The sequence below is a fragment of the Cyclopterus lumpus genome, chromosome 17 (assembly GCF_009769545.1).
Source record: "Cyclopterus lumpus isolate fCycLum1 chromosome 17, fCycLum1.pri, whole genome shotgun sequence".
Classification (NCBI taxonomy): domain Eukaryota; kingdom Metazoa; phylum Chordata; class Actinopteri; order Perciformes; family Cyclopteridae; genus Cyclopterus; species Cyclopterus lumpus.
Genome location: NC_046982.1, coordinates 14,603,588 through 14,747,766, shown reverse-complemented (window position 1 = coordinate 14,747,766; position 144,179 = coordinate 14,603,588). Strand labels below are relative to the sequence as shown.

General features: G+C 40.1%; 4 protein-coding genes across 5 annotated transcripts in view; 3 read left to right on the top strand and 1 right to left on the bottom strand.

Moving 5' to 3' along the window:
• st6galnac3 (ST6 (alpha-N-acetyl-neuraminyl-2,3-beta-galactosyl-1,3)-N-acetylgalactosaminide alpha-2,6-sialyltransferase 3) overlaps positions 1–2,009 on the top strand; it is a 58,352-nt gene extending 56,343 nt beyond the window's left edge. For both annotated transcript variants that reach the window (XM_034555762.1, XM_034555763.1), the window contains one exon: positions 1,820–2,009. In XM_034555762.1, coding sequence (XP_034411653.1) covers positions 1,820–2,009 — 190 coding nt within the window. The remainder of the gene's footprint in view (positions 1–1,819) is intronic.
• Positions 2,010–27,004: 24,995 nt separating this feature from the next.
• On the top strand, positions 27,005–62,684 carry st6galnac5a (ST6 (alpha-N-acetyl-neuraminyl-2,3-beta-galactosyl-1,3)-N-acetylgalactosaminide alpha-2,6-sialyltransferase 5a). Its single transcript, XM_034555611.1, has 5 exons — positions 27,005–27,159; positions 27,989–28,198; positions 51,463–51,875; positions 59,416–59,523; positions 60,620–62,684. Exons 1-5 carry the CDS (start codon positions 27,070–27,072, stop codon positions 60,876–60,878), a joined length of 1,080 nt encoding a protein of 359 aa, XP_034411502.1. The 5' UTR covers positions 27,005–27,069; the 3' UTR covers positions 60,879–62,684.
• Positions 62,685–65,058: 2,374 nt separating this feature from the next.
• On the bottom strand, positions 65,059–88,748 carry pigk (phosphatidylinositol glycan anchor biosynthesis, class K). The gene is made up of 11 exons (XM_034556094.1): positions 88,627–88,748; positions 88,381–88,434; positions 88,175–88,266; positions 87,704–87,839; positions 86,660–86,771; positions 84,220–84,316; positions 83,003–83,120; positions 81,453–81,563; positions 79,401–79,573; positions 73,624–73,699; positions 65,059–66,413 (listed from the first exon to the last, which is right to left on the bottom strand). Exons 1-11 carry the CDS (start codon positions 88,690–88,692, stop codon positions 66,297–66,299), a joined length of 1,152 nt encoding a protein of 383 aa, XP_034411985.1. The 5' UTR covers positions 88,693–88,748; the 3' UTR covers positions 65,059–66,296.
• Positions 88,749–91,523: 2,775 nt separating this feature from the next.
• On the top strand, positions 91,524–143,534 carry ak5 (adenylate kinase 5). Its single transcript, XM_034555850.1, has 14 exons — positions 91,524–91,748; positions 93,020–93,206; positions 95,220–95,387; positions 98,248–98,420; positions 103,675–103,788; positions 112,649–112,840; positions 116,774–116,864; positions 120,247–120,320; positions 128,257–128,302; positions 129,633–129,677; positions 136,393–136,556; positions 141,108–141,224; positions 141,685–141,885; positions 142,882–143,534. Exons 1-14 carry the CDS (start codon positions 91,689–91,691, stop codon positions 142,945–142,947), a joined length of 1,698 nt encoding a protein of 565 aa, XP_034411741.1. The 5' UTR covers positions 91,524–91,688; the 3' UTR covers positions 142,948–143,534.
• Positions 143,535–144,179: the final 645 nt, after the last annotated feature.

Sequence of the window (144,179 nt, the reverse complement as noted above, 5' to 3'; positions counted from 1 at the left end):
ATTTTCTCATAAAGCCGTCACTTGCTATTAGATACCAGCTACAGAGTGCTCAATGAATCTATTCTGCTGCTCCTGTTATTATTGATTCATCATTCTTTGTAATGGTTTGAAGATGCAAACTGTAAACAGAGCAAATCATCAGGAAATTCAGGTAGGAACGGTTTAACTTCCCGACTGTACAATACTATATTTTGGATGTTTTCAGATTTACTTAGTCATGATATCTAAAATATAATTGGTATTTGTTTGTTGTGGTAATACAAGTATTTATTGAGCAAAAGTAACCGCCAACAATAACTCTTGACTGAGACATTCTACCGAGAGGAGATCTGTGCCGGGCAGCATTAGTTCAAACTGCTGAACGCTGTCCTGAAGGATCTTCAATTTAACAGTTCAATCATTTTAGTTTGCTTAATAGTTCCTATTGTAGTTTTTAAAGCTGTAATTTGCTGTCCTGGAAATGCTTTGGCCCCAAGCAAACTCATGTTAAAACACTATACTTTTATATCTAATATGTATTATTCATGTCTACAGTATAACCTACACAGAAAATATAAATTCTGATAATTGATGCACTTGAAACTGCTCTTACACAACCAGAGGACATACAGAATGTATTGAATGCTGGTTCCAAAAGGCAGACATTTGTGTTACATTACAACACACCATAAAACAATACTATTATGTAACTTTTAACTAGGGGGAAGTGATATGATTCAATTCATTATTAATTATCACACATTGATAAATATGGCAAATGAATGCAAAAAATCATATTAGTAACACAAATAGATATTAGACTTTTTTCCATGTGACAACATTCTTCATATGTGGAAAATGAAATCTTCAGTAACCAATTTAGTTTGCAGCCTGCTTGGAATAATTGATTTGGATCGTATACATTTGTAACAATAGACTGTTTGAATGGTCAATGACATGTTGATATAACTCCAGCCCAACTGTACTTGTAACCTTCAATGGGACGCTCTGATTAAATGGCATTGATCGACCAATCACTTGCTAAGCTGAATCAGATGGATCCTGTCGCAGCTCATCTCACTGTTAATTCACATACTGGATGACAGTTTAAACACTCTCTCATCAAATGCATGCCTTTCATCTGCAATGTGGCGCTGAAGCTTAATAATCCTAACATATGTGTTTTCAATGTATTAATTAGAGAATCATAGATTCCAGATTTCTCAAAGTGTGACCAGCTTTCCTTCAAAGACCTTCTCTCACTCAAACAAATCTTTAAATAAAAGTGCTTCGTGTTACTGAACAAATATAATCAGACTGAAAATGAAATACAGCATATCCCACTTTATCGAACATGTTTCCAAAGAAAACAGACACATATCTATACATCACAGACCTCATGTCATTTACATAAAAACCTTGACGACATTAAGGGTGACGTGTGCGTGCGTGCGTGCGTGCGTGTTAGGCTTTGTGACGTGAAGTTACACAGCTGACTGGAAGAATATCTGCAGGGAGCTGGAAATTGCTACTAACAATCTTCTTGATGTTGGTTGTATTGTATGACATTCCCAGTAATTATCACAATATAAAAATGCAACAAAAAAGTGTTTTCTGTTGAAAAAGTACAAATGTAGAAGGCAAGCTACTCCCCCGTAACAGAAGCTTAGGGGGCTCAACTTTAAAACACTGCAAAAATGTACCAGGCCAAATGGCAGGATTTCACATTCACAGTTTAAATAATTTAAATGGTTTTAATATCTCTCTCTCTTTCTCTCTATCCCTCTCTCCGTCTCTCTCTCCTCCTTCTCTTTTCTTTCTGTTGTCCTCTCCTGTGAAGGACGGAGGGTTACAGAAAGGTTCCTTATCACTACTACGAGGCGGGCAGCCGGGACGAATGTGCAGAGTATCTGCTCCATGAGAGCGCCCCCTACGGCGGGCACCGCTTCATCACAGAGAAGTCTGTGTTCGCCAAGTGGGCCAAAACTCACGCCATCAAGTTCTTCAACCCACCGTGGCAGCTGTCATGACCCTGGCTGAACCGACATGGAAACGCTACACCGTCAACGTCATCATCATCATCATCATCATCGTCATCATCATCGCCATCATCTGGGCACCAGCTGGATCTCTACATTGACAGAAAGTGTGTTCCCTGATGTGCACAAACATTCACTTCGGTTGGTTGAAATCCATTTTAAAAGGTTGCTTGATGGCTGCTCGTCGGGTAGAAGCCTATGTTTTTTTAAGGCCATAAAATTAGAAAGACTCCGAGTTAGGATTTGACCAACCCAGACAGCCAAAACATATCTCCTGTTTGTTTTTTTAAGCCTTTTTCCTCATGAATCAGAGCAGCGAGTGCACAGCCTGCTGCCCTTTACTGACTAATCGATCCGTTCGCTGCTCTGTGAGTTTAGCAAAGGATGGTTTGAAGACTAACATTAAGAAAAAGTAGAACACAACAGGAACAAGTAACAACCATCTGTCAACTTTCAGTGACCTCAGTGGCTGACATGTCTGCAGGCTGCTGCACACTGCAAAGACTGAATTTAAGTGTTTTTCAGGACTGTAGCTGAAGAAGAGCTCAGCTGCTGCAGAGACGAGTCACGTTGCCATGGACGCCTGACAAGCTTGCCTACTCTGTTTCCTCTGTGTGTCCATCTTCTTCTGTCAGGCTGTAATTAATCTATAACGAGTATCTTATTCAGGCCTTCAACTCTGACTGATGGATTATTGGGGACAGGTTTCAATTTACTCTGCTCCATCTAAAAAAGCTTCGACAAACATTTCCAAAAGCAAAAGCAGCTTTCAGTCAAACTCGAAGGTCAACTAGAGTTGTGGATGTAAATCAGCTTGGTTGTTATGCTGTGTGTGTAAACTCACAGAACTCAAAGATGTCAGCTTTTTTCTTATATAATGCTGTGAAATTGAATTTAAGAGACATGTTTTGACTTGATTTCCAGATAGGTTGCTAATTTATTCTGCAGAGAAAAGTTGAACAGTGTGGGCATCACAGCACATGGGCATCACAGCACATGGAGCTATGTGCAATTAGAAACTCCACACTTACGGAAGGAGTTATGTAATTTGTGACCCCGCAGAGGGAGAGATTTATGTGTGCAGTGAAACCATTTGAAGTTAATTGTATTCTATTATAATGTTGTGCCTGCAATATACTCTGCAGTTCATTGTAGAGAGACAGAGGAAGCTGCTCTCTCTCTCTCGCTCGCTCATATTCTCATACAGCTTCGTGCCTCTTTGTGTACAGTATCACTGTGTGAACACATCTTGCCATTTGTCTTTGAACGGAGCGTGCGTGTCTCCTGGTTCAGGTCATTACATTTAAATGCAACTGTTCCAGGACAGTAAAGAATAATCAGTGCAGTGCTGAGGTGTGTAGGCTGGCGAGCATCGGTGGAGGGCTGAGACACTCTGTGACCGTGACTCGCCCCCCCCCTCCCACCCTCGAGGCTGTGATTAGTGTCCCGGTCAGAGCTGCTGCCCAGAGGGGAGGACTGGAAGGATTCAAAGACTTCTAATTTAGGCGACTTGATGCACAGGGTCCCTGACGACTGTAATATACTGCAGCTGAGCTTCGCAATCTCACTCCTGCTGCAGAGCACTGTTTACTAGCACTCTATTTTGGGCTTTGGGATTTGGTGATTTACAGGTCAAAAGACATGGAGGTTGAAACTGGCAGGTTGTTGGATGTCTTGGCAGGTGTATAGCTGCCACAGATGCAGTGTGGTGAGGCCAATAATGTTCTGGGAAGGAAAATGTACAGAAAGTATACCTGAACAGTTAATTGAAAAGTTAATGTATGAAAAATGTAAAATGAAAAGGACCCTCTTTGGGTTTTTTGGACAGAATTAGGAGCAGCCACTGAGCTTGGATGCCAACTGAATCCATCTCCATGGCAAGTGAGCAAACTACTTCCCTTAATGTAGAATGTGTGATTCGGTTGAAAGCTCATATTGCATTTTTTTCCACCCAGATGTCTACACGAATGTGGACCTACAAAGAACCAAACCCCTGCTTTATTGGTTCTCGTGTGTTAACTACTATGTTTGGCTTGAGGGAACGGGAAAACAAGATCTGATCTCTCCCTGTTTTCCAGACAGAGTAAGGTACTCGAGAACTTACAAAGAATGACCTACAGCTCAACATGCATTGTAAAGTCCTCCTCGCTGACCGGAGCATCAGCAAAATGTAAAACCGCCCTATTTTAAATTCCACCCGGTGGAGCTCAGTGTGTGACCGTAACACAGTTGGGGTCATGGATCAGATTTCCTTAGGGACGACTTTGTGTTCGAGAAGTATGCAGTATCCCAGCACTGCGAGCAACCAGGGATTAAAGTATCCACCTCACGATGTATGTAAAGCAAAAAAAATGTCTTACTGTATATATTTCTCCTGTTCAGGAAGCCTGAATATAAGATCTGGGCCTTGGGAAAAGTTAGAAATTACACTTCTTTCTGCCCCTGTGGGAGCACAGCTCGTGATATTGAATTCATACAGTATGCCATGCATGTTACATGATTAACATACATCTTTTGTACATTACCACTCGGCCTGTGATTGTGCAGTGACGTGGCAGCTCTCCACCTGCTGTACAGTATATCCACCATAACTTGTAATACGGTTCACACCAAGGTAAGGTCCTGTTTAGTTGTCTCAGGATTTTTACGTGTGTTACGGTGCATTGTTTGATTTCAATCGTTTAATTACATCCTCTTCTTGTTGCGTTTTTTAATGGTTGCTTTAATTTTTTTGTTGATGCAGTGGTTTTAGTGCAGCATTTTTTACAGGTTGTGTGTTGCCAACATGTTATGCTCCTTCAGGCTTTGGTTATTTTCTGTTCAACAAACACTCCAATGTTCTCAGCCAGAACAAAATGGAAGAATGCCCACATATATTATACAGGATATGGAGAATACGCCCTTATATAGGCTCCCATGAATCATCTGTGGCTCACTGGAAGGGGACTGGAGACAATTTTGCTATGAATAAGTAACACTATGAATGAGAAGGTTTGAACAGAATTCGGGAGGCCAAATATACTTTAATTTGTATTTAATAATTTATTCAAAAAGATTTGTTTTAACTTTAAAGAAATAGTTTGATATTTCTGAGAACAAAATGATTATTGATGATGATACCACTCAAGTGTTTACAGTAAATATGAAGATGCAGCTAGCTTAGCTTAGTGCAAAGACTGGAAACGGGGGGAAAGCTAGTCTCTCGAACATTAACAAAATTCCCTGACACCGCTAAAGTTCTCTATTTAACTTGATGTATCTCGTTTGTTTAATGTGTGGAAAAACATTTTCCAGGTGGTTATGTGCTGGATCTTTTCTTGGCTCTAAGCCAGGAAGCTGTTCTGCTCCGCTAGCTGTAACTCCATGATCACTCATTTAGCATTTCTTATTTCTTATTTCATATCTGATTTTCTGAAAAAAATTAAGTGTGTTCCTTGAGTTTACTTTACGGAAGTTTCGCTATTGTAGGGCTGTTGTCCATTCTTTTTAGTTAAAGTACATTTACTACCACTAGACATACAGTATGAAGAAAGCCTCACCCCCTATTGTTGAGGCTCCGTTCCCAGGTTGGATCCTAGTTCTTACAGTTGTTACTGGAATGAGTAATGATGAGTCGATGGCATTTTAAATGAGGTTTCTTACTTCTTTTTACCTGGAAATGGTGAATTGCACTTTTTACTTTTAGGGTTTTGTCCTGGTTAAACAAACAAGATATAACGGCACATGTAAATTAGTGAGCTAGACTAGATGTTACACCGGTTCCAGTATTTGTCGAGCTAACTCCGCAAAAATGCTAATTCATTTCCCAAAATGTTATTCCTGAAACACATGCCCTGAATTGTTCATTTCTTATTCTGTTCCCTTTGTTGTGTATCCCTAGCTTGAACTTATTTTAAATCACTTTAATTTGTCAGGTTATGAGCAGTGAAGCTTGTTTAGAAAACGGTTCCATTCATCCTCTCATACCTGAAGCAGACTCCTTTCTTTGTATATCGTTTTATATATGCAGAAGGTGTTAAACATTACTGAAAAACACTGCTTGTCTTTAGTTGTTCTGCAGCACAAGTGGCAGTGAAATGAGCTCCAATTGTTTCCTTGTAATATGCGAAGGTGAAAATCCAATTGAAGGTCCTTTCACTTAAAAGAGAGCTGGCTTTAAAACAAACCTGATTAAAATGTCTCGGTCTGAAGGTCTGCGGAGCGAAGATGTGAATATCATTATTCCTCGCCGTTTAAAATGCTCTCATTATTTTAGGCTTTTTCCTGCTGTAATCAGTCGAGATAATTGCTGTCTGTTTTCATTGTCTCATCTCTTAAGTTTGTACCATTTCCCTTCCTGACTGTCGTACTTGTTGCCATTTCCCCAAATGCCTCAAGTGCTTTCTTACAATGAAAATTCAATTTATTTTCTACTTCCCCGTGTGCGCGTCTCACAATTAGTTTTTGTGTCCCTTTTTTATTTTCTGGTCAAGTGTCCTTGTGAAATGTGTAACTTTGGGTGTGTGCTGAGTTACATAGAATGTACAATAACACTGAGGTTGTTATTATTAAGGTTGTTTTTGCTAACGCACTCCTTTTTATTGGTGGTAAAATAACATGCAAATGCTGCATGGAGCATTGCAGGTTATTGAAATGTACATTTTGCTAAAGAAAAGAAAAGTAGTCATTATATGTATTATTCTGTCATTTGCTGTCTACATATTAGCTCAAATAAGATATATTGTGAATGTTCTTATTTTTATCAACGTGTCCTCAGTGTCTTTTATTCTCTGTGGGGATTAAAGAAAACCTAAAAACCCTGTTACGTGATTAAAGTCTTTACTGAACAAAACAGGCTCCATCAGAATGTAAGAAACCTGCTGAAATGTGTTCATGTTATATGAATGGAGCTCGGGCTAAACTGTCATCTCAAATCTGGCGTCTCATGAGATTTTTAAAACATCAGTGAAGGATCACAGATGTGTTGAGTTCAGACAGGGACTTTTGGTGAGCATGAGGGTTTTTTATGTAACCTCTGCATTAATAAAGAACACGTTTTAAATAATAATGCTCACATTCATGGTTTTTATGCTACAGTAATGAATAAAGTATAAAGATAGAACATTAAAGAGACAGATTATTACAAGAACAGTTCCAACAAAGCAGTAGGCTGAGATGTCCTGACTTATTTTAGTCCATAATAAACTTAATTAAGTGTCTATCTACGAATTATACTAATTTGCAATAGTAACTACGTTTTGCACCAAACTCAATGCAACCGGGATGATGTTTTTATTAATATGATGTTTTTATTGAATTTATCTGCAAAATTGCAAACAAATCATACTAAATGTCTCTGCAAAATATTCATTGACAACTTATTTAATTATATTTCTATAATAGCTGCAACAAAAATATGATTAATGCTGTTATGGGTATATTTATGTTTAACACATAGCTCTAGGGAGTTATTGTTAAAAAAAGTGACAAAAGATGTTTTCTTTAACCTTTTTTTAAGTTTAACATAAAGAACAATCTTTACGTAACAAGGCAATACTCGTTCTCCTGTGTTAAAATCTTGCACTTTGTCTCTGTGGCACAACATGTTCTCTTCTAAACATATCAGGAAAAGCCATGTATCAGAATGAAATGCAAGGTCAGGGTCGTCTCTGAGCTGACATACTCAACAAGAAGCAGGATGAGATATTTTACTGTTTTCCAAAGGCTGAAAAATACTCCTCATGATGAGTAAACTGACTTTTATGTGCAAATATGTCCACTCTCATCTTGAAAAACACTAATCTCCAACTGTCATGCTGTTCCCAAGATGATGCCAAGTCTTGCCTTTTGTGGTATTTTTCAAAATGTTCCACAGCACAAAGTAAGCTTGGATAATGTTGTTACATCCAAACCTCCTTTTGGCTTTCGTTGAGTTAATTGACAGTTTGAGGCACTTTCTGCCTGAGCTGACCAACAACAACACGTCTCCAGCCCTGCAGGAGTGATTACGTTAGAGCAGCAGAGCCTCATCAGTCCAAACATGAACATATACTTCTGCTTCATTCAGCTCTCAGCCTCGGAAAAGATTGTGCCAATTGTATCTTATAAGACAATAAACCAAAGTGTCGGTAATCACTGAACTGATCACATCAAATTTGCAGGCTCTTCAGAACCAGAATCAGGTTTATTATTCAGAAGATTTTCGCATACAGGGAATTTGTCTTGGGTGTTTTGGTGCATAACAATACACCAACAGGAGATTAAATATTAAACAATTACTGCAAATAATTAATAACATAAATGTAATTTGAAGATATCAGAAACATTTTTGAAATAAAGAGCTTGAGCAATAACTAAATAGCTGCGAGTCTGGCTGGGTGAAGCAAGCTCACAGTGTGAGCAATGGGAGTAAAGGGCATGATGTCTTTTGCACAATCCTACAGCAACAGAAACTAATTTGCCGTTGGGAAAATGGAAAAAATATAACTATTTTTATGAAGGTACCTTGAAGAAAGAGAAACAATTATTCCTTTCTACCTCTGTTACCTTGAATGCGTTAGACCTCAATTAAATTCCAGCCCAGCCCCGTATTTACTAGAATATTTTCTTCTTTCTGCCTTTGTTGTTGTTGTTTTTCGTGTTTTTCTGGCATCTGCATGCGTGACTGTTTTCCGTTATGTGCACAGCTTAACTTAGCAAGGTCAACAACACAACTGGAATATTTTCTATTCATTGTTTGCAAATGTGTTCTTGCAGAGTGTTTGACCTCTGGAACATGTTTGCAGGAGGATGTGCTCTCCAGGGCCAGATGGTGCATTCATGTAGCTTAGGGACACATGCACTGGTAATTATAAAACACAAGGAGGGAAAGATATGAGTGATTGTTGCTCTCAATAGCCCTATACTTTCATGTTTGAAGCACACTTCTGTTACTTTTCAGATCAATAAAAACAATAGAGAAATATTAATAAAACATTGGCATACTGGAAAATACTTTAAGTTAAAAATAAAAATGCTGTGTCTCAATTTTATCCTAGGTTCAGTGTTTACTCAAATAGCCAAAGTCAATCCGTCTGTCCACAAACAAAAGTTGAAGACGATAAAAGACGGCCAATATCTTTCTTTTTGTTGTCAGTTGGTGATTGTATAACACCTGTTAGCGCACAATGTACAATACTTTCTTGTTTACTAAATGTAAAAAAAGTTTATTATGACAATAAATATGTACATAGTGTTGATTAGAATCTGGCAACATGTTTCCGGTTGTTGTTGTTGTTGTTGACATAAGAGGCTCTGAACCCTCACATGAAATGCCTTAATTTCCAGCAAAAAAGGCGAATAAACATATTTCCCAAAATGTCAAATAATTCATGGCTGGATGAAAAGTGTTAGCTAGATGCCTAATTAACAGCGTTCATAATATGGCAGTAATTGTTGTGGTTTCACAGGACGTAATAGTGATTCTCTCCCGTTTCAGGCTTGGCTGTTGTAGCCTACTGTGCTGTTCTCTGTAAAGCGTTATCATTCAGGTCCTTTTCTAGCCCACGAGTATCCCAATTATATCATGAATGTATAATAAGTTCTTGTAATACATCCATTAATTATATCTGTACCAATTACCATTTGCCTCACATGGCTGTTTGTACCCTGAAGGATCTTTTTTTTAAATAAGTATTGAACCAAATTATTCTTGTTTCTGACATTTGGTCCAAGTAATCTGCTCTGAAGGGACATCACATCTTTCAACTCCTTCATGTTTTACTGTCTGCTTGCTCACTAATGATCACTTTATTGTTTGTTGACAGATGCAGACAATTATCAGGTGTGTGTGAGATACATCACGTCCAAACACATTGTGTCACCTTCCCCGGGGCAACGACCTGCAGAGCTGTGAGGCTCAAACTCTGTGTTTTCCTTGTTTGCTTGCACCTTTACAGCCCTGTTTCCAGTTCATGTGCATGTTTCACTAGGACTGTGGATGAAAAATGAGCGCAAACATCAAGCACTTTGGACTTTGTCCTGTTCAATATGCGCTGCCCTTGTGTTGCCAGATCCTGTTAATTGGTGTCTTTCACTGGTTTCAGAGTGGCCGACCAGGTCAGACATTGTGTCCGCTCTCAGTTTGGAGCAGGAGTTCATGGGAGGATTCATTTGAGATTGAGCAGCCACTCCTCCTTTTCTTCCCCGTCTGCTAACTCTTTAAATTATCTACAACATTGAAAAAGTGCATGAAAGATGGAGATGTGCACTGTGTTTGAATTAATTCCATGCAGGCTTCTTAAAAGCTCTTTAACATTATATCCCCGTAGTCAGTCTGGCGCCTCATTAATGACTTGCATGGAACAGACATCACTTTGATCGCCACGGTTTTACACCCACCTCCCTAAAGAAATATGAGTGCTACACTAATTGCCTCGTGTTTATATTGATTACATCCACCTCCTCCAGTAGTCACTCATCCTCCCATCTACAGTTTCTCGGAGCATATCGAGCCTGTCAGGAATCAGTACGGTGGAGGGATGAAGTGTATGGGCTGGCACTAAATGTCAACACTTTTCAGATTATCTGAGGCAACAGAAAACATTCAACTATGACTAATGAGCAGTCATAGCTCTGACAAAACAAAATCTCTGTACTGCTGTGGAGAGCTACAGTTTGTATGTGTACTCTTTGGAAATGTTCTACAACTATGTATGCACTTCAATAGCAAGAAATAAGTGTTTTGCATCGATTGGATTGTGTAGATTACATGACCACAAGTTAAATAATGTCTCAGTTAATGTTCCTGTTTACAACCATTTCTTCCCAGCCTTTCATCAACCTCGATGTAATTAAAGTTTATACCATCCTACATTTCCTGTGAGCCTGAAGGTAATTGAGTTGCTCTAAAAGGTCTTATCTCTGGAAAGCCTCCCTTTGCTCATCACAATCAATCACCCTCCGTCTGATGCCTATTTATATTCCTCGAAATACATCTGCCAAAGGTTTTCTTCCTTTATTTTCAATGCATTTCCAGATTTATGCTGATGATGTCCTGGTTCGTGTGACAGCCGACAGAAGTGATTGAGGGCTCCGCCAAATACACTGCTGGAGGGTGTCAGTTGCTTTCAAGGTGCATGATGATCAAGGTGAGTGCACTCAGTGACTGGGAAGGTTTCACATTCATACACTTATACACACAGTCTCCCCTGGGAGCTTCCCAGTACACCCACAAACTGTTTTCAGTGGTACATGGTGTCATGTCTATTTAATTGAACATCTGTCTTTTGCAAGGTCCACCTTTGATTATAGACAGCCGATGTCATCAAAAATATGCGTGCATATGTTGGCAACAGATGTATTTTGCGCCATGTCATCCGGACCAGTTATGTTTACAAGCTGTAAACATTGAGGTCACGAAGCCGCTCTCCCTCTGTGTGTGTTGCTATCAAAGCTTTTTCTTGCTTTGTTGGCACTCCAACATCTTTCAAGACCTGGTGCGCAGCCCACACGGAGCCCCCGATGTGCTCTCAGTCTTTACAAAACTGTTTTGTATGTGAAAGAATCAGTGAGCGAATATTAAAAGTTCTGTTGATTGGTATGTTTTTATGAAAAGTCGTATACACGCTGGCACTAATCACAGTTAGAATTGTGTGTATTTGTATGTGAGAGGGGAATCAATACTTCCTGCTAATGTTTGGTGCTGAAACATCCTCAAAGATGCTTGAAATGAAGAATTCTCTCTTCAAGCATGAGATCACTGAGGAGGCAACACACTTGACTTCATCAGCATATGTTGGGTCCCTTGTGAATGCACCTCCCACACGATGACCCTTAAACCAGTAAGCATACATGAGATTCACACTATTTTAAAGTTCATACGTGCTTATTTAAACAGATTGTGTGTGTGTCTCTTTTGTGGCCTCCCTGATGCTGCTACTCCATCTCCAGCCTCACTGATGCTGAAGACAAACGTGCGGTAACAAACAAACAAACAAAGGGTACATTTTTCATGTCCGACCCAACATCCTGGGAATTATAAATGTGTAGTGTAATGCTCCATAATATAATTTGGTGTGGAGAAATGTGAAGGTACGCATCATTGAACAGAAAACTACGATGGGTATGCTTTCATGCTCCACTCCTGTGAAATAGTCTCATTACTGTCTCATTTATATATTTCATGCGTTGCAGTCATGCAGAAGCATTGATGACAACCTTAGGGAGAGAGAGGGTCAGCAGCCATCCCCCCTCGCTGTAGGGCAAAGAGCCAGACTGACATTTACAACATCGTAGTGGACAAACAGCTCATCCTCTGCCAGTGAACCAGCTCCCTAGCTGCATTCAATGAACAGTTTAAATCCCACTTCATGTTCAATCTGTCTTATGAAGAGGCCCTGGCCCAGATATACATATTTGTGCAGACATCCGTTTATAACTTCAACACTGGAACAACAACTTAGACCCCTGTGAACTGCAGGCAAAACGGAAAGTAAGGGATATGAAATCCACCAAACTTTATTTTCATTTCTCAGGCCTTGAATATTTGCAGCCCGTTACTGGTATCTCAATTTTTAAAAATGTGTAGTTTCTCTCACAGCTCAAAGTTAAAGCTTATCTGGGCACACGTGTTACATTTTCTCTGTTTTCAAAACCAAGGAATGTGGCATTCACTGACTGCTCTCCAACTTGATGAAATTGTTGAACCCATTGACAGTTTGATGAATACTTACTCCGTTGGAAATGTGCCATACGGCAGCTTATTTTAGTCCTGAATCAAAGGGAAATTGCGGCCCCACAGAGCCATTGTTCTCATCCTAACTAAACATTTTAGGAACAGTTAGAACTTCTGCTTTAGAAACCCGGCATGTGTATGTTGAGCAGTTTGCTTGTCTCTGAGGCAACACGGTTCTCTCTGGGGATTCTCGCACTGCAGAGACAGAGAAGCTTTCAAAAGCCTCCCGGAAATTAGATCTGTCCAAACCAATCACCTACCGCGAAAGACTACTTCCATAAAAAGACTTGTGCAGAGCGATGAAGGCATTCAAGGTTCTTCATCGGTGGGGCTCGTCTATTTGTCCCGTTGCTCCGTACAGACGTCTGGAAATTCATGAACTGTGATCCTGCACAACACAACGCAGGGAACAAGACTGGTGATTGACAGTGGCTTGTTTTGGTGCTATTTTAAGGGTCGATTCACTCAAAATACCCAAAATGTACCTCATGTGGTATGAAGCCATTCAAATAGTTTAGATTTGTTACAATTACAGATGCAGTTTTGAGAAGTTTTCATTTAAACTACTTTCTACTGAAGAAATAATCACGATGAAAGGCATCGTGACTATTGCAAAGATGGTTAACATTTCTTCTCTCAATCCCTGATTGCAAGGAACCAAATCATCCAAGAAGTCTTCCAGATTAAAATCCATTGTTTGTAGCTTCACTCTCGTTTACGTCACACAGGAGCGTCTTCTCTTCAAGAATGACGTAATTTCTCTGATCTTACCAAAACTGTTACGAATAAATATTTTTTTTAAGGAAATCCCTTCGTTCTCAATGAAGTTTGTGGTTTGTTTAGGGTTTAGGGAAATATCACGGTTGGCTGTCTTTTGCATTAACTCGTGGTATGTGCCCAGCTTTATTCTGTTATCTATTCTTCAAGGATTTACAGTTAGCTGTTGTATTTTGGTCTTTGTGTGTTGGAAAATTCGATGAAAAACATTTATTCACCTCTTTTGTATCCAAGTGGAGGCAGATATCTCAAAACCTGGACAAATAAAACTAAACATATTTGCGTGACTTTAAACTACTACAGCAATGTTAAAAACATGTTTTTTTAATGTAATTTGGGATCCGGATCTTGATGAGAAACAAATACATACCATTGGCCCAAATCACAAATTGCATTTCCCACTAAGTTACTACCAAAAAATAGGAAACAGTCTCCTTCGCGACAGAGATGGAGGACTTTATGCCGGCTAAGCTTGTGACTTCACTTTCTAAGAAGAAATTAGTGAAGAGCTTTACTGTTTACTACGGTCAAACTACAGACTTTCAGTTTGATAAAGACTATAACAATATTCTTTTAAAACACTGATCTCTTTTTGAAGATCCAAGTGAATTTAACGTCTACAAAGAAGATTGGAAACATTGCTTGACCGAACGATACATTCCTGAAAGAATAACTGTCATTATAAAAAGCATCCCTTGGCTTCTTCACTCTCAAACAGCATCACAAATGTTTTCAGACTCCCTGGTATGCAGTCCTTCACTCCTGACCTCCAATAGCTCCCTCTCCACTGAGGAAACTTTCCCCGGCATCTGGCCGGCTTGCTCCCCCCCCCCCCCCCCCCTGCGAGAGCGAGCGAGTCGGGGCAGACGAGTATGCCTCCCTCCGGGCCCGGATGATGAGACAGTGCATTTACATTAGCCTAGTGGAGCAGGAGCAGTGGCGTGCTGCCAGTTTGGAAGCACAGAGCATGCAGCCAGAGCATCTGGTGGGTTAACGTCGGCCCGTTCTGCCTTCAGACAGACTCACCGACGACGCACAGGCAGGCAGACAAACTGGCACACGGTCAGGTCATAAAGTCAGATAAACAGTCATATTCAGGCAGTTAATTAGCCATTACTCATGCAGCCAATCAGTTTGTCAGCCAAAGAGGGAGGCAGGCTTCTGTCCTGCACCGTATACAATTATAACCAGTGAATGCACTTAGAGGAGGGGATGGCTTCATTTATGGGAGCCTGGCCTTGGATGGTGAGGAGACCAGGTTGTTTTGTTCACAAGAACATTAGGGTAGACAAACTAAAATCTGCCTCCCAACCACCGACCACCAAGAGAAGAATTTTGCTTGGATTTCAGCATGACTTTCAATAAAGATTCAAATGGAAGGGGCTGGTATATGGGACATTAGAGCAGCACTTTGCGAGAGGCACTTAGGTACACTTAATGTGAATTTCCATTAGTTGGAATGGCGGATGGACATGTTAATGGCAGCGAGCACTGCCACATTTTTCGAAGGCTCGCATTATACCTAGTTTTGCAATAATAGAGAGGGGGAATAATGCAGTTATTTACTTGAATTGGGTTAAATATTGTTATGCACTCCAGCTGATATAAGCAGTAAAAGTAAAACACATATTAGCATGTATTATACTGGAAAACGCAGAACAGAAAAGGCTTGTGGATCATGTACGTGGCTTGTAAACCCTCATCACAGGGTTGGGCTTTTCTTTAGATGTGTTTGTTGTTAAAGGGATACATAACATGTAACAGTGCAGATACTACAGCATTCATGGCCTTATTAACGTTTGCAATCTCAAATACAGTCAAGTCAAAAGCTTCCTGTCCTTAATCTTAACTGTATAATCATTGTAAAGACCACTACAGGGATTCTGCCAAGTTAGTTTACTCATCATTAATTAGCTTGTGAAAACAGTCAAACTCTGAGAAGCTCCTCCAGAGCCACATTTTACAACTGTGTTACAAACTGGAAGTGTGGTAATTGAAAGAAGTGGCCCTTTCGGATGAAAAATGGGGTCTAACAAATGGAGCTTCTTTAAGTTGCATCATGGGAGTGTCTGAGGCAGTGTTTTTTTTTTTTTTTTTTCGAGCTTGACCAATACTAAGAGCTAAATGTCAGGATAAATTTGTAGTTTCAATTTAGATTTTTTTAAATCTTTTTCGTGTGGGTCTCCCAACTTTATGAAAGAGCAACATTAAATTAGGGAAAGAGCTATTGCTTCAAGAGGTTCGATTACTTTATAAACTGCTTGTGACCAAGGAGTTGCAAAATAACGTTAATGTTAAAAGTTAACAAAAAAGTCTAAATGTATGTACATTGGCTTTGGCAGCCTTGCTCAATATTTGAACAAGTTTCTAAAACAGTATCATCTGCATTCTCAAATTCAATTTTTTTTATCTCATACATAACAGGCAATACAAACATCAAATGTGACCGCTGCACGAGACCTTTTCTCAGCATTAGGAGCAGCGGGCTGCTGTTGAGCGCCCCAGAAGCAACTTGGATATTAGGGAGACGAGGATCGAACCTTGTGACAACCCGCTCCGACCCCTGACCCACATGCTCTCTTCATCCACTCATTTACTGTCTTCTTCCGAAAGTCTTTCCCCCTACCTTCTCAATAGCTCTCTTAGGAGAGGTACATTTTAAAGGTTGATATAATAATGACAGTTTGGAGCAGGAAAAAGCTGATAGACGATTTATCGGCCGATACGAGCCGGTAGTTTTTATGGGGAGAAATAAACTGAAAACAGTTCAGATATGAATGCCACTTGTTAGCTTGATGTAAAAATCAGCTCTTCCCAGGGAAGCCAACATTTTCTAATCCTATCGACAGATTAAAGCGTTGAATGTTTTTTCATTGCTTTCTGCACAAAATATCCGTCACTTTTTATCAGCCAAACGGATTAATCAGTCGACCTCTAACCCTTAGTGACCTAATGATACTATGTGAAAATGGTAGACGACAATTTCTTTCTAAAATAGAAGCAGTTGTTAAAATACTTTTCACTTTTGGCTTCAACCAACAAGAGCCATCATCTATGAACCTGGCTTATACACAAAAACTGTACTTTGACTTCACTGGGGAGAGACTAAATGATTCTTTAAAGAAACATGTTAAAATGAATACAACATTTTAACTTTAGCTGCAGACTTACTTACTTTGCATTTATAATATTTGTTTGATTTTACTCTTTTATTGCTGATCTATCAGTTTTTCTATACAATACTGATAATGATTGTGAAGAATCATTAACAGTAATCAGTAAACATAGACAGTCTCCTAAAATATGTAGCCTATTAAATGCATACTATTTATTATGTAAATTATGCAAAACATTTTATTCAATAAGATTATATTAACAAAGTAGCCCTCCATATTAAGCTACCGCTTGGCTAGCTGTCAATGATGTTTATAAAGTCATTTGATATAAACTTAAAGAGATGGGATTTGTGTGCAGGGTAGATAAGTGCAGAGTCAAAGGGAAACAACTTTAAAAGCAATTTTTCAAAGTATACGATTCCCTTGGCAGCGCTCAAGACAAAGAAGATAAATTCCCTCTTTTCTACAAACCCCTCAGCAAATTTATTATTTGTTATTTGGTCCGCCTTAATGTGTGCACTGTGAAACCTATCCCATTATGGACATCCTCCATTAGATCACTGGGAAGCACAACGCAGACTGGGCGGAGCTACAAACACAACAACTGCTGTCCCCACTTCTTGTTCTATGCTTTGGGTCAAACCTCCAGGAAAACCTCGGCCATGAACCATTCTCTTGATCTGTTTTAATTCAGATACTTCCCATTTAATCAGCCATCTGTTTCCGCTTCTCTGTACTCTCCACCAGGTCTTCCAATTCTCAATATGCTCATTACACAAACACTTTCATGAGGTCACAGATTGATTACACATTACATTCGTTCTAGGTTAACTTTCATATTAATTGAATCCATAATCATGTCTTTATAAATCAATTGTAGTTCAGATTTATCAAACGTTACTTGATTCTACACAATAAATGGATTTTTCATTAATTCAATGGTTATTATCTCAATGATTGCTGACCTACTTTTAGCATTTTCCTGGTGAGGTTGCTTCTTATGATCTAGCTTTGGTGATGACAGGTCAGGTATTGGAGACATACAGGGGAAATAATCAATGATTTCTTTTAGTGGTAGAGTGGGCCTATTTTAGTTGTTCTTCTTCATTTGGGTATTTTTCCTCTCATTTTTCCTGTCCTGTTTCTATGACAAACCAGGACATTTCACTTCCTGAGAAAGACAATTTCTCATTGGTAATGATTTATTTATTTTTTAAGTAAATAATCCAGTATTTCACAAGAAAAGGCAAAAAGGTATAACAAGTTTCCAGTTGAAAGAAATTGTGAGCATACAATTAGCTAATTATTAACTGTTGGTTTTAGCTGTTGTATGACTATATTTGCTACCTAGCTGCAAACTAACACTACAAACACTAACATTGCCGCAAGTCATTTGTCTGGGAAATGAATGGCGATTGTAACATTTCCCACTAAGGATGTTAATGAGTGTTAGTGGGTATTTGTCCAGTGGGAAAGGGGCTATAAAGAGTAACATATAAACCACAGATATGTAGCTCACGGTTGGTTTGTTGATTGGAGGGGGGACACTGATGCATCGCCACAAGCTGCTTTTCCATTTTGACGAAGTGCTTGTCTCACCTCCACCACAACAAACCACTGGGTCTCCCTCTGTGCTCGTGGCCCAGTCACCCCTGAAACTAGATTCCCTCCTCCATCATGCCTGAGGGAACAATTTAATTAAAAGCCGGCTTGGAGCAAAGGACACCCATCACCCTATTCTTGACGTGTCCACAGTCAACAACACATGGAGAGCAAATAAATCCTGTTGTGGACAATGTCCTGGTCCTGCTACACTAACTGTAAATACACACAAAGTGAACAGATTGTGGAATGATGGCTGTAATTCACTTGGTAAAGGGGCAGGATAAAATATTGTTTGGGCTTCAGTTCATTTTCGAGAGAACGGTCGTGATGATTGACGTTGTGTAATTGAATCCCATCCTGGGAATCCTATCTGTTTTCAAATGTAGTCCAACCTGAATAGGCTTCATTTTTTTGTCCCATCTGGTAATACAATGCATTAATTTCCTCTATAATGACCTGTCAGCTGTTATTATCATGTTAACATTGTGTTTATCACACAAAGAGACAACCCCACATTCCTGTAGAGATTAAAGTGGTCAACCTTTAACTGTGCATTTCAGTTTCAAATAGAATCAGAATCAGAACTGTTTATTTTTTACACATACAAGGAATTTGACTCGGTGAAAAGTGCATAACAATAAACACAATGCAATATACACAGGGTCCAACTAAATGTGCAAGAATCCTGCAAGTACAGCAACTTCATCATATTTGTTGAGTACATGCTTCATTTAGAGACAATAAGAGAGAGAAAGAGTGTTGAAAAAATATATATATTTGTGGGCCGAGGTGGAGTTTCAACAGAGGAGCTTTCAGTCTGCGCCAAAAGATTTGGAGCTTTCTTGCTGTCCTGATGTCAATTCTGCTCTAGCATTGCAAACACTTTGTCAAGTGGGAGCCGGGCCTGCTTCGTAGTGAGGGAATAGCAAGCTGACTGGCAGAGGTGTATGGTTTGATACTTGGTCCTGGATGTAAGATGGGCCTCAGCCAATCACAGCACAATAGGCAATTACCAGCATCTTCAATTAGATTCTTGCAGCAAATGGCAGCCAGTGAGGCTGCAGAGGAGTAGGGAAACGTGGGAGGTTAAAGATAAAGGTCCATACCAGTTTTTGCAAATGGAAGCTTTGCCAATGTTTACATATTAACCTCTGTTTACAAGTCTTGGGTAGCACTACTGCATTATGTGAAAAAGTAGTAGATGTGACATAACTTGAGGCAATGTTTGTTAGAACTGCACGTTGGAAATTGAGAAAGTTGGGTTGTGAGAACTGAGTCCCAGACTCTGTAGTTCCTCATCACCGCTACTAGCATACCAGTAGCTACAACCAAAATGTTGGCGCCTGACTCAAGTTGCATTGTGGGTAATGTAGGTTCCAGGTTTTGACAAGGCAGACAAACAATATCTCATGTTTCTTTCGCATTTATTTGTACCCTTTTTTTAAATTGTCCATCTGGATTTTAACAAGTGATAGAAGTGCAATGCTAAATCAGCAAAGTAACCTCAAAATATTTAGTACTTAAGTAATTGATTTGTAAATCCCCAAACTATTCTATGACATTTTCTGTCATAAAGACACAGTCAGATGATAATTGTCTCTCGGTATTCATCCCTTTCAGATATAATCCCTTAATCATATGAAAAATAAAATGATTTAAGCTTTAAGTTTATAAATAAATACAGATTTAGGTTTTAAGCATTTGCCACAAATAGAAACGAAACAGATGGAAATAAATTGAATTTTACTTTATATTTATATTTCACTTAAGTCTTCTGGTGAAACAAGCAAATATTTTCTGAGAAGCATGTGTGAATACGAAAATAAATTCCTGCTTATATTTAGTAGCAATATGATAATTGAACTACCTAGCGATTACGTCTCCTATCTCCCATCTTCTTTTATGCACCGTTGCTCATTCACCCCGAACAGGACAGCCAGTGAGCCTGCATTAAAACGGGTCATTTGTCAGTGGGCCCAGGGGGTAATGAACGGGGTGAATTGGATGTACTCTCTAATTATGGAGAGGACAAAAAGCCAGTCAGATTCCCTTGTCAAGGTTCCCCTCCCACAGCACCATTGTGAGCAGCTTTAACTCATAAATCCTATCTGCATAGGATTAGAGAGAACATAAAAGGGAGAAATATAGCACCATGCGGACCCGAGACAATCAACCATGTAACGGGGCTACGACAGGCAATAAGTAGGTGGCTGGGCCCTCCTGCGTGTTATAGGCATCGTAAACACCTGCTGATCAACATCCACCAGTGTCCACGAGCTCAGCAGCAGCAGCCATCTTTCACAGTAACCTCGCCATCATCGTCATCGAGTAGGCCCGGACGATCAGACATTACCTCAGTGTTACGGGGCTCGTTAACATCGATCAACACGCCTGGTGCTGCTGGTGCTGCTGGTGCTGCTGGTGCTGCTGGTATGTTCGGTTGCATTTTAAATTTGTATGACTGCTCACAGACTAACTGTCATGGTAAGCGTGTAGAACGCTGAGTCGCCCACACAGCAGTGATCTGCATTGGCCCCTCATGAGTACTCACAGTGAAACTTGCTTTTAAAATGACGTTGAGTTGAAGTTCACTAAAACCGTAGTTATTTTGAGATTTTTTGCACATTCTTTCTGAATTCTATATACCCCTCAGGTCTTTGTGTTCTTTGAAAAGTAGCCGTAAAGAGAGATTACTCTGGCAGAATTACAAGCACCGACTTTTAACAGCCAATAAAAAGAAGAAAAAAACAGGATTATATAACTCTGACTTCCCTGCCTCTGACTTTATATCATTTGCCACAAACTCACACTGGAGGTTTGATCCTTTTGTCTTACAACAGAGTCATGTATAATGTATAAACGTCAGCATTCGAGCTGTAGTAATCAAATAATTTAATTTAAATCCCTTTTGAAGTATCAAATACCAGAGTAAACCACACTAATCATTAGAATGAAGAAGTCTTCAGTAAAGCTGTTCATAGCTACCTCATATTTATATTATTTGGACAATTTGGATAAATTTCCAGTTTCCAACAGCAGTTTAGTAACGCGGGGAGAATTAAAGTGCAGGTGTTGCCATGAAGTCGTTCTGTTTTCTACTAAGTACTTGTTGAACTTTTGGTACACTTGCATCCTGTTTCTCAAGAGTAATAAACAGTTCTCTTTTCAGCGGGTTGTCTGGTTACAGTTAATGACGTAAGTTAACCATAGCGGCAGATAACTGTAATGTATCAGCATCATACAGTATTTTCTGTAAAGTGGTGGAAATACACTTTGCTAAGTTCAGTGAGTCACTATCCTTGTACTGTTGTTAATAGGCTAATGATTCTGCTATGATGATAGCACATTTCTACTAATGAAACTGCTCATATCCCACTAATCGTTTAGACCATGATAAGCTGTTCCTGAACGTGACTTTGGACAGCACAGCTTCCGTAGTCATCCTTCTGAGCACAGTCCATGTGGAGGTCAACCAGAGGAGCCGGGGTGAAGTTACGCTTATCGACTGATAGTGTCTCGTACTTTTATGTCTTCATGATTATGAAACTGTTAACATCTCAGATAATGTTTACATATACTGTTAATATAAACTACAGTAGCTGCACCGTGAAACAACAGCAAAATGCTGCCGTCTCTACTGCCAGCATTTTACCGTTATTTTACGAGGAAATTGTTGAAATGCTGTTATTGCCTATTTGCAAGATTTCCTTAGATATACCCATTAAAGCTCAGAGAGATCCACATGCCCTTTCACTGCCCTTCAGTAAGTGCACACTTCAAAGGCGTTCTTCCTTTGAAAAAAAATGCTGATGTGCTGTTGTTGTTGTTGAACCTTTCGTACACAGTGTTATCACACATTATTCTCCTGGGACTCTGATGGCGACACCGATGTCGATTATTGCTTCTGGGATGTCTCTCTTGTATCTCCCTTGAGAACCGGCAGATTAAACACAGCCACTTGCAAATGAGGGTGAAGCATGCAGCAGCTCCACTCCAGTGTCAATGCATTGTTGCAATGCATTGATGTGCGGATGCTGCGGTCATGGCAACGAGAGGAGACATCTCGTGATGATATCGGTATATGATTAAAGGACAAATCTATAGATATTATATGTTTTTTATTGATATGGCTTATTCCTGTGAGCAATAGAGCTCCATTTGAGACTCATTATTGCACTATAGGCTAAGTTCTTCTTCCTTCATCACCACAATCACAACCACTATTTTTGTAGTCAATCCCACAGCCAGTATGCCTAAAAATGGCATCCATACTGAATAATTTGGCACTTTGATTTATGCTCCATGCCAACAAAGGAACTATAGTGTACCTATATGTGTGTAGAAGGGTAATTACAGCTAGGGTTGGTAATGTATTTAAAAAAACGTTTTTCTTATATTTGATGAAATTATTCATATCCCGACAGGCATCAATGAATCGAATGCTCTGAAAAGATTTGGGCCAAATGAAATGAATGGACCTGCCTGCCTGTCTCAGGGCGCTCTCTGCCCGTGCACTCTTTGTGCCTGAATCTTCCACAAGCTGCTCTTGACAGCTGTGGGAAACAACAATTATATTCGTTGTTTAAGTTAATTATATGTCGACATGTATAATTATATTTGTGTGGGAGTGGCTTTGGAGGGAGGACTGAAGGGATGGGCTTTCAGTGTTAATGTGTTTCCACTCAATTTACAAACCTTTTTAGATTTTACGCAAACTTTGGATATTATTTTTAGGCGTGTTTCTATTTACTGGTTTGAAGTGAATAACCTTGCCTACAGAGGAGTGTAGGACATTTCGTTACGAGAGAAAATTGAAGAAAGGTCTTCAGGAATTTGTATCAATTTCATTCAAGTTTTAATTGTTCTCTGTTGTCAGCTATCCGAAGCTGAAAAAAGCATTCTTAAGTTATGGGAATACCTGAGAAGACACGATCATCAGACACGTGAGTTACAAGTTTACAATTTTTCGGCAAAAGCGTTTCCATAATCCATTTAGTTCCCTACCTCAGACAAACGTAAAAACTTTTAGTCGCAGTTGAGGAAGTTTTAGCAAATGTTGCCGCTTCCATACAACTTTTCTAATACGATACTTCAAAATGCGAATACAAACATATGAATGGAAACACATCTATTGTTGCCAACTTGGTGACTTTGTAGCTATGTGCTGCTGGCTACTTTCATTGGAAATGAGTTGGCAACATCTGGCTGGATTTTTTGGGTTGGATACTTTCAAAATCTAGCTTACTGTTGCTGGTTTCCCCAACGCATCCGACCCAATGCATCCGACCCAATGCATCCGACCCCAGCTTTAAAATCAATAGCCAAACAACAACAAAGTCTTCTTGTTAAGTCGCGTCTGCTAAACAACACAGCTCTTAGCTGTTTTAGGAAATCATAAAATAAAAATGTATGTATACATAAAATAAATGTAACTATCAATTGACCCATTTATAAACCTGCATTAAAAGCTTTATTTTTTATGGAGCAATCTTATCATTTCTGCCACCTGATGAATGTATTCTAACATTGACCTTTGAGCTCTGTTTTGCTCTCAACTAAAGAGAGAGAGGGAGAAATATCTGGCGCTTTAGCTGCTAGATGTTCAACCTACTTCACCAGCTAGTCTCTCGTCTGCTGTTTTGTGCTGAGCAGGTTCTTTCCAGTGGGCTTTAAGAGCTTTTTCTCCGAAAACAGCAGTTGAGCTGATGAGAGCTGTGAGAGTTAATTAAAATAGGAATGTTTCGGGTCATAAAACCTAAACAATGGTCTAACAGCCTCTGAAAGAGAGCGGAGGAGTGCTGCAGAGTGATAGTCATGTGCTCCATGTTGATATAAAGGTATTGATTATAGCATTAGAAATGTGCATTCTAGGGCGTGGGATGTTTCATTGTTTTGACATGAGCCTTTAATTGGTGGTTTTCAGCTATAGTTTGAATATATATATTTAATACTGCTTATGTTCACCAACTCAAACTTTCCAACTCATTTCTTCGTCTATGAACCAGAAAACTTTTTCCAAAAATCTTTTTTTTCATCCACTGCTGACCTGGTTAAAGGGAAACACGCTTTCATATCATCTCTTTCAAAAAGAGAGTCTGTCTGAGTCAGAATTCCCTCTCCTCTCTACATTTAGTACAGACTGCAGCAGCAAGACTTCTCACTAAATCTACAAGACGTGACTTTATTTCTTCTGTTTTCAGCTTCGCTGCGCAGGTCGATTTCAGACACATCATTTTTAACATTTCATTGATCGCCTTTAAAGTCTTGTGCTGGACGTGGCAAACATCTCAGGTTAAATCCCATCCCATTTACAAACATGTTGTTACCCCAATCTTGTTCTTCTCTCACTTTTCTCACCGGTTATTTCATATATATGTACTGTATATGAGACACAAAGTGACTTGAGATTTGATGTGTTAATTTACAGAAGATTATAATTAGTTGTTAGTTGGACGGTTGAACTCTGTTATTGAAAAACAGGTTGTTATTTTATGCCGAATAGTGTTTGCTATGTTCCTGTTACACTGAGTAGCATTAGTCTGTATACATGTTTAGGTGTAAATCAGTTATTTACTTTTACATTAAAGACGTAAAGTCATTACTTGAGACTCGACTTTGTGTTTATGTTTATACAGTTCATGTACATGCTTATGTATGTGTGTATATCTGAGTTAATATACTGTTCACATGTATTACTGTTGATTAATAACAGTATTAAGGTAAACTTGCTTACCGGGTATTTTCAGTTTTTGTCATAAGGGAATGCATAACGACAATCTCTACTGTTGTGAAATGTGATAAATTGGTAACTGGTAAATAATAATGTTCTAATATATTCCTATGAAGTTTCCTGAAAAGACCTGTCATTTGGCACTAACTATGTTCAAATGTTGCACCTCTAAATTAAATGACCTGGAAAAATGTGCATTTGTCTACAATCATAAAGATCAACATAAACCATGCCCTGAAGAAGGAAATCAAAAACTGCTTTTAAACTAATCTTAGTAAATGAACTAAAATACCAATATTATTACACCTTTCCTCAACAATTTGTAGCAAATTGCATAGTTGTTTCAAATAGTTTTCTAGAAGTAGGAAGTAACAGACATGTAAAGTGATATGAAACTAGTAACTGTATAATAAATATATTGAACTATAGTATATGTTCTAACTCTCTGCATGACTATGGTGCCGTCTTAACACAAACAGTTATTCCAGCAGTGTTTGGGAGTTGTATCTCTCTGCAGCTCTCTGACGCCCTTTGAACTTTGTTTTGAAAAGTATTATGTATACTAATAGTATGCAAAACTGCTGTTGCAACTGATTGAAACATGAAATGCATCACTTTCAGGACTCCACACAGAGAAAAACAGATCAAATAATTTAAGAGGTGACTTAAGGATATGTCAGTGTGGTTAGAGAACAAAACAAATCACCATTTATTGTGCTACACATGCACTTATAGAGGATTTTAATACACAGACATAGTCGGCAGCATCACACACACAGCACGGATACACCACCAACACACCGACATTGAAAAAGGAGCAGCACAGATTCAACACCAGAGCTGCATGCTGCATTAATCAAACACTGAAAACTATTTAATTTGTGTTTGTTGTGAAGGTAAAATCCATAATGTTTATTTAGGTAATGCACTGCATAGTCTCATTTGAATGTAATGTAGCTGCGGCTACAGAAGCTCTACTTCAAAAGGAAATACAAGTGTTTTCATGTTTGCTTTTAAGAATGCATATTATATTGAAAGAAAGAAAAATAAAACATTAAATACCCCAGTAGTGTTAAAACAAACCTTATTCAGCTTGCCCTTTTTAATTTATGAAACAATACAAAGGAAAAACGAGAAAATGAAATGTACATTGAATAACAGAGAAACAGAATCAAGAAACACTGGGAAAAAAAGCTGTTGCCTGATGTTTTGATGCATTACCGGCAGTGAGGGATAGACGTTATTTAAAAAGTAATGTTACTTTAATGTAAAGTAATGTATTAAAAATGTTACTTACTGAAAGTGAGAAAAAGCTTGTGTAAAATGTACATAACATATCAAACACAAAAGTACTCAGTGTTATATATATATAGAACACTATCACTGGTGAAATGTAGCATTTAATCTTATAGTTGAGGTGAAGCTACAATACACATATTAGTATACATCACTATATGTGCGCCACTATAATTTAATGATCGGGTTTAATCTGTAAAATAAATGTGTATATGCTTATTTCATGTTTTATTTGCAGAAACCCTTACCTGTCAAATAAATGCAGTGGTGTAAAAAGCATAATCTTTCTGAAATGTGAAATGTAGTGGTATGAAGTGGCACGAAATGTAAATACTCAAGCAGTCAAGTTGAAGTACCTAAATGTGTACAGTACTGCAGTACTAAAAACACCCGGTTACATTCCACCTCTGATTACCGGAGGCGGCTCGGTGTTGGCTCTCCAGGATATCATCGCTGCTGTTTAACTTCTCTCGCATTCATGAACCGCCTCGCATTTTACGCAGCAGACGTCAGGCGACGGCACGGTGCGGGTTCACTGTACTCTCGAGTAATCCGAGCACAGATTCCCATCAAATACTGCTCAGCACGAAATAACCGTAAAACAAGACGGCCTTATCGCCTTCTTGCAGGTAATCTCTTTAATTAACTGCGCTGCGTCTCTCCACTCATCAGACCCTCGAACTCGGGGGGCTTTAAGACCCAGCGGAGGCGCAAGAGTGAACATCTGTCCCCGCGGTCCTCCACAGTATGAATTGCGCCTGGGCTCCGGTCTGAAGACACACAGGCAGCAGCAGGCGGACCGGCTCAGCGCGGACGGAGTGGAGTGGATCCGGGATGCGGACGGATGCCGCTGGACGAAGAGAGAAAGTGGAGTCCGACGCACGGAGCGATAAGACAGCGCGCTACAAAATGAAGACACCTATGGTAAAGGTTTCTGCCGTGCAGCACTATGTGCAATTGTTGGGATTCGCTTTTACATCCGGCATTGTTGGGTTAAGTGCACTTCAATTGCCGTAACGCTGCTGTGTGCACTGTGTCGGCTCAAAAGATTAGGATCTGAACAATGGGCATCCAGCTGGGCGCTCTGTTTGGCTCTAAGCTCCGGCTTTTTCTTATAATAAACACTACAGCATGGAGCCCAGCGCGCGCTGTGTTATCCTTTCCTGCGCTTAATGCAGTTGCATTCATCTTCTTTTCTTAAAAAAAAAAAAAAAAGTGCAATATGTTTTTTTGTTGTTGCTTTGAAATGTATTGTATTAATGCATGTTGCGAAATAGGAAACAAATTGATGGACACAATTAAAACAAAACAAATCGAAAGTCTCACTGGCTGCTTATCTTATGCATCTGTGATGTAATAGTTATTCATAACCTGGAAGCTCAAACTGAGGCACCTTTTCACTTACAAGGTCAAGATATTGACATGAACTTTGATTACTTTATCGTGTATTGTAACCGTGCAGATGTGCTCCTATATAGACCTGATCAATAAGTCATATGCACGCAAACTAAGTAAAGATGATCACTAACAGCCTGCTGGCATCTTGTCGATTGAGCATGTGCTCTTAATTTAAGTCGCTTCTGGTTTAATTCTTTTTGAAGTTTTGGTCGCACGTGACATGACATCCAGGAAGTTGAGGTGGTGTTGACACGACGATGATGATGGTGGTGCAGGCTGCCTCGTAGGTGCAGCCCACGCTCAGTCCGCTGCTACTAGAATAATTCGACAGCATCTGTTTGTGTCTTTGTGTCAGCGCCATGGGATAGCCGTGCTCCTCGTGCTCCTCCTGTGCGCGAGCTTGTTCCTCGTGTACAACGGCAGCTTCAACGGCGCTTCCAGGGACGCCAACGACACGCACGTCCGACATCATGAACAGCTGCGGCGGCCCACTGACGCCTCCGTCAGGGTGGCCAAGCCTCACCCCCCGGTCCTCCAGGGATACAGTGGCATCATCGACCATAAGGTAAACAGATTGTGCGTCTCCCGTAATGCACGGGGGAGGAGGGCGGAGGGCTCCACGTGCGTGTCTAAGTCGCCGCAGAGCTGGCACCAAAGTGAAGCCAGTTTGACTTTCCTCTTGTAGATACTCATTTGTGCAGCGCATCTTCGCTCTTTCTTCCTGACACGCACAAACTTTTTCTCTCTCACTCTCTCTCACCCTCTCTCTCACCCCCTCCTGTCTAATGGTCATCTATCTGCACAGCTCTTTAGTGAGAGTCTCACCCCTCTTTCATTTATCACAATTTTCTCCAGCCCGGTGTTGCGCCACACTCAATACCCACCTGTCGTTACTAATAACAGCTTAGGCTACAAATGAAATCCCAGGCTGCATTCTTGCGCTCTAATTGCTAAGCCCAGGAGACGTGCAGCGAGGTGAACCCTGGCATCACAGCAGGGGTTTATTGACTTCCAGCTATTTGTCAAGCCAGGAGAAAACAATCAATGTGAGTACTGGGGTGGGTGAGGTGCAACCTACAAGATGGCGTGCTTCTCAGCAGGCAATTTGGTTGATGGGATGTTGGGCGGTTTGTGTAGCGGTCTGCACCACTGAGCCAAATGAGGAATGCAACCCTTCTCCAATGGGAAGCAGATGTTTGTCTCTTTGTCTCTTCTCTTGTAGTTATTGTGTGACTCTTTGTAGTCACCTCATGTCAGTTTGTACCTGTTTTGCATCTCTCTAGAGTTGCTTTGAATCTCTGTAGTATTTCTGTGTGTCTTTTGTTGCGGTTTTGTTTTACTTCATTGTCCTTTTGGATCTCCCTGGGTTTGTTTGTCATCTTTCTGGAGTAATGTGGTGTCTCTTTGGTGTTTTTCATTTAGTTGTTATGTCTTTCTTTGTGTTTCTTTTTTTCCCCTCTGTAGACTTTTGTTTCTTGTTGTAGTTTTTGTGCATCACTGGAGTAATTTTGTGACTCTGGTAGCAATTTAGTTTTTCCTGTATACAGTATGTATTTGTTTTACATCGTTCTGGAGCTGTTTTTATTTCTTTAAGTTGTTTTGCATTGCTTTATTCATTTTGTCTCAATTTGCCAATAGTTTTATTCGTTTAGCTTCTCTTTGTAGTTTTGTGTCTTTTTGTTACTTTTAGGTCAGGGGCCTCTGGGCCTGTGTCCTGGAGGTTCATTCAGTAATCCATCGATGGCATGGACTAATAACATTTTGAATGGTAGGTCTTAAGAAAACGATATGTTTGCTGCTGAACGCATGCTTTAAATCATCAGATTATGTCACAGGTTGATTTGAATATGAGTAATTTGACAGCCTCCTCCCTGCTCAAGAGGATGTTGCCGTGTGGAAGAGACCAATAAACAGCATGGACATGTATCTGCTGGACAGATTTGGAAGTAAGCACATTGTGTGTGTGTGTGTGTGTGTGTGTGTGTGTGTGTGTGAATGTCAGAAAAAGTGACCTGAAGTGAACTAAATTAAACACCAGGGGCTTTGAACAGTCACTTAATCTTGTGATAAAGTAATGCAGTTTGGCAACAAAAGGTGGAACTATTATTCAATAAAAGAAATCTCATTGGTGCAGAAACCAGCAAGCGTGGAAACCACTAATGTTGATGTTTGGGAAAAGTTCAGCTGGCAGAGTTTCCTCTGGAGAAATGCTGTTCATTTTGAGCATCAGTTTGGCATTTCAACACAAGCCGTCAGAAAGTTAGAAACATTGTAGCCAAATCCACCAATTTGCATTTATTACATAGATGTAAAAGAAAACTGATTTTGATTTAATGTTGACCTTTACTTTATTGTACTCGTTGATCCATTACTGTAATCTGTGTATATCTTTCTAGAACTTGAGTTTTAGACCTTGTAAGAGAAGATGCTTTTGGAAAGCGCCCTGAAACATTAAGTCTAGAGGCTGAAAACCAACCGGTTTGGGTTCGGTATGTATAGCTTTGAAGGTTAGAATAGCTCAAATGATAATTGTGTTCACCCGGCCGCGAGGGTCTTGACCTAAATCAACCATGATGTGTGAACACGCCTCTTCGTGCACACATCCAATGCAGTATTACCTACATTAATGAACTGGTGGGTACGTTTGCTGTCTCGATATCTCAGTAATTGTGTTGGTATTTGGTTACCTCGAATCAGAATTCTCGTTGAAGGAACAATTTTAATGTTGTGACTCTGTTTATGAGTGGCATGTGGAGGATGGACTTGGTGTGAGACAGAACATTGAAATCTCGTTAATATTGGTTGCGGTCAATATGCCAGAGGCTGTTTCACCTTTTGGTCTTAGAATCAGAATTATTGCACAGCTAAGTCTCGCTTTCCTTTCAGAATTTGATCAGCGCACAAATAGATTTGAAAGGGGTCATTCATATTTTAGCTGACGGCATCTGTTTTCTCACTGCCTGAAATGCCAATATTCAGTGACGGAGTACATTTAGATTTGATGAGGAATTGTCTGTAATGCGTCAGTAAAACCAGCTTTGGATGAGAATTGATTTTCCCCCTCTGACGGGAGCAGCCGAGCACCATGAGTAAACCACCAATTTACTTTTTCTCTTGGCAATAAATGTATTGACATTTGAGCGACAAGGGACATCAATTAGGGCCACGGCTCCATTGAACATCATTTATGCTTCTTCAAACCTACTATTATATCCCCCTTGACATTCAGCCTCTGCAAGCTGTAATCAATACTTTATTCGAATGCACTTTTGCGACTCTGGCATGTGGAAGTGCATAATGCAGTCCAATCTTCAAATACTTAGCATTCAGTTTTCTGAAGCATTGTGTTTGACAAGATGGATGACGTTTCTCAGTAATATCCAGAAGTGAGAAAGTTAGCGGCTTTTTATTCACATTTGTTCTCCTGCATTGTTGAATGATTGCTGCTTGGAAAGAAATCCTCTGACAGGAACATTTGTCTTCTTCATCTTTGCCTGCTGCCCTCTCTGCCATATTGATCTTTCCATGATATCAGCTGGCTGGCATGCAGAGTTCAGTCAGCCTTTGACCGTTTCACTTTATCTTCCTCCACAGTATTAAACTCATCACAACCCAGAAAACATTTTTGAAGCCTTTACTTTTTTTGCCGACTTTTGGCCAAGATGCCGAAGCATTTGCAACATTTCTTTTTCTCTCCGTCAGGCTATGAACTGAAATGTAACGATTTTGTAAGTTACAGACATTATTTATGCCTTTTGAAATCTTCTGTACCAAGTATTTTCAGTGCAATATGTTTTGATTTGGGTCAGAATGAAGTGTAATTTATTTATTTATATTTATTTCTTATTTTCTGCAGCAGCATTTGTTGGGTTGGACATGTGCTGTGAAGACTGTAGGAGGAGGGGCGAGATAAGTACGCAAAGAAAGAAACTTGGGAAAGAGATGAAAAGGGAACGAAACTCTTGAAGAGTAAAGCAAAGAGAATGAGAGAAGAGGACAAAACCTAGAAAGGGTAAGGATGGAGAGATTGATAAAAGAGAATACAGGTTCAGCCAGCGAGATTGATACAAGAGACTGAAGGTGGGAGAATATGAGAGTGGGAGATAGAGTTAAATCCCATGGGCTTTCCTTTCTAGCAGGGTCCTCAGTTTTATTTTCTCAGTGAGGAGGAGGACAGGAAATCACTCATCTGTCTCTCTGTGGAGATAGAAGGAAGATTGCCTCTCTGACATCGCTATCATGCAGATTCCTAACAGTTATCATGTGAGACAGGTGGAGGCAAACTAATGGAGGAGGGTAATGTGGTGTCTCTTTGGAGCGGTTGTGCTTCACTGTCGTCATTTTGGTGTTTTTATTTAGTTATGTCTTTCTTTGTAGTCAATTTGTTTCTTTTTTTCCCCCTCTGTAGACTTTTGTTTTTCTTTGTAGTTTTTGTGCATCACTGGAGTCATCTTGTGTGACTCTGGTAGCAATTTAGTTTTTCCTGTATATGGATTTGTTTTACATCTGTCTGGAGCTGTTTTTATTTCTTTAAGTTGTTTTGCATTGCTGTATTCATTTTATGTCTCAATTTGCCAATAGTTTTACTCGTTTTGCTTCTCTTTGTAGTTTTTGTGTCTCTTTTGTTGTCATTTCATTGACTTTTGGCCAAGAAAGGTAAACAGTTACTTTAACCTGGGGCCCAGGAGCCAGAGGTCAGGGGCCTCTGGGCCTGTGTCCTGGAGGTTCATTCAGTAATCAATCGATGGCATGGACTAATAACATTTTGAATTGTGTTTGCTGCTGAACGCATGCTTTAAATCATCAGATTATGTCACAGCCTCCTCCCTGCTCAATAGGCTGTTGTCGTGTGGAAGAGACCAATAACCAGCATGGACATGTATCTGCTGGACAGATTTGGAAGTAAGCACATTGTTGTTGAATGTCAGGAAAAAGTCGCCTGCTTGGGAAGTGAACTAAATTAAACACCAGTGGCTTTGAAGAGTCACATAATCTTGTGACAAAGTAATGGCAACATATGGTGGAACTATTATTAAATAAAAAATGTTATCATGTGAGACAGGTGGAGGCAAACAAATGGAGGAGGTTTAATGCAGAAGAGGGGAGTTTTATAAAACCCTGTTGACACGCTGGAAAGCCTTGAACCAGACACAAGATATTTCCATATGATTTTAGGTCGAACATTTGGTTGTTAAAAGGAGCAATATACGGCATTTAGAGCTTTAATAGAGCAGCAAACAACTATTTGCTATGTATAGACATAGTGGAGTAATGTCGACCTGAGCATGTCGAATTGCTTGCAGCTCTTGTTTTTAAAGTCGGACGTTAACCAAAGTTTGTATGATTCGTCTTTCAGAAACCATAAATGTTTGTCCCAAATTCCATCGCAATAGTTGAAAAGAGATAATTTCAGTCTGGATTAAGTGGTGAACTGAGGGACTCGCCAACCACAGCCAGAAGCTGCTGTGCAGCTGCAGAGAAAGTAACATGTTGCAAGACATTTACCAAACAGATTCTTCAGCACACACACTGGACACGGTTGGTTGTAGACATATCTGGGCTCTATACACACTGCTTGAAGGCATAAGCCAAGGAGAACAAAGCCATCTTGGCCAAGGAGGCATGACAAGTCATCTCTTTCCAAACCACAGCTTTACTGACAGCTGGAGAAGTGAGAAGATTCACATTTCATCTCAGGCAGCTACTCTCTCTCGGCAACATTTTTTTCCACGCCATTAAAATGTTGCTTTGCTATCAGCCAGCTGGATAGCGAGACAAAATTCCCCAATTAGACTATTTTGGCCAAAGACTTCGCAGACAAACTGTGTTTGTGACAGTGCTGGAAGAAATGTATTCATTCTACCTATTCAATTCATTCTATATATTTAACCAGAGGAGTCGTTTGAGAACCAGTTCTCATTTACAATGACAACAGGAAGCAAGTCGTTACAAACTAATAAAACATCTCAATCAATCTCATAGAAAAAAGTACCTCATCATAATATGTGCTTTATATGTATGTATGTATGTATGTATGTGTGTGTGTGTGTGCGTGTGTGTATAAAACTGTTTTTCTGGAGAAGCAAACTCCGAAACAGTTGCAGGGAGTTATTGAAGGAGGGTGACGGTATTGGTTGTGGAGTTTTAGCTTTCCAGTCGCTTGGAGCAGCAAACTGGAACCAGAAATGGACGAAGGCCGTGCAGACTTTTGTAATGAGCATCTTGATGAAATTGCTTGAGCATAAATTGTGGTTTACTGTTGGAGATGCTGAGTAGAGAGAGGAGATATGTGTGGATTTCCCCAATGATAGTTTTATAGATGAACTAATACCAGTGGATTAGTTTGCGGTTGTGGAGTGATGGCCTTATCTCTAAAGTCAAACTTTCATGACCTCAGAAAAACAGATGTTTTTAGCTTTGTTACAATTGATGTTTCCTACTGATCTTCATTTATTTAGGTTGAGATGTAGAATTTTCTAAATCAACATATCTGGAGATACGTGGTTTTTAATGGACGGGGAAAGGATAGCAAAAGCTGTCAAATAAGTGCAGAGCAGTAGCGTGCGTGCGTGCGTGCGTGACTGTATGTAACATTAGCTCAAGATAACTACTATTTTTATTCAGAGGCCTTGTAAGAATACTGTAAATTCTCCGTTTCGACTAAGAGATGAGAATGGTGGTTTCGTTATGCCCCAGTGGTCCCAATTGGGTATAGTCTTGGATTTCAACTTATCTCCAATGCATTCTGCTTCCGCCAAACATAACACAGCTTCAGGCACTTTCCAATGCAGGCCTGGAAAGCAATTATGGATGAATAGTGGGATGGGGAGGAGAGCACTGCCTCTCGATAAGCATTCCCTCACACTCTTGTGTCTTTTGGCATTATTTGGTGAGGGAATCACTGGTGAAGTCATACATTTTCAACATAAAGGAAGTGGAGGGAAATGTCTTGAGATGTGTGTCATGAGCTGAATGGTGATTTCATGCCTCTGCATGTTTTAACCTTTGGTGCTCGGTAAGCTGTAGCCTGTGGGGCACTCTTGCTATATGGCCCCTGAGAGACCTTTTGAAGGATCAGAAAAGGTTAAACTATGATAAATGGATGGTACCTTTTGGCACAACATCAGGAGATAGATGATGAGGCGCCGCCGGCATCCGCGTCGTTGAGGGCAAATGCAAAGAGACGGCTTGCAGGAAGCATCGCAATAACACCCAATTTCTTTGCTGTTCCTTCTCACTCCACAGACCTACGAGGCCGTCTTCATCACTCCGTTCTTTAGATGTGATTAATGAGCATGTCTTACAAGGTGGGAGTGAGGCATGAACAAAATGTAACTTACATTTTGGCATAATCTCTTTCTGTATGCCCCTCAACCCCCACAGATTAGAAACATATTGGATACCAAGGTTACAGAGGCCTGAGGTTTGCCAAAACGATGAGCTGCTTGGGCAGATACAAGAGCAAAGGATGAGCTCAGTTACAGTTGACAATGTTTTCTTGTAAACAAGAAATTACTGAAAAAAAAAGACTGGAGTGTTTTGCTGATTTGACATTAAATCGTTGCCTTCAGTCAAATCGGTCCCAATAACCGAGCGCACTTTGATGTGCATTCCTTCACGAGGAGACCGTGTCATGGTTGTTCATCGGAGATTCTTTGGTCTCCCGCTCTCACTGTGTAGACGACTGATTACACCGTCACTGGTGTTGGACTAATCAACAGCAGGGTGTTTCATGGGACCCCACGTCTCTGTAGTTTAAAACGGGTACTGTAGATACTTAGATACACATTCAGCACCAGTTGACAGTCAATCATTAACCTGAAAGACCTGTTGGCCTGAAGCGGTTGTGATCCTGTCAGAATACTGTATAACTTGAGTCTGCTGTTGACAACTGAACATGCAACAACCAGACATTTTGATGCTGGTAACAGTTTGAATTCAATGTTTAAAGTTGTCTAACTCATCTCGATGGCTGGGGCAAAACATCCATTCAGTTGCCACGTCGGCTGCAACGTGGTATAACATGTTATCGGGTGAGATCTCCAGATAAATGTCTAGATACAATCTGGATGCATGACAAATAAGTGTAAAGGCGGTCTTTGTAGCCAGATGTTGATGCGTTCGTCTCTCCAGGATGCACACATTGTCATCCTCAAGTGCAACAATGTCAGTAAGAAACTTTAGAAGTAGCATGAGAGCACACATGAATGTGTAAATTATTATTATTATAATTAAACTGCACCTGGATGTAATGAGGATGATGGAAGCTTTAAATGTGCTGTGAATTTGAGATGGTGGAGAGCAGAAATATTCACATGTTAATGTCATCAAGACAATAAATAACTTCAAAAAGATGAAATTGACTTATTATTATTAGCATTTCTTTTCAAATTTTCTTTAGATCTATTTTGTCCACAATAATCATGTTATGAAAATTTAGTATGGTGACAGCCCTATTTCAGGCATATTCCTTATTATTAAGTGCCAGGTCAGATATTATGGAGCTTTTATAAAAAATAATTTCCAGTTGTAATTGCGAGTTGGATGTTGACATTATTTACATTTTTTTTAAATTTTATTTATCATCTGTGTGTTTTTTGGATTTTTCCATCATTATTCTGCTTACTACTCTCATTATATGAATACATAACATTATTATGTTGTTCATTCTGTACACATGACATCTATCACACTTGCGTCCCCTGTTGCTCTCCCGAAGGGTTAAATGTTTTTTGGGGGGAGTTTTTCTTGTGTTGATGTGAGGCCTCCTGGGACAGAGGATGTCGTATGTGGTAAAGCCCTCTGGCACATTTCTGATTTTGGGCTACACAAAATGAATTGAATTGAATTCCAATTAATGAAAAAAAAGTATCAAGATCAATAAACTAGCTTAAAAATATGATACTTAATTAGCATGTAGCACACATGTAGACATAGCCATCTCCTGGTGTGTGTGATGAAGACCAGCTGATTCATAAACATGCAGTAATCGGTCCTGGTTGCTCTGTCTCCTCTCTGATCGCTTGCTGTCTCCACAGTGGGTTTCTGTGCTTCTGCAATGAACGGAGAGGAAAAGTAGTAATTTGAGGAGTGTGGAGGATAGAATTTGTCCGTACAGCTTCCCACACTTGTTCACACCTTTTCAGTCACTGTGGAAAGCGGGTGTGACAGTTTGTTTGTTTCAGAAAGTATATTTCTTGCCAGCAGCACCTCTCTCGCCCCCATTTTCCTGGAGAATTGCAGTGTTCGCCTCAGATTTTAACTTCACTGGAATCTTGGACGAGGCTCTGTAGCAAGTGGGTCACAGTGACATGTAGGCCAATACTGGAAATGTCCATGATTGTCAGTACGCCTAAATTGATTTCAGGGCGGGGAGGCACAGGGTGTCGTTGATGTGGAGTGACCTCACCAGCTCAACTCAATCTCATCAAAAGAGCTCCTTATTTCCTGCAGTTAAAAAAGATGTGAAATAGGAGGAAACATGTTTTTCTTCCAACAATACCCACATTGTAGTTCCTGTATAATCTTTCAACCTTATTTTTTTAATGACATTTTAAATCCATCATTTTGGCATGACAGATGGGTCTAAATGCTACAATAAACATAAGCCTTGGCTGCTGTTGCCATGGAGCAAGTTGGAGGCCGTGAATCAGAGCGCTAGCAATTTAAAAACGCTCCGCTGTTGAATTTGCGAGCAAAACGCAGCGTTATAGTTCTTGAATTCATTTAACATTGACCTAAAAGTTGATTTAATCTGCAGATGGTTTGTCGGTTTTCTCAACATCATGATCCTTAGCTTCCACTCGCTGTCGGCTGCACACAGTTCAACATTAGACCTTTTTAAATGCTTCCTCACAACTCGAATTATATGCAGACAGACTTGTGCCTTTGAATTTTTATCAAAGTTTATGCAGTTGTTCGTCGAACTGATGATCTGACGAATATATATATATATATATATATATATATATATATATATATATATATGTATGTATGTATGTATGTATGTATGTCTTCTGTTATGCTTCTGCAAGGATTTAATCAACCTGCACTGAAAAGAATAACAAATACAACAACAAACAAATAAACTAGAGCCCGACAGCTTCTTTGTAGAATAAATTCTTTGAGATGATTAACTCAATATTAAGTGTGGTTTGTGTTCATTATGAGCAGGGTTGCAAAATTCCGAGAATATTCAAAGTTGGAAACTTTCCACGGGAATATACGGGAATTAACGGGAATAATCTGAAAATGTTGGGGTAATTTAACTGTATTTACCTTGTCATAAGCAGACATGCATGCAAACATTTATAATACAACTTTTAAAAATGACATTTTGGACTTTTTTGACATTTTGTAAGTAGAACTTTATTCTTTCATCGAACAACAAAAACATGAACGTTGAATAAAAAAGGTGTATTCCCTATGATCACCACCCCCCAACCCACATTTTTTTCCCTGAATCTAAATGCTTTCTTCCTGGACCTCATCAACGTCCTCCTCACTGCTGTAAAGTTAGTCTACTGTATACAAATAAACTTGGTATTAAAATGAACATGCTTCAGTTTACCAAGTAATCAATATGCTAGGTAATGACAAACAGTGTTGGGAAAGTTCACTTTCTACATGAACTAGTTCAGTTCATAGTTCACACATTTTAAAATGAACTTCATAGTTCATAATTCAACATTTTGAACTAAGTTCACAACTCCAAAAAATGAACTAGTTCAGTTATTTTTTTCAATATGTTGCAAGCTATGATTGAAATCTCTATCTGATTTATACCGCTCTTGGCCTCTACTCAACTCGGCGCTCTCACACTTGCCAGGCATAGGGCTGAAACGTTCAGACGCAACACTGATGACAAAGACGTTCAAAAACAACAGAACGTTTTAGGTTTACGTTTATGTTTCTGGCCGACAATGTTCCCAACCAGCTGCATTCAGGATCCAGCTGAGCTAGGCGTGCATAGTCTTGTTCTCAACTACATTTAAGTTCCCTGTTATATGCGTTTGCAAAAAAACGTAGGCACATTTCCCAAAGTTCCCGTGGAAACTTTCCAGAAATTTACCGGAAACTTTCCGCCCCTTTGCAACCCTAATTATGAGCCGGACGGTTCTTTTTAAAACAGGTTGCACGAACTTCTTTCTCATGAAATGAATTAAATTCACTGTTTGACAAAACAATCTGAGGAGGATTCACTTTTTATTCATGGAGGAACTCCTTTAAAACTTCTGCCTCTTCTCAAACTGCAGTTATTCGCAGCCGAGATAAACAAAAGGAGCTGTGAGTAAAGTTGCTTCTGCGCTCGTCGTCACTCAGTTGTTTCAATGGAAGCGTCAGCTTGGGTCAATAGAAGTGGTCCCTAAAGAAGTGGCCCTAGATACCTTCATGTCCTCCACCTCACTGGTGATGCTTTGAAACTCAACAAAGTTAAGCCTCAAAGATGGGAAGAAAAGTTTTGGAATTTAAAAACAGGTATTTTACGCAAAGAATGCTCATTTTTACAGTGAAGCCCATTGATAAAAAGACATCTGGCTCATAATATGACCAGAGATTAACAGATGCAGGGGTTTATTCCAGAAATGCAAAAGAGTATTTATGAGCCGAAGATGACTCCAGTTCCTCGGCTCGTATTCAGTGTTAATTCCGTCCTCCATCATCATTTCGTTAATAATGCAACAAAAGCCTTGATGATGATGATGATGATGATGATGATAGCATCAGATGCTCAGCTAATAACCGAGAGGAAAGTTATCAGCTGCAAAGGCATTAATAGCAGTTTTAATGCTTTTAACAAACTTCCACCGCAGAGCCGACGGGTAAATTTAGTATTTTCTTTTCATGCTTTAAAACTTTTACTCCACTACATTTATCTGACCGGTGTAGCATAGTTTCTTCTTTTTTTAAAATGAGATATGTGTTTAAAATACAATGCAGTGTTAAAGATTAAATCAGTATTCCCAACCTTTTTAGGGTGTGCCTACAAAAAAGCTATGGTGTCTTGTTTAAAAGTGTCTATCTGGGCACTGGAGTTATTTGTTTGAAGCTCAACAAGGAAATAGTGTTCAATATTTCACAGAGGATTAAAGATTTGGCAACGGTTCAAATAATAATTTGAGATTTGTGAACTTGAACTTTCGTATTTTCTTCTACTCAATTAATCCTCCTTCAAATTTATCTTGGGTCAGACCCCATGTTGAGAACCACTCAATTAAACTACATACTGATATATCAAGTAATAGTTTCACCTCAGGAGATACAATGTTGTCAAATGCTTAAACATTGATCAGTATCAGTATATCTTATAATAACCTTTTCTGCTAAATGAGCACTTTTATTTCGATACTTTAGTGCATTTTGCTGATAATACTACATTTGCTTGACTTTTAAATGCAATACTTTTATATTGTTGTGTTGGTACTTTTTAACTGAAGTAAATAATCGTACCGTGCGTCGCTCCCCTTTCCATCAGTGTGCAGCAACATGAAAAAGGCCGATCGGCGCTCATTAGGATATAAAATGTTGTGAGAGCTGCTCCGCGACAGAAGGCTGTTAGCATGCATGCGCACATTGTTTGTGTTTTTATGAATTCCTGCCAGGCAGAATACTCCCAGGATTAGACTAATGAGCCCGGTGTTTGTGGGGGAGGATCCTCACCTTGGTGAGAAAATGAGAAAACAACCTCCAAACAGCCATTTGCTGATGTGAGGAATTATTTCTCTCATTGTGAAGATAAACCTGTGTGAATGTAACGCCCATTTGAATGTTCCCGATCACCAGTTTGTTTATTATCACATCTCAGGTGTGCACCCATTAAGGAAATGAAAAGGCATTAGCTCGGCAATAAACAATAACGATGTGATTCATTTCATTAGTGTTTTCTTATTAAAAGCCAGAGTTTGTTGGAATGTAATTGGATAGTAAAAACATCAGAAATCAAAATTCTACGTACTACAAGTACATGGGAATTATCAACAAAATGTACTCAAAAGTAAAAAAAAAAGAAAAGATTTTGCAGAGAAATGCCCCGTGTAACTGATCATTTTGAGTTGCCTTTTGAGTCAATGTACACACACAACCCCACTTCAAAACACACCCAAACTATACCTTTAAATGAAAATAGAGGAATTATCATTGAAGAAAGACCAGACATACACACGGTTGCTAAGTATGTTTGTTTTTCACTTAAAAGGATGTTCACAAAAAAAATATGTTTTCTATCTGTGAGGCAATACAAATATGTGTTCTTAAATAAATGTAAAGTGTAAAGTGCTTGTAGAGTATGTATTCATGACATTTTGGGAGTTTCAAGCATACTTTGATGATTATTAGGATAATATCAAGAATCACAGTTTAATTAGGCAAGGATAATTCATATCGCCTAATGCCTTTCCCCAACTTCACACTGCTTTTTTTATAAGAGGCCACAAGTCAAAAGATTTAGAAAACACTGATTGAATCGTGTATTGTATTTTATAAGCTTATTGTGGTTTTATCAAATCTTCTTCAATAGTCAGTAAAGTAAAGTTACTGTCAGATAAAGGCAGAGTACAAATACAATAATTCCCTCTGAAGTGTCATAGAGTGTCGTATAAAGTACCATAAAACTCAACTTAACTCCAGTACGTGAGTACATGTAATAAGTTACTTCCCACCGCTGACATACGATAGACACGAACACAAAGAGATTAGAAAGCTCACATGTCCTGTTTGCAAATATGAAATCAGTGGCCTCCCAGGAGATTGTTCTTCATGAAGAGTGTTGTCACTGGCAGCTGGCGTTTTACACACACACACACACACATACACACACACACTCACTCACTCACTCACTCACTCACTCACTCACTCACTCACTCACTCACTCACTCACTCACTCACTCACTCACTCACTCACTCACACTCTCTCTCTCTCTCTCTCTCTCTCTGGTTACTGTCTCTCATCATCCTCTGTTCCAGCACATAATGGACAAACTCCAACTAGAACATTTAGCATTGAAGATGTTTTCAAAGGGAAGCAGAACTTTCCTCCACTTTGGTACTGGAGCATTGGCAATGTTTTAATGATGTCTTCTTTTTGTTTTTCTTTGGCTTGTTGTTATTTTGCATATATTATAGACACAACCATAATTGCTCCTTTGGGATTTATCTCGATGGGATTTATTACACTCGCACTTCAAGATTTAGCAGCCGGTCTCCAGTCTGGAAGAAGAAGTTTCTTCCGTTGGTGTGAAAATTGCCTGTTTGCCCTTGTTCACAAATAACTTGTCATCTTGAGTTTGACAGTTAACAGTTCGCCTGAGTTCCATATTCAAATTTCCTGCCGCTGTCCCTCACCGTGCACATATTCTACTTCACGCTAGGATTATTCGGCACCTTTTTTATCTTTCAGGTTCATGTTCAACTCGCCTTATCTCGTGTCGGAAAGGGACATTTGCAGTTCAGGGTTGGACGTGATGCGAGCGTAAAATAGTGGCGCGCACACCTTGTGCTCACTCCTCTGAGCCATTACCCTCACCAGACCTGTCTGAACCAGATCATCTTCCCGCTATCGATTCGCTCAACTGTTATCGCATCACTGTGCGATCACCACGACTCATCATCCCCGACAACTGATCTGAGAGCCGCCACATTAATAAACGGTGACCACGAGTTTGCTTGTAAAAAATGTGAAATCTTCCTCAAATGCAGACACAATGAGGTGTCCGGACACGCTCGGGAGGAGAAATCCTGCAGGTGTTTTAATGATGTTTTCAAAGCCACAGCTTCGCATAATGACCTCAGATATCATGACTTCAACGCGTCTGTGAAGCGAGTGTGCATTTCTAACTTTTCAGCCATCAAAAGATGCCCCTGAATTCCCCCTCATGGCTCTCTGAAGGCCCTGGCCTAGTTTTGTTGGTCTCCAAAGTGCTTTTTTCTCTGACAGCCACTCCCCTTTCTTGCTCCTCTTTTTCATCTTTCATTTCACCTTTCATTTTCCTCCCTTCCTCCGTCCGCCTCTGTCTGGCACGTCCTCCCCCTCTCTCTTTGTCTTTTTGCCTACCTCTCTCTTCCTAATGTCCTTCTGTCATTTCCTCCTGGCTTTGTTCCTCCTCCATCTTCTCCACTCGCCACCCACTGCTAGATTTCAGAGCCCAGAGAGTGAGAGATGCTTCGGCCTGGTAAATTGCACCTCGTGTTTTGTATTCATGCCAATGCCATCGTTCCGACAGGGATGTGTCTGTGTGCGGTCCTCACAACTGTAGCTCCTCTATCTGGGTTGAGGTTATCGGGACAAACAGTGGCTGCACCATTGTACATTCTGCACCAGTGGCTAGCAGGCTGATATGGAGCCAATTAAGGCAAAGGAGTGTGGTTTGTAAGGAGGCGCAGCCCGATTGTCTCCACACTCCCACTGGCTTGACACTTCGGGCTGCCTGGGTCCGATCTCTCTAGCAGCTCATACTAATAGAAACTCGCTGCAAGTGTTTCTCTTCTTCGGGTCAACCTCACCGGGCGAGGTGACGAGGAGGAGGAGGAGGAGGAGGAGGAGGTGGAGGTTCACGTCTTATCTGGGAGAAAAGGGAGAGAAGGAAACAAGGTGCAGCATTCTGCTTTTCACCTTCTCGGCGAAGGTGGTGAGGACAGTTGAGGTTTAATGACACCGAGTTTTGCCTTGGGGGCCGAGTCGTGCTGTGAGTCTATCTCATGATCTGCAGAGGTATTTGCTTTTTGGGACCTTTTAGATTGGGGCAGCAGAGTAGACTGTGAGATACAACAAAGCCTGTGGATTCAGTGTGGGTGGACACACAACAACACCCGTATACTAAATAACAAAATGCAGCCCAAAGTAGTACACGTTTGAGGTTTTCTTTCACAGAAATGATGCTCCAACTTTGTGGTCAACTCTGAGGAAAGAAAGTGTGTTCTTGAATTTTTTCTAGATTCGGTCAGTGTAGTTGTGTCGACCTCCTGCTTACAGTATCCTAGATCAGCGGTCCCCGACATGTTTCTGCTTGTGACCGCTTTGTATTAAGCAAGGTCTTCTTGTGAGCTTTCATCAGTTGCTTGCGTCACATTCATTGAATGTGTTTATGTAACTCTGTCATGCTGTTCAGTCTGTACACATGAGTCATGACATCTATTGCTTCTGTCCATCCGGGGGAGAGGGATCCTCCTCTGTTGCAGACTGTAAAGCCCTCTGAGGCAAATTCGTAATTTGTGATATTGGGCTATACAAAATAAACTGAACTGAATTGAATTGAATGTGTAGAAACTTGTGAGCAGTTCATTTTCACTTATTATTATTATTATTATTATATTATTGAACCCAAATCCTTTGGGAGGCCATTTTGAGAAGCATAACTTTGATTATTTTGCATGAAAAGATCCAAATATTAGAGAAATTTAGAAAGGCATAGAAAAGCAAGAAATCATATTTTATTTCCCACCTGGGTAATCATCTCATGAAGCCTCGAAGGTGTCTTCAAACCCATGTTGGAAAGTTTGGTTCAGAAACATTAGTTTACATGCACAAAATATGTTCAGTCGCATCTCACCTGTGAGAATATTTTGAGATGGATGAGCGTGTCACGCTACTTTCTCCTTGACTACTGAACATAAAACATGTTTAAGTTGCTTGTCCAGAAAAACGTAAAGAGAGCACACTTCACGAGGGCAAATGGTGTCGTTTGTTTTCAAATTCATCTTGGAGAAACAATCTGTTGCTTCTGTTAAATTGATTTAAGGACTCGTCATCAATTGGTCTGTGGGAAGTCTCTCGCCTCTCTGCCAATTTCCCATTTTAGAATTTATTCAGTTTAATTGACGCCAGGTAACCATTCATTTGCGCTGCCATTAACGATTACATTTAAACACTGTTTTAAACTTAATCCTGATTAATGGTTTTTTTTCTCCCACTCAGGCTACAACAGTTCTGTTATCTGTTTCTTTTTATTTTTTATAAATGAACAAAAAGGTTCTGGCTTACACGTCTTGTAGGACTGCTGAACCTTCCCTTACATTTGGGAGTCATTATTGAATTTTTCTGGTTGTGGTTTTGATCGCAAATGTGTGTGTGTGAGTGAGTGAGATGTAAAGCGTTGCATCCCTCTCCAACTGCCCAGCAGTTACTTTGATCACAAACGTGTGCACACAAGCACATATTAAATCTCTGCTCCTCAGTGCTGTCTGTGTTGAATTTATCTCTTTTTCTGTCACACACACACACACACACACACACACACAAACAGTAAAGAGCCCTCTTTGCAGTCCCGCTCGCTTTGAGGATCAGAGGACGGCCCACAGTCTGTCCTCTTCTTCCTCTGCGCTGGATGTTATCAGCTCTAGTTTTAGCACATCAACCATGTCATTTATCCAAAAAAAGCCAAGCTCATCAATGAACTTTCAGTAGTTTTATTTTTAGGCCAGATGCTGTTTTTTATATTCTGAAGTAGATAAATGCCCTCCATCAGAAATTCCTTCTCTTCAAGGTGCTCACAGAAAAGTCTGCACTAATCAAGACTGGAGCGTCAGAGCAGCCGGAGCCGTCAGCCTGGAGTACCACTGCTGATCGCTGGAATCACTAATTGCCCCTGTTTCAATACCCACCCTCCCTTTCTCTTCCCCCCTCCTCCTCCTACCCCTCCCCGTCTTCATTAGTCCTCAGCAGCGCTCTCTCCCCACCTCGGCGCTCTCTAATAACCGGTCAAATGCGCATGCCGGACAAACAGCTCCTCCATCGACCCCACAGCACTCCGCCTGTGTGTAGTCATCAGCACAGGAGAAGCAGGTCTCCTCTAAATGAAGCGCCTTTAACTGAATTCACTTTTTCCTCCTCTCCGCTGTTGCCTCCAGCTTTTGAGATTTTACTCTAATTGGTAATTGAACTCGCTCTTCCTGTGCTGCTATTGGCTCTCAAGGCCGTTTTGTTTCTCTATACGTTATTTCTATATTCATTCCCTCTTTCACTCCCTCCCTCTCTTCACTCACACACACACTTACACACACTTCTTCCTCTCATTTTTTTTTATCATCTCTCAATCATAAATTGTACATTTTGGCTCACACTACAGGAACCAACTTAAGAAATTAACTTTTAGGGTATTTTCTTAATTTTTTTTTAAAACAGTTTTTTCAGCTTTCTTTATGATCTTTTTCCACAGGCAATTTTACTGAATGATGAAATAATATATTAGCAATGTGAATATCCACTAGATTTATCCCAGTGATATTTAATTTAACTTAACCTCTGTTAGAAACAGATGTCTTTACACAGGAGGGTGTTCTGTAGTCCTAATTTAACGCAGCACAGGAAATAAAACTGCTGCACCCAAAAGAAAAAAGCAGCTATAATATTTAGTCTTTAGTCTATATTTTAGTTTCTCGTTGCATTTTGTAATACATCATCACATTTGGGGTTCAATGACATCGATCTCATCATCATCTCGTCTCAGTCATGGATAAAAAGGTTGTTGACCAACATATTCAGTCATAGTTTTTGTTAGTTTATGTTCATTGGCACTGCTTTAGTCATCTACTTTGGCAGTGTGGTGCTACCATTTAGTTTGGCTATAAGCTGAGTCTTTGGTTATTTTCTGATCAAAACTTGCTTTGTTTGTCTTCACCCATGGAGAATGTGACCCATGGGCCACGGAGGACACAAGCTGCAATTATAAATCCACAGAGCAACACATAAGCAGGGTGACACAATAATAAGAGATACTTATATGTATATTGAGGTCAGAACGTACTCCTCTTTTCTTCTTTTTAAAGAACTTATAAGAGCATCTTTTTGCTTCAAGCCATCATTAACTTCTGACCATGCGTGGAAGCCGTCTCTTTAAAGGTCAGGCCTGAGGCTGAAAATGTTCTGTTCTGTTGTTAAATCTCGATACTAGACAGCCAGACAGCATCCTGCTGGGCTGCATGATTGCCACCTCTCAGCTCTCACATTTACCGGCCATATCCTCAGTTTCGCATCCTTGAAGACCCGGCATCCTCACTAAGCCCTTGCTCGATCCCCCCTTCCTACTGCATTCACCCACACAAAATCAATAACAACACTGGAATGGTATTTCTCCGCTCTGAGGGGGTATGGCACATGTCAAGCGTAATGGTTCACTTCTTTTCCTCAAGGGACCGAGCTGAGTCGGGGATTGGAGGGAGGGAGTCGGGTGAGGAATTAAAGCTGATTTCATGCCCCCTTAAGAACCATGTGAGTTTAAACCACCAATTACTGCCTGTGTTACCCATGGGCTGTGAAGGGCTCTGAGCACTGACTACGAATCCAATCAGGCCCGGCCAAACTGCACGATTCCCTCCAACTCCAATCACAGTAATAATGTGTGATTATATGAGTCATTATATTCCTTCCTGTTGTTGTTTGATTACACACACTTGTTCATGACCTACAAATGCCACTCAACAAGGCTCTTTCAGAACAGCATTAATAACACTGGAAACACAATTCCAGTGGCGAGCTTCATGTTCCTTCAGTCCTTCAACACCAGAACACTCTCTTTGGTCCACACCCACCTGTCCCCCTCTGCTCTCAAGGATACCGCCTCCCCAGGTGGTTTGGGGTCTCGAGCTGCCTCTCACTTACAACCCACCATCTTTCTCAAGGTTAACCCATGCAGCTCTGACAGCCATGTTTTCCTTTGGTCAGGAAGTCTGTCCGTGTGAGTGGCGGGCAGTGATGGTCCATGCATCCCTTGTGAAGGGTTCAGAATGCCGACCAGAATAAGGAAAGACAACAGGGCAACCCTGGCCGTCTGGGTTGTCGCTCCCGCCAGGCGCGACAACCTGGAGATGTGACTGGCTGGCTGTCATCTGTCTGCATGTTGGTGTTGTTGTACCTTTTTACTAGGCCACTGTGGATGGATGGGTGGGCTTAATGAAACCAGGACATTTGCCACAAGTGGGACAAGGTCACCCCGTAGGCTGGAAATCTCATGAAATGAAAAACTATCGTTGCGTTGTGAGCTTGTCAGGCGGTTGACTGGGTCCAGCTTCTCAGATTTCATTATTTCAGATGATGGTAAATTGAACTTTGGACCAAACACAAGTTTTTATGGCAACCTGTGATGGGCATTTTCTCTTTATTTCTTCTTCTAATATTTAGAGACCAAAATGTAAATCAGCTAATACAAAATGTATTAATTAAGAATAATAGTTAGTAACAGCATATTGTATCAGCAGCCAATTAGATAATAAATGAACCTTCTATTTCCTCACTGGAGGGACATTTGTTTCCAAAGCCTGCACATGTTCATGTCTCGTGTGAGAAACTATACATACAGCTAACTTATAGGCATAGGAACTGAATTAGTTATCTCTTTTTATAAAAGTTAGATCAGAGGGAAAAAGCATCGCTGAGCTGGTGAGGTGGAGCTCCTTATCTCTCTGTTTGTGTGTTGATTTAAGGAAGAGGAAAGACAAATCTAAGTTAGCTACACAAATCTGTTTTCAGGTTTTGGACTTTTTTTCTTCTTATATTTCCTTTTGTTGTGAAATATTGGACACACATATGAAACGGGACATGGGGTCACAATCCAAAAGGTTTGGGAACCACTGGTTAAATAATAAACAATATTTTCTATTGTATTACCTCATCATGTGTTTTTCATATGGAAAATGTTCATCTGAAAAGTAACTAGTGACAATAGCAAATACTTGAAGTCTTAAATACAGTATAAAGTAGCATGAATTTTAAATGCACAATTAAAGAACTTTACTTGAATACAGGTCTTTATTACACACACACACACACACACATCTACATAGTGTTATGTTAGCAAAGCTATACCTTTCTCTCCCTAATCAGCTTTTTGAGAATAACTCTAAATCCATTGTTGACTAAACTACACTAAATTTGTAATAGAAACGTGGACTCATGTTTTATTATGAATTGAACAATGAAATACGCAAATTGTATATTCTTTTATTCTATAGATTATCTGAAAAATAAAGATGGCTTTTTGGAGAAGCTGTTTTTCTGTTGTGTCACAGCAGAGAAATTAGTGTTTTGTTTATGGCCTTTTCTTCTTTCTTAAGTCTATTTTTATGCCTCCAGTAAGTCAAACAAAGGTCATAGGTGTCAATCAGGATACATCATTTAGTTTGGATATTCATTGGGTTACATTACCGGTTGCTTTGATCAGAAGGGGTATTGGGATATGGATGAAGTCCACTTTTAAAGAACCTCAGTAGCCAGAATATAAACGCAACAAATCTTTTAATTAGGATCAAAGGTATTGATAATATAGATGCTTATATATTGTCATAATGTTATGCTTTTGTCAGGTTACTCAAGTTTAGTTGTGTTTGAAATCACTGGCATTCATAGATGTGTTTTGAATGATGAACTATTAATCACATGAATCATTGAGTGGAGTTTTGTCACAGAAAAAATTACATTTGAATGAAATGTACAGTTTTTAGGATTTTTAAGTTCCTCTCAGCCAGTTCTTAGGTAAGCTACAGTTTGCATCAACTCAATCGCCTCAACCCAAACCACCATATTGCATGAGTCACGTAATTCCGGCTGAAATGGAGCGCCTTGTTCAGACCATCCAGACGATTTCTTGGTAATAGTCTGACCAAGCTCCCTGAAGTGGCCAATTCGGGCTAGCAAGGCCCACTTAAATTCTTTGTGAGACAGAGGAAGAGAGAATAGCGTATGTGGAGCCACTTTAAAGCCCCTGGGTGAAAATGGGATTTCTGACCTGCTCCACTGGTGCTGCAGCTCTACAGCCAGATTGGCTGTCAAGGCGCTGCCAGGTGGGAGAGGAGGGGAAAGGGTGGGGTGTGCAGCAGATGGAAGGAATGGATGGATGCTGCTGCTAGGACCTCATTAGCTCAACATTTCATCAAACACTGTGGCACCGGGGTGGCTCTCATCCCCTCTATATATCTCTTTCGCCATCTTTTCTTTTTCCTTGTTTTTAACTCTCTTTAACTCTCTTTGTTCTCTCCTTCCCACCTCCCCTCTCTGTACTGATCCCCCCTCTCCCCCCCCCCCTGCTTCCCAAGGTCTCATTAACCAGATGAGGCTGTTCAGCTGGTAATCTGCCACTAAGTCAACGTCGGAAGATGAGGATGATAATGACACATTTACACACGCGTGCACACACATCCAGCTATAATCATTTGTTCTTGTTAATGCCATAAACATGTAAATGTGTTACGCCAATAAGAATGTAAATAACCACCATATTTCTGCTCGGGAGATATTTCACAGGGCATTAGAGGGCTCTGCAGAACCGGGTTTGCATATCATTGCTATTTTAGTGCAGGGAAAAGCACAGTCACCCACATGCAAGAATACAAAGTACATGTGTAGCACCCTCACATACACACACACACACACACACACACACACACACACACACACACACACCGCCAACATGCAGAGCAGCTTAACACACACAAATAGGTTTATGTTAATGATTTATGTGCTTGCACTTGGCAGGCTGAATGAATACAAACTTAATGAACTGTACATGTACAAATGTATGACTGGCGACTTAGTTTCAAACACCGGCTGGGTCTTCAACAACAGAGGATGATTGTTTGTGGGTCTATAGAGAGAGAAAAAAACAGCAGATGTCACAGCTATAAGTACAGCTATAATTTAAATCAACAAAAGGCTTGTTGCATTTGGTGGAATGGCCAGGATGCCCTCTTTATTATTTTTGTTTTACTCAGGCAACTATTATTTTTATTACTGATCAATCTGGTCAACATTTGATACATACAATTTAAGAAAATAGTGAAATCTGTCCCTCTCAATATTCCCAATTGTCCAAGTTGGACATTCAAATTGTTTGTTTTGTTCAACCAACATTTAAAAAACCCAAAATATTCAGTCCAATAACATATTGTATAATTAATACATATACCCCAAAATGAGAAGCTGGAATCAGACATTGATTAATTAAATGATGGAAAAACAAATGATTAATCGCTCAATATTCCACCCTGGATTTGTTTGACAATATGTGACGCCGATATTGTATTCATTATTTTTAGTGGCTCTGGCAGTGTTTGTTTGATTATAAAGATTTAGGATATGAATAACAATAAAAATGAGATTAGAGAAGACAACTCTCACCATTCGACCATAAAGAAAAACAAAGAACATGATGCCAAGTAAGTTCATGCATATATATGTTCATAGGAATCCATATGTACACTCATTTGTACCCACATGAAACAAAACAAAGGCATACCGGGTCAAATTGATAAAGTCGTTAACAGGTTTGTGTTGGTACTTAATCAACATATTCATCATGTTTATTATGTTGATATTATCATCTTTCAGTTTCAAATATATAATATCCTGAATACTTCATAGGTTCATATTTGATAAGAATTCCACATGAATTCTATGTACTAGGACTGTTGTTTGGGAGGTAAACACACATTCCTCTGTTGAGTGGGAGAGAGATGCAAGGTGAATCCTTTGTAAGACCTCAGGGTTTCTACCAATCGCACAGCTATATGACAAGCTGCATATCCCCAGGAGGCTCTGTCGCTACCCATTTGTCAACAAAGCATTTCTTGCCTCAAACACAGAGCGAAGCTTTTTACCAAAGTTCCCCTAGGTGTGCATTTCTGTCTGCTTTTGCATATTTCTCTATAAACTGGGGCTAAACACAAGTTTCAGAGAAAAAAAAAAATTGTTTCTAGAGTTTATAACAAATATGGTGCAAAACAAAAAATTCTGCTGGCAGTGCTGCGGGTGCTTCTATGGGGAATGAGGAGGCCAAACATTCTGATGCACAGTATATATTTTGTTATGTTCTGTCTACATCATTCTTGTTTTTTGCCATCAATCAGCCTCCCAGGATGCACTGCCAGACCTGCGCCCTGGTGACCAGCTCAGGTCACCTCATCGGAGGCGGTCGGGGTGAAGAGATCGACAGGGCCGAGTGCGTCATCCGCATGAACGACGCCCCCACCGCCAGGGGTTACGGTGCCGACGTCGGCCGGCGTACCTCCCTGCGCGTCATCGCTCACTCCAGCATGCAGAGGGTCTTGAGGAATCGCCATGAGCTGCTCAACGCCAGCCAGGACACGGTGTTCATCTTCTGGGGCCCCGGCAGTTACATGAGGCGCGACGGGAAGGGCCTGGTGTACAATAACCTGAGGCTGATGAACCAGGTGCTGCCCAAACTCAAAGTCTACATCATCTCCTGGCAGAAGATGCTGCAGTTTGACGAGCTCTTCAAAAAGGAGACGGGCAAAGACAGGTGAGGAAAAGATGAGAGTGCAAGGATGCAATAAGGAATAAGGATTCTATCTATGAGATGCATTGAGGAAGACGTATTTAGTCTACGTTTGATTAATGGAGTATTAGATCAACAGAAAAAAAAAACAGCCATTTTCGTGTAAGAGATTTAGATTAAAGTTCATTAAGGAAATATTCCAAACTTTAGTTGGCTGAAGATTCTCGATTGTGAACATTTGCTGCTTTTATTATATCACTTAAATTGTAAGTATCTCTTAAATATGAAATTTAAGAGCTTCCCCTTTTGCTCTGGGAAACTGGTTAGTGTTTTTTATTGACAATAAAATTAGTCAATTATTAAAAACACAATAAAATTCTGATTTATTAAAATAATCTTTTTTACATTACAGTGACATACATTATATTGTGGTCACATTTTTGGTGAAAAGATCATACCAGTGTTCCTCATTTACATGTTTAAGTTCATTACTATTACCATTGCTTCAGGGCCAATTCAATTCAGTTTATTTTATATAGCCCAATATCACAAATTAGGAATTGCAATGCAGCACTAACAGTTGGTACTTTTACTGCTGGTGGGAAGCCCCAAAAGAGTTGGCTGTCAAAAACACGGTGCATTGATGGCGTGTGTTGTTCTTGAAAAGCAAGCTAGAAAGCCATCTGTAAGTAAAGTCTGATTTAATGAAAATGTACAATGTCGGAGTTTCCTGACACCATCTGAATGCATCACAAAGGTAAATGTTTCAAAGTAAATGTTCAATGTTAAATCATAATGTCACTAACGGGGGAAGAAAAAAAAAACTGGTGAAGTTTTTGTTTCTGAAACACCTTTTCGTAAGCTGCCCGGTGTTAAATCACTCAAATTGAATGAGTCCAATGGAAATGCTACCGCACACGCACACACACACACTGTGTCTCTCATTGTCCTGGGTGTCATTGGAGACTGAATTGGACTTCAGCGTTAGGAGAGATGTCAGGGAGGAAATTGCCACGTAGAGGATTTGGTGTATAGCTCAGACAGCCATCCTTCAGGATCAGTGCCTACTTTCATGGTAAATGTTTACAGTGAGGAAGCAGATCCTGCTGTACTGTTTTTCTTTTTATAGCTTAAAGTTTCGACATTGATATCTGTGAGGCTTTTTTGAGGTCATCTCTGCTCTGTGGAGCGTGGGAAAAGAGAGAAAGTAAGCCTTTAAGTATTGCTTTTATATATTTCTAATGTTGGAGAACGGTTTAAAGGAAGCTCAAGGTATGAAAGAGCAATCTCTTTTAGCTAATTTGTCGAATGAATCCTACTGTTTTTTAAGGATTGGGAGCCTGAGTGAGCGGCATTAATAGGAGAGTTTTCAGGTAGTCATTTGTCCGATCGGCAAGCCTGCAATTGTAATTATGGGTTATGCTGGTTCATTAAAGGTAATTAAAATGATGTGGGATGTTGTCACATCCACCCATTTTAATAACATTGGCAGAGAAAAACAGGTGTCCCTCTGCAATCTCTGTGTTAAATTGCTAAACCAGAATGAGCCTCAACCGGTGATTACAGGCAAATTAGCTTTTGAAATGTATATATATATATTTTGAATGCAGTATCGAAGCTCCCGTAATGCGCTGTTGAAATCGTCTCATTGTGTTGCACTGTTAGGCGTATACTCGATACATTTAGTGTAATTTCCTGATGTTCAATGTATAGGTGGCAGGTTTGTTCAGTCACCAAAAGATCACAGGCTTGATCCCTGAAAAATGCCAGCTTGCACATTGGCAGTCCTGAAAAACGAATCCTGTGTGACTTAAAGGGTCAAAAAGAGGATAAGAGAAAGCCCATAATGCAACGGAGGACAATGCAGCACTGGTGAGTTCAAAGAGCCACAAGGAACCTTTTCTTTTCTTCACTGAGGAAAAGTCTGCTGCTTAAAGAGAAGCAACATTATAAAAGACATATTATGAGAATAATAATGAGAATAAGCTGCATGTCCTCACAAGAGTACACTTATAATGATGTTCAGCAAGTGTTTCAGCTTTAACTAATTGCACTAATCATTCAATTCAATTCAATTCAGTTTATTTTGTATAGCCCAATATTACAAATTACAAATTTGCCTCAGAGGGCTTTACAATCTGTACACATACGACATCCCTGTCCCAGGACCTCACATCGGATCAGGAAAAACTCCCCAAAAATAACCTTTGACAGGAACAAAAGGGAAGAAACCTTCAGGAGAGCAACAGAGGAGGATCCCTCTCCCCAGATGGACAGAAGCAATAGATGTCATGTGTACAGAATGAACAGCATTTACAAAGTTACATAAACACATTACATGAATATGTGCATCATGTGACCTCCATCTCTCAGCAGTTACATAACAACCATTACAATAAACTCAATGGCAATACACCTCTTCAGAAATGAATACAAAGTAAATCGAGCACTCTGATTTATTTTTTTTATTATTAGTATTATAATTATTTCCCTTTGAGGCAAATCAACTTGTTTTTTGTATCAGTGTCCATCATATTGAAAATATACTTTTTATTAAATACAAGCAAAGAATAATCTCACTTTTTGATTGAAATAAGATTTTAAGACTCCAGGATCAACACACAATTGAACTCCTCACTAACTGGGTACTTTAACCAGATTTTCAACACCAAACTGTGTAAACACGTGGAGCAATAATCTTCTGTGCAGGGATTAATGCATCTTCACACTCACAGCTTGCTTCCTGTCCTTTTAAAGACGGCCATTGAAGCTAAGAGCTTGACATTTCACACCACATTATTCATCAGCATGTTTATCAACAAGAAAATGAGGAAGACTTCTTTAGTGAGATTAGCTGCATGCGTCCTCACTAAGACCTCCGTGCATCCACTGCAGACGGCTTGATGACTAAATGTTAAGCTTTGAACTTTGCTGAAGTTTTCTAATTTGCAAAAGGTGTGCGTGTGTGTGCATGTGCATGTGCGTGTGTGTGTGTGTGTGTGTGTGTGTGTGTGTGTGCTGTTGTCGTCATACTAAAGCCCAGGGGCTGTGTTTGCATATTACAACAAATCAACATGTTCCAGACAGCCTGGGTCCTGTTGTAATTACATGAAAATGAGAAATCTGTGCTTCAGCTGCGATATTATCACTTTGGGTTGATACTGTTGTTTGTGGTCTAAACAGACGTTGGTAAAGATGAACGTTTTTGTGTTGTTACTATTCATCACACTGTCACTCAGATTGATTGATTGAATCCGGAGGTTTTGCAACACAGTAAAACTGCAGGAAGTGACGCATTTGTAAAGGCAAACACAACGCTGGGGAATTAAAGGTGTGTGATAATGGAAGATGAAGGAGGAGAGTTGTTGTAATTACTTAATTTAAGAAACCTTTTGTTATTTATTTGTTGCAGTTCTCTTTACATACCAACAGCAATCAATAAATCAAATGCTCTGATAAAGAAAAAAAATCTGGTATCCGTGGCTGTCACAGGTCTGTAATAAGCCAATTATTGTGTCCGAATCAAACGACTGAATGGCCTGAAAGACCCACCTGCTCCGTCGCCGGAGTCGTCCATGAACTAATGATTTGACAGCTGTGTACTAACAATATTCATGTTTTCAAGATAATTATGTGGGAGTGGCTTTAAGAGGGGACACTTGGCAACATTCTCGCTAGATTTAGCAACTTGTGGAGCCCGTGCTGCGAGCTACATTCATTGGAATGAGTTGGCAAGACTGTGCTGGGGTTTTGTATGAATAATTTGTATGAATAATTTTTAAAATGTAGTTAATCTAGTCTACTCTTGCTGGTTTCTGCGATGTTGCTAACCTCAGTTTTAATTGGTGAAAGAGAACAAAACCAATCACTCCCTATTTACTACACAGGGCACTACATTTAGCCTCCGCCATTTAATTTAATTTAATTAAAGTATGTAATTCATTTGCAATAACCGTGACCTGTAAAACTGAATCCCACAATGGAACTAGTGGCATCCATGACACCGTTTGGTCTTGTTCATAACGTCCCCTAAATATTTCCTCACTTCCCAGAGTTTTCCAGGCACATTTGTTTCTATTCCATCGTCCCCAAGCAGAGGACTTGTTGAAATTAGAAAAGCTTAACAGGCTTTTTATTTAAGGATTTCTGCCTGACGTGTTTCCCCCCCTACACTGTTCGTAAACCCTCTCCTCCATATGTGTCACCCTCATCAACCGGAGGCGAGCAGGGTGTCGACCCCGCCAGGTTGTTTTTGTCCAGACTTTTCTTATCAGGCCTTTGTTTCTGTCTTGCCGAGTTGAGACCTCCGCTGCACTGGATGCTCGAGTATTTGTGTGGGAACAGCAGCCGGGCGACGAGGCGATCCTGTCAAACTGAGTTTGATCCTTTTGTCTCCTCACTCCCATTCACATCAACGACACCAGAGGAGCTCGTCACCTGACCGCGGCCCCGTGTTCCACCCCGCAGCACCACGTACGGCAGCAAAAGGGAACGGCAACCCCAGATTCACGCAGATCTTTTCAGCAGTTTTTTTGGCACCGGGTCTGACATTGAAACCTCCGCTGCTGTAGTTCGTACCTTCGTCTCGGATCTGCGCTCGCTCGTGCGGAACAGTTAGTAGTCCCCCAATGTCCAAACCCTGACGCCCAGAAACACAACGAAATGAAAAGAAAAGAGACAAGAAAAGGCAGAAGACAGGTAATGACACAACGCCTTGCACTTCTGATGGGTAATCAATGAGGATTTAGAAGGATTACTTGTGTACGAGTCAGTAGGTTTTGTTTTAGGAGATATCCTGCATAGTATACCTTTTTGTAAGTGCTTAAAGTGCAGGTAAAATGAAAATGGTTGTCAGCCACGCTAGTAGATTGAAGTATTGGATGGATGGCACACAAGAGGAAGAATCGTTATTACTTTGTTGATCCCCTGACAGCGCCTCACTTATCCAGTCAAATATCTCAACATCCACAAGATTTATTACCACCAGATTTCTTTTACAGGCTTTAAAGTTTCTCGACGGTGTGAAGTTGACATTTGTGTTTTTTCGACAACTGGTAGATTGTCATGAAATTTAGTGAACACCTTCATGCCCCCATCATAGCTATTTGGCTCACAGTTATACAGTTATATTGGACAAATTAAATATTGTCCAATACAACTGTATAAATGGGATTATTGTTATGACCAAATATCTACAAAACGAGTCCACTGCAGCTGTACTTTGTGTTTAGTGCTAATCAGCGAATGTTGGCATGCTAAACTAAGATGATTGTGGTCAACATTATACCACATTATACTAGTTTCCAAAACTACAGAATCTGTTTTCTGGTATGTTTTATGATATAATGCCAATAGTATTACTATTAAGCCATCCTATAATCTCATCCCCCTCTCTAAAGGGATTTATTTCCCCGTCAACCTTCACTTCTTCTGTCATCTGGCAATGCACAGAAGTCTGAAGGGTTTAGTTCTGTACCATAAAGCAATCTCACTTTATTTGGAGTACGAGCATATTTTCTGCAATAATCAACTGTGATTCTTGCAAAATAAAATGCAATATGTTCTTATATCTTATACTTAATAATATCTTATACTGGGGTATCATAATTAATGCGGCAATGATTAACTGATGGTAAAATACTACAGGTGGGACCATTATTTCTTTTATTATTGAATTAGGAAGTTCAGTAGAATACATTTTGTTTCCCTCCTTCATTGTTGATTAATTTTTCCAATAAAGGACTCTGTTGGAACAATTGTGATAACGGTTGAAGGGGTTATTCGTCTTGTGACATCACCACCATATTTGATATTTCTAAAGGGGCCATCTTAAAATGCACCTGATGACTGATGCATGAACACGTCCACCGGTCAGCAGTTACGATCCCAGTGGATGTGCGCCGTGGGACGCATGACGAGGTTCACAGCTGGGCCTGATTCAGCTGAGGGATTCAAATGCATCTCTCCTGAATTGTGTTACATCGGCTCATACTTAAATATTTGTACACAGCGTGTTTTTTTTTTTGTTTTTTTCAAACAAATTTATAAATTGATTTGATGAATACAGATTGTTCCAGAAGTGCTTTGGAGCACGTCGGTTAAACCTCCTGCACGACTGCTCGGCAACCGTGGCTCCAGGCCAGCGAGCCAGAGATCATATTATATTATTATCATAGTGTTCTGTCCCGCCGGCTTCGTGAAAACCACAGCTAGATGTGTGACAATGCTAACACGCTAATGTTTAGCGGGTTCTTTTTTTACCACGTTCACCATCTTTGTTTAGCAGGTTGGCACAAAACAGCCAAGGCGGAAAGGGGTGGCATAAGTTTTGCAGGTATTTTATTTACTCAAAAACCCAAAGTGTTGGGAAATGTTATGATTATGGTACCAGATGAATTTGTGCAGCTCACCAAATAAATTATACTTTATCCTGCAGGGACTTTGAATATGCGTAGTCAGGGCATCTAGTAGGCGTGAAGATATTTCACTGAAAACTACAAATGGAAGCCAGGGTATCACTTAAGTGTCCAGGATTCAGCCTCTGAGGGTAACCAATGGACAACATTTGATGACAATCTGTTTCATAGTTAAGATATTTCAGAACCCAAGTGGTGGACAGACCAACGTTGCTCTCTCCTAAACCTCAATTGTGCTAAAACAGAGTGATTTATCATTTATTCAGACCATCACAAAGTTGATAATTTGGTCTTCAAGAAAACTCCCCAAACACATGTCATAGATATACAGAGTCAGGTTAATGCGTCCTGTATGAAATAAGCTTCTGATAAACATTTCAGTGTATTTTATATTTCCAGTATTTTCTCATTGCAGCATATTTCAGTTTACTTTCATTTGGGCTTATTCATTAAGTTTGCTGTGAAAATCCCAGAATCAAAGTACTTGATGTACTACAAAGTGTTGTTTGTTTAAATGTATTTTCCCTTTAAGCTGAAGGGTTTCACAGCCCTTTTTAGAAGTGGTGTTTGAAGTTGTATGACTTTGGACCCCATTAAATCTACTGTATGGTAGTCAGGCTGTAATGATTTTTTCATCTGACAGCAACCCTATGAGAGAGAGAATCCTTTGATAGACATTTAGATTGAATAATATAATGCAAATATAATTGAGTTTCTTTCATACTAGTATATCTCAGAAAACTAAGAATTACTCATTTCTTTTCAGGCATGGCTAAAGTACTGTGTGAAAGCAGGTGTTTCGCTCTGCAGCTTTGTCATTTCAACTATCTGCATTAAATTTGCAAAACTACTTTCTGATTAAGAGTCTGATTATTTGACAGGGTTCATTTGTATCAGTCGATATGTAGGATGGATCTGTATTTTAATGAAGCTGCGAGGAAATTTGAATGATCTTGCAGTCAGGAAAATCGACCTCGAGATTTAGATAAATCTTTATTCTGCCATAAAATGCCGATGGGGAATGTTCTGATTGTCTATCCAAGTTAATCACATTCTCAGAAAATCAAATCTGGTCAATTTTTTCATCTGTGTGCTCTCCCACAAAAGAAGTTAACTTCTTCTCCCCCGCCTTCTCTTCTTCTCTACAGAAGGATATCAAACTCCTGGCTGAGCACCGGCTGGTTCACGATGACCATCGCCCTGGAGCTGTGCGATAGGATCAATGTCTACGGCATGGTTGCCCCTGACTTCTGCAGGTGAGACATTGGAGCTGCATGCAAAGCATCACCAGCCGGCACCATTACTAAGAGCTTTTAAAGCAGAGCCGTATATGCAGTCGCATCAAGGTTATAGAAATGCATAGCAGCATATCCACCAGATTTAAAATATATTCCGGCAACTGATAGATAAAATGTCACTGTGATTAGAGATGTTTTTGAGAAGTTCTTAAAAAGTTTACAAATTACAACAAGTCAAAATACAGGCAAGATTACAAGTATGGAAACAGATTTTTCTTTTTTACATTTGTATGCATTTGAGATCTTGGAGGGAGAAAAAGCTTTTCCCTTTTTCTGGCCACCACAAATATCATTGCACAGAATGTCAGAGTGAAAAATGGCTTTGTCGCCCATGTTTAAGGTTTTCTAAGGCTGTATCTGTACATCTTTAGCCTTTTTTTGCAGGGAGATTCAGCTTACTTGGTCTAATTCCCTGCTACACTATTTAAGAGTGTGGCATTCAATCAGTCTCCCTTTGTTTCCCCTGGCTTTACTTTGGTTGTATTTGTATTGTTTGTCAAACCATATAGAACCCAACAGCCCCATTTTCTCTGGTTATTCATCCTCTGTAGACAGTCGAAAAACAACATCTAACAATTGACCAAAACACAAAGTGGATTGATTATCGCCCTACCGCGGGGCTGCAGTTTATTTCTTGGATGGATCTGAGATAAGACCTTGTTCAGCCATTAATACATATTTTAAATTATTCAGTTTGGAGATGCAGACTTCTGAAGATCCTGGAATGCAGCTTATATTAAAAGAGGTGCACATTAGACGTACATGATTAGATGATGTACTGTGTTGAACATGTGGCGTCCATGCAGCGTCCATTTTCTGATGTTTCATAATTCACACTTAAAGTTTTTTTCATTCAGTGTTAGGCCATTAAAGTTAGAAAGTTATTAAGATGGGCCGAATGCGGCTGTGCACAGACCAACAAACGGATTCGAACAGTCCCTCTTTCCTTCTCCCTCCGAAATGAAAAACACTTTGTGGCGTCACATGAAACTCAAGTGACTCGATAAAGCATTTTAAAACGTCAACTGTCTCTCTCCTCTCCCTACTGCTGCAGGGAGCCTCAGCACCACTCTGTCCCTTACCACTACTACGAGCCACGCGGTCCGGATGAATGCGCCATGTACATTTCTCATGAGCGGGGCCGGCGGGGCAGCCACCACCGCTTCATCACGGAGAAACGGGTCTTCGCCAACTGGGCACGGACTTTTGACATCCACTTCTACCAGCCGGACTGGAGTCCCCCGCCTCTCCCGGATAACCGGACGCTGGAGGAGACGATCACGGCGACGCCCCTGGTACCCCAAAAGACGTGACCTGTGTTATGGTGAAGAAAATACTTTCGAGATTTATCCAAGAAAGAATGAGGATCGGGAACATTTGTACAGAGGGCTACTGGCCCCTTAACAGAGAGGAGAAAACATGAAATAGGCAAGAAAAATAGTTACCAGAGATGAAGACAGAGTCTCTTCATCCTGCTGTTCTGAACATTTCTCCAGCTCCACCACTGCATCTCCAGCAGTGTGTTCTGTTATTTGAGGGGAACCAGTTCAAAGTTGTACATCCCTTGTTAAGTAAGTTTATACAAGGAGGCAACGTCATAACGCTCCACTCTCCATGCATGCATGCAGCGTCTTACTGTGGATCCTCTTTGTGTGTGAGTGCTGTATGTTTACCTGACGGGTCGCACAGGGTACAAACTTGAGTTTTGGCTCTCCACAAAGCCTCTGAATGAAGGAACTATGCAGGATCACTGAAAGGAAAGTACCATTACAATGCTTGTAATCTAACAATGCAGTGCTGGAGACAGTGCAAACTGAATACTAATAGTGTAGTTCAATGTGGCTATTTGAAATGTGAATCATCACTGGTGAGATTCATATTCATATTCATTTTCAAAGATCGAGTAGTTCAAGTTGGATGAGGTTCTTTATTGAGATTCCTGTGTCGTGCAAAAAGGCTCAAACTGCAAAACAAATGAACAAACAGAAGTCACAAGCCCAACTCATTTTGACTGCCTTTCAGATGTGTGCATTGTAAGCTCTCAAAAGTGACACCCAAGTCGAACCGTTGCAATGCAGCGCTTCTTGACTAACACGTGTGTAACATTAATTTGGAGGTCTTATATCGGGCGTGTGCTCCTCGGCCCCGTATGTATCATACGGCTCCGTCGCCTCCTGTCACCACTTATTGAGCGATTTATTCATCTACGGGCCGGACATCCATGTAATCGCACAGCCATGTCACACAAGACAAGTGAGAGATTACAATCGAGAGGCGGGAGGCAGCCACCCCCATCCATCCTACGACACAGTATTCATCTGCTGCCTGAATCGCCTGGCGGGAGCATTACACCGTTCCTTGTTAACCTGATGTGTATGTGATCTGTCAGTCTGCACTCTCGCTCTCCTTGTGTTATATGTGCACTCGCCTCTCATTTGATGGAGTATATGCTGCTTGTGGACTGCCCCTTCCTCGCTTTGTGATCCTCTATTCCCCCCCCCCCCCTCTCTCTTCTCTCCATGAATAAAGATCAGGTGTCAGTCTGGAGAAAGACGTGCAGTTATCCTCATGATTTATCCTGGTGCTAAGTCCCTATTGATTTTGCCCTCATCTCTGTAATGTGAGTAATGAGAGGAGGGATTCTGTGGGTCAGAGACGGAGGTTCTCACACCACTAGAGCGTGTTTCATGTCACGTTTCCTCGGCAGAGACGAGGAGGCAATTACTACTCGTATACATCACAAACAGCTGCAGGAGTATTGTACTGAGAATCCTGCAGGAGCTGAGACCAAGATATGCATTTGTTTTCTATAGACTCATCTGTGAATGGCTGTATTAGCAAAGGGATAAGCACTTGAATATTTTTGTTTTTGGCATAATTGACTGTCGTTCTGCAGCTTCTGGGTATTTTTTTTTTTTCTCAATTGTTTAGTCTGTAAAATGTAACAAAATAGTAAAATAAATGCCAATCACAAGTTCCCAGAGCCCAAGGTGATATTTTCATCAGTCCAACACAAAGATATTTAATTGGCAGTGATATAAAACATTGCTGTTAGTCTCTTTTCTTTTCACACATGATGGAAATGTATCATTCCACTCAATAAAATACTTTTTATCAGCACTCCTGCATTCAGCAGTTTCTATGTAACATAACATGGTAAAAATGTGAGAAATAAAATATGACCCATGTGTGTGTGTAGTAGCCACCCCCCCACCCGACATGAAGATGAAACATGGACGATGCGAGGCCAGTGACTCACCTTCACCCTCCACTGGCAGCAGCTGCCATTTTTACTTTTCAATCTCGTTCCTCCTGTCTGGTTGTGACATCGGGCTGTGTCACACTGAAATAATAATGAAAGACAGGCGGCGTTACAAGGCCCTTTTTCCCCACAGCTACAATAGATCCCTGACTGTCTTCATGAATGAGCTTTTGAAAAATAAAATCTATTTGAAGATAGTATTGCCACAGAAGTTGAAGGTAGAGTCATTACAGTGGATCAAGGTAATATCAGATGAAAGACGAGTAATCTGCAGGGGGTCGTGAACACTTTTATTAGGCAGTTGAGCCAGATCAATAAAATCTACTTGATAGGCATTTAAGAGGATTGATAGCTCATTATAAAGTATAATTTAAAAAACTCAACAGAAATCACTGAACGCTTTTTTCTTTATCCTCTTCTAATATTCACGAAAACACTCCCAGTTATCACAACACTGGCCCGGGAAGGTTTTGTCTGCCACATGGTTTCTGCAGCATTACCAAGTTTAATTCTGTTAAATAAGACGGTGGACTGTAACGTCTATTGTCACACCAGTAGGAGGTGTCCTAGAAGTATTTATAATATTGCATTTGTCTGTACTTCCCAGCAGTATCAAACTATAATACGAAGATGTATTGATAAAATGCCTCTCCAAGTTTTCCACAGCCCAATATGACGTCTTTACATGTCTTGTTTTGTCCAATCAGTGTAAAAAGTAAAGAAAGTGAATCAGCTAACAAAATTGTTAAAACGTGACAACAGAACAATCATTTGTGATGGCGCCACGATACACAACTCTCATATAAATTAATTCCTAAAAACTAACGTTCTAGCTTTTTTAGAAGCTTTCATTTCGAAGCTGGTTAGTCGTCTCAGAAGTATGGAACGCCGGTCATGTGATGACGCCGGTCATGTGACAGATTATGACAGGTGTATGCAAAGTCAACACAATAAACATAAATTGACAAAAGAATGGTATGTTAAGGTTTTCTGAGCACTTCCAAGGCTTCTTGTTGGAAACACTAATTAATAAAATAATCTACTAATGTATTACTAATGTCTATTACCATTTTCAACATGTGAAAATCTTCTTAGAATACACATATTCTTTGCATCAGTTGGATTATATTTGCTTTCTTAGTTTATACTTGGTGTAAAATTGGCTTTTTATGAATGAATGACACATTCAAGTGATGCAACTTGAACAAAAAAACAAAGCTGTTCATATGAATTACAGGGCAAAAAATAAAATCTCTCATTTAAATTCAACATTACATTAAACAGGCGACGTTGAGCATGATTTATGCCACAGAAATTGTTGCAGATGCGAATGAAAATCTGTGCCTATAATTACTTTCAATATTGCTGGGAATGATTGACATTACAAAGGCTCACCGACATGCAAGCAGGACATTCAGCGTTTCCATGGAAATTGGACATGTCAGGTGCACATGCTGTCTTAAAAACAGCATGAGTGTGCGTATGTTTGTGCGTGAATCATTAAATTTAGCAGGTTGTCACATGGGACTAATGTCGACGTTGTTCAACTTCTAAAGACAATAAGCGTGTGTGTGTGTGCGCTCTCTGGTGAATACGCCGCTCCGGCGTTTGAACAACCTGTGTGACATTCGGAGCATCCTGCCCGACTCTTCGACAGGAAATCTCTGGCTGCTCAAATATTGTCCTGCTGTCACTCGGTCTTCTTCTCCCCACCAAGTCAGGTGTGAAGGAAAACAGACAGGGATCTTGATTAGCATATAGGGAAACCATATTGAGAGGAGACGGGGGAGTATATTCAATTCCATCTGCGTAAGAATGAGAGGCGCACAGGAGACAGTCAATTTTGAAGTGGGTTTAAAAACAAACAAATCCACCTGAGATAGGTTGGCTTTCTTTTTATTGTATCTGGTGCCAGCCTGCTATTCACGGATTGTATATTAAGGCTTGGATCCAATGGCTGCTCTATCTTTTGAAATACAGGTACTGGAACTGAAAGAAAAATACATTTTAAAAAGCCTCTCATAATTGTTTGAGATGTTTCCAGTAAGAAAACAAAAGAGCAGGTGTGTAAATCAGCTCAAGCAGTACCGATTTCAACGATGCGTTTGTGGTATAAAATAAGCTTAGAATAATCTTTGCCAGGCATACCGCCAAGGCTTGGCTACAGTTTAAAAAAAAGAAAGTATACAGCATTAAAGTAATTAAGAAAAAAAAGACGACAAATCCATTCCTTTGAGTCAGTGTTTCATCTTTAATCAGGGTATCAAAATCCTTGCTCTCTAAAAAGATAACCAGGAGGAAAAAGAAATAAGCGTTGCATAAATAATGTAAAAGAAAAAGGGACTTTGGGTGGCTGACAGCAGCTGCCTTCTGATACATATGGTTTCATTTCCAACTCCATCTAATTTCCACTTTAGCCGCAAGGGAGAGAGGCAGCGGGCACCCGATGGACGGGTCGTCACACCAGGAACCAAAGACGGACTACCTTAGGTTCAATCCATATGCTTTGAGCATCAGTCACTCCCCCAAACAATGAGTACAATGCAGAGTGGCTACACATGCAGGAAAAGGTGTGGGGGGGTGGGGGGGGGGGGGGACCCGTCCCAGCACAGAGGAGATTCATTTGGGATGGCTGGCAGCCTACTAGGTTATCACTCACTTATCGCCGCTGTAGAATGGCCGGGGAAATGGCTGTCCATCACCCAGAATACAATCAGCGGAGTGCACGGCTGGGGAGCTAATGGATGTTTCCACAGGGAGGGCAATTTGGTGAATGGGAAAGTGGATGGGTCCATCATGCGAGATGGGATTATGTGCGATTGTTATCCTTCACAAGCGTGATATGACAGTCAAGGGGTGTAATGTATATGGACAAGGGAGACATTAAATAGTAATCTCTTCACAACCCACTCACAGCCAATAAGCCAGCCCACGTCCCACACTTTCCCTTTTCTGACCGAGCAGACGTTCTGAGTAGCACTTAAACAAAAAGAGCTACTGCTGCTGATTTATGCAGAGTAGCACGCTCTCAAAAATAAATTAAATTCTTATCTGCAGACTCAATTCAGTGCATTTTTTTTACCAAATCAAAGCAATTATGGAATGGCTTGACAAAACAGAACTTATGACACAAATATAAATAATTATAATGTTACATTCGCACCAAAAGCGTTGCGAATGTGAACGCAGCGCAGCATAAGTAGACGACATTGTCAAGAAGAACACACACACACAACGGTTTAAAATAGCCGTACTGCTAGTGGCAACACAAATGTTCAATTTCATCAGCATAGAATAGTCATCCAAAACAAAAAAGGCCCCAATTGCATCACAGTTCCTGGCCAAGAAGTTGTGGTGCCACACATCTCCTTTCCTTTTTCAGGAAATAAGCGCACCTCTAATATGCCTGCAGTACAAGCTCCAGATCTGCAGCTGTCCTCAAATATCCAGTGGCATCACCGCCGTGGCCTCAGAAGATGTGTTTGAGGTGCTTCATGCCGTACGTCTTGAAAAACACCAGCAGGATTAGAGTCCACAGGCCCAGGATGAAGCCATCAGGAGGATGCCAGTCTTTCTGCTTTGGTTTCTGAGGGGAGGAGCGGGGTGAGGCGGGGTAAGGTATGGTGGGGATGACACGGGGGGAAAGGGGGGAGATTGCAGGTTAGCAGTAGTATATTTCTTCAGCTGAGGCCACTGCTGATTGTTCTGTCATTCACACACACAGGCAGGCAGGCGCAGAATCAAATATACACTCGCTTTATCTCTTCACACATTATGTACACTATCTGCCGTCTCACACACACACACACACAAAAGTTCACACAAAGAGCGGGGGTGTAAAGCTCATCAGTACACCTCCCCTGTCTTGTGTTTGTCCCATTCACTGCCACATCATCACTTTGTGTATGATTATACTTTTAAATCTCCCCCATATTAAACATGCATCTCACAAGGAGCACATTTATATGCTAATGCGGCGACAGTATTCTGCGGAGAGATGAGATTTAACCTCTAAAAAAAAAAAATCTTGCTAACTACTCCGACAAAGCTGCAGATAGGCTGCGAGGACGCACTTAAGAGATGTCTGGTGTCCCTTGCTATGCATGCTGCCATTGTCCAGTCAAGAAATCAGCAGCCAGAAGATGCATCCCCAAAATCTAAATAAACACACAACATGCACTCCAACTCTGCCTCACATACTGTACACACAACATACAGTACAGTAAAGCTGCTACACAAATGCATGTCTCTATAGTTTACAGTGGTACAACAGTACCTAGTGTACTTTTACTCTCTGAAGTACGTCCCTATCGGCCTGTCGCACACGGCAGTAGGAGGCTGGCAGCAGACTGATGAGCTCTGGAAGATTAGACGCTGTTGTGAAAGCCAAGGTCAATATTGCCCTTAGTAAACACTGTCTTCTTCAATACAGCACAATGTTCATTTAGTTCATTATGGTCCCATTTGTCTTGGCTACCTTGCGAAGGACGGGCTGCTGCCAGGGCTGACATATGCCAATTATATTTCTAGAAAGTTGTTGTGCAGCTACTCGCGTTTAGACGAAAAAAAGGTTTTGTAGAAGAACATATTAATTTTTCCTCAAAGTAAGGAATCAAGAAACAAGTTATTGGTATCAGTACCAAAACACAGGTACTATAACGGCACCACGATAGACGGCACGAGAATCACATTCATCAGGTGGACAGAAGTACTCAAAACAAATAGAAACCAGAAGTCCTCTGCGCTGCATTTTAAATCAGGACGACGACGACGACGAACTTGACCCACTGCGTAAAAGTAACGCACTGCACCCGATTCTATTCATTAAAGTTAGAACATAATATAATGAATACTTACTACTTGAAAATGATTGTAAAGTACTTTTACAGCTCTTGGTAAATGAGGCCAAAGGTTAAAACCGTGTGTGGCTGTACTCGTGCCTCAGTGTTCGCGACACGGTCCACTCCAGGCTGCCCTTTCAACACAAACTTCAGGTTTGTGTCACAACGCTGCCAATTTCTAACTCAAAAAGACTGAAGATAGCAGTCAAATTGGATTATGTCTGACCCCAAATTTATTTAAAAGCTCAATCAAGACAAATCAATAGAGCTTCACTGCCAGCCAGAATGCTAAAGCAGCTAACAACCACACGTTTGAGCCCTGAGCTCTCGACTAGTCGGTGTCGGGTCAGGGCTGGAGGCTTAAGGCAAAAAGCCTCTGATGTAAAGCTGCATCCACAATGCAGATATTAACTAATATTATTTGCGTGTGTTACATTTTTATTGGCTATGCAATAACCACATATAAAATTGTGTCGGAGGAAAAAAGAAGCAAAAAAAAAAAAAGAAGCAATGAAGAAATGAAATTCAGGCTTAGAAAGGAGCTGCGGCACATCAATCACATTGTGAACCGGGCCAGTGCTCCAGACCGCCACAGGCCCTTTTGCTAGACACACTATATCTACTGTAGAGTGTAGAACAGAATCCAAGCTGCGGGTTATGTGGTGGTAAAAAACTCAGCCGCTCACAAACTGTTGAAGCCCCGAGACAATGAAACTCAAAATATAAAAGGAATGTTTTCAGCGTTGGATTCAATGGCGCTTTTGTGACTACAGGAAAACATGTCTGACGTCAGAATAGCGGAACTTTTGTCCAATGATACCACTTTGTCAAAAGGCCCTGAAACCCACCATGAACATGACTGATGGGAACCAATACTTTATCTCCAGATTTTTTTTTAAAAATTCAACATTACTGGTGTCTTTTCCTCAATACACCAAATCTATAATTATGAGAAATACATTATTTATGGCCACTGAAAAACAGCCGTCCTCTCACGGTGTACCTATGCTTTAATGCATTTGTCCATCATCTGTAATGTGAAAACAATGGATTTCCACACAGAGGAATACAAAAAAAGCACCAAAAAAATTCAAGCACACTCCAGGTGTATCTCCCCTGATGCTGCCGACAGCGCTGGAAGGCAAAGATTCATTCATATGAGAAGAGAAGTTTTACCGTGTGGTTCAAAAGTACTGAGGCAACTTTTTTGCCCTCATTTTCCCTCAAAGCTAGTTTTGAGGTTAATTTAGGTCATTTTGAGACTAGACTGTTTGCAGAAGTTTAAAGCCTGCCATGTTGTTACCATGCATTGCTAGGTGTACAATGAAGGAGCTAAAAACAACAACAAGACAGGGATTCGGCTGACAAAATGTCATGTGAATGGTGGTGGCCTGTTTTTTCCCCCCTTTAAATATACTTTAAATTGGAATGCATCTTATTTCATTAATGTTTACTTAAAGCTGCTATAATCAATATTTTTGAACAGTGTATGAATGAAGTAAATGACAATTTAAAAAAGGAGTCACCCGTAGTAATGAACCCAGAGAGAAATAACACCTGAATCTGGAGCTCTCCTCGGCTTTAAAGGAGCTTTAGAGTTTCAGCTCATAGCTGTCCGGCCCACAAATTTACAGTTTCAGTTCTTTTCCACCGCTGTCACGTCATCTTTTCACCACACCACAGACTGTATGGGTTGTAGTTGCTCCGGTCGCGTGCCAATCACACACCGCATTAAGTCAAAGAACGCGTGCAGTGATTGGCTGCGGGGCTAATTGTATCCAAGATCGGTTGATCGGTTAATTTGTGAGTTGTGTTATTACATGCTACTGTGTTATTTTGGACGATACCTTAAAAACCGATACCCAGCCCTACTCACAGTTTCGAATGGGTCGATTTTTATCCATCTGTTCTAGTTAAGCTGAAATTCCCCAAATCCCAATTAAACTTGACAGCATGCTTAAGTTGTCGCCCTCAATGTTTTACGGTCTGCGGACACAGAGCTATGACAACAGTGATCTGTCCCACTGAGACGTCAACATAAACAGAGGAATACTGATCTGTCTGCAGGCTGCCATCGCACAGCCACTGATTTCAAACGGCACCAATGCGGTCCAAATCATATATTCAATGTGGTGTCATTTTTGCTCTGCCTACACTACATGCATCAGATCTGTGTTACATAACAGAATTAGTGTCGATATCCATTCAGCTTAAGCCTTGTTGACAACGCGGCCGGCAGGAAGACAAGAGGAGGAGCTAAGGGTTAAACTTCTGGAGGACGAGGCAGAACCCAGCCGGGGTTATTCATATAGAGGACTGGGAGCACGTGGCCATTGGGGGCAGTTGACCTCCGTGACAATGCTAGGCAAAGTTGTGTGTCTCTGTGTGTGCGTGTGTGCAAGCCTCTTGGGTAAGGAAGCACAAAGGGAGATGGATCGACTGTGACAGGAAGCCACGTCAGCACCGCCGGCAGAGAGGAGAGCATATGTCAAGAGGGAAGGGAGGGAGAGAGACATTAGAAGAGAAGGAGCATTATGTCAGAGGTTAATAACTACACATTTTTCAACAAGTGAAAAAGTATCAAGTAATTTTCACTATCAAATAATGTGATCATTTGTTTAGCAATGTAGTGGCAGTTTTTTTATTTCTTTAGTGAACAAACATGTTCCCTTATATTTAGTTATTTTAGAATTGAGATCAATATAGACGAATGACAATCATCTTGTGATTATTTAGCTATTTTTGGCTACCCATATATCTGTATAAGCTAATATAGGCCAATTCCCTGCCCATGTGTTGGTATAGCTCGGTTATATATTGTGAAAGAATTCTTCATGGCAAGTTTCCAAAGTCTAAAAGGTGACGTCCTTGAATTGCTTCTTTTGTCTGACCAGCAGCCCAATACCCCACTTAATGTATAATTCTATGAAACAGATAAAAGCAGCACATTGTCACATTTGTGAAGCGGACTAAAAACCAGCAAGAATGACTTCAACAGATAATCTTTTATCACAATTGCTTATTTTATGTTGGCCAACTAATTGCTTTAATGACTAATTTATACAGCCCTAAAATGAATAACTATTTTGAATATCAAATTTGGATGGCCTTGGATAGAAATCAGGACACAAAAAAGGACAAGCCTGCTCTCTTTGAATGAGTTTTCACTGACAAAAAAAGAGAATGCAGCTTCTTTAGAAAAAGAACCAGAGGGCAGAGGAAAAGAATATTAGCCACAGAAATGAGGAGACAAAAAGAGGGGAATGTTCTTTGACCTTCGCTGACGGAAGCATTCACGTCCCACTACCAAGGACAGTCAGACTCAAGCAGCCTGCCGCCATTACACATGCTTTGTGTTGCGTATTCAATTCACAAGTAAGATCAATTAACGGCAAACCATCTGATTGATCACCATCTGATTGATCGGTGCCAATTAACATGGCCATGCAGGATGCTAATGGCCGTTGAGGGAGGTCTGAAACACTCTGCCAAACACTAGCATTCCAAGGTCAAAACTGCAGCAAATTGATGTTGATGACAGAACAGCTGCCATTGTGTACTGCCAGGACACTCCACTGTACTGCCCGGACATTGAAGTGCTAGGACAGCAGCGGGGGTATTATTCTCTCATAAAGCATGTTTTAGCTTATTTGCTTTTTATTTTTCATTATTGAGCTAAAGCAACATAGAACAGCTCATTCAGAGGAAACGCTCGGCCACACAACACCTACTTTTGAAAGATGTCAATGTTGCAGGCTCAGAGAGGAAAGGGGGATTTGGCAATGGATGGTAGAGAGGAAAAGCATTCATTTTCAGATTTCCCATTTTCAATTCTCTGGAGCCATATGGTATGGCGTCAAGCTGGCGTAGGAACAAATAACAATTTGACGCAAAAGACCGGGACTTACAACAGCGAGGCAGGAAAAAAAAGTAGAATACACAAGAGTTATTTTGAGAGCTGTACATATTGTGATTAGGTGTTGGCAACATGATGAGATGTGCAAGGTTGGGAGAAGAAGGTGGCAGGAAGAGAGGACTCACCTGTCACCACTAGCAAGACAACTGCCAACAGTGACAGGACATTAATCAACTCCTCACATTCAAGCTTCCACATGCACAATTAGTGGAATTTTGTACACAGACCCTGTATAGCACAGGCTTATATATCCACTCACACTCACTCAGTCAGTCAGTCACACCCTTTGCTATTCACAAGTGGAAAATGGAAATGGCAAAATGGGTTTCTTAGAAGATAAACACAGTGAGAATATTTGTTTTTGTTGGAGGCACAACTGAAATCAGACCCTAAGGGAATATTCTAGACATCAAATCATATGAGATTCAATCACATCTAGTTCTTCAGATGAGTGCATCTGATCAGTGGCAACAAAGGACACCGCCAGAGTGGAATGAAAACAAAGATATCTCAGAGAGTGCTGTGCACAATATGACAGCTAATCAACAAGAGGAGAGCTGTCAATATGCTTTATGGACATTGGTCATTCTGCTGCAGTGCAGATGGATTATGGCGATGGGGAGAGAGATGACTCCCATCCTCAACCCAGCAGGAGTGCTACCCAATAATCGAAATCTCTGACAACGTTCGTCGTTGGCATCAGTTCAGCAACTAAAATGACTTGGCCCGAGTTTAAGCATTTAAAGCAAGACACTATTGCTACAGTTTCTCATTTTCATGTGCAAAAATGTATTAAAATGATACGGTGCTGGAACAAAGCTAACAAGTTCCGCAGCCACAATGGTAATTTCTATTGACTTTAGTGACACATTAAATAATATAATGAGCATTGCAGCATTTTACAACAATTACCATAGTTAAACTTGTACTCTAACATATTATCATTCTTATAAAGTTGACATGGTTAACATGTTGGCAATCAGCAGAACGAGCAGACACAGCAAAGTATCATGAATCTGGACTCTTTGACACTTTACTTGGCAAATCCAAGTCCAATATTCCTTTTAGGTCTGTTTTGCTCTCCAACAACTCCTGAGGGAAATATCTGACTCTTTAGCTGATAAATTCTCAATTATATTCACCAGCTAGTCACTAACTTTGGATGTCTGGCATTTATGGCTGAGCGGGTCGTGTACAGCTGCATGCTGCTGAAAACAACGTTAAAATAGAATCAAAACATACAATCCAATACATCTACAGCTGAAACAATTTGAGTTGAAACACCACTCCGACAGTCTCTTATTGTAAAGATACTGTATTGATAATGCTGTGTTGATGGTCATGGTTATGTTTTCAAGTACAGTTTCTCAGAGGCAGCTGAACCCCAAATGTAAGCACCACTAATGTCTGCTCCTGCCTCAGGCAAGATTAATGTGACTTCTTTACTTTTCTGAGGCACACATTGAAAGAGAAGTATTAAAAAAAAGTAAATTTGAAAAGGCTCTTAATGGAAAATCTTACAATAGCGATACAGAAGACCCAAGACCGTCTATTGTGAATGCAGAGCACATGTTTTAAAGGTGGATAGAGGAGAAATAGGTGTTTATTTGTGAAGGTCGGCACAACTGCAAGCCGCAATCTATTTGGGAATGAGGTGAATGCACAATTCCTTGCCACAATCCTGCCTATCCATTCTGCTGGATTTCACAGTGGCCCCTCCACACTGAGCCCAGAAGGCACTTGCATTTCACACTTTGAGCCGTCGCTATGGGAACGACACAAAAACATCTGTTGGTGGATGTTGCACATAATTTCTGTTCCGTATCCAAATTAAGGACAAACATGTGGACACACTTCGAATATCAAAAACACGGGAGCCAAAATAAATGGTTTCCCACGCAAAAAGCTTAAAAGATGACAAAGTGGAAGTAAAGTGGAAGTTCCAACCCAAATAACATGTTAGGGTTACATCAAAGTGGAACTCTTCATGTGGTTTTGAGTGTCCCCGAGTGACTCTGGTGTTAGTGTGGGACTCTTACCTGATGGATTATTTCAGACACTGGCAGCTGGTCCACATATGAGTAAGTCTCTTTTTGCCGCTCTTCATTCACAAAACTGAAAGACAAAACACATAAAACAGCACTCTGTTAGCAATTACCTGGAGGAAGCTGCAATCCAGTCATTAACTTGTTACTGGAACAATGTTAGAAGTGAAAGTAGAGATCCAAACTCCCAGGCTCCTAACTACCCATGATGCACCTTGGTTAATACAAACAAATATTTTTTTTAAAAGTGAACAAACAAGTCAACAGCTAAGAATATATCAAAGTTGAGTAGAATCAGATTTCTACTGTGTCTCAGTCACTAAGATTTTACAAATCTCCAACGGTTGCCTGAATCCAACTGAAAAGTTGTCCAATGAAGTATGAATAAGTAATATCACGGTGAAATGTCATTAAAGAATGCGGTTAGAACAGCGAGGAGGCACTACACAAACAGTGGAGTTTAATCACGCCTTCAATCATCTTACATAACGACAACTTATGAATACAAAGGGAACAGTGTCAATCCTGACATGGTTTGATATTATTTAATAAGCCGAAAGGCTTTGATAAAGGGTACATCTGTGTTTCCTCACTCTCATCTCCTTCTCTCCTTGTCTCCTTAAGGGATTGGAAGATCTTCCATTAAGGTGATTTACAGTTCACAGGAGGAGCGAGGACCCGATGCAGCATAAGTTAGGGTATTTAAAAGAAGTAATTTGTGGTTCAGATTCTTGTTCATGGACACTGAAAAAGGTCACCAGATGCCAGTTAATGGATAGACGTTAGTTAGTGTGAGACAAGATGTATTAAAACTGTGACCTTTGAGACACAGAGCTGGTTATCCAGTCAAAGAGCCTTCCTGCTTCCATTGTTGTCCAAAAGTTATTAAATTTTTTTTTTTAAAAGCATTAATGAGCCACAATGGGTTACATGCGCCACCATTACAATGAACACAAAGACTGTAATTAACTGGGAGTCAACCCCATAGATGCCGTCTTCCTGCTGTAAATACTCACTAGAGCACTAAAGAGTTATCAGACAGATCATAGAGGAACAGTCTGTGACTGTTTGGTGTATCACCGTGTACACTCTGAACTACATTGACTATGGTAAATGGACCTGTACTTGTAAAGCGCTTTTCTAGTCTTCAGACCACTCAAAAAAAATTAATACACATTAATACACCGTAGCTGTGGCTACGGTGTATGAATGTGTATTAATGTTAGTTAGTGTTAGTGTCTTGCCCAAGGACACATCGACATGGGCTAGCGGAGCTGGGGATCGAACAGCCGATCCTTTGATTGAAGGGCGACCCTGCTCTACCACTGAGCCACGGTCGCTGTGTTCTTGTAGGTTCACCATCATGTTATCTTAAACTGCCTTTGTTTCATAAGAAACTGAAATGTACAGCCGATTCCACGTTGTGAGCACTGAGAGAGCTTAAATTAAATTAAACATGACCACAACAAAAAACATAAAAGCACGGAAACGGTTCCAACACAAAATAAACATAATTCATCAATTTGGATCCATCTGTACGCCACAATTGTAATGAGCCGTTTTTTAAATGTTTGCATTCTTTGGTGCATCTTTTTTTAAGACAGGAAGTCTGGAAGAACAGTCTCAGCTAAAGGTCACAGTGGAGTGGCGGATCGACTGAGAGGCTGTCTTTGGCTAATCAAAGAAATTTCAGGCCAGACAGCTGCTGACAAACTGGGCCGTATCCCGGAGTGAGCCACCACTTGCTGTGTGAAGCAACCCGCTCTCCCTCTTCTCTTTGTTCTGTCTGGCTTTTGCCCTTCCTTCTTTATCTTCCCGTCTTCATCCCTTTCTTTTCAACTACCTTTCTCTGCCCGTCTCTCTTCTCACATCACGTCTGTGCGGTAGGGAAGAAGTTGCTCTTACAGACGGGAACAGAGACAGAAGAAAACTGTCCAGATGGCAGGCAGAGAGCCGTCTCTGTGCACCGAGCTCTTTCTGCCAGTGGAAATGTGTCACAGAGCACCGACGACTCGCTGTCAATTTCCCCCTTTTCGCTTAGCAAGAGATGAACTCCAATTCAAGTCAAACCACTTTCCAGGGTATTCTCCATAGTAAGAGATATTTTTGGGGAGGATTTTTCAATCCACTTAGCTGATTCTAATGGATGTGAATGCCCCCCTCCACACACCTCCAGCTGCCATATTTAGGTCAAACAAATTTCCTTTTAACATCTACTCATCTACTAATGACCCAAGTAGATTTTGTCAACTCTATCCAGTGCTGGAGGTCACAAATTACATTAAATGTATTTTATTACTGAAATGTGCTATTAACTCAGCTTTAACTTGATCATTTATATGATCCATGGAGCTTTGGAACCCATAAGATGAATTGTTTTGGTCAACAAGTATGAATGGCTGGAAGTGAGTAACTACACAATGTCATTACACTGTTAAGCCCATGTATAATGAAGAGGATTGAGGGGGGGCCATTAAAACTTCTCTCCGTCAAGAGCAATTCTCTTAAATGGAAGAGCTGGGGGGAAGCGCGTCCGTTTAGAAATGGGTGAGAGGAGAAGAGAGAATAAAATAGGGACAAGGTGAGAAAGAGACCCACACTTGTAACCAACTTCTATAATTATCTTGCACAACTTGTCTGAGTGGCCAGATGAGCTGACTAAAATGGATTAAGGAAGCGCGCATATATATATATATATATGCTTCTTTAACTGAGTTCCATACAACCAGTGCTGTTCAGACAGGTCTTATAACGATCAGTCTCATTTACTTCTTTTTTTAGATGATCCAAAAGTGTTGACAAAGGCTTTAACAAAGCCCAGTCCTGATGTTATAGACAAAAGCCCAATTCATCCAACATTTACTTTCTTTTAAAAGGAGGTGGGATTATCACTGCAAGTAGGGCGGTACGATTACTTTCATTACCGATAATACACAGATTATTTTCCCAATTAACTGATTATGAAACAGATTAAGTGAAAAATGCACATTTTAATTAAAGCCTGGGGGGACAAAGTGAAATTGCATGTCTGTTCTTACCCATCATTTAAGTCCATAGAGGCACTAGCATGTCAGCATTTGTGTTCATAGTTTTGTTTCTGTTACTGAGTTTTCTTGAAGAAGTAAAGCTCTTTTATTTGGTACTTAATAGATACCGGCATGTTAACAACAACAACATGCCATCAACTCATAGCATGAGGATGTCACCTTGACAACTCCAGTTCTTACAATACATAATACTTTTAAATTACATTATTATTTAATAAGCATCCTGGTGATAAAAGTCAGTTTTTTTCCTGGAGAACATCGTTGTATACTAAAACTCCCTCTAAATTTGCAAAGCAAATATTTTATCAGCCACCTCCCCATGTTATATTAATCTCGTCCAACACTTAATGATAGTGACGCACTTTAATGTGACAAACAAAATGACTGAAAGTGTCGTTAGCCTCTGTAATATCTTTGAACTTTCACTATAGTGTTTTCTATCATTCCTGAAAGGAGAAAGACGCGACAAGTGCATTGCTGCAGCAGTGAACTTGGCTCCATTAAACATCAAATGAATCCGGGGATTGCTGGTTTCTTACATCAGAATTTGAGATAAAGCGTCTCTCTCTAGGACAGAATTAGGGCAACAGCTCGATAACGCTGGTGGTGTGTTTCTGTGTTGCACGGGAGATCAGCCAACCTAATGTGTTGGCCCTGATCAATAATGAAGTAGTCGGGGAAGTTGTGTGAAATGACTAACTAGCCGAAGGCCAAAACAGTTGATGACTAAAATCACTATGGCAATTGCCTCTAATTACTAATTAGCAGCCAACCACATTAGACTATTTCACTATAACACCTCCCAGTGGTTCAATTAAATCCCATTGTAATAAAAGTAATGGAAGTGGGGGGACTGTTATTAGGAATAAAGGTTTAATCCATCATATCCATTTGTATAAATCTCTGCCATCGTTCTTACTCACCTAAGGATTTAATGTATGGAGGACTGTTTGCAGTTGAGTGCATGAGCTGTGTGTTTCCTAACACATCAGGTGATTGTCTATATTTATGGGATTAGTGTGTCTGGGAACTAATATTAGAAAGCAAACAATATGTCACCAGACAGAGGATGCCGAGCGGATGATGTTTGCAGTTATTTTACAGAGTCGCTGGTACATTTCCTGAATCATCCTTAACATTTGCCAAACAGAGAGTGTATTTCTGAAAAACAATTCAATGCACCGCATAAGGATTGAACTGCAAATGCTTGTCACTTGCTGAAAAATCATTAGTGTATCTCTCAAAAGTTAATTTGTGTCATTGTTTACAAAAAGGTCAAAATAATTGTAAACTATAGCTTAGGTTTTGATGACAATTATAAAATATGCATTGGCATATATACACATACAAACAGTACAAAATTATACATTACTGTAAGTGGGAGATTGGGCAGGATTCACAAATGTCGTTACTGTTTGTAATACAATTTGTTGACAGCCGGTTCAACTCTTTTGATTGCAATGACTTGAGCAATTAACTAATGTTTGGGGGGGTAAGACTATTCAAAAGAGAAGCAACATAGTACATGTTGATCAACATGACATACACAATTGATAAAAAGACAATTGTTAATACATTGCATTGCAATAAAACATTTTTTTTTTAAAAGATACTGAGATGATGTGCACAAGTGACGTTGAGGAGGTCGAATAAGAATTTGAGAATTTAATTTCTGATCAGAGAAATGTACCAAAGCAACTGAGAAAACTAAGAGTTTGACAGCTCTCTACACACATCTTGTGGCCAAATGTATTTATCACAGTATGTGTCAAACTGATGCAATGAGAGAACATATTCAATTCAATTTGGATGCATTCTATCGGTGAACACCGGGTGGCACCACAGATGATCCATCAGAGACACTGCCGCTCACTCAATGCCACTTAAGAAGATTTACTAAATTATAGCCTGAAGCCAAACAAAGGGACATGTCTCATTGCTGTGAGAGGAGTACGAGCTGCTAATGATTATACTATACTATCTAAATGAGCTGTATTATTACCTCAATCATGTCATTTGTCAGCATTAAAAACTAACCCACCTGTAGGGTCGTCATAGCAACATCCACTGTGTCTCCCAGAGACCAACCACTCAACACATCATTAGTAGAGAAATCAATTTCACTAATGAGTCGTTCTGAATAAAAATCGAAGTCTAGTAAGTTGGAAACCAAACGTAAAACAAATTTCACCCGCAACCCTTCAACTAAAACAAAGAGTCTGACCTCAATTAAGGTTTTTACCTCCAAAATCACCTTACTTTAGAGCTAAAGGTAACTCAATATCCCTGTGATTACTGAAATGATATTTGCATTGGATTATAATATCATTATGTTTCTAAAGACAAAGAGTATTGTGCTTTAAAATGTTATCAGATAGTGTAAAAAACATGTTAAATACAGGGTTAAAAATAAATACATAAAAAAAAGGCAAGAGACTGATTTGTCAGCGGCAGATTGTTCCAGACGTGCTTCAAAGAAAAGTTAGATCTACCTTACATCAGATTTTAAGTCCCTGGAGAGGGACACCTATATGCTTTTCAATGTGTTTTCTTCTATAACATGTCTCGTATAGAAAACTATGCACAGTTTAGCATCCCAACTGCTATTTGAACATGGCAACTTTGCTTTAGCAATCCATCCAAATAATCCAAGACTGCAACATACAGATGGGATTTTATTTCTTTTTTCCCCAATTACACTAATGACTAAAACAAACAGCTTACTTCTGCTCCACCTGCTGGATGGGTTCGGTCAAGTTGATGGTTTCCATGGTGATTTCGACTTTGCGCACACTACCAAAGAAATCTGTGATGAGGGCACTTCCTGGGTCCCTCAGGAAAAGGTCAGTACGGTGGCCTGGTGTGGACACACACTGACTCTTGGGACATACTTTGAACTGGGGAAGCAAAATACAAGCAGTGTCTTATCAATATATAACTTAGTGAAATAGACATTGCACAAACAACCAAAGCTGGTGGCTCTATTCCCATTGCAGCCACTTACTCAGAAAAAATAAAATAAAATGCGTAAATATCTACTCATGCTGCCATCATGAGCTTTAGCCTTAATTACATGGTCTGGGTGACTTTGCCCGGAGACATTGTTAAATAATTTGTGTGTCTTAATTTCCATACCACAAGTACTTGGCAGCTGCATCTAAAGTGATAAGAACTGCAGTTGGAGGTGTTAAAATGTACAAGAGTGTGTGGAGAAGATTAGAGGCAAGGAGCATGACACTTGTGCGTGTCATTGTCAATTACAAATCGTTCAGTGCCTGGTGTGGGGGGGTTAATCCTCTTAAGTGTGAGATTCATTAGTGTGCTGTCCATTTGAAAAGAAAAACGTTATCGCCATCAGCCAAAAAGGACTTGGAAAAACACGATTGGTGGAGGATGTTGTTGGGAAGGTGGAGGCAATTTCTGTATCATTAAAAAGGTCAAGCATTTGCAGACTGGATTAAAATGAAAAGCACTTGGTGAGCTCATCTGGGGAATCCATGGTATGGATCCTTAATTCCACAAAATGGCTCAAGAACAAAGAGTGCATCTCCAGAAACAGAATTGGAAAGAATAATAATCATTAGTCAGAGCACATCGATCGAGCTCGGACTGAGTGCAGGAGTAAGGATTTGGGTTTTTTGATTGCATCTCCTGTGGTTTAGGTGGTGGTGGGGAGGAGGAGGGGTCCCTGCAACCAGTAAGATCTCTGCAGGAGTGTAAAAGATGAAAAGGGAGGTGCTGCTGAGATTGAGCCATGACCCGGAGCAGCATGTACTCACCATCACCACCACCATCATCGTCATCATCATGTGTAAAAGGCCAACAGCCATAACACAGTATCAGACATTCTGCTTCAAGTGCAGAGTTCTGTGTGACTTTCATCTGGCTCCTTTAGGACCAGAAACCTTGTAACACCAGACAATTGCTTACACAGGACCTGTCACCCTGTCCCCCCACCAAGTTCTTCAGCGACAAAAACAATGGGTCCTGCTGCATGACTATGAAATCAACTAACAATTATTTTAGAATGAATAATCTTGCAATTATTTTGGGCGTTAACCAATTAATCCTTATCAAGAAAAGCATCCCAACTGCTCCCAATTTATCAGAACCCAAATAGTCTTCAAATTGCTTGTGCTGTCTGACCAAAATCTAATTATAATCAAGTGCCAAGTAAGTGCTTGCAGATGTGTACAATCTAAAATAATCAAATCCTCACATTGGAGAAGCTGAATCCAGGAAATGTTTGGCATTTCTGCTGAAATAAATAACTGATCTTGTTGACTATTACGGTTATTTTTTGTTGGTTCCGCACATTTTCTCTTCCGTATTCTCATACCTTGGAGGTTAAAAGGTCAACAATGTAGCTTTCAGTAAATATGAAGTTACATAAAGAAAACCAAATTTATACAAAACAAAAACCATGCGAAACAGATTGCACGAACACTTTCTGTACATAGAACTCGTGGTGTATATGGAGCTGACATCTAAAAGTGTCCATGGTTCACTAGTGCTGAATCAATAAGTTGATCCAATAATTTCTCGTCATCAAGCAAAAATTGATCATATGGTACATCATTGATATACCTTAAATTCTTTAGATTTGGACTCTTGGTTTACAAAAGATTTGAAGATGTTGTTTTTTATATTTTAGAGACTAAATTCATTAATAGAAAAAAATATAGTTGATAATGAAAAACGTTAGTTGCTGCTATATGGCACAGATGTAGTCTCTGACGTTGGTTAAAAGGCATGCACAAGCACACACATCCTCACCAGGTCATTCATGTTGGCTTTGCTGGATGGGTGGATGTCTTCCAGGAACTCCAGCAGGTAGAAGGTGTAACGGTCCATCAAATGGACTCCTATGGCCAAATCTGGCTGGTGCTAGAAGAGGAAAGGAAGAAGAAAGTAGAATAATAATAAAAAGTCAATATATGAGAGCACTTTATGAGCACAGGTGCTTTGGTGGCGTTTTGCTTCCCGTTTTTTTAAGACAACGACCGAAAACATTGAAAATGATTTTCTTTGTTCATCAAAACAAGGCAACAGTCATACAACTCCTTACCCTCAGGATGCACCACTACACAAATATGACACTTTGTTTCAATGCACTATTATAGCGTAAGGTAATCATGTCACGTGTAATATTGTACTATCAAAATGAAGAAATGCCGTTTGGCATTGGGACAGACAAACAAATAAATAAATGACCAACCTAAAGCTGCAGAAATATTCCACATATTGTTACTGCACATTAAGGCTGCTGTCTCCCTCATATACCTCCCTGTATATAATGATTTCAGTGTCTTTTGATCTATGCCGAGTAGGATGTGTGGTTCACAGTGAGACTGGCTGCCAGATGGACTCTGCCAATCCCACTTCCTGGTTTGTTTCCAAATGGATCCTGATTGGAGCACCACCATGCCCAGACCTCCAATACGAGAGATACAATTCAAGGGGAGACAGTTATATAAATTTGGCCAGTTTGTTAGACAGGGCGGTTAGGATTTCCATTAAACAGCACGCGACCATGTCTCTAGTTGCTGTGTTCAGCCTGAATAAATAATTACGGAGGGTTTAGTTCTATATTTTGAGCGATAAAGTTTGATAATGAGTGACTGCAATCAACTTAAACTACACAGTGGTTTTGTAGACATGTGTTAAAGAACAATGCATACTGTATATTTAGAGATCATCAAAATAAAAAATATATTTTGACAACTTCCAACGATGCCACTTTTGCCTAACCCCAAATCAGTGAGACAAAATGTGTAATGCCAAGTGACATGATTGTCATTCTGTAATGTGGAGAGGAAACAGATGTCAAAAAGTATGCCATGGTTTCAGTTTAAATGTGTCAATGTTGACAAGTCAGTATGCAGTTTTAGAGATTAAAATCTATTGTATTGCAGTGTAGTGCTAGTCAGTCCTGGTATTATAAGTATGACAAAAGAAAGCGTAGGATCCCACTGTTTGGCTTTAACTATAAACAAGTGTACAGTACATTGAACACTGCTTCTGCAACTGTCAATGTTTCTCTGTACTTATCCCTTACAAATTAACAATGAAATAAATGGATACTTATCAATAATTAGAAAATGTTATCCAACCAACACTATTCTTGTGTAACATTTACATAAGTTGCTTAAGTGTTAACTTCCCCAAATCAAATAAAGAGCAAGTCAAATTTACAGAAATGTGACTCTTGCTTGGAGAAGGAGTCAGAAATGTGCGATAACAAACTATACTGCTTATTAGAAAACCTGAGAAACTGATTGATGATTTTTTATTCAATTTCCTCGATGTGAGGGCAGGTAACTCACCGACAAGGAATCTTCACCAACTTGACTGCTGGCCAAAGCCATGAGGTTTGGAGAGTAGAACCTTTCATACATGGAGGCGCCCTGGCAGGTGTCAATGATGAAGAGCAACTCATTGTACCTGGACACACACACACACACACTGTGAGAATACATAGCGGGCATATCCCTCATCTATTCGCTCCAATAAAACCTATAACACAAACCTTCTAACCATCTTTCATACTGCAGTTGCCATAGTGACCAAGAAAAACCAACAGCTTCATTCAGTTCCTCTCACACACCAACGCACACAGATTCTGTCTCCCTTCCTTAGTCGCTTGCTCCTTTTCCTCCTTCCACTATTTCTTCCTCCATTGGCAAACATGATAAGACATTTATATCCAGTTGACTGAACTAAGGTGGTTAGGGGACGATGAAGGAAGGTGGCCAAGTCTCTATGGTGACTGTAATTTGGCAGTTCTATCCTGCAATTATCACATCAGCATCAAAGCTGGCGTCACTAAGCTAATCAAGCAGCCTGGGGTCCAACTATAACCTAGACACTCTGTATTGATAGGTTTGGAGGTCAATAGGAAAGCTGCTTTTGCTCATTTAGTGTCTCGCAATGCACCAATTAAACAGCACAGCACCTTAAAAAGCCATCTATAAAGAGAGAGTCTCTCTTTCATACGAGTAATATCGGAATAAAAGAAATCCCCTTGCTGTTAGTGGTTTAGGATGTGTTGCATGAGTTTAATAGGTTGGGAAACAATTCACAGCAGTTTCAACAGAACCAACTAAAATTCTGTTGGTTAATTTGGTTTGTAGAAAGCTGTTTCAGCTCGACAGTAAAAGTTGCCATTGGCAACCAATTATTGGCCTTTGGTTGCCATATTGGCGTGTGCTGTCTGACCCCCAAGTACACTTCTACATCACTGTTGCAACAAAGTCTTGTTAATGAGAACACACAATGAACGCCATGCATCTGTTCACTGGGAAGTGAAGAGATATTAGAAGTACAGAAAAACTAAATTGACACATCTCTTCTAGAGACGACCCGACGAAAGGCCTTCATATTTATAGGTTGCTATGTTTCAGTTTGTTGACTTGCTGCACTTATAAATGGCCATCTGGCCATCAAGGAAAGAAGGACTTGCAGGAAGGGAATCTCCTTATCTGATGTTTCTTCACATGGAACTTTTTCCCCCTATTTTTATGTCATTCTCCAGTTTATTTACCTTCTTTTCTGCCACATCTGCTCAAAAGCATCGGCCAGTTCCACATTACTTATTTCCTCAGAGTCCTGGAACTTCAGAAAGCCATTTCCACCGTGGCCTGTAAAATATTATTAATTAATATCTGATTCATAATGCTAATTCATAATGCATAAACTCACACAAACATGAAAAGGACAGTGGACTCGCTTGACTCTTATGTATTTAAATGTCTTTTTGTAACGTGTTTCTTTTGTACTTTGTCTTAATACTTCTGATTTAATATGTAAATTAAACACTGAAGGAAACCTACAGAACTCTGTAACTTGTCACTTTTTGGGGTACTAAGCTAAGTCGATTATTGTATTTCCTCGAGCTGCATTCGAAATATAGTACCTTAACATGACTTCAAGGCAAATTTATTTATATACAGTGGTATGAAAAAGTTTGGGCACCCCATATCATTTTCAAGATTTTCCTTTATGTATCATTGGTTGTTCGGAACAGCAATTTCAATTAAATATATCATATAGCAGACAAACACAGTGATATTTAAGAAGTGAAATTAAGTTTATAGGATTTACAGAAAGTGTGCAATAATTACTTAAACAAAAGTAGGCAGGTGCATAAATTTGGGCACCCTTGTTGTTTTATTGATTTGAATACCTTTAGCACTAATTATTGGAACACCACATTTATTTGGTAAGCTCATTGACCCTTGACCTACATACACAGGTGAAGCCAATCATGAGAAAGGGTATTTAAGGTGGCCAGTTGCAAGTTGTTCTCCTCTTTGCATCTTCTCTGAAGACTGGCAACATGGGAGCCTCAAAACAACTGTCAAATGACCTGAAAACAAAGATTGTTCAACATCATGGTTTAGGGGAAGGAGACACAAAGCTAGCTCAGAGATTTCAGCTGTCAGTTTCCACTGTGAGGAATATAGTGAGGAAATGGAAGACCACAGGCACAGTTCTAGTTAAGGCCCGTAGTGGCAGGCCAAGAACAATCTCAGATAAGCAGAGGCGAAGGATGGTGAGAACAGTCAAACTCAACCCACAGACCAGCTCCAAAGACCTACAACATGATCTTGCTGCAGATGGTGTCACTGTGCATCGTTCAACTATTCAGCGCACTTTGCACAAGGAGATGCTGTATGGGAGAGGAATGCGGCAGAAGCCTTTTCTGCGCCCATGCCACAAAAAGAGTCGCTTGAGGTATGCTAAAGCACATTTGGACAAGCCAGCTTCATTTTGGAATAAGGTGCTGTGGACTGATGAAACTAAAATTGAGTTATTTGGACATAACAAGGGGCGGTATGCATGGCGGAAGAAGAACTCAGCATTCCAAGACAAACACTTGCTACCCACAGTTACATGTGTTGGTGGTTCCATCATGCTGTGGGGCTGTGTGGCCAGTGCAGGTACTGGCAATCTTGTTAAAGTTGAAGGTCGCATGGATTCCAGTCAGTATCAGCAGATTCTTGCGAACAATGTTCAGGAATCAGTGACAAAGTTGAAGTTGCGCCGGGGCTGGATACTTCAACAAGACAAGGACCCTAAACACCGCTCAAATTCTACCAAAGCATTCATGCAGAGGACCAAGTACAACGTTCTGGAATGGCCATCTCAGTCCCCAGACCTGAATATCATTGAAAATCTGTGGTCTGTTTTAAAGCGGGCTGTCCATGCTCGGAAACCATCCAACTGGACTGAACTGGAGATGTTTTGTAAAGAAGAATGGTCAAAAATACCTTCAACCAGAATCCAGACCCTCATTGGAAGCTATAGGAAGCGTTTAGAGGCTGTTATTTCTGCAAAAGGAGGATCTACTAAATATTGATGTCATTTTTCTGTTGGGTGCCCAAATTTATGCACCTGCCTATTTTTGTTTAAGTAATTATTGCACACTTTCTGTAAATCCTATAAACTTAATTTCACTTCTTAAATATCACTGTGTTTGTCTGCTATATGATATATTTAATTGAAATTGCTGTTCCGAACAACCAATGATACATAAAGGAAAATCTTGAAAATGATATGGGGTGCCCAAACTTTTTCATACCACTGTATATAAATAAATTTGCCTTGAAGTCATGTTAAGGTACTATATTTCGAATGCAGCTCGAGGAAATACAATAATCGACTTAGCTTAGTACCCCAAAAAGTGACAAGTTACAGAGTTCTGTAGGTTTCCTTCAGTGTTTAATAGAGAAGGTGGAATACCTCAACTGAAACGAAGACCGCCTCTGCTTTCATGATTAAAAGTAATGAACTTAAATTAAATGTAACATTAACCTTTGGTGAGAACATTTGTGTCCCTACTCTGGGCAATGTAAGGGGTAGTTAGCTAAGACAGAGGTTAAGTGAGTACACACACACAAAAAAAAAGTACCCATCACATTCTAGCGGATTCCATACTGATTAAACAAATAATGTAAGTGGTGGATTTGTCCTGAATTTACCTGTCAGGTATATAAGGATGTTGCTGCGGTCATCAGAGAGGAGGCGTTTTGAGCGTGGTGTGCTGGGTGGCAGCCTGCCGGTCAAAACACGCAGGAAGTTCTCCACCGTCACCTGAAACAGTAAATGGCAACAATTTCGATTAACTAGCATGTATTGGAAGAGAAACATTATGTAATGTGCATCTTCGTATCTAATGCAAATAGACAGTTTAAAAAAGCAGTGAGCAGACTGAGAATGTAAAAAAAAAAAAGTATATAATTTTACCCATTGAATTCATTATGAATGAAATCACAAATTTAACTTTTTACCTGCATCATCAGGGCCAGTATACATTAACTGCTCTACTTCATTTCACTATCATTTAATTAAACTGCGAGAATGATTTGCTCATATTCTTTTCTTCTTCCACCCCACTCTTGAGCTTTATCAGCTTTTCTTTCACATCATTACCGTTTGACAGCAAACACAGATCGGCAGTCCACTGTTGATTCATATTTAAAAAGACCAGCAGAAAGCAGAGTAAATAATAAATCTGTAATAAAGAGTGGATACGCCACTGGGGGCTCTGCCTTGTCGTAACAAAGAAAACACTTGGGTGCTCCTCTATTTGAGAATACAGATGATATCAAGTCATTTCCTGTTGTACACACAGAGCAAACACTAGACAACGAATGTTGACCATGGCACCCTCCAATTCCCTACTGCACATGTGACTATCTGCCTACAAAGGATGTTTTGTTATATAGTACTCTGTCTTATAAAGCAGGTGAAATACTAGATGGTATACATCCACCTAGCAGTTGGCAATATATGCAAGTTACATGCTCCAATATGATTTCCAATTAAATGGGCACTAATATAATAATTAATAATACAAGTTTAAAAAGGAGATATGCTGGTTCAACCTCTAGCCAAAGAACTTGTGTTGCTTCCAATTTAAAAGTTGACATATAGAAATTGAAAATCCAGAGGCTGTTGGAAAATATAATGATTTTAATAAGACTGTAAAGAGAAGAACGTGCCAGAGTGAAATGTGAACCGACCTCATATCCTCGGTAGTCCACCTCCACGTCGTCGCCGTACACATTCAGCTCCATGTTCTTGTGGCTGAACACTGTGGCAGGTTTGGGGTTTCTGTGGTTACAAGCCATGTCATCAGCCAGCATGAGAACTATGTGGCTGAAAAAAAGAATATGACAGTGGCCATTCAAAATGATACATTAGAGACAAAGACTTTGTGTAATCAAGTTGTCAAACACATTCAGTGTGATGTTATGTTATGGCTCTACATTCCATTAGCAGGATGTTACGATATATGACGGTATATTTATGTTGCGCTAACCTTCCTACACATCAGTGGAGGAGGCTATATTATTGCTCCTCATCGTCACCACGACAAACATATAAATGATGCAGTGCCTGTCTGTACCACTAGGTTATTGTCACCATTTATTTCCTAAATAAGACATACATGAGACATAATAAGGACAGACATTGCATCACAGTTAACTCACCTGTCAGGAATGCCCAGCCTCTTAACACTTCTGTAGACGGACAAAGTATTGGCCACATGACGGTAGTTGAACCAGAACCTGGATGTACACACCTGTGTATCAAGTACAGCAGGTTTTTTTAGTCACAAACATGTTTCTGCTGCTTCCATCATTAAAGCAGCAGACCAATTAGCCTGTAAAACTCGTTTTAATCAAAGAATACCCACCAGAACAGCCCAGTTGTTTGTATGTCCACTGCTGAAGAACTGCCCTGCATTCTCCTGAGGAACAAGTGGAGAAAACTAATAAAGGTCTGTATTGTATACAAGCAAACACACTAGTCACCAACACAGCTAGCGTTAGCTGGACTGCAAAGATGGCTAACATGAGAACGACATTTTAGATCAAATCCAACATTCAACAAACTCATTGGCTGGATTTTAATTGCTGCATGTGATAGAATATACACTCACCTCAATGTTGACGCTGCTAGCTGATAAATGTGTGGCTAATAAGCTCAGTAAAGTTAGTATTTTCATTGTGCAGCACTGTTCACCAAGGAAGTTTAAATTGGCGACTGCGCCCTGCGAGTGCTTCCGGTAAGAGACATTTCAAAATAAAGGCACTGATAAGGAGAATGTGAGTGAAAAAACACATTAAAATGTAACTTGTAAAATTAATGAACATGGGAAGGTCTCAGTAAGCTGCTCTACCACAGGGTTATGTTCCAAGATATTTAATGTCCAATGAGGCAAATCATGTAAAGATGTCAGACATATATTGTTTGCGTAGATAATAAACTACTGTCCTTTGTGTGAGCAATTATTTATTGTGTTTTAATTTAAAATTAAGTATGTGTCTGGTGAATTTTTCATTTGGTCTCGTACCAATTATATATCCTCCCAACTACATTAAGTGCCTATTTGTATTGCTTTCTCAAACCGTATGCAGGTTTTAGCCGACCTCGTCCCCATACCCCTATATGCTTATGTACTTGAATAAATTATCAACGCTCACTGATAACTGAAAGTAAAGTGTGGAAAAAATATAAAATATAATTATAAAATATATATATAAAATGTTGTGATTTAATTAGCTTAATATTGGCGGGTCATTGCTAAGAGTGACTCCTAGCTCTATGTGGTTATCAGATGATCCAGCTTGTGTAAGTGAACAGAGTTCTTGTTGACAGGAACACATTGATTTTAAAGCTAAAATCAAGAGAACCAAGAACAAGATTATAACAAATAACTGTAATTGCATGTACGGGTTGCTTTAAATAATATGGATTTGCAAATTGGATTTCACTGTGTACTTTGAAGCAAATGTGTTCATATTCATCCAATGTCTCCATCCAGTTCTCCATAGAGACATGTCCCCCTTTGGTTTTTGGCTAACATTTTATTTCCTGAACTGTTCATTACAGAGTTCACAGGGGGGAAATCCAGTTAACTTAATTGTGTACCATGTGACTGCCATTTAAAGGGCACATTATAGCTCTTTCTGCATGTGTCCTTTTGGTATTGTGATACTTGTTGGGGTTGTGGTTTCTTTTTGTAGTTGTGTCATATGTGGCAATTTCTTTTTAATTAACTCATTATTTGGCTTAAAAAGTAGATTATAGCCACCAAGTGATGATGACAGCCTCATATTTAAATGCTCTGTTAAATACTCAAGGGCCCTCCTAATGAGAAGTGCATGTACATCACAAGCAGCAGATGTCAAATGTCATGTTACAGCTGCAGGAGCTTAAGTGTCATGAGAGCCCTGCAGTACAAGGTGAATATACAAAAACATGTCCTTCATGCAATTCTAATGTTACAATGCAGCAAGTAGAAGGTCTGTTTGAAAAGCAACATCCAATTCAGTTTTGACACACCTGTGGAGAGCGCCTTTACAGGTCATCCAACCACTTAAATCCTCCAGGTTTCTCTTCTGCTGCTTTTTGACCTGCAACGTCACTCTCGCTCTCTACCTGCAGTGAGCTCATAATAATAAAGCCTTCATCAAATGCATCACATTAGAAAATGAAAAGGCGAGAGCTCTCCAACTAAACAGTTCTGGGTTGCATAATTTTAATCATTATTCTATTTAATCCATAAATTAGCATTTCTCTTTCAGGCCGTTTTGTCCCCAGCCGTTACGGATTCTCTGTCACGGGAGAACGGCAAGAAGAGGACCCAAACGCCGACAAATAGTGAACAAAGGCAACTTTAATGCTTGCAGGAAAAATCCAGAGAACTACCTCACCCAGTGATCTGTGGTGATCCTAACAGTACGAACTGACAAAGGGGAAAGACACAAACAGGGATTAAATACACAGGGCTGGTGCAGGTGATTGGACACAGGAGAAAACAATCAGGGACATGGCAGACAATCGCAAGGACAGGAAGTGGAGGGAAAAAGAGGACACGAGAGACAAGGACTTCACAATAAAACAGGAAACACACAACAAACTACAGATCCTGACATTCTCTGGCATGCCTGAAATGTTACTTGGATTAATTGATCCTCACTTTCTAATCCACATATGTCACTGACCAAATCTAAAGTTGTTATCTAATATTACCAACAATGGAGACATATAGAGTTTGCTATCTAGTTATCAAGAGGATTAGTGGCCTATAAGGATCAAATCCTATGGGACAAACCGGACAATTAATAGGCCTACTCTTGTGTTGGCCAAAAAAAGCCCTGACCCAGTGGAATTCAACTTTAAGTCTGTGTGTTTACAGGCATAGCCCAAACTAAAGATATACATTGTTATGCAAGTTAAGTGGTGACCTTCAGCCAAGCACACACATCCAACTATATTTATCAGTACTGAAGGGTTTAGTTGTTTAATTGTATATTTTAATTGGGATTAAGTGATTTAGGTCTCATTAGTTTTATTATGTGACAAATCCTCTTATAATATTGTCAACATTTTGAGCTTGAAGATTAATTCTCCATCCTGGAAACCAGGAATAACACATATACTCAGAGATGAGAAGTGTCTGAAAGCTCCAGAAACACAAATTAAGTGGACCTTGTGTTTAGATTTTCGTCAAACTGGTTTAGTTTGAACTCTGCCCAACAATATATTTATATTATATTTAATTCCCAAATCACCCTATTAAAATCACCCATTGGATCATAACTCCATCCATAATCTATAATTATTTACCCAACGACCCTTCTGTGCGTTACTGTATAAATAGCCACAAGTTTCCAGGCTGAGTGGAACCGTGTGAAACAAACTTGCGCGGTGCAGTGCGCGCGTTAATTGGCACAGCGCGCAACCTCTGTGCCAACGTCAAGCCCAACATGGAAGCAGAGCGCAGGAGGAGGGAGGACGGACGAGCCACGCATCCGCATCACCGAAGAGGAGGGTGGCGCGGTGGCATCGCCTGCAGGAATCCAGTTGTAAAGTACACACACGAGGCAAAAATGCGCGGAAGGTAAACTGTCTGGAGCCCAGTTGTTGACCAGAGAATACCTTGTTAGCACGGAGACGTCTGAAGAAGCACAAACAAAGCTCCGGACAAGTCTGGAGATGAATACCAACGATGCTAAGGAGTATCTCGCGCGACGGGAGATACCTCAACTATTTGAGGTGAGAGATGGCGCGAGCTCTGTGGGGGGATGAGACGATGCGTGCAGATTGGACTGATTTTACTTATCGATGCCTGTCAGAGTGACGGTAAAGATCTCTTTATGATATATGATATGTAAAACATCTTGTTCTGGCTGATGGGGGTTTACACGAGGAGAGAACAGGCTGCTGACTTGTCATTTCTGCTTCAGTGTGTTTTTATAGTAATATTCGTATACACAGTGCAATTAAACCATACAAAAACAGTCCTATCCTCCTTTGCATAATTTGAAATAAATTATTAGAATCATTATCATAATAAATATTTATCAGCTGGAGACTGCATTCTTTTATCATGGAAATTACAAATTAAAAATAGATAATACATTTTTGAAGTCAAATTCAGTTATTGCAGCAAAAATTGTTGATATGACCACTTGGAAAAATTAATAATAGAGAATATTATAAAGTATGAGAAGCTGCCTAGAAAATTAACTGTCTGAAATCTCTACAGGATTATTATACAGTAAAAGTAAAAAAAGTGCTGTAAAATATGATAAAGAGACACCGCACAGACTCTCATTAAGCAGCATAGACAGACATATAAGTATCATTTATTTCCCTGAGGGGATATTAAATTGGCTCATCTACCTAATTAGAGTCAATCCTAAGTGTAGTGCAGCTAATGTATGCAAGCAATTACTGCTTATTTATTTTCAGCCAGTTAAAAATACACTGAGCAGTGAAGTGACATATCATCATTATCATCATCATAACTGCACTGTGATTTTACTGCTTCTAATATGAACATGCATTCATTATCAGCTAAATAAGCACGTCCAATTGTTTTCAGTTGGAATAAGCTTTAATTGTGTTTTCATGCTGCTGCTGATGGGAGTTGTTAGTGAGGAGGGTGGAAATTAAGTAGGACGTCCCAGAGGAAGGTATTGTTTGTCCCACAAACACAAACTTGACTTGTTCTGGCGTGGAGTTCGTTCTCACATTCGTCGCAGCGCTTGGCTTTCCTCCTCGACAATATCAGCATAGCAAATAAACACAGGAGCCTGATGACCTGAATCCAGATTCATGGGCATCTGACTAAATGAGTTGTTATGTTCCCCCGGTGGAGCCGAGCCAGTCCAAGGCAAACAGATCTGCACTTCAAAACTTCTCCTCATTAAAAGGCGGGTTAATCACCGCCGCCACGCTGTTGAAGAACAACGCACCGTAACACAGAGAGAGGGCAGAACAAACGTCTCGTCATTTCCCCCCTCATCCAATGTTTTCTCCAGAGCCTGCTGACAGGCTTGATGTACTACCGGCCCGATGACCCCATCGACTACTTGGAGGTCTGTCTGAACAAAGCCAGGGAGCTTGGTGGACCGGAAAAGGTGCGGTGGGATACCTTTGTGGGCCAGGAGAAGAAGTCCCTGCCGCCTCTCAACGGCGGGCAATCACGCAGGTCCCTCTTCAGAAATGGTGAGCAGTGAATGCTGAATGTCCGTTACACTGAAGCACATTAGAACTGACACCATGAGTGAATTTATCGAAAATTTACTGAAAATTCATTGGCAACAATTTTGACAACCAAATAATTGTTCAAATTCTTATTCACACAAAAAAGGCGATTCTAGCCTGTTAGATGGGAAGATTCCGTGATTTTAGCAGCCACAAACACACCGTGATACCAAGTTTAAAAACAACCACTGCTGTCAAAAAGACATGTTCAAAAACAGGATCCAGTGGGCAGATCTCTGCCTTGAACATGGCTGTGCTGCCTTCACTGTGGCAGCCTGTGACAGTGCAGTAAAGGACAGTTGAACGTGTGCACCGTAGTTAATCATTCAAATGAGTGAGTATACCAAACAACTCCCCATTCATCACGTATTCAAGCTGTGGTCTCCAGCAGGAATTACCAATGCAGGAAGATGCAAAACTTATTTTTTAATTTGCAAAGCAAAGTAAGACTATGGCTCTCATATGCTGATGACTTTTTCTATTTGGACTGAGAGTCTGTGTACGTGCACATGTGAGTGAGTGATTGTGTGCGTGTGCACCTCCGGCCTGCCTCCGGCTGATCTTGCATACAAGATCTTGCACCAAACTGCATCACATTGTTGGGTACTTACATGCTCAAGGACCTTTTAATGGTTGCAGTGACTCACACTTTCTTAAAACACCTTTTATTTAATGTTTGATAATGCCGTTTATTGACTGCTGACAGTCTTAACCAGCCCTTGACCGGTAGTAGCCACAAGTGAGTCACAGTGGGGGGAAACTCTTCGCACACTTTTATTGTTTTGGCTGGTATGTTTGCCTCTAAGCTAACAGCTCATTGCTGGCTGCTTTGCCGCTGCTCAGACATAGTAGAAGGTGGTTAAACCAATATTAGGTTGTGTGCATTCAATCAAACATTACTGCAGTGGTTGTTGCAGACACACCTGTGTGTCAGAGATTTGTACTCTACTAATTTAACCTTTCCATTGTAGTTATTTTTAATTCAAACTTTGTTTAATGGGTGAGAGCGTTGAAACAATGAGCACAGTAACTACCATGATAGAATAAAGTCATGTTTAAAAAATAAATATATTTTTTGCATCTTTAAGCTTACAGGCACGTCACTTACAGCAATAATGCAGACTTGAACGGATATTTTTTTCACACAACTTAAAACAAAAAAAGTTGAGGGCGGACTGCTTTGGGAAATTATGATTTAGACCAATTAGATGCCTGAAAGATACCAGCTGCAGCGTTTAGCTGCTGGGAACTGCAGCCTAATCAGGGATAAAGATTCCTGTTTCCCGCAATTCCCCTCTTGGCTCAAAGCTGAAGCCCCCTTTAATTATTCCAATCTCGACTCGATCGATGGTTCAGTGTGTAAGAAATGTTAAAAGGGCAAAAGTAAGCCTTTGGATTCAGGCAGTTGAGGGAGCATACATATTTTATTTGTGTTTTTGTAAAACATTCGCGTGACATGGCATTGCATGAAAATGCATGATCAATACTATTCTCTTCCTAATAGTTCAGTGTAAAGAGATCATATTGGTTCTGCATGTAAATCAAAGCAGCTGTGCTCCCTTGTTATAGCATGCAGTGACAATTTATATCTTTGGTAAATGTGTTATAATCAATACTATACAGCTGTATAATTAGCAACCTAAATGAATTCATCCCACTAAGACGGTTTCAGCTTAAATTTACTGTTTGATTGTTAGCGCAGGCATGACTTTTTTTGTGCTGAAATGTGATTGCAGCGTATGAAATAATGTACAAAAAAAATGTCGACCTTATAATGTGACTGACGGAACATAATTATGATAATTACAATATTTTTATAGCAAATTTCAGGCATTGGAAAAAAATCATCAATACCCAAGACAAAAGCAGACACATTGTTTCTCATCTATACCTCTGTGTGTGTGTGTGTGTGTGTGTGTGTGTGTGTGTGTGTGTGTGTGTGTGTGTGTGTGTGTGTGTGTGTGTGTGTTACAGTGATGCCCGACAGTACCAACTTCCCCTACAGACGGTATGACCGACTCCCTCCCATCAGCCAGTTTTCCATCGAGAGCGACTCGGACCTGTCGGAGACAGCGGAGCTCATAGACGAGTACGAGGTGTTTGATCCATCCAGACCGCGACCCAAAGTCATCCTTGTCATCGGTAAAGGACCAGTGCACCCAACCAAAACACAAACATTAAAGCTCGAAACATCTGTGACCTTACTCAGCACAAGCATGAGGAGTTTTTGAGGCAAGAATGTTTCCTCATTAGATGTTTTAGATTTGAAGCTGCTGATGTTTTCCATGCGATAAGTCAAGTTAGTAAAGATCCTTTTTTACGTGTAAACAGATAAACACTCTAAACAGTGTCTCTCTAAGGCTTCTGGTGAAAGCTTTATCCATTTATATAAAAGGCTCAACAAATATACAAAGTTTATATTTGTCTCATCGTTGATCTAAAAATAAATGGCCTGGATGGGAACCTAGTCGTGTGTGTGTATGTGTGTGTGTGTGTGTGTGCGTGCGTGCGTGCGTGCGTGCGTGCGTGTGTGTGTGTTTGTGCACTAGCTGTGTGTTTTTCCTGGTATTTTAAAAAGTAGCCCCGCCTCTCTCTGTGGGTATCAGCAGGGTAGATCTCGTTGCATGTCACTCACTGTAGACACTCACGCTCTCCTAATCTGATTTCCTTGCATGGGCCTGCATTAACCTGTCAAATAGATTCATTAATCTTATGAATTAAGCACATAAGAGTAATGACACTGGTTGAGCTGGACCGGAAAAAAAAGCCGCTATTTGTAAACCCTCTTTAAAATAGTTTATTTAATGCTATAAATAAACAATACAGAGACTTCAATGTCTGTAATAAGCTCTTAAAAGCCTCCTGACAGCCATTCTGCTGCAGAATGTTTAGATTGTTGGTGTGTACCTGTGATATGTGGTATGGTTGATGGTTATTTGTCCTTGCAGCACATTTTGCCTTTGTGAGCACATTGTGCCCTGTTTTAAAGGGGAAACAGTATGGCAGCCGCTGTCATCTCTGTGGAAGATCGTGGCAAAAATGTTTTGTCTGTCAGGTTTGCAGAGAGAGAGGCGGACTGACAAAGACGCGTGTGGCCAGGAAGAAGCTGGGTCGAACGTTGCGAAATACTCAGATGTAAGATTAAAGTGCATATTTGCTGAAAACATATTAGAGTATGTATCTGATCCTCCCACCAGTTCTCTCTCTCTTGCAAAGCGTTCACTTTATCTTTTCTTATACACAACGTGACAAGATAATTTGTTAAATTTATCAGCCTTTTTCATAAGGCATAATGATCATAGAAGAAAAAATCAGGTGCAGTTAATATCATGTGCAACGGCTCACAATGCTTACTGGAAAACCTTAAAGTGATGCATCACCCCCAAAAGGACCATTTGTATATCAATTGCTCCCCCCGTGCTACTTGAATTCTTCAAGGGCACTTTGTTTTTCTTGCATTCCTCCACTGTGAACAAAACTGGAAAAAAGTCTTGATGAGTTTAAGTAAATAGGGGCCGTGTTTACCAAAAGCAAAACTATGTCAAAACAACTGTTTACAAACTCTCACACAACTCGTGCGAAATAATCCAAATCTTATTTATCCAGTCGCATGCTCACCGCTTCCCATACATAGACTCTAAAAACCTTACAGCACTTATAAACCGCCTCACGCTTACACAGGCCCGTGACATATCTGTGGAGTCTGGAGCGTTTTAAATAGTAAAGTTTTTAGCGAAGATGCATGTGTTTGGGAAATGGTGAGCATGCGACTGAATAAATGAGACTCGGATTATGGTGCAAGAGTTGAGTTTGTAGACTGATGTTTTGAAATAGTTTTGTCATTTCCTTTAAAAAAATCAAGACCTTTCTCCAATTTTGGATTCTTCGTTCCCTATGAAGAGAAAAACAAGGTTGTCATCGAGAATTCAAGGTAACACAGGGTGAGTAATTTATATACAAATGGTACTATTATCTACTACTACTTTAAAATAAAATGAGCCATAGTTAACTTTATTAGTTGCACCTGTGCTTGTCCAAATTATCTGTGATTATAACTGTAAGATGAACCACACTTTTTTTCCTTATTTTTACACGATTATGAGCATTACTTGGGATTCAGCTGAAGGACACATTACAATAACTTGGCTGTTTCAGATAAACGATATATTTGCACACACCGATTTATATCATCTTTTACATTTGGGTGCAGCCTCTTCTCCTCATCCCAACAAAAACGTTTCCGACAGTGAGACCATGATGGAATAAGTTATCCCCACTGCTTGATTATTCCACTTATTCCCTTCACACTGGCCTGGCTTTCGACCGGGAGCAATCCTGGAGAAGTTGACATAACTGTCTCTGAAATCCTGGAATGCAACACAGTAAAAGCAGCTTTTACAGGCACTTATGGAGGCTTTAATTCCAAAATATAAACTATTTGTGTTTTATTTTTTTGATTTTGGAGGAAATATTCTAATTGTATGTGTAAAATGTCAGTTGCCCTGAGATGTTAAGAAAAGGGCCGACATGGCATCTATTCTTAATGATGTTTTACCTAACTATCCAGCATCAAGCTAAGAGCTGTTCTCTCTCTTCGTCGCTCCTCTGCACATCCTCCGTCCTGAAATATAGAGATGATGAAGAAAAGGATTTGGTAGCAAATGTAGGAGGTTCACACATACCTGTTTCTCTCATCCACCCCCACATGCCCTTCTCCCTCACAAAACACACACAAGCAGCAACACACAGTTCCACGGAGAGACACACGTAGTCACAAATGTGCAAACACAAGCAGAGCCATGCACACACACACACACACACACACACACACACACAAAGTCTCACATAGTCTGGGTTTCTCTCACAAATACACACATGCACCCACGCTAACACACCCACACACACAATGTTTCACACTCACACTCACACAGACACATTTCACACACACGACAAAATCTCTCCCAAAACATCAACAGCTCTCTCTCTCTCTCTCTGTGCCTAGGTGGCCCCGGCAGCGGCAAGGGAACACAGAGCCTGAAGATTGCCGAGCGCTATGGCTTCCAGTACATGTCCGTGGGCGAGCTGCTGAGGAAGAAGATGATCCACAACGCCACCAGCAACAGGAAGTGGAGCCTGATCGCTAAAATCATCACCAACGGAGAGCTGGCACCGCAGGTAGCAGAGAAACAGAGAGTGTGTGTGTGTCTGTGTGTGTGTGTGTGTGTGTGTAAAACAGGGAGAATATCAGGGGAAGTGTGTGCAGTCACTTGTAGGTTGTTATCACAGCGTGCATGTAAGAAGGGACTAATTAGCTGCATCGATATCACAACGTGCTGCAGAGAGGGATGCTTCTGTCTTATTAGCGTTCTTGTTTTCAAGATAATGACTCTGAATGAGCACAGACACCCTGTGGTTGTCTGTGCATCAAATCATCAAAACACTGTATACAAAACGTACAGGATTTCTTTACCCAGATCAATATTTGTATGAAATCAAGATTATGAGGTTGAATGTTCGGGTCTACTATTTTAAAATGTTTTTTTTTTTTTTTAAAGGATTTCCTTCTATCCACACAGCAATTGTTTTTAGGTTACTTCCGTATAAAAAGGAAACCAGCAGGGAGAATTTGATTGATTTATTTTCCCTCAAAGTAAGATTCTCAACACATGGTGACTGTCACGACCGAACTACGGACCTGAACCCAAATGCGCGACTCGAGAGGCAAAGTGTCAACAAAAACAGTTTATTAATCTGGAAAAACAAACAGAAAACAATTATGAACAAAGCAGCAAAATAACAAGACCTGAAAAATGACAGAAAACTGTGTTGGATTTGATATGATGGATGGCATAACAAACGCGAATTCCAAATCCCTATTTTTCTCGTCTCCTGAAATAAACACTGGTGACATTGGCACAGTGGTGAGCAGGGTCGTCCTTCAGTCAGAGGATGTGGTGGTTCGATGCCCGACTCCGCTAGCCCATGTTGATGTGTATTTGGGCAAGACACTTAACCCCAAATTGCTCCCGTAGCTGTGCCTACGGTGTATGAATGTGTGTATTAATGTTAGATACTCCCAATGGGCAGGTGGCCCCTTAGCCCCTCCCATCAGTGTACAACGGGTGTGAATGGGTGAATGATAACGAGTAGTGTGAAAGTGGTCGGAAGACTAGAAAAGCGATATACAAAGTACAGGTCCATTTACCATTGTCATAAACCAACACTGGTGGCTGTTGGGAAGGAAATAATAGTGATAACAAACTTCAGCTGTAGAGCACATAAATTGCCTCACAGTGAAGAATCGAAGAGGTCCAATCTGACTTCAGTAGAGACTTGTTACAAGTATATATGGGCACAAAAGCTTATAAATGCATGCCAGCACATGGAAGATAAGAATTCAGTCTAAAACTTAAAAATAATATTTATAGAGATTATTTAAAGTACACATGATTGTAAATTGGCTCAAAACCACCTCCTTAGTCCCATATGCCACGAGTCCCTCTATCAATTCATCCTGGTCATAGTCACATTTAAAGTAAAGTCCTTTTTAAGCCTCTTTTTGTGTCAGTACAGTTATATAATATATAACTATGACATGCATTGACCTGTGTAGAGTAATGGATCATATCTGTCACTAATGCTACTTTGGTTGGAGGTTTGGTTGTCATAGTAATCACACTTTCAACCTATGAGCTTAAAAGCATCTCTCAAGAACGTCTCTCATATATGGACAGATTTAAGAGAAGATATTCTGGTTGACTGGGTACATTTTGATTAACATAATGATAACAGCTGAGAGGGGTGGGGGGGGGGGGGTCTTCATCCATGATGTTGGTGATGCAGCAAGGTACAAGGCTGTAACACGAACACCAAGCCCCCACCTGCTTCGTGACTGCCAGTCCTTTGCTCGCGTCTCCTTGTGAATTATCTTTAATAACTGCCCACCATTTGTCATCCTTTCCTTGCGTGTCTGGCACAACATTGCATCTACCATCTACTATCTGGCCGTTCACCAGATGTCAGTCCGGCAACCAGTGAGATAAACAGCAAAGTAGGCCAAGCTGAAGTCATATTTGATATGATGAAGTGACTAGTATGTCTGTTGGGCATTTCATTTCCTGCCATGGATAGTTTAACAGAGCAGAGGATAATTTGGTTTCATAAAGATTCTGTATGTAATGAGTGGAAAAGGCCAAATACTCAAAAGCTGTAAGCAGGAGCCCTGATGTTGTTTTATGATGTGTTGAGAGACATATTACTGATTCACAGTAGTTTTAGTGTATGTTACATAGATTTTAGTCTCCTCCTTTATATCATATGATTTAAGTGGATAAGTGATCGCACAATAGCACAAAGCTACTGCTTTAAATGTGTCAATATGTCAATCAATAGTAGGTTCATACAGGAAACCAGGATTTTCACTTTGAGAATTATGTTCATAAGAAGATACTAAAGGAATAGTTTGACATTCCCGTTAGACGGAAAGATCAATATTCTCTGTCTGTTAAATCTGAAGCTCCAGATGGAAGACATTTAGCCTAACTTGACATGAAGACCAAAAACAGGGTGAAACAATTACCCTGGCGGGAAATAAAACCACAACTTGTCTTTTTACAGTTTTTGTACTGCCAACTGCCACATGAGCTGGAAGTTCTTGCTGTTTGTCCGTAACTCAGTGCAAGGTCCCTCAAAAATCCCACAGGTCTCAACATAAGAGCACCTTGGATGTTTGTCTGGTCTGAAATTAATGGCGATTAGTACATTTATACCATCAGACTGTGGAGGAAATGTCACGTTAAGATGGTTCAGCAGGATGCCGTGTAAAAAGTCAGCTAAAAACCCACTTATACCCTTTAAAATGACACTTGTTGAATTTTAGCTGATGATTTTTTGTTTGTTTTTTGGAAGAGAAGCACAGTGTAATAAAAGCTGTATGCCGGTTCCATACTAGTTACTACAGTATATAGTGTAATATGCTAAACCAATTGCCGCAGCAGCGGTTAGTGTAACTGCATGAAGTTAATCTTCTTTAATATTTTGCAACAACAGGAAACAATAGAGTAAGTGGACATAAATCAAACTGTAATTAACCCAAACAATTAAACTTCACAAAGTAAAAAAAAAAGTCAAAGAATCTATTACTTATTATTTTGCTTTTGCCTTCTCTCTACCACCAGCAATTAGCTTTATACTGTAGCTGTTAGTAGCTTGTCCATTTCCTTTGTGCTTTGCATCAAGAGCACTCTGAAAACTAAAGCTGCTCTCCTTTCCAATGTGACCACACTTCAACTGGGTTCATACTTCATGCTTGAACGACAGACTCAACTCAAGGTTCACTTCCTGACTTTTGACCCTGACAGCAAGGTGGAGCTTCATTGGTATAATGTTGGATATAATCGAACAAATCATTATTTCAAGCACCTCTTCAGCCAGTCTAAATTTGAGTGCACTATGTGGTGATATTTACACACGTAGTGGCGAACTTGCAGAAGGCTTACGCAGCTTTTGCGGCCGCTAAATCTGCACCTGCAAAGGGAGAAATGCATCCATAACTGTGCACCAGGCAAATAGTATTCCTGTGCTGCCCCTGTGCTATTTGCAGTATCAAGATTATGCATGCATTTGGCGCAAAATTGCCCCCCTTTTGTGTTCGTGAAATCTGACGTACAAAGAATGGATTACGGTGCAAATTTTCCCGATAAAGTTTTGCAGCTGAGATAATTTTTTGCGTCTGATTACAATTAGTCATGTAGCAAAGTATAAATGTTGTCGCAAATTACACAGAAGGCAAAACGATGTCAGGTAGAAAATTATAAAATAAAATGTTCAGACCGTGAGGTGCAGAGTAATTCCTCAAAATGCCAGGCAAGGAATTTAATCATTTCAGAAAGAAACCGTAAATGGGATTTAACACCCCAGTCTGTCGGTGCTGATGATGTTTTGAAACGCATACATTAAGAATGAAGGAGAAGATGGCATGATTTGAAGCGAATGTCAAAAGAAATATCATGCAATGCTTCCATTATCACTGCAAAGTCTAGGTGTCACGCCATTTATAAATGTGCTTCAGTTACCACCAACTTCCTGAAGATGATCTTTGTGAATTTGACTATTTTTTAGGCTCATTTGCATCGAATGGGGACAATATTGGACTAAATGTATGCATATTACAAACTTTAAATATGTGCAAATAGCACAGGAGAGCCAATGTGCTATTTGTTTGGCAGCTTAGTTATGGGTGCATTTCATTCATTTTAGTGCTATGAAAATGACTTTCAACCAGGTAATCCCTCTGTGAATTCACTACTGAGTGTGTCAAAATCACTACATTGTGCACAAACTATTCTGTGGAGTGTTATAAAGCATGTAGCCTCTTCTTGATAAAATCCCACAATAATTCTCCATATTTTTCCCAACCAAATGAACAGGGAATGAATGAATGTATGTGTTTATTAAAAAGGGAGAAGTGAATGACAAAATGTCAGATGCATCTTTGGTGATGATGGTGCAGCTACTGGATGTATGCTGGTATAGTGCTGTAAATAGATCATCTCTTTGGTGGTCAGAGGTGATGTTTGACCAGCTTTCCTGTGAGAGCTCAGACATCAAGCCATGCAGTGGATCAGAGGGCTTTTCTCAGATTAGCTTTTCTCATTTTACTTTACACTGCATTAATCTGTTCGCTGGAATCTAGAAGAGCTTTAATCTCTGCGTAGTCTGTCGGGCCGATGCCTTTATTCTGTGTGTGGAGGGAAATTAAACGTCTGTGTTACTCAGCGTTGGCTATGGAGGTTATTTTTAGATCTGAACAGTGCTCATGTATCTCTGCCATATTGTATGATGCATTTAGCTCGAGGAAATACATTCGAACATGTTGACCTCCAGCCACGAGGAAGTAATTGATGCTAAACGATGCTGGCACTCTCCGTCACTCTCTGACCTCAGGTGCAAAGACAGTTTTTCTGCCGCATTCAGATATGTTTAAGTACAATTGGATAAACAAATTAAGCATATTGTAGAATGCTCCAATTTGTTATCATAGTTTTCCATTCACCTTCTTTATGACTCTAAATCAGCTACTCATTATTTATTTTCAAGGGGTTTTAACTAATCTACAACATTGATGTATCTGTGAATTGCTACAATGAACTCATCTCCTCCTTCATGCTCCTGCTGGAAAAGCTCATTATAATTACAGCTATAAACTTCTCTATAAGGTTCATAATTTGTAGCTGAAATGTCCTGTGACAAGTTGCTCACATTTAAAATGGAATGAAGTGAAATGTGAGTTCGGAAAGACAGAATTTCAATCAACGGTTATTTGTGTTGTTCAAAAATCCAATTAATCACCCTATGGTTATCGTCTTGTTTATTGCTCTTTTGATGTTTACACGTAAATATGAAGCCTGTTGCTTTCACTGTTTTCCAGGAGACAACAATAACCGAGATAAAGCAGAAGATCATGAAGATCCCAGATGCCAATGGCATCGTCATAGACGGGTTCCCTCGAGACGTGGGACAGGCCTTGTCCTTTGAAGACCAGGTGAGTTCAGCTTCATTCAAATACGGAGGATTACCTCTTAAGGCCTTTTCATACTTTACTCGGATGCTTGAGTCCAAACAAGATATCTTTTTAGATTCACAGCTCTTGCTGAGCTGTGAATCAATTGAGTAAGTCACATTGGTGAGTTCTGCAGTCTTTCAGAGGCTTGCTGACATAGGTAAATATTTAGATTTAGTCGTTTTTCACATTTAAATATTTAGTTTTGGCCAAGTATATTTAATATCTTCTTCAGTCTGAGACTCTTGATCTCATTTGCAGACCTCTCTTAATAATTTATTATAAATTATGTGGAACAACTGCAGGTTGCTGAGTTTGAGGTTTTCAAGTAGCTCAGGAAGGAAATAGTAAGGAACCTATATATATAACACATTTAACTACTATTTATCTCCCGACGGGTGTTTCAGTTTGTGAGCACATGATGTCTTTCTACTGGTATCCAGACCAGTTTCTGGAGTCCAACACACGCAATGAGCTATTCAGGTGGCCTCTGCTACGCACACCACAAAATGGTTCTGCTCTCCCTGACTTTTTTTAATCTCTGATAGCATGAGATCTAAGGCGCTGGCGGCGGGTCACACTGCCAGAGTGTATTTGATATCTGCTGTTGCACAGCGCCTCAGGTTCACTTTCTTTTTGTCTTTTCACCACAGATAGAACTCATACTGTATATACAGAAATGAAAAATAAGTAAAAATAACAACAAAAATAGAAAAAGGTGGGTCTGGTTTGCTCTGTCCTCTCAAAAACTTGATAAATCCTGATAAACATTCAAGCATTTTTATCTTGTTTCAGGTTCACTTTCAGGGAATTTAGACTCTTTGACAAGTTGTAAATATTGAATTAGTTTTATAAGTTTACCCCAAAAGTTTGACTGTACATTTTGATTGTATGGAGCAATGCGCCGTTATTGTTTTAGTCTCTTATATATATATAGACACTATACTAGTGTTATAGGCTGGATATTATTTGCCTCTGAAATATGAGCTACAAATCAGTCAGGGTGTCTGCAACGTCAGGTGGACTGTTTGATCGTATCTTCAGTGTAATATTTCCTGCTAGCATTGACTCACATCTCACGGTGTTCATGCTCACTGGGCCTCAAGCCAACGTGTTTCAGCTGCTGCTGCTCACTTATTCAATAGTGAAACATCAGTTTTCCATTCCGCTGTCCAGTCGATGCTCAGTGATCCTGAAATGAACAGGGAGTGGCACTCTGTCCTTTGAGTGACAGACTGGTTCACAGTCTGTGTGGTCGAGCCTCTACTGATGTGTCCTCGAGCAAGCCTTCATATACCTGGCAGCTGTCGGCTCACTCTGGATGTGTTGAGCCGTTACCTGAGGATCAATAAAGCATCACGTGCCAAGGACATGAAAAAGAGTTCAATGAAGAGTCAGGTTGTGTAAAAAAAGCCACTCTACATAACGTACACATGTGAAACAGTGCTTTTGTCGAAGCTGCAGCCCTAATGGAAATCTGCAAATCCTTTAAAGTTCAATAGTCAATTATGTGCCTCAACGGTCGATTGCTTTTGCAAAAATTAGTTATCTTTAGCCATATTTAAACTCACGTCACATGTATCAACTTTGAAATAAGCACTAAATGACTCTGAGTGGTTGAGGAATGGTTTTGGGGGTCTATCAGTTCAGCACAAATTAAGATTGAGTTATAATCAGAAGGAAACTTAAAGAGGGACCTATAATTTATGGGGTTTAAAACTGTCACCATAAAATTGTACCCATTTATTAGTGATACACATGACATTTATCTCCTGTAATCTTTCATTTCTTTGCTTTCATTTCCTTTAGATAACAACTTAGCATGAATCTCCTCCACATTTGTGTATATTTGTATTGTTCTACTGTGAATCCTCCTGGCATACCTGATCTATTGCACAGCAAACTGATACAGGCATTGTGTCTGGCACCTTTGGCTCATGACACTAACCACTGTGGACGACTAACCCTCTCTCGTGTCTTCGTTCTAGTCTCTCGGCTCTCCATTAATTGTTATATTCCCTCCCTCTTTTTGTAAAGAGGCCAAGACTCGGCATGATGAGATTTTGTAATGTGGTTTCTAATATCTCAAGGTCCACCTCGTCTGACAGCAGATTCCACTTAGTGCATGTTCTGTCTGGAAGCTGCATGAGGAACCCAGGCAAGGAAAGTAAATGATATGTGTGGTGGCTCATGTACAGAGCGAGGGTTTTCTAAACAGACAATACCCACACAATCACACACCCAACTTCTCATTGATAGGGGTCACAATTGAGCCAGGACGATGATCATTATCAGACTCCAGCAGATCAGATGTGATTACCTTCCCTGAAGCTGTGAATAGAAAATAAACAGGCAGTTAGTGACTAATTGACTAACAGGCATGTCCACATTCAATGAGCCTGGAAGTCTCATAATAAAAAATGTAGCTTGATGTCTCATCTTATAATTTGATAAATTGCATTCCGTAATAGATAACCACAGAAATTAAGATTTTTTTTTATTGTTACAACCTTATTTTAATTATTGCATAAAGGGAATGCTAAAAGGGTGGATGACAGTTAGTAAATGGGCCCCGGGGATTAGATAAGTACCAGAGGATGTTCACTGGAGATGAAACCACGTATGTACACAGTTGTGTTTATAACTGTGTCCCACTTAAAAAAAAGGCTCATGCTGTTGTTGGTGATTGGATGGGAGAGACCGCTCAACAACACATGTATACAGAAGCCCTGGTATTTACAACAGAATTAGGTGGCAACTGGTTATTAAAGGATCTTTTGTGCAGCTCAGGAGCAAAGAGAGAAAATAACAGTTGTATGGTTTGACGAATAAGATGCTGAGAACTTGTGTTGAGTTTATTGTGAGACCACAGTGAGTGAAATCCTGTTTCTGTAACTCTTACTTTAATTGTTTCAGGTTGATTGTGGAGGCTGGGCAGTAAGACAACATTGGTCTCTTACTATCCAGCCTCATTCCAGATGATATGAGTTGATAAAGATGTTAATTCATTCATCTCAGTTGCCTTCCCTTTTTACCATTGGCTTGTGAATTGTACAAGCAGCAGAAAGGGGTGTGCCCCAAGTGGATAACATCCTTTTTGTCCCCTGGATTCACTTTTGTATATCAGGAAATATCAGGAACTAAGAAAGATGTAAAGTAGGGCTAGTGCACATGGCATTCAACATGTTTATCATGGAAAGCACAACAACCACTTTTATGATAGTTCATTTAAAAACCAACCTACATCCTTGTTTGCATTAAATAAAACTAGAGCCAGGATGCAACTATCTTATCTTAGCATGAAGTCTGGAGTCGGGGAAGCAGTTCGCCTGGCTCTGTCTAAAGCTTCCTAGTTAACATGCTAACTGAAGTGAACAAACCACATTTTTTTATTTTATCAGGTGTTTTGTGCTGGACTATTGTCCCTGCGCCAGTGACAGGTGAGCTCAAAGCGAGTCTGGTTCTCTCCAAATGTTCAAATATATGCCAACCTGCAATATTAAATGTAAAAATGTGCTGTAGCTATTTACATCATTGCCGCTGGGGGCAGACATAATTTAGTTAGTTTTAGCTACAGCAAATGATTTCCATTTCTATTTTGGGGGAGCTGATGGAGCATTTCTTATAATAACTTTGCTGTCTTCCAACTTTGGTGAAAGTGTATTTGGCTAGCCGCATGCAATAGTTCCCATGATGAAGGCACAACAGAAGTTATTTGTGACGTGTCTTCAATCTGCACTTTTTTTTTTTTTTAAATCACAGCAACACCTTCCATTTAATGGAATTCATGCAGTATCTATACGCCATACATTACAGCCATTATAATACCATAAAGTTGAATAAATATCTGTTGAACGCTAAACTCATTGTAGTTGGTATTATACTGCATTGGATTACTTTATTCTACACACTGTGTTTGCTTCTACATTGTGTTTGGTGGACTTAAGCTGACTGATGCATATCAAGTGGATGTTAACCCTCAATTACAAAAAAACTTCCTTTTATATGGCTAACTTGCTGCTACTTGAAGCATCATGTATTCCTATTCTAGAAGGTTCAGTGCCTTTTCTTTGCATCCTATATTTCCCAGCACTGTGGGAGCTCTGAGCGATCCTCTGGGGACCTGCAGCATCCATTTTCATTAGTCTCCACTCACCCCATGCTGCTACTTTGCCCTTTACGACATCACAGCAACCATTCATGAGGCGCTCCTGTGGGACGCCACATCCGTCCTACTCCTCTTTATAGTGGCCCAGTGAGACCGATTAACTCTCCATTCTTCCCTTTAGTCTTTTAAAATCAACTTCTGTCGACTACAAAGGCATCAGTCTGTCTATCCATCCCTGTCAATGCACCTGGGCGACTGTGGGTCAGTGGTTAGCAGGTCCGCCGTTCAATCCCCGCCCTAGTCGATGTGTCCTTGAGCAAGACACTTAACCCTGAATTGCTCCCTGTACCTGTGTGTATGAATGTAACATGATTGTAAGTTGCTTTGGATAAAAGCGTCAGCTAAATTAAATGTAATGTAATATCCCTGTGTGTGTCTAAATCCGCAACAACAATCAAAGCCAAACATGCTTTGATTCCTGCCCCTCAAATATAAGGATGTGTTCTATATCGTAATTCAAATATATTTTGGGTTTTGACGAAAAAAGCACTTTTCCATATTCAGTGACGTTTAAAAACTGGTCAATAAAAAATCCAGACAGTAACTGATAATGAAAATAGTAACACAATGCCAATTGGATTAAGTTTGTGACTGATGAATCAGTTTGCAGCTTGTAGCTGTCAACTTGTCTTTTACTTCGTCATCCATCATGATGACTTCAACTAAGAGGACAAAACGGAGCAGCAGCTACTTTGATGTTCAGTGTGGACACCTCACATTCCTCTCAGAGAGAAGTGAACATTTTGCTATGCTACGTGATTGAACATACTAAACTCTATAAGGGGATGTGTTTACTCCTCAAACACTAAAAGGTATATCTATATTTTGTAAGTGACAGGATCGGTATCATCGAGCTACTTCACAGAGGACATTTCAGCATTTCAGTGTTTAAATCTATTTCAGTTCAATATCCCAAAAAGGGTATTCGCTGTTGAGTTGGGTGAACATCACCTTTTTTAGGAGTGTGTGTGTTTCTGTGTGTGCGCATGTATGTGTGTGTGTGTGTGTGTGTGTGTGTGTGTGTGTGTGTGTGTGTGTGTGCGTGCGTGCGTTTGCGTGGTGTGTGTGTTGGTGTGTGTGTTTGTATGTGTTTGTCGGTGTGTGTGTGTGTGTGTGTGTGTGTTAGTTTGTGTGTGTGTTTGTGTGTGTGTGTGTGTGTGTGTGTGTGTGTGTGTGTGTGTGGGTGCGTGCGTGCGTGCGTGCGTGCGTGCGTGCGTGCGTGCGTGCGTGCGTGCGTGCGTGCGTGCGTGCGTGCGTGCGTGCGTGCGTGTGTGTGTGTGTGTGTGCGTGTGTGTGTGTGTGTAAGCTAATACCACATGCTTCCTGGCCTTTAAGCAAGAGAGATAGCGTCACTGGTAGAACTGCCGGCAATAAAACTGCTTATGAAAATAGATGCTGTTATGTGATGCGATGATTATACATTTCAGGAGACATTTTAATTATGATAAATCTATCAATTCTTTCTTGTTACAAAACAGCAGCCGGCATCTGATGGCTGCACCACATTAACAGCACAACTGGAGAAAAATGGCGATATATGAGGGTATGAGTGTTTTCATTATGGAACTAGAAACTTGGATTTGCAAGACTCAAAACTAAGTCCTGTTGCCGAGTGGTGTGTGCCTCTATAAACAACCCAGTCTGTGCAGATAAAATGCAGACTTTGAAATGCAACGCAGGAAAAGAAACAACAGAGAATGAATTGTTTTAAACTAGTCTTGGTATGTTTTATAGGGAGCAGTTCCCAGAGGTGGTGAGATGGGTAGTTGTCAGGTTCAAGATGAGGAGAGCATTTAACTCTCTTTCCTCTTTATAAAACATCTGGCCTCGACTTAAGAGGTCAGAGCCATAGAAACCGAGTTATTTCTCTTTGATGCTAGATAACATCATCATTCACTGATCTTTAAATAGCCAATGCACACCTCGGCCTGTTTACCTCACATACTCGTTGGTTACTAAGGAATGCTTTTGTGTTTTGGACTTTGTACAAAAAGAAAAGGTCAAGCACTGTAAAATATACTGAATATAAAAATATTGAATATTTGTGCCACTAATTAAATCTCTATTTCTCAGTCAGTGCTGCTGTTGTTGCCTGACCTTTTCCATTAATTTAGAATAGCTATTGTGTATTTTCTTGCCATCACATCTTGGCAACAGGCGTGCTATTACAGAATCTTCTGATTACAGTAATTTAAGCTAAACGAAATAACTTTCCTCAGAGCTTGTGTGTTACTTTTAGTTTATCCTCCCCAGGTTACAAATGCATGCAGTCCCTACATACACTCCTTTTTTTTTTAGAGGTTTTAGAGCCTCGTCGTGTAAAAAGCTTTCTGATGTCAGATTTGGTTCATGTGCAATCGAGATTCATCAAGCCAGGTGTCTGAGGCTCAGAGGTAGAGCCGGTCGTCCTTCATCCAGAAGATCGGCGGTGTTGCATAGTTAGTCCTGATGGGCAGGTGGGAACATTGAATGGTAGCCGCTGCCATCAGTGTATGAAGTCCATTTACCGACATGGTTAAGTGCAAAAAAACAAAATGTGCTTGATCGCATATTATTTCTTGAAAAATAAATAAATAAAATCAATCAATATATATATAAATATTTGTAAATCAACAGTGGATCAAATGACTATGTGTTATGTGAAGGGACTGCTCGTAGTGACGAACCAACAGATGTTAGAAGGGCAGTCAGATATTACAAACCTCCGCTAAGGACAAATGCTAATGTAAAATTAACAAAAGTGAAAAAGAATTTGTGCATCGACCCCGTCATTTGGATCTGCTTCAAAATCTGTTCTTTCTTGGCCCCTACAATCCGGTCTCACTCCCAACTCGTCGAATACCGACTGTAAGAGCCAAATATGGTAAAAAGATGTTACTCTGTATGGGGTGGCGCTGTTCTGGAGTCCTGTGCACCGGCTCATAGTCAATTCGGTGGTTTTGACCGCTTTTCAGGTGTATGTATGTACCAGGGCCGAAGAGAAGAAATAAACTCCTATACATCACAACCTGTCTTGAGGATTATGTACCAGAACGAAAGTGAACGCAAGGAAATGGAGGCTAGACGAGAGTGCGTCAACCAGGGCAATCCAGAGGGAACAACACCTCCGTAGCCAACAGTATCAGACTGGGCTCCTTTAACACCGACGGTTAGTCAGTGTCCTTCAGCGTCAGAAACTCTAATTTAAACCCAGCCCTGCGTCATTATCAAAAGTTCAGAGCAACTGCGTAGTATAAAGAGCGAGATAGTCCACACAGGAAGGGCTGGAGGGGAGGGGAATAGATCCACAAACACAGGACTGTAATCCATGAGACTGCCGTTTGTAACTAGAAGTCAACGTTAACGTTTTGTGATGTCGGTCGTCACCTGAGTTGACCGACATGCAGTTCCCCTCAGCTCTCTTAGGACTTTCAGCATCTTTCAAGTTCTTGTTGTGATTTATGGTCCGCAACCACTGTTTCATTGCTCTGATGAGCATTGTATCCACCAGAAGAAAAAAAGCTCTTAAAACCGACTATACACCAGCTGCTCCGCATCAAACGGCAGACAGACACAGTTACTGACCAGCTGATGAAGAGTGGGCCATTTAGCAGCTAAAGAGACAGATGTGTCTCTCGGGAGTCGGTAGAGACCATAAACTGACGCAGTGAATTTACAACAGGTGGTCTGAAGAACATTGCTCTGTATCTGCTCCATGTATAAATCAGCAAATTTGAATCAGCATCTTTAGTTGATAAGTCCATGTTGTGTTTACCTGCCTCCTGTCATGTCCAGGAAAAGTTTTGTGTCTTGTGTCCATGTTATCTCGTGATTTCCTGTTTTATTTTGAAGGTCAACTCTCCTCTTGTTTCAGGCAACTTGTTCCTTCCCCTGTGTGTTTCTCCTCTGGTCTGATTGTCTGCCTCGCTCCCGATTGTTTCCACCTGTGGCCTCACCCTGTGTATCTATTGTCTGCGTCTCTCTTTGTCCGGGGCCAGTTCGTCTTGTCTTTTGTGCAAAAGAACCAGCCATTCCCATGAAATTCACGAGTCACCAGGTTATGATATTTTGTTACTTTGTTCATGTAGATTTTCTGTTTGTTTGTTCCAGTTAATTAATTAAATGTTTTGTTGTTACTTTGCCTTAAGTCGTGCGTATGGGTTCTAGTCTTTGTTCGGTCTTGACACCTCCAAGTGCTTATGGATAAATAAAATGATGCAGCTCAAACATCGGTAAATAATAAACTTCTTAGTTGTTCAAGAACAAGCTTTCTTAATTAAAATATGTGCTGCAGAGCAGGAAGTAAAACCCAACAAAAAATAAACCAAACAATAATTCATATGAGCAGCAGCAAGCATAATAGCCATAGCAACAGGGAATGCTTATTGATTACCCACAGCTCAGAGATTTCATAACGGGCTCCTCTTCAATTGGAGTAGAAACAGACGATTTTGCATTCTTTAATCTTTCAATTCAAATTCAGATGGTGGACTCACTTCAAAATGTAAAAAACTGACTGAGAATTAAGTTTTTTTTTTCTGGTATAAATTGCGTTTTTGACATTTTGACCTGAGGGCATTGACTGAGCTCAATCTACGGTTTCCCAGTTTATAGCATCCGAAAAGGGTCAGATCATGAACATCAAAACAACAGTTTTGGCTGTAATGTTTCACACGTCTTTCTCTCACTCGGTAGATCTGCACTCCTGATCTGGTGGTGTTTCTGGCCTGCACCAACCACCGTTTGAAGGAGAGGCTGCAGAAACGAGCTGAGCAGCAGGGACGGCCGGACGACAACCCCAAAGCCATCGATCGCCGCCTGACCAACTTCAAACAAAACACCATTCCTCTGGTCAAATACTTCCAGGAGAGGGGCCTTATCGTCACTGTAAGTGGTGTGGGATAGTATGCATGTCTGTGTTTGAATAGAGAGACGTGATGATATACCATACATTTTATTTATATAGCTTTAAATCACAACAGAAGTTATCTCATGACACTTTTCATATAGACCTTTACTTACTTAATCTATTACTTACCCAGCATTCCCTTATGAGCGACAGTGGCAAGTAAAAAATCCCCATTAAAATTCCAGTGAGACGTAAGTTGTGCGTCTTTAGCTTCTGTACTGTGACGCATTTCCCAGTGAAAGGGAATTTTTCAGGGTTGTACACCGAGGATGTATCAAAAGAACTGGATACAGTGTAATCCATTCATTCCTATGAAAGTTGCTCAGTAGCACATGAAGCAAAAAAAAAGATCCTACTATAAAGTTACCAGGATCTTCCCTCCCTTGATGATGTAAAAGTGAAAATGAACTTAATAACTTTGGGACTCTGCATTGACACAAATGTAATATTTTGTTGCAGAAATTTATAGTTCCTCTTGTGTAATAGCCTTTCCAATATATTTTTGGAATATTTGTTATACTCTGCTTATTGCGTTCTGGTTCGACTCTCGTCTTTCATCATAGTTCACAGTTTTGTTGCATGTGTTGCATGCAGTTTTGTTTAATGTGGTGTAAATGCTTAATTAAGTGTTTCATTTACAGAGTAACAATTGTTGATTTAAAAGATAAACATGTTTGTAGTTTTGTAGTTTTATTTGTAGTTTATGTAAATCATAAATCAGTTGACTTATAAACAACAGAAATAACATTTAAAGCTCTTAAAACAAACCGAGATCTCTTATAATGTCCCTGTGCAATTTAGTGTGTTGTTTTTGTGGAAACACCTTGGGCAATTTTTTAAAGAAAGAAGTCTGCAATATTCTTGAGGGATATTCACGTTATGAGAACTTATCGATGGCTTGTCCCTCTTGTAAATTGCTGTTGCTCCTCTCTTTGAGGCGCTGCAGCATAAATACAGACATGCAGCATCACTTCCCTCCGACTACTTGGTAAATCGTAATTGCAATCACGCAGACATCGGAAAACAAAGGTTAACTCAATCTATATCTGCTCTTACAAAAACATGTTCATTATTCATCAAATTATGTGTTCACTGAACACATGGGCAGTTATTGAGAGGAATCACAAGAGCTTTGCAGGAAAAGTGTCTGTATTTGTACAGTATGTATATTTGCAGCAGATGTGTGGATGATGGTACGATGAAAGAGTTTGCTGTGTTCTCTCACAAGAAAACATTGTTTTATGGCACATATAAGGACTTTAGATTATGAGTGCATTGTGTTTGTGTGTTAATGAGTGTGAAAGGATCATTGACATGTTGTTATATTCCTTGTATATAGTGTCCCAGTTTACTCTTTCTGACAAAAGCAATGGTTGGCATTTTGGGTCCCCAGAAAAAAAGTTTGTGAAACAATGATCTAAACAAACTGTCCTCTAATGAACTACAACTAAGCACACATATCGTAAACCGTACCTAGTCTGTCTGAGCACACAAACCGATTTTAAAGATAACATTAACGATTAGATGAGTTTCTCCTGCTCTTCAGTTATTACGACTCAGCTCTTCTTTGAGGCTTGATTGCTTTCACTGCGCAAAAGACTTTTGTGTGAAAATGATGATTTCATTTTAAATGTCCGGTCCAATAAAGGAACAGTCGCTGTGACTCATTACTCAGCATCGTCAACGCTGATTTGGAAAGACTGAATTGTTGATACACACATATACGAGTCTATTAATTCTCAACATGTCACTGAATGAATTTGTCCCATTTCTGTCATTGTGAGAAAGTTTTGGCAATTGCTGTGTTTTTTTAAATTTTTGAGCCGTATACAAATTTGGGGATTTGTGATATTCAGATTTTTTGTGTAAAAAGGGCTGATGATATGCAAATGAATGTCTGTTTGTGTCATGTAAGATGACTCGACTCCAAACACACATACGCACGCACACACACACACACACCTATACAATGGAGTCTCACGGGAAATTGCAGTAAAGGAGAGATAATAGTTTGTAGAATTGAAGCCATTCAAGGTAAAAGGAACGAACTAATGAAGTATTCCCCGAACGAGTTCAGCTCCACCTTCCTTCTCACATGCTGCTAGATATCACGCTGATATAAACAAACAAAAGACACCTCGCCTCATTCTACATGAAGCCGTATCTCTCTGGGGATGGTTACCAGGTTCATTATTCCTGGAATATAAATAAGATACTGGCATTGTAGCTTATCATCATGGACTGTTTTATTTTTAAAAGAAGAAGATATCTTCTGCTTAGATATCTTTTTATATCTTTTATATTGATCTAATTTTACATTTTGTCTTTCCTCTTCAGAAAGTGTTGAGCTTTACATAACATTAACTCAACTTTACATGCATTGTCGTAATGTACAGGGAGAGGCTCTTTTTCCAATTTCTATTTTCTGCTCAAACTCTTGAATTAATTTGAACACCAAATGCACCAAATATCTTCCTGGCAAAGTAAAAAAAGAGCTTAATTTGCCTTCTTTAATCTATTTCTGCTTTTTTGAGATATTTGAGATGGTGGTTGAGGGTGTTCACCTCGCTTCATTTTGTCAGTGGATTTTTTTAGACTTTATACTGTATATGTCCAAGGTAAATTATTTGACCACATTTTTTGTCTCGCCAAATATTATATTCCTGGAGTAAAGACCTCTGACTTCCCATGTACCTCGGTGATCCATTTTTCTTGAAAACCCTTGCATAATATTGAACAATTTGAATAATGACTTCTCTGCAAAACCATCCAGTGGGCCTGATTGTAGCTTGTATAGCACAGCTGCTGTCACTAACTAACCAGTCTTTTGTTTCTTTGAATGTTTGCCGACCAAAACAGAACGACCTGAAAGTTCTCCAGTGGACTCAACATTTTCAGATTCAGTCGTCTCAGTGTGGATGCAGTATTAGTTTTGATTATTAGCCTAATAAATAAAGCCGGGTGCACTTTATACATCATATAAACACTCTGTTCCTCGTCATCTGCCTGAACAGCCACTGTAATGACATTGACTCAGTCAGCTTTCCTCCAAAACGTTAAAGCACCTAATCTGTCCTTGAAAAGAGTCCCTTTCTCTGAAGAGCCTCTGTGTGGATCATACTCTCTGTTGCAGTGGGAACACATTGTGGTTGAAAACACTTTTCTCTGCTCATCCAGCTTTTCTACAGGTGGAGTTGCAGGGCTCCAAGCTGAGCAGTGTCCTTTTTTTTTAGGTCGTTACCATGGAAACCCCAGGAGGAAGCTGATTGTTGGTTGTAGGCAATCCTTATTTAACATTTCACCTTTTGACCTCCACTCCCACAGCTGACATTCTTTCATTTCTCTGTGTAGTTTGCAGTGTAACCCTGAATCACACACCTGTAGAGCAATTCTAGGTCGGCAGTCGGCATGTTAGTTGTTCTGTGTGCACAAGGTCGCCTAGTCATCGTCCATGATGGAAGAAGAGGGACGGCAAAATGAGCCGATTAGGGAGGAGGAGTTGTCTGCTTCAATCAGCTTCCAGCTCGCTCACAAACCACATTCTTCACGGTAAATCATCGAGTACCGTTTGTGCAAAGGAAGACCTCTGAAAGGGTCCGATTGACACAGAAGGGAGGCTAATTAATCGAGTGTCATTAAAGCTTCCGGTGAGTTGAAAATGCCCCCGAGTGGGTAGCTCGCGGCATCAGAGCTCGTTCCTTATGTTTGATCTGATGATGAATCTCATGTCACGGCGGCTTAGTGGACCGAGCATGTCTGTTTGTGTTTGCGATGTAGGTTTCGGATCGTGACTTCTGAATCCGTCGTTTCTGTCAAGCAGAAAGAATTAAAGGTCAAAGAGCTCGGAAATAAATTGTGAATGATAAAAGAAGAGTATCAAATATGATTTTTTTTTTTTTTTCTCCTTTCAGTTGGATGCTGACCGAGATGAGGAGGAAGTCTTTTGTGACATCAGCATGACTTTGGACAACAAGCTGTTTCCCTCCAAAGAGCCGGCAGCAGGTGAGATGAACATAATATATATATAGTAGCCCTAACTTTACTAGCTGCAATATTCAAGCAAAGGCATCACAATTACAGTCATCATTTTAATATAAAATGTGCCATTCTGCATAATGAGTACTTTTAGTGTACTTGCAATACTTTTGCACTTTTTTCTTTATATAACTGAATATTTTCACACATAAGTAAAAGATCTGAGTACTTTCTCTACCACTGTGTAATTGGTAGTAAATGAGAAGCAGTCAGTATTAGATAGCATTCAAGGTCCATAATGAAGAAAACAGTGTGTGTGTGTGTGTGTGTGTGTGTGTGTGTGTGTGTGTGTGTGTGTGTGTGTGTGTGTGTGTGTGTGTGTGTGTGTGTGTGTGTGTTTTTGAAGAATACATTTTGGGGAATCATCTCATTCGCCTTGTGGTGAAGATTTACTGGAGATCAGAGGATCGATTGCACTTTCATAACTGTGTGTTAAATGAAAGGCTTTGCACCAAGGGTGGCAAAGTCAGCCTGGACCATTAAAGTTCCTTAATTAACACAACACAAAAATAAGCTTCACAGGAGGTTATATTTGTTGGTCAGGATCATCATCCTAATTCAGAAATATGAAGCCAACCTCAACCTAACCAAGTCAAACCTAAAAGGATTTCTGTCAGAAGCTCTGAAGGCAACTTTGTCCAATGTGCTTCTGTAACATAACCTGGAAGTTCTGGTTTCATTTTGGCTCTCTATTGCATATCTGTTGTTTTTAAACTTCTTACTTTGAGAATGTAAACCTAGAATGGGCCACTGCTTTGTTGCTTTTTCTTCTTTTTTCTTTCTTTATCCTTTCGGTCTGCGTTGAGGCTCTAATGAGAGAGGTTGTTGCAAACGTTGCGAATTATAAAGCCCTCTAAGAACAACTCGTGCTTTTGCGCTTTATAAATAAACTTGACTTGGCTTGTTTTTGTGCTTCTGTTGTGCCACACAGCTTGGGCACACTTGCAGCACAGCAGGAAGATGCGTAGGAACGGGAGGAATACATTATGAACTGCTTATTAGGTGCCAATTAACCACCTTTTTTCTTATTCTAAAATGCTCTCTACACCAAAATAGTAACTTGGTGATGAAGGGAACTGATTTGAGCCACGACAGATTCTCTCAGGAGGAAACTGAGGTTTGTGTGAGGAGCAGCAGACAACATGAGACGATGTATGGCACATCAGAATAGTTCAGAAGGAGGAAATCTGCTTAGATTCAGTGTTTGTCTGATCAGAGGAGAGCAGTGAGCAGCAAAAGAGAGCTGTTAGCAGACAGCTAGGACAGTGTGTATGTGGCATCATTACTACACAGCTGTTCTGTAGAATTTGTACATTAGGGGACTAAGGCCAGACACATAATGGGACCGAGGCACACATTTACAGAAATCTTTGACATCATAATTGCCACATCCTAGTTAACAGCTACCTGTCATACTTGACAACAGTCTGCTTCATGGCAGGACACTGAAATACAGAAGAGGTCTGTGAAAAACTGGATACTTATATCACCTATACTACTTGAGTTGCACAAAGCCGGCAAAATCATCTGCAACATTAATCCTGAGGAAAACGAGAAACGAGAGAGTTCAACTCTGATTAAGAAAAAATAAATGATCACCCAATGCCAGTGAAAAGCCAGTGCTTTTTTTAATGTGTACTGATTTGTACTAAACGATCATGTAGAAAACTCATTATATTGTTCTCAAGGTAATACATTACTCCCGAAAAGCCGTAATAGAAAACTGATCTTTTCCCTAATTTTAGGGCATGATTGAACCAGAGACCGAGAGGGCTCCCCGACATGTAGCTGCACTTTGAGATGCATTTAAGAACAGTGTGACATCTGTACATTTGTCGAGGTGTTCTCCTGCATATGTTTCCTGTAATGGAGCCTCACAAAAGCAGTTCCATCCAAATATAAAAAGAGTGCAATTTTAATGGTCTAATTTTGACCATGAAACGTGCAAAATCCACATAAAGAAATGTGGGTCACATCAACCGTCTTCCTCTCAGAGATCAGGTGAAATAGCTTCAATAGGCCGACATTGAAAAATATGAGGAACAGGAAATAAAAAGTGAAATTTAAAAATAGATTGGCAGTAGTGAGAGAAATTGCCTCCGAGGGCATCTGCCGCTTATAGCGCCACATTGTTCCCCAGCAGAGAGGACACGGCTGCCACTCTTCTGCTCAGCCTGTAATTACGTGGACCAGACTGCTGACTGCAGCCTCATGACATAACTAGCCTCAACAGAATATATATATACACACCCTAGCCCGTCTGCACTCTGACATGCTGACTCTTTAAGTTGTGAACTCCAGAGAGGACGTGTTTTGCCTGTAAAGCAGGTGCATCCAGAAGCTTTTTTAACATAATAATTGTAAGAAATGCACAGCTGCCGTCTCTCCGGGATCTTCCTGAACGTTTGAAGCTGCATCCTTGCAGACTCTATCCCAGTTCCCTGTGCAGAAGGAGCTCTGGTGTGCAGGAACAAATAATCTGCCGAGGGGAAGTGTTATCCACGACCCAGTTCCACCGAGGAAGAGGATGAAGATGCTGCGTGTTGAGAGTTTATCACGACTGAGGTCCAGTTTAGTTCCAGGTGTTAATTGGGCCAAAACTAGCCTTGATTTGAAGATATTTTATTCTCCTAAAAAATGCAGATGTGAAGCTGTATGTTCAAATATATAGGTGCTGTAGTGCGACTAAATTAGCTCTAATGGTCATGACAGATACCAATGCATACTATAAAGGCTATTTACATGACATTCAGAGCATTAATAGAGCAGCAAACATATATTCTAAGATAAATGAGTCACTCTTCCTCGTGTGTGTTGTTTTCCAAGCTTCTCTGTGCCTGGTTTGCATAGCCAGGTGTGAGTGTTTCCCACTGGCTAGATTATGGCCGCTGCTCTGTTATCTAGAGAAACACTAGAACTGTTGAGAACCCAGCCCAGAGTCTTTTCCAATGAAAGTATCAAGCAGCACTGGCTCCGAAAGTTGCTAAATCTAGAAAGAAAGTTGCCAAGTCGGCAAATACTGATAGCTCGTCCCTTCATGCCTCCCTCCAAAGCCACTACCCTAAAAATATCATTATGAATGTAAACAACGAACATGACTATTGTTATTCCTCACTACTGTCAAGCGAGTAGCTTGTGGGAGACTCCAGACACAGGCAGGTAATCCATCCAATCACTTCATGTGTTTGTCAGAGCAGTAGATGTATTCATTGCTGTCTGGATTTTAGGAGAATCTTTCAACAAATATATGTTTTGTAATACAATGTTTTAAGAAGATTACCAAGAAACAAGTCATTTTGAGTAAAGTAAACTCAGAGTTTGATGACGGTTCTGTTTAATTTGTCTTCAGGTCCCAGTGAGCTGGATCTCAGTCTACTGGGGGAAACCAGCAGCCAGGCAGATGTTGCTTGCAAGTACGATGAGGTAAGATCTAATTCTAATTCTTGAATAAGGAAGGTGATTTATAATTTTCAATACCTTTTGTCAATTTAACAAAAACATCAGTTTTGGGAGCAATACCTTACTTTTATAAAGATAAACTCTCTTTTTTGTTTTGTTTGTTTACCACGCAATACAAACACAAGAACTTTTCTAAAATAAAACCAATTTACACAAAAAAAAGGTTCCTGTAATTGCTGCAATTTAAAATTGTTTTAATGAGATCGTTCAGAGTACTCTAACTTTGTGTTTACACAAGCATGCAGCCACAAAAAAAACAACTTATTTTCCCCTGTTTCCACAACTTCTGCTTACCCTGGTCTCTCTCTGCTTTTTATTTGCAAAACCATAAAATGTTTTTTTGAAAATGCCAAACGGTGAAATATTGAGGGCCGGTGATTCAGAGAGGTCCAGAGATGGAGAATGTTGTTGTTGTGTAATGCTTGGCGAGGGTGCAGACAAGCATTATTCCTCCACACTGCAGTGATGCATAACACTGACCTCTGTCTCATTTCCCTTCCTCCGAGTGTCTGGAAACAAAGTGCTCAGCTCTCTCTTCGTCTCTATCTTCAGCAGCTCTCCGTTTCTCTTCTACTCAATTTTTTCTAACTCAGGGTTTTCTTCTTGCCTTGCCAGTGTTGCTGCCTGAGTTGCTTTATTGTATCTCAGCCTTCTAACCAGGCATCGCTTTCCCGGAGCATATTCTCTCTTTCGCAGCACACCTCTTCACATTCACACAGTGCATCGAATTCACAATTGGAAGCTGCTCGTGGTAACCGTTTACTTTTGGCTGCTCAGTAGTGTTTTGCTGGCAGTAATTCAATGGTGGTTGAGTAAAACGCCCCCATCTGCAATATTTGCTATCATTTTTCTTTATCACGCTCTCACTACTTAATATTTATACTTCTTTTTCTGTTCTTTATTAACACCTTGCACATTGTTTTCTCCTGAGCATAGATGAGTTTATTTTTAAAAGGGCCAGTGTGTAGCATTTCAGGGGCTCTATTATGGAATATATTATATAAACAATGTTGTCATTAGTGTATAATCACCTGAAAATAAGACTAATGTTTTCGTTACCTTAGAATGAGGCGTTTCTACCTACATGCAGAGCAGGCCCTCTTCACAAAGTTCTGCCGTGTTGCAACCGCTACAGTTCTGCGGCAGCCCAGAAAGGACAAAACCAAACACGGTCCCTAAACAGAGCCTCTCGTTTTAACGTGACATGAAGGACCCTGAAATGCTTGAGAAACTGCAGTAAAGTAAGCTGTAGAGTACAAAAGTGTGGTTACTTCAGCCGCCATCTGATCTGAGCGAGGCTAACGGCGTTATGGTTTTGATGGCTGAACTCCATTTAGCTGCTTCGGCGGTGCGAGGGCGTTCGAAAATGGAACATTTAAAAAAGTGAAACACTCAACAAGTCAGCCACACAGACGTCTCTGAGAGACTCTCGTGCATGTTTGCAAACACGCAGCTAGCCAGTTTCAGCTTCCAGAAACATTTAATAAGGAGCTTTCACATCAGGCCAATACTCCAGGACACCAAATAAGATGAGATGAGATGCGCTGTAAGTGTATTTATCCCAAGGAAAATTGTTGTGTTGCTAATGCAGTACAAAATAAGAAAGAGTGCAAATATGAAATATCACTACGGTGCAACTACAAAAATATCAATGAACAGATATCCAAACTCCAAAATATACACAATACCAAAAATAAAATGAAGGTTAACTGCAACAAAGGTTGCTTCTTTGTGAGTTTTAAGGTCAGTCTGAACTTTTCAGCCATCATGAGATGATAGGTCATGTACGTGTACCCCTGGGCGTACGTGAAGGCACTCCAGGGGGTACGTGAGATTTTAAGAAATGTAAGTGTACGTTCATAAACTGAATTGTATATATTCTATATAAAATCAGACACTGATGGCACAGCGCTGTGTATTACATCCTTTTTTCAACCCAAAATGCTTTGCGCTGGTTATGGGGTACTTGACTGAAAAACACATTTCACAGGGGGTACATCACTGAAAAAAGGTTGAGAGCCAGTGCTCTAGAGGACAAGGAGAGTGAAAACAACAACAGGTCGTCCTTGTGCAGCACTTCCTGTGGCCAAGCTCTTTTCTGGGAAGTGGAACAAAGGCGCCATGCAGCCATGTCATCCCATATTTGTCACCTCAGATGTGAGACGGAGAGGAATTTGCTACCATGGCGATGCACAGAAAGGCAGAGCGGCTATTTTGGGGTCTCTGGAGTAAAACCTCATGGACATTTTCCTCCAATTATTTATTGTTTTCTCCACCTACAATTCCTGATGAAAGAACATCATTACTTTGGGAGTGTCTTATATTTCTGAGTCCATTTGAAAGTGCAATTCAGTGTGGAAGGTAACTAAGTACATTATCAAATATTGTAAGTAACAATTTTGAGGTGCTTCACATACAGAATGGGTAATTTCACATTGTTATATTATTATACATATTATAACACTAACATATACATGTAAGAGCATTTAATGTTGTAGGTAATGTGGAGCCAATTTTAGATAATGTGTATACTACTGGGTAGATTATATTTATAAAGTATATATATATATATATCAAATATATATCAAATATATATATATATACATATATATATATTGTCAAATAAATGTAGAACACTAAAAAGTACACTATTTTAGTAGAGTAGAGGTATTACATAATATAAAATATAAATACTCAAGTAAAGTCCAAGTATGTTAAAATTCACATTCCACCAGTGAAACACTATTTAAGGCCACAAATATGATCCATTCAAACACACTTCCATCGTCACATCAGAAATGTGCAGAGCGTCATGCAGCTGCTTTCTGTTTAAAGATGATGATGATTAAGATCGTGATGATGATGACGAGCACTTTTCAGCCCACCGGAGCGTCTCCAGACTCGTTTTGACGGACGTGACAGTTTGATATTGTGGTCCTGAGGTTTGAAAATAATGAGTTGAGGCTGACAGCCGCGCAGCTTATTTACAGACAGGTGACTCACCAGGAGGAATTATTTTATTATTATTTTCAGAAATGACGATCAAGAGGCAACTTGTGCCGCTGCGAACAACATTGTGATCGTCGTACTTCGTTAGATGTCAGCGGGCTTTTTAGCTCTAGAAGCCTCAACAACATGTCAGACGTGTTTCTATGTAATTTACAGACATTCATAGTCGGCAGAAGTACACATTTGAGGTACTTGTACGTTACGTGAGCTTTTTCATTTCTTGGCACGTTATACTTTTACTCCACTAAATTTAAAAGAGAATTATTGTAGTTTCTAAGTGCTACACTGCGCTCCTGCTCTGAAATAGATTTGCGTTACCATGTGTGTTGCTATGGAGAGATCAGCCTTGTATTGTTGTAACGGTCGCTCTCAGGGGTGTTGAGTTTGGTCAAGGAATTATGTGCAGAACAAGATTAATCTTTTGAATTCACGATCCATTTCACACTCGCCTTTACCAATCGAGCAATGCTTCTTATACAGCATGGGCTAGCACGCATGTCAACGTCACACGCACGCACACACAGTGAAGGGTATAGCCAACAGAAACACTGATATTCACTATTATTCGACATCTTTAGTTACTTTAAAAAATTCAGATTTTTACATGCAAAACATAGGATGAGCTTATTAAATATGTTTTGTTATAAATAACACTGCCCAACAGGATATGGGAGTAAAATTGAAACGGCAAAATGATATTTGCTGAGAAAATGCATGCTCCTCTGTGGAGAAACCATTTAACCCCTGACCGCTCCACTAGTTAGAGATTACCACCAGTTGCAAAGATAGAAATCTGTAACACAATACTGGGGATTTGCCAGCTGTTAGAGATTTAACTATCCTGTTTCTACCAAGGAGGTACAGCAGCCATCTCTTTGATATATCTGGTAGTAATGATTGCCTATTGTTGACAATGCTTTGTGGATTACAAGATTGTTGCATCAATGTCATCAAGTACATTTATTTTTACAGGTATTTTAGTTTAGTCAAAAACTTCTGGTAATTTAATCTTCAGTTCATCATTTTCTTTAGGGATGGAAACGTTAATCTGTCCACCACTTCGGTCCAGGCTGAAATATCTCAATGAAAAACATAATGTCTTTTGCCAGCAACTGTTCAAGAGTTTTTTTTTTAGTGGTTTGTAAGGAGCACCACAGCGTCACAGAACTGCTAACATATAGAGACTTTACATTTATGGATGTTGGTAAAGGAGCTTGTGTTTATGACCGTGTGTCCATCGCTCGTCATCAACATACAGCGTCAGTTTCCCTTCTTTTACATAGGGTTCGTGTTCGTGTGTGTGTTGTGTGTGTGTGTGTGTGTGTGTGTGTGTGTGTGTGTGTGTCTTTCATCTGTCAGATGGAGACTATGTGTGTGTGTGTGTTTACATACATATTCTGTCTATATTACGTGTTCGCAAGGCGTGCTGTGCTGTGCATGTGTTCCTCTCTCTCTCTTCCTCTTCTCTGAGTCATCAGACCAGTTGGTGTACCCACATGCCAAGCTGGCTCGTCGTTAGTGCCCAGCACTCCTACACACTGACGGCATTTCTTTAACACTCACAGAGCTCTGCTTCACTTCATTCGGAGTCTCTGCTGCTATCTTCTCCTGAATGTAACTGCAGCTCCACTTGAGCCCTCTGCTAAACAGCCACACTATGGTTAAGGATTGGTTCGATTTAGGCACAGAAACTACTTAAGGTTAGGGAATCTCAGTTGTCGTGGTTACGTTAACTGTCGGTAAGACACAGGAAACAGTCATCTGTCTCAAGTGTTAAAGTCTGATGTTTTATTGCCCCATCCATCTGCCCCAGACCTCGCCCCCACATGGACACCATGTAACCAAGAATATATCTGATGAAGACGTAATGTCTCAATATTGTAGTTGCACAAAACATATATATAGTTTAGTTTTTTTACTTTTTTGCACCATATTGGGGTGTTTAATTGTTGATGAGTTAGTTAAATTATTTAGGAAACAGTGTGAGAACTAGAACAGCAACATGTTTTTCTCTGGCAGACGCTCATCTCACGCTACATGTATAGTGCACATCAGATGTTTTTCACTCAAATGTTAAGTCGGATGTTCAGTTTTCAAATATACAATTGCTTTTTGGTGAGAAGGGAAAAGAAAAAATGGTGGTGATTCTTTTTAATAGCTGCTTTCCTGAAAGACTCACCTAGAAGAGACAAAAGATGCTCATTTCATGTTTTTAGCGAGATTTTTGTAAATGTATTCCACAATTTTTAACAAACATCGTGAGGTTGTAAGTTTGTGTCGGAGAATGCACAAAGACAACATCAGTATCTCATTTATTTGTAAATGCTCCCACTACGTGGTGCTTGCATGACCGATCCATTTCTGTATGCCTTTTGAAAGAGCCATTAATGTTTTAATTTTGAAACCTCTCTACCGTATTGGAATAGAAATGAGACAGCACTTAACAACAGAGTCCATTAGAGAAATATTTGATCAATTGTTCCCTCAAATTGTTACAAATCATTCATTCATATTATTAAATCATGCATTCAATACAATTATTTTCTCCACTTTATTGTCCTCAAATTATGCATTCAAATTAATAGGGTTAAATTATAATTGTTACTTTTATCTTGGCCCCCTGACACTCTCACTATGACTCTGTTTAATTTGATAAAGTCTTATTTTTATTTTAGAAATTCTTGGATACACTGCATTTTGTGAGATGGCTGTTAAACATTATGTTGTGTTTCATATCCCATAAACATTAATAACCACGGAGATAACAGATTGCATTGTCATAATATCTTTCTGTTGTTTCTCTAAATGTTCAAAAGGTCCCTTCAAGGCTCTGGAGCACTTAACGTTGATGGGTGCAATGAATAATTAGCAATTTTATTAATTAACGACAACATAAGAGAACAATATATTCATTCTGGGGAGAAGAGTTAAAGCTGCAAGGGGTGAAATGTAAACGCATTAGGCCGAAGTGAACCGACAGAATTGTCTCCCAACTCTGCAATTGTAATTATTCATTGTCAGGGATGAATAAAATTAACATTGAATGAGTATACTTGTGTTTATTGTTATTTTCAATTCAATTCAATGTTCAATTCAGTTTATTTTGTATAGCCCAATATCACAAATTACAAATTTGCCTCAGAGGGCTTTACAATCTGTACACATACGACATACTCACATCGAATCAGGTAAAACTCCCCATTTGTGTGTAGTTAGTCTTTTGGAGAACCAAACCTACTATATTGAACAAATTAATGCTTACGTTGCTCCATACCTGCTGGAGTAAAGAAGCAACTGTGGGCTAACATATTCACCATATCAACATTATGTGGCGATAATATGTCAATATGTTTATTTTAAAGCAACAATCATTGATTCAGAGATCCGGGTGAAAAATATTTTTACATCACCCGTAGTCATTGTTAATATAAATAATATGTATTTATTTAAAGTGATTATATAGTGACTAAAACATGGTTATGAATATTTATATTATAGCTATTTGAATTATTAGAGGGATCAGATTACTTCATAACTTAATTTGGGCATGATTTTCCTCCCTTTATGAACTGAAAGGATTCCTTTAACTCTGTCGTGGAATGTCTTCTGGACTTCACAAAGATCAGCAGTGCTCCCAGTGTCATCATTCCTTATCCGCATTATTAATATCACCTATGCAGGCTTTTGTATGTTTGTCTTCTTCTAGTGTCACCAGACTGTGACATTGTATGAATGACACAATTAAGTTATTCGCTGCCAGAAAGATGCAGATGGCCAAAGATGAGGAGGATCACCATGGAAACCTGCGGCATCGAGGCTTCAGGGACAAATTTTGATAACGGTCTCAAATATCTGAAACTGTTGACGGTGTTCCTGAATCCAATGAATCATTACATCCTGTTGAGATTAAAGAAAGTGGAAAATATCTTTCAGTCAATTATGACCTTGTGTTTGCTCAGCACTTACTCTTTTACCATCTTTCATCTATTGTGTCTTTTCTCTCTTTCCTGTGTTTTTTCCCCTATCAAATACTGTATATATTTCTTCAACCAGTTTCTTTGTCTTTGTCTCTTTTAACAATGTTCAATGGCCACCAGTATGTGGACAACAGTTGAACCGTTGAGGCTACAACAACAGTTTCAATGCACAAAGCCAGGAACCTGTTCCACAAAGATACTTTACACTGGTCTGTGGTGTTGATCTAGTCTTAACTTTATTCCTAGATTATTCTCATGCAAATTAGACAGATTATTTTAAACCCTAAAAGCATCTGCTGAGCAGTGGCACTAATTGACGACCAGAAAGAGGAAAACAGGGCTCATGAATTGTTGTTTGTTAATAATGTTGTGCAGTAACGAGAGGGGAAAAGAGTGTTCAGGGACCAAAGCTATCTGATGTAAATAGATGTGAGACCACAACATGGACTGTTGGGGCGTCCAATAGAGCTGCAATCCATTTAATCATTGATTAACCTGACAGTTATTTTCTCAAATAATCTTATTGTATTATTTGTTTTGTCGATATAATATCAGACAATAGTAGAACATTCGCATCATAGTTTTCTTAAGGTCACATCTTGAAATGTCTTCTTCTGTCAGACCAACGATCCGAAACCCCCCCAAAGAAATCCTCACAATTTAGAGGCTGAACAAACTTGAAAAATGACTTTTATCGGTTAATGGAGTATTACTATAGTTGGCAATTCATGTATTTTTCTTTCAATTGACTAAACGATTACATGACTAAGAGATTCAGAGTGTCAACATAGTTTTGTCTCTTCTTTTATCTCAAGTGTTCCCATACGCATTGAATGAATCGGCAAACACAGTAATAAAGATGCATTTGAAAAGTAAAATATAGATTTATAACACAAATGTTTCCGTCTTCACAGGTCGAAGAGGAGGAAGATATTGGGTACGCTGAAGGAACCACAGAAAGTGAGTTGCTGAAATGACTGAAACTATTGAGAGTGAAAACACACTCCCTGTCTCTCTGTGACCGGCAGTTGACATCGCAACTCATCACCAAAGCTTTAATCAGCAGCTACATTTTTGTCCTCCTCTGCTTTCTGACATGAACCAGAAGCTGCATTTCAACACACACACACACACACACACGTTCATGTGTGTGTGTGACATCCCCCTGCAGAGGGACAGACAGATGGAGGAGCAAGAGCAGTGTAACCTTAATTTTTTTGCATCATAGATATTTTATTGGGAACCGTTACTTTACAAAGGACAGATACAAAGTACAGATCTGTGTTCCATAATTGTGAATGACAAACTCTTTGTCTCCCACACACATTTCTCCAAATGAAGCTCTGACGTTGGACACTTGTGATGTATTTTGATTGATTCCAGTCCACATTTCGCATAACATCTTTTACTACATTACTTTTCAAATAGCTGCTTAAAACATAAAGCATTTAAAAAGGATCAGCAGGAACGAGCTCACAGAAGCCAAAGAGTGTGTGTTTGTGTGTCTATGTGTGCGTGCACTGTGCAGTTGGAGGAGCTTAGCATGACAGAGCAGAGCAAATGTGAGCTGCAGAGCGATAAGAAATGACATTAAAACATTAAAAACGTATTCATAAAAACACCAGTTATGTCAGGGCTTACCAATGCTCCAGTAATTTAGCACCGAGACCCCTTTAATACCGGGTTTTCGGAACGCATCACTGCCTTCAGATAGCTCTCGCAGGGCTCTCCGCAGAGCAGTGTCCATCCTAGGCGGTTGTAAAAACATGGCGGTGCAAGATGGCGGACTCCATGGAAGACCGCACGCTATCTAGATATAAATGGCTTTTTCCAAACTAACAAAAACCCTAGGATTCTTAGTTTAAGGTATTGATTAAAACAAAGTTATGTTAAACACTGTTTCTTTAACCTCTTTGTATTGATTAAGTCAATACTGCAAGTGAGCATGCAGGATAATACATGGAAACATGTCCCCAAGTGACACGATAGTTTGTAGTCACATTGATGCTTCAGTCATTTAAAAGTTGATACGCTATTTAATGCTTTTCTTGCAGCGTTTGTTCTGTCTTGTTATAGAATGAGAAGCTAACGACATTATCATCACCAATGCGACTGTAAAATGTTGTGCTATGAAGGCACAGCTCTTTAATGAGTGAATCTAAGGGATCCTGTTTGTATATGTAATGTGGTGCTTGTCCATTTTAATCAGGGAAGAAGCTCATTAAAATGCAATCAATTCCAAAGTGCATATGTGTGTGTGTGTAATCTCTGATGTGCTTTCTTCTGACAGGTGATTGTACAGAACAGAAGAAACCAAAGGTCATCTTCATGATGGGTACGTCTATGGAGACACACACACCTCGGCACTGGTGGAGCCTACCTCATTAGACAGAGCTGAGAGACACACACACACACACACACACACACACAATAATACCCATTTTTCTGCATCTTACAAGTTAACTAAACTCAGACTGTTGTAGCTTTGATGAAAAAGCTGCGTTCAGGAGCACCGCTGGAGGGGAAACAACAGATGTTCTGTTCGTTTCAGACGACAGAATAAGAGTTAATGAAGTAATTAAAATAGCTTCAACGCAAAGGTTTGCTCCTGTAGAATTTCACGGCTCGTTTCAATGATGCTCATCAGTAGAAAACAAGACACTGATTATTATATGAAGAGAATAGAGGAAGTGTAAAATGTTAAATATGCCACTACAAGTCCTCATTAAAAACATAAAAACTCACAAAAGGCATCAAAATAGTCATTATTGTTGTCATCTTATATGTTTTGTAGATTTAGAGTTTTTTACCACATAATACTAATGTGTGTATTTATTATGGACTTAATTATCTTCTTCTGTTATTTTGAAGACATGGTTTGAGATATGTATTACCTTTGGCAGGTTTGATGGTCCCCTGTTTCCAAACAGCGAACACGTCTTTTATTATTGAGTCATTATGGTAACCAACATATTCATTCATACATACACTGCAAAGTCTGTGCAGGATTAAAGTTTTTGCACTTGCCTTGAATCTCTTTGGATGATATATAAAAGAAAAATGTGCCACCAAGCTGAAACAAGGCTGTTTTTTAGAATTTACATTTATTGTACTGAAGATTGTTTTCACACTATTAGACAAGTCATTTAGCTTTAGAGTGTTTAAAAAGAAATATATAATCAATAGGCAGGAAGAGAGGCAAAGGTTAATGAGCGATCTGGGAGTCTCCATTACCCAACGCTCACTTTGCTACCACAGGAAAATACTAAAAATACTGTCAATATTAGTTAATCAATTCTCTCTTTCGCACAGCTGTGTGTATTTGTGTTTAAGCCCCTTTCCATAAAAACCAACATGACAAATCTCCACTGATATGTAGTAACACCAGTTTGTCTGAATGTTTGAGAAACAGAGGTTGAGTCAGAGCGGGAGCTTTCCCTCTGCAGGAGCAGATAATTGGAGGAAAATGCCAACTGCATATATAACTGTCACCTCCACTTGCATGTGTCTCGGGAGCAGATTTTATACCATGTAATGAAAGGTTGGTCACGTTGGCATATTCATTTTTTTCCCTAACCCTAGTAGCAAATAGTTATCATACTTTCAGTGTGTTTTAACAGAAATTGAGATTCACCAGAGCGAGAAACGATCTTCAGCTCTCATCACAGCATCAGTTCCTCCTGCTGTAATGTCCCCGTTATCTCTGTGAATGGACTTTCGTGCTGAACAATAAATGGACATTTTATCGCAATATGGCCAACTGCAATTTTCAAATCGCAGGAGGCGCAATATTTGTTAAAACAACAACAAAAAACAAGAATTTGAACCTGCCTTGATCCAATGTTTCCGATTTCTGTTCGGTTTGTAAGGATTGGATGGTGCACCAGTAACATGTGACTTTCAGAAAACTTGTAATCCCAAAAAATATTTCAATGAATTTAACATCCCATTATGCGAACCGCTTATCCTATTTAGGGTCGCTGGAGCCGATCCCAGCTGACCTTGGGCGAAGGCAGGGTTAAGCCTGGACATGTCATCAGTTTATCACATATAGAGACAGACAAACATTCATGCTCACATTCACACCTACGGGCAATTTAGATTCCAATTAACCTGAGCTGATCTCTGGACTGTGGGAGGAAGCCGGAGAACCCTGAGGGAACCCACGCTGACACCGGGAGAACATGCAAACTCTGAACCCGTGCCCCTCTAGCTGTGAGGTGACAGTGCTAGCCACTACACCACCGTGCAGCCCTAACATTGTTAGTTAAAAATATTGATTAGTGCAGCCTTAAAAATTGTGTCTCTAACTAACTTCAAACCAGATTGGTGGTGCAGTAGTTGAAGAAATCCTTAAAAAACGTTATGCCCAAATTCAAGGGTCAAATGATCAGATAGAGCCCATTTATTGTATTCCCAGTGGACCACTCCTCTCATTAAAAGGGTTAGCAGAAAGCCAGCTCTGCCACTTCACTATTTCGGGACACAATAACATGTGAGAATAATGTTCAAGAGCACTTTCAGAAGCCAAGTTACAAATGTAACAACTCCAAGGACTAAATGATGTAGTGCACGAAAACAAACAAACAAAGAAGAGTTCCGATGCCAGGTCACGGACTGTAAATTGGCAAAATACTCAAATCGGAGTTGGAGGGAAATAAACAAAGACTTTGTAGAACAGATGTTACACCAATACGGAAAATCTGTAAAAGAAATGGCCTTAAATGAAGACGCTAACTGCTGGTAATTTCTGCATGGGTATCTTTTGCTGTCAGTTCTTGACAGTAGCGTCTGATTGTTGGGCGCACCGCTTTAATTGACTCGTGGGATACAATATCGCCCACTTTTACTCCTACTCTTCCTTCTCCATGTACAGCTGGTTCTGGCTGTTAGTTATTGCCGTACTGTTCACTCCCCGCCCGCTTGGCAGACTACTTTGCAAGCGGCGGGGAGTAAGGCGATGACTCTGGGTAGCAACCGTCATTTGCGATCTGATGAATATTAAATGTGTGTGCCTATACGTACTTCAATGTAAAGACACACAAACAAAGACAGCAGACAACAAGCTAAGATGAGCTTGTCATTTGCTACAGCAACGCTGCGCCGCTGCAATCAGACCCGTCTCGTACTTAATCTACTGTGAGAGCTTGTTGACAATTCAAAACATATTTTCTTCTCTTTTTAAATACTAGGAATCTTATGTTCTCAAAACTGCTTTAATTCAAAGTTGGGAGAGAGGAGTTTGAGGTGGTTTTACTTTATGTGAGTTTTCCCATCCAAACCCCACCCCCGACTGACAGAACTGGTGGAAAGGTTCTGCAGCGGTGCTTCAGAAAGAAAGTGGAGATGGCGCCTGAGGGAAATGCTAATGTGAGGTTTCACTGGTGTCGAAGCTTTCAGCCTTGTTTTCATCTTCTCTCCTTCATGTCTCGCTGCTCTCTCTTCCATCTTCCTCATTTCTGTTTTTTTCCTTTCTGATTCTAGTAATCAGACTTGCATTTAAAAAGTGAAAACCCTGCTGTAATATTACTTTTAATCTTCAGTTTTAATAATGTTTTGTATTGATGCAATGGCAATTTTGCACTTTGGTGGCCCTTGATGAAAACCAACACTGCCATTAACAGTCTTAACTCTGTTAAAGGATAAAAGGCTGGTGTTTCCTCCTGTTAAATACCAAAACCAACAATTAATTTGTCCTTCTCTCAGCTCATTCTGATGATCTGTGGCTCTCAGCTAGAAGCTCATTAGTTCCCAATGGAGACAAAAGTCTCTTCTGCTTAGTGGATTGTGACAGTGGAAAGGATTGGAATAATATCTTCACAGCAGACTCAATCATACTGGGAATACAGCCAAGTACATTTTTATTTTTGTTTTTATTGATGTCTCAATTTGTGGAGGCGAGAAGCTTGTGTCCTCTGCAGCCCATTTGTCATTTAGACTGATTTACTTTTTACATCAAAGTATTAGCTGCTAAATAATTAGGTTGCAAGGATAATTCTTTCCTCCATATGGTCCTCTGCCCTCTTTGCCTTGTTTCATCTGTCTCCTGCTCCATCTCTACCTAATATAATCCATCTGTCCCTTCGGCTCTCATTGAGGACCGCGCTACGACGGAGTTGTTCACACATGATGAGCTTTCTCAAATATAAACCTCCACCGACCTGAGCATCAGTAGAGGGACTAGAAGCTGCTCCACGGAGAGCACATATCCGCCAATGTAAAAAAGCACGTAAAGTTGCAGTATGAATATTAGTTTAGTAGAATAAATGTGACATTAAAATGACAAAGACAGGTGAGAAAATCACACAACCATCCACAAGATCCAGAGAGACCTATTAAATAAATGTACGCGTTTCAATGAGCGTTTCCGTTTTAACCGTTTAACATTAAAACGTTTGAAGATATTCAGTTTCAGACAGGCGAGTTTGAAGATTTGAGGGACTAAGGATGGATTTACTGGTTTGAATTGGGATATATAAATGTGAATCATCAGCATAGCAATACAAATGGCTCCCATAGTTCTGAATGATTTCATATAATGGTAGCATATACAGAAGAGAAGAAGACAGGCAAGTTTTTATTATGAAGTTAACGCTTGAGAATGACACAGTTTCTTTCATATTTGATGCTTATTAGATACTAGGGGTGATGTAATAACCAGTGATGTGCCGTTCCAACTTCTTCCGTCCTGATACTGCACTGGGATCAACCAGTAGCAATGGAGAGGTGATACAGCTACAGCTCGTCAGATTGACCAAGCTTTATAGTGAGTTTCAGCTAATTGTGTCCAGTCCACACCTTTCCTGTGTTGGTTCACTCACCGCTCTCATAGTGTTACTTTTACCTACTGAGCACCAAAAACTAGCTGTTAAGATGGCGCCGTGCCAACGGCTGCCTGTCGCAGTGCCCATATGTTTTTTATTTCTTATTGTCTTTTTTCCACTTTCCTCTCATTTTCTTTTCCTTTTCTTTCACGTTTTGGTTTAAACTCTTATATTTTATTTTATTTTGTGTGTTTAGTATTTAGGCTATTCCATTTGGTGTCTGTAAAGTGTTGGGCGCTACTATGACAACACATTTCCCCTTGGGGATTAATAAAGTATATATCTATCTATCTATCTGTTGAACATTTAGCAGCTAAAGAGTTAGAGGTTTCCATCAGGAGTTTGTATAGACAAAAAAGAAATTAAAAGGGAAGAGTGAATATTGTATTTATATTCACCAGCTGGCCAAATACAATAATAATGTTGCTCCGTGACTGCTGGCTGTGTAAATATTACTGTAAGTTCTCCATATAAACTTCAAATAATTCAGTAGCGTGTTCACAACTTGTTTCCACTGCGCCGCAAAGTGGCCAAAACAAAGCTGTTATTTCAGGTTTAAGTGCGGCTGTAAAGGTCCCACTTTTCCTGAGCATTACAAAATAATCGTGTGTACACAGTCAAATAAATAATGTAAGCTAAGTGGAGAGCATTCACTCAAATGAAAAGCAGCGGCAGTTTTGTACAGTACAAAACAGCACAGAGGCATTAATAATTCACTTCATCTTGTCTGAAGCTTTTGTCTGTCAAGGCTAGTTAATCTAAACTTCAAATGGTCTCCGGCAGAGGGAACTATCTTTACCCACAGAACCAGTTGATGCAGCAGGTTTGAATTTGTTATATCTACGAGAGTCCCTAACGAGTTTCTTAAAGATTTAGCTTCAGGTCCGGTGGGTCATTATTTTACTTCCTGACAGAGGTGTGAAGCAGCAGAGGAATACTTCTAGTGAGTAGGCTTGTGGTGGTTTGGTGAAATATACTTCTATTTCCTGACTCCCCGGTGGACCCCGGGTCAGTCCGTGCTCTCAGAGGAAACGGTGATGCAGACGTTTGCTTTTGGAGGAGGGCAGCAACACTCAGGCTCAGACTGGGAAGCACGTTCTGAGTTTTATTACTCTGCCAAAGGCTGATTATGATAAATCACCACTGTCTACACAGCTTTGTGGCCATGTAATACAGTTAACCTGCTATAAAAACACCTGCAGACCCCACAGCACAGCAGTCAGACTGCTGAAAAAGTTGAGATTGTGTAATATTTTAAAGCAAGTCAGCTAAAAGGTAATTACTAAATGGTGACTGATAAGAAAAGCAGTGGGTTTTCTTCTCGTTTCTGTTGGATGGATGCTGTCAGTGTCTGTGTGTGTATGTGTTTGTGTACTACTATCTTTGTGAGGACCGGTGCATCTGGAAAGAGAGGACATTTTTGTGACTTTATGGTTCAGGCTGGATTTTAGGTTACGGTTAAGGCAGGAGATGCTGTAAGCGACAAGGTGAGAACCAAGGTTTCTTTCACTCTCCTCCTGATGCAGCAGAGCGTTGTACATGCTTGTCCTGGAGCTCCTCAAGTGCACTTGATTTAAAATCACTAAGAACAACCAATCTGCTCCCAGCTTTTTTCCCAGTAAAAAAACGTTTCAATGTAGACTTGAGACGTACGAATAACAATCCAACTTGACTGCTGAACCCTCGCTCACATGAAAAGGGGCAAAAACAATTGAGTCAAGAGAGAAATTGGCTCCTTTCATACCGCCGCACACCCTGCCAATCAAAATGTGAAGTTAGAGTGTTACCGAAGTATAAAGTGGCATGAAACGATATAAAAGTAAAGTACAGGTTCTGCAGATTGGTACCTATGGGTACCACTTCACTGGTTAAAGGTAGATGAGTAACCATAGAAGTATAAAACCACGAATTTGTGTGTGTATGCGTGTGTGTGCGTGCATGCATGTGCGTGTGTGTGTGGAACCAAAGTGGTGGTGCAAGTACACACACACACACACACACACACACACACACTTCACCATACCCACTTGCTATCTGTTTCAGATACTCACATCCTCTTCTTTCACCTCAATTTTCTCCTTGTCATCCTCGCCTCACTTTGTGTTACTAAGTGACTACTTGGCTTTGAGGGTGGACCGACCCCTGCTTGAATCTTTGTATGTGTGTGTGTGTGTGTGTGTGTGTGTGTGTGTGTGTGTGTGTGTGTGTGTGTGTGTGCTCTCTCAGGGGGTCCAGGCTCAGGGAAATCTCTCCAGTGTGAGCGGCTGGAGGAGAGGTTCGGCCTGCGTCACGTCGCCCCGGGTGACGTGCTTTGTAACGAGCTGCAGTCTCACGCCGACAGAGGGCGTCACCTGCGGGACGTCCTGGAGAGAGGAGAGCAGCTGCCAGAGGTCAGTGTGGCGTCTATACTACAATACCCCTGAGGCATGGTGGCCTGGAGAAAAACCCAGTTAGAGGCACAAATCAGAGCGGTTAAGAACTAAACCCGTCGAAAAAATATAAAACATACAGCAAAATGTCAGAATCATCATAACTTCAACCCGTTTTTAGCGCCACACAACATTTTTACAGTCCTCTGACTCGACGAACAATCAAGCTGGAATCAAGCAAACAGCACTTAATAATAATAATGTGTGCATCTCAGCTCATTTCTGTGGGATGATAAACAGTGATTTTGCAAAAATGGAGGAGGAGATTCTTTTTATTTGCTATGATAATAACAATTTATATAATGTTTGTGTTTATTTAAGAATGTGTACATTTCACTCTGAAATTGCAGTCTTCAATACATCAAAGCATGAGTTAAGAAAAGAACAGAAAAGTGGTTTGTTTTGAAATCAATAAAAGAAAAGGATATTAAGTGGGAGCAGTGGTTGCAAAACGGCAGCGTGTCGAAACATTAAAAAGAAAATCAGAGAATAAAGATGTCACAGAGACGCCCACGCTGAATGACAGCTGATTTTCAGGAGCAGTGAGCAGTGGGTTGAGTGAACAAGATAATACATGAAAAGAACAATATCTTTCAGACTTTTATTTCATAAAAGATAAATCCTTCCATGCTGTCACTGAAGAGAAAAATGTAACACCACAGCTCTGAGGCTGAGAAAATACTGAGACTGTTTACTCTGTAAACATGTTTTTCTGCTGAAGGCCTAATGAAATAAACAGAAGAGGGATTATACTGCCAAGAGTGCTCATAAAGTATTTTACAGAGATTGCATAATTTAGACAGAGCTGGCATGGATGTCTGAGTATTTATGGAGCTGGAAAACAAAGTGTGCAAACTCAAGACATTATCTACCAGACTCCAAACAGGCTTCGAGAGTTAAACTCTGCACTTCACATCATTCTGCACGGTGAAGGTCAAACATCCAAGAGAAGCAACAAAGCACAAAAACATTTTTTTTTTAGTGAAGGGGGACTTTCAAAATGTACAAGACGGCAAATAAAATCTGTATTAATGCAGTGTGATTCAGCACCAGCTGAGTGGAGTTGAGTCTTCAGCATTAATTATCACACATGGAAGGCGACGTCAGTCTCTGCGTTCAACTGTCAATTATCTCCTCAGCTAAAGGTTCTCCACGCATTTTTCTGCTGACATTCAGGGTCCCAAGAGGATAAGGCCTAATGACTCCTCATTCTAATTATTATCGTTAAAATGTCTTTTGTCAAGGACAAAATGCCACATTTCTGCTGGGTACAACTTAAAAATGAGATGTTCTGCTACTTTTTGTCTAATGCAGTAGTGCAAAAACATTTTCTGTTTGTTGGTTGGTTGACATACAAATTCAAGATGTCACATGAGCTTTACAAAATTAGCATTTTACACAATCTTTATGACATTTCTAAGACCAGATTATTAATGTTACAAATCAGAAAATAGTCGGAAATTAATAAATAATCACTAATAATATGCAGCCTTCTGTCCACAGTTTTTCATATCTAATTAATTAAATAACCACAGAATAATTTAATAATATGTGTGTTTTCAATGTCTCTGACTGATTAGACCTTTTAGAATTGCAATGCTTTTATTGTTGTTTTAGTAACTTCAGTGAGAGCAAGGACAAGGTCAAAGATTAATGGCAAGGAAGGTGTTAATAAAAGTAATACGATTCTGTGTAACACACACATTTGTGAAGTACATAGTAAACTAAAGTTCTTCATAAAATGAGAAAATACCTTTGTCTTGTATTCATACAAGAGAATATTCACACCAAAGAATGCAGGTGTAGACAATGTATTTATTAAATTACCAGAAAGTGTGCCATATCTTGATATATAATTGTTATCGAGATATGAAATGACCTAGATCGGGATATTTTTTGAGAGTATGGACAACGTGACACAAACTATGATTAAAATCTTCTTTGGATGCAGCTGGCAGATACTTCCAGGTCAGAACGAAACGACACACTAGCTGCAGACAGTTGAACTGTCTGGTTGCCAGTAAATTAGCCACCGCTTTCCACTATTTCCAGATTGAAAAAGGTTGTGCATTGAATAGATTTTGAAAGACACCAAAACGCAGATTAACTTTAACTTTCTGTCGTCTAAGTGGAGAAACCTGAAGGCGTTAAGACCAGGCTCAGCTGTCTGAGCGTCTTAAAGCGCATTAAGGTCATGTCCCATGTGTTCCCTCACATCGTTTGTGCCAGACGCTAAATTGATGTTAGTTACAGAGAGAGAGGGAGATATTGATTTTTTTTTTAATGAATAATGGGGGATTACTGAAGTGCAAGCTTAAAAAAAACTACTTCAATATTAAATCACACATCAAAGTTAATGTTTTTAACTCAAAGTGAGATAAAATGCCGTCCTGTCTGGTTTTTACCGGGGAGTGTAAAAACTGTAACGGCACACGTTCTAAAATGTTACTGTACTGTTGCCTAGCAACACTGAAAGTGCAATTTAATGTTCTCTGTTAACTATAATCCCTCTGCAGACCGCCAGCTTCCTGTCTGGCCACATGAGTGCTCTCTATAAGGCTGCACATACAGTAGCAAGTACAGTCAGTAAAACCAGCTGGAGGAGTTCAGCTTACGGGATTCTTTTTCCTGGCGTGCAGAGATGGAAAGTGGAAACACACAAAATGACTTTCGGCTGCATATTTTGAGCGGAATCCAAAAATGAATGTTTTAAACAGTAAATAGTGCATTCCCTGATTTCCTGTGGCGGATGCATATGATTTGATGCATCTTCTGGCAGCTCAGGGTCTCAGCCCGGGGATGTAGAATTGGTCATGAATACTGAGCTTCAGGCTTTTGACAAGATTTAGTCATCACAAAACATAAATCCCCCCCCCCCCCTCCTCCTCCCATGGCTTCCTTCCTTCCTTCCTTTGAGTTTTTTCTCAAAGATCACCATACCAGCAAATACTGTAAATTGTAAATACAAATGTCAGTAAAGGACCAAATAAAGGTGCTGTCATTCTTTACCTTTTGCACAGAATTGTATTTTTTTTAATTAGACGCAGATGTTAAACGTGGCGCTCTGGGACTTTGATGACAGTACGAGGAAGTTTGAAGCTGGATGCAGTACAGACGAGTTTTAAAATCATCTCCTCCATGAAGATTAGAATGTTTTTTTTCAAAACTGTTTTGAAGAGGTGTTCGTTCAACTTGATGATCATTTTGTGGTCTGCAGTTTGTTTGTTATTAGTCTGAGAAGTGTTACTAATAATGCATCTACCGCTGTTATAAATGTGGTGGGCAAATTACTACAAACGTATGAACTTGATGAGGGTCGGATTCATTGCAGTGCGGCTGTTTTAGACTGTATTAGTTTGAGCTGAGTGGAGCTAATAAACTGGAAACGAAGTTTGTCTGCCTTGTGAATTACAAGTGCATATTTCAAGATAAACTGTATGTTAGTTAGGAATGTACAGTAAAATAAGTGTATTCATATATAGGCATGCCTGATTAACCTAGAAGGGGGGCTATAGAAGAAATGTCTTTAACTCCTTATATATGGACCCCGTTGCCTTCAAGTACCCATAGCGTGCAGGAAAGACCATTGACAACACACACCATTATATTTTACAAATCCCGGAGCTTGTGCTTGAGACCATTTTGATTGAAGTGCTGAAACAAGTAAACTACAAAGTTGATTGCCAGCGATATGTTTATAAGTCATGAAAGTCACTTGTCAAGCAAAAATGTCAAACATTTGCTGGTCGCCTCTGGAACTCCCTCCCCCCTGACATCAGAAACATTGACTCTATCATTTTATTCAAAACCCACCTCAAAACCCACCTTTTCAGGCAGGCCTATGCCTGACGTGTTCTCCTCTGGGTTGCTCTGCTGCAAACTGTTCTGCTTTTAACTGTGCTGCTTTTTAAATTGTGTCAGATTTTTAAATATGTTGTACGGCGACCTTGAGTGCCTTGAAAGGCGCCTTATAAAACAAATGTATTATTATTATTGTTTCAGCTTCTCATTTTATGCTTGATGTAATGTTTCTGGGTTATTAAATTGCTGGGCAGACAAAACATGCAATGTGAAGACAACACCTGACAATTTGTAGACATTAAGCAAAAGAGGTGGCAGATAATAAAATCTGAACAAATTTGAAAATAATTACTAATAGAGCTAAAATTAGCTATTTGCCACTGTTTGTATGCCACAAAACACGTTTATTTAGAATTTCACACAATGTAAGCAGCACTTTGAACGTAATAAAGATCGTAGAACTACATTTTGACATAAAGCACGGCCCTTCAAAGGTGTGAAATAGAATCGTTTTAAGGCTTAATAATTGATATACAGCTTTTTCAGCTTCTGGGGGAACATTTTTTCAGTTGGTAATCCAGCCTGTTGTGCTTACAAAGGAATACATGCATGCATATCCCTGTTTATTGTTGTCTGAGTTTATTCATATATGAAGCATGTATTGGTGTCTACATGGTAATTCATCCATGTTTGTGTTTCTGTGATGTCCAGGACATACTGCTGGAGCTGCTGTGTGATGCGGTGGCGGCGGCGGTACGGCAGGGGAAAGGCCTTGTGATCAGCGGGTTCCCCAGAGACCTGAGACGTGTGGAGGAGTACGAGGCCAAGGTCAGAGCACCGGACAGACAGGGACAGACTGACCGGACACATGTGGTCAGGAACGAGGAAAAACGTTAAAATCATGTCTCCACAAAACTAAACTTCGAAAGTGAGGAAAGAAAAGCAGAAAGACTCAGATTTCGTTGCGTTGGACGCGCAGGGCTGACGTCAGAGTGAAACATTTTCATTAAATATGACTCATAGTAAAAAAAAAAAAAAATAGACGAGAGAGATAACGGTACAAATAAATGGGGAGGCATGACAGAGTGATCCTCAATGTCAACAAATGGAAGGAAAATGTCTGTTTTTTACTGATGCAGACTGGTACAACAACAACAACACTAATGGAACAACAGTGCGGGGACAAACCGTTCAGTCTAAAGTAAAAGAGCAGAAGACGTAGCCTGAGGTTCAGGGCCGTCTGCTGGACTTGCTGCTGACTTGCCTCCTCCTGTGCCTTGTGTGTCAGATGGGGGAGCCCAGCGCGGTGCTCCTGCTGAGCTGCTCTGCCGACACCATGTCCAGCCGCTTGCAGTGTCGTGGCAGATCCTCCCCGGGCCTCCGCCCCGCCTCCGACAGAGACGGCGTCCTGCACAGGAGGGCCCAGAGCTTCTGCAGCGACAGCCAGGCGGTGGCAGCTCATTATGAACGCAGGAAGCTTCTGCACACGGTAACGTTGTATTTTAGTGAGACATTTGTTTTTATTCAGAGTGGCAGAACGCAGTAAGCTCTGCCAAGGCGAGAGGTTCAACTCTCACTCAGGGTTAAAGCTCACCCATCAAATGAGAATGAGTTCACTTATATCCACTTCATCTCAGCTGAAATCATTCAAATGTAAATGCCCCTTAAACACATATTCCAGACTTTTTTTAAGGAACATGTTAAGTGTTTTTGTTGCCAAACACTTACAATTTGGCCTCATGATATCCCAGTTTTATGCTAAACATACTGGCAGAACTTTTCTACTTTAGTTTTTGTGCATGATCATAATATTAAGTAAAGTATAGGACATATTATATTATATTTATAGGGCACACTTTGCACATGTTTGTCTACAAAGCAGTTCAATCATGTTTCATAAGCTGTTTGGGGAAATATGATGACGATTACATTTTTAATGTGTCTTGGGCCTTTACATATTGATTCATATCATTTGCACACACAAAATGTAAAACATGTATGGAAGCATCTGATAACCATTAATATGTGACATTTTTTCCCTATATAAAACATGTAAAAAGTCAATTTGCCTTTTTCCCCAAGCTTTATATTCAAAGTGAACAAGTGTTAAAAATGTCAATCCTCTCGACAATGGAGATGATTATTATGGAATCTTCTTTAGCAGAAGGCTCGGGTGTGAGCACGGGTTAACTTGCTCTGTGTTTGGTGCCTCTGATCCTGTCACTGGAGTCTCTGCTGACACGATAATCACAGAATTGCTGTTCAGGGGTTGAACCGCCCCTTTTAAAATGAGCCGTTGGAACATTTAAATGCCACATAAGGTGCGTGCGTGCGTGCGCATGCCGAAATGTCACAGCCAATGTCACCAGTCTGCTGTGAACTTGCAGAGGTTGCTCTGCAGCAGACTGCTGTCCTCGACCGCACATTAAAGACACTGATGCTTTTTTGAAAGACCTCGTCTCAGCCAGTGTGTCTCCATCTGCAGGTTGACGCCGAGAGGTCGCCGGACGAAGTGTTCGCCCAGATCTGCCAGGCAATGGAGACCTTCTGATTTCTACTATTTCCTCAACATCGCTCCCCCTCACCTCCAAACGCTGCTGTCCAGGAAGTCGACCTGTGAAGACCTTCTCTCTCCCTCCCTCTCTGGATTCTCACCCACACCCACATAACTTCCCCACCTGCGCCAGACATAAGGTCGTTGAACTGTGTTTCGCATGTCCCCAAACACTCCCAGCAATCAGTGAAACCTCTTTCTGCTTTCGACTCTGACGAAGCGCCCGGTTGTCACATTCTGCTTCATCTCTCTCTTACATTGACCTCAATGTTTGCTGCCAACTGCCGGACCGAGGCATCTAACTGTACTGAGAAAACAGCATTCCTGCTGTGACTGAGAGCATGTTTCTAGTGCAATGTGAAATCTCTCTGCCATTTCCCCGAGCAAAAGGAGGCAGGAGAAAGGGTTCCCCCGGCGCTAGAAAGTGGAATGTCAGTGTGCTCATGCTCTCATGCACAGCAACATGCTTTATATTGTAACAAGCATGCAAGAATTACAATCAAGCTTAATTGCTTTTTGTGCGTTAAATAAAAAGCAGAAAAGAATCAAGTATTATAGAATATTGCATTTGTATGTTTCCAAGCTCATCGTGCAGGTGCTTGTTTGAGTCTGGTATTTAACATTCAATAAAGCCAGTGCATTTGCTAAATGGAGGATTTCTGGGTGTGTACTTTGGTGTTTTGTGTTTGTGTGAAGACAGGAAATGGTCACAGCTGATCTGATAGCACCATCTGCTGGTGAGAAGATCACAACAAAAAGGTGCTGAAATTATATGAAACTGCAATTAAATGGGGAAAAAGGGTTTGACATCCTGTTTTAAACTGCACCGAAACATTTGGTTTGTTCTTCCACCTTTAAGCCGATTACGATATGTGGATCCAACATCAGCTAAATGACCGTTCACTGGGAGCGTTGGAAGTGACCACACACACAAGAGAATAATAATAAATAAATATGTAACTTTAACATGTTCACATTTAGCTGGAGGTAGAAGAAAAAATAAATCCTCCTTTTTTAGTGGTGATCATAGTGTCATCTGAATTATGTCTCGATTTGGGAAATACAGTTCGCGCAGTGTTTGCTTCTTGCATGACTGTCCAGAACACAGTGCTGATATTGCAATTTAGATTTTCAGATTAGTGTCTCGTCAGACACGAGGCTCTCCTGCTTCCCTCAGTTCTATATCAGGTCTATTGGTTTGGATTTTGGGGTGTTAGTTGGATAAAAGA

Bases quoted from the DNA above. Each gene is read 5' to 3' on its own strand.
- st6galnac5a (XM_034555611.1), top strand. From the start codon at position 27,070: ATGCGGACGGATGCCGCTGGACGAAGAGAGAAAGTGGAGTCCGACGCA. The intron at 27,160-27,988 runs GTAAAGGTTTCT...TCTTTGTGTCAG, and splicing joins ACAAAATGAAGACACCTATG to CGCCATGGGATAGCCGTGCT. The intron at 51,876-59,415 runs GTGAGGAAAAGA...TCTTCTCTACAG, and splicing joins AAGGAGACGGGCAAAGACAG to AAGGATATCAAACTCCTGGC.
- pigk (XM_034556094.1), bottom strand. From the start codon at position 88,692: ATGAAAATACTAACTTTACTGAGCTTATTAGCCACACATTTATCAGCT. The intron at 86,772-87,703 runs GTCGGTTCACAT...TTACTGTTTCAG, and splicing joins TGGACTACCGAGGATATGAG to GTGACGGTGGAGAACTTCCT. The intron at 79,574-81,452 runs GTGAGGATGTGT...TTGCTTCCCCAG, and splicing joins AAGCCAACATGAATGACCTG to TTCAAAGTATGTCCCAAGAG.
- ak5 (XM_034555850.1), top strand. From the start codon at position 91,689: ATGAATACCAACGATGCTAAGGAGTATCTCGCGCGACGGGAGATACCT. The intron at 95,388-98,247 runs GTAAAGGACCAG...CTCTGTGCCTAG, and splicing joins CAAAGTCATCCTTGTCATCG to GTGGCCCCGGCAGCGGCAAG. The intron at 141,225-141,684 runs GTCAGAGCACCG...CTTGTGTGTCAG, and splicing joins TGGAGGAGTACGAGGCCAAG to ATGGGGGAGCCCAGCGCGGT.